This window comes from Myodes glareolus, chromosome 1 (genome assembly GCF_982192425.1).
Source record: "Myodes glareolus chromosome 1, mMyoGla1.1, whole genome shotgun sequence".
Lineage (NCBI taxonomy): Eukaryota > Metazoa > Chordata > Mammalia > Rodentia > Cricetidae > Myodes > Myodes glareolus.
In genome coordinates, this window is record NC_142026.1 from 130350862 (window position 1) to 130495040 (window position 144179).

At 39.6% G+C, this 144179-nt stretch overlaps 1 protein-coding gene across 2 annotated transcripts; it reads left to right on the plus strand.

The window, feature by feature from the left end:
- The first annotated feature begins 56403 nt into the window (after window positions 1-56403).
- On the plus strand, window positions 56404-113455 carry Oprm1 (opioid receptor mu 1). 2 transcript variants are annotated; one of them, XM_048420046.3, is made up of 4 exons: window positions 56404-56892; window positions 90745-91097; window positions 91935-92455; window positions 111839-113455. In XM_048420046.3, exons 1-4 carry the CDS (start codon window positions 56609-56611, stop codon window positions 111875-111877), a joined length of 1197 nt encoding a protein of 398 aa, XP_048276003.1. In that variant the 5' UTR covers window positions 56404-56608; the 3' UTR covers window positions 111878-113455. The 2 variants fall into 2 exon arrangements, with proteins under 2 accessions (XP_048276003.1, XP_048276011.2); XM_048420054.3 differs by lacking the exon at window positions 111839-113455 and having other exon boundaries at window positions 56464-56892; window positions 91935-92470.
- The last annotated feature ends 30724 nt before the right edge of the window (window positions 113456-144179 follow it).

A 144179-nucleotide genomic window follows, 5' to 3' on the forward strand; every position in this document is an offset into this window, starting at 1 on the left:
GAGACTTGAAATTTTATCCTTCACCTTCATAAATGGAGTCGCACAGAATGGAGCCTCTCGGGGCTAGTTTTATCCATAAATTGTTATGACAGTGACATGTTTTCTTCAAGCAGGTGCAGGTGTCTTTGGTAGCGATGCAGTTTCCCATTGAGAAAAGACAGCACCATTTTTCCACATATCCTACTGTTGACTGGAGTTTGACTGTTTGAAGTTTGATGCTGTCATGAATAAGCTGTGACTGACCGCACAGAGAATTTTGCAAATATTTTGTGCATTTATCTCCAGGCCGATACATGAACTCTCTATTTTTTATTATTATTATTATTCTTTTTTAGTCTTTTGAGACAGAGTTTCACTGTATTATAGCCTTGGCTGTCCTGGAATTAGGTCAGCCTCTGCCTCCGAAGTGCTGGGATTAAAGGTGTGTGCCAACACCACCAGGTTCCTTTATCACATTTGTATATATTTATATAACATTTGTAATAAGTAAACATGTACAAGACTATGCACATTTGCTTGTGGGTCAGATATTAGTCGACATTCAAAACCATTTCCAAAGTGCTTATCCCAATAAATGTCCTAAAAACTTCATAGAAGCGGCTCCGGTTACATGATGTCCTTGTCAAGAGTCTACAGTTTGGTCATTTTAATTACAGCCATCCTCTTACATGTAGGGCAGAAGCACATTGTGCCTATTTTTTATCAATATTTAAGTTTATTTCTCTGCTCTTTATTAGGCAACTAGTCTGAGAAATGTCATCTGGGGCACACAGCAGCAGTCGCTGCAGTCATCTCCCACGGGGCAATTTCCTGTTCCAAGATAAGAAACTGCTGTCCAACAATAAATTAACATAGAAATTAACTCTTATTAACCTTATTTTCCATATCACAGCACTGCAGATACAAAATCCTCGTATCTTTTTATTTGTTTTTTTTTTAATTTTCATTTATTCATTGGCAATTTTGTGCATGCATGTGATGTGTTTAGATCATATTCACATGCCCCCCCCCACCTCACACTCCTCCTGGACACCGCTCTGGGAAGAGCAGGACTCACCTTAGACTTTGTCAGGCTCCCTGTCCAAAGGACAGAGGGAGCTTTAGTTCTGTGTCCTTGTTCAGGAGCAGACTTGGCAAGGCTGGTCTGGGGCTGGAGCCAGTGCCTCAAGGAAGAATCAAGACTGCAGCATCTGGGGGTCTGACTTATCCTCCTGGGCTGTGGCTATCAGCTCTTAGGCAGCTGCGTCTGCAGTTCCCTGTGTTTTCTTTGCCAACACTGTCTGACTTAGCTCTCTACTGACCTGGGCTGGTTTTCCTCCTGTAAATAGTATATATTTTGTTGTATTTGTTATCAACTTATGTAAGTTGGTCCAAGATATTGCTTTTATATTCTTAATTTCTCATCTTCTCTATTTCTCATCCCCTACCCTCCCACTCAAATTTTACTATTTTCTAAGGTCCTTATACCTGCTGATTTTGAACAACCCTTCACCATCCCCCTTCCAACTTCTTCTCCTCCTGCTCCTCCTGTTCCTCTTCCACCTCTCCTCCTTTTATAACCTACTGAGTCAAGTAGTGATGTCCATAACGGGATGCATGCAGAGTACCATCCACTTGGGCATGTGCTGCAGAATAAAACCCTGTCCTTCAGCAGACATTTCATCGGTGAATTTTAAACCAGATTTACTTCTAAAAACTTTTAGAATAAAATACACTTTGTTATGCTATTCAATACTGTTTGCCTAGAATTCTGTTTACTTACACACTGGCACTATTCGCATGCAAGCTTCAATTGTTGGCATTTTTATCAATTAACTTTCTTCTTTGACAATTTCATATACCTATAAAATGCATTCTGACTGCCCTCTCACCCTATTCTACCCCCTCCTACCCTCTCATCCTTCTTCTTCTTTGCAAATCCCTTTCCTCCATTTATGTTTTTTAGTGCTTGGGGTTCCTTTTTTGTTTTTCTTCTTGTTCTTGGTTTTTGTGACCAACCGATTGACTCAGGGCCACTCGGGTGCCTACAGGTTCGAGAATATCCACTGGATCCTGGTGGGCTCACAAGTAGGCACCCAACTGAATGTATTGACTTCCCCCTCCCAGATCTGTTGACATTTTGTGTTCTAATCTTGGGATAATCAATATCAAAATTGGGTTTCCGTTACATAAAATAAGACCTTGAGAGGGTCTCTCCTTCTCCCTAGAACTAGTCAGAAAGCATTGGTTAGCTCTCATACCAGACAGGAATCTTCATTTCCTCAAGACAGACGCTGCTTGCAAAAACATAAATCCTTTTCAGCCATCCTTACTGTTTACCTGTTAGTTTATTCAGGTTGTCACACAGGTGAAGCATGGCTGGACTCACAGACCTGGTCAGACAGTCATGACTATATCCATGATCTGAACCTGTCTAGCTGTGTGGCCTCTGGATAGTGACATACTGGTGCCTCCATTACTTCATCTGAAAATAAGGATATTAAAGTAAAACACTACTCACCTCAGGAGTTTGTTGTGAACAACAGAAGAGCTGAGGTATGCGAGGCCCTTGGAACACTGCCCAACATAGACTAAACAGCCCTTAGCGCCGTTATTCACTCTCTTCAGGGGGCAATTTTAGCCATTTACATTCTTTCGGAAAATGTATTTCATCAAATTAAATTGCACAATATGAGCAGAGTTGTCTCTTTTGCATTTTTAAAATTCCCTTCATGTCTTTGTTGTTTCCCATTAACATTTTTCATGTTTTATTTAGTAGCGTTCTGCTTCCTTCTCTCTAACAATTTAAAAGTTTTATGGTCTATTTTCACCCCCCAAAGAACTCACATGAGATTTAATCGTTCTTTTTAATAATTTTTAGTTCCTAATTTATTATTGTCTCCTTGATTTTTTATCTATTTTCCTTTGCTTTCTTTAGATTGTCTATGACTTTTATAAATACTTGTGTTGGGCATTTATTTTACTGTTTATTAATCATTTAGTGCAGATTTCATTTTCACTAAATAATCTTTTACAAAAACTTTTTAATCTCTTTGTTTCTCTATAGCTTCAATCTTCTAGTAGATATAGTTGAACTTATTATTAAAATGTATATTTTTAATTCATGCACTTGTTGTGGTTTTACTAATGGGTAGTCTGTATTTGTAGCATCCTACACTTTACAAAAAGATAATGAAAATAATGTACTTTTATTATTCTCCAGTACTTTGCTCTTCTGGGTCACACAGTTCTGCCTTGTGACGTGGATGATGTCATTTATCTTGGTTTCTGTCTCACTGTCAAACTTGTTCATAGCTTACCACAAAATCTTTCCCTGGTTCTCCTTTCAGCCCCTGAAAATGACAGATATATTTCCAGACTATACAGACCCTATCCACTTAATTGTGACTCTTGTCTTCTTGCTTACATTGTTTGTGTGATATGTGATGGATGAAAGTACCACATTAAAGATAATCATTAGTGTTTTCCTCCTGACATTGTAGTAGCTTGTGTCTAATGAATATGGATGCTCTGTTGTTTCGTGTCTTGATATTTATATACTGTCCTATTTTATCCCGTTTAAACCATTTTAACTGATTTTGTTTTATTCTGAAGTTAAGAGAATGATTTGTTTGGATATTTTCTCACTACATATTTTTATATTCTTTCTGTTTTAAATTTTCTAAATTCTTTTACCATGCATTTCACTCAATAATGAGTATTACATTTTTGCTTTTTAATATTTATTTTATTTTTAATTATATGGTTGTGTGTGTGTATATGGATATGTACATGTTGAGTACAGTATCCAGAGAAGACAGAAAAGGGGATTGGATCTGCTGGGTCCGTAGTATAGGTGGTTGTGAGTGGCTCAGTGTGGACATTGATTCCTCTGAGAGCTGAACCTGTTCTTAACTGTTCACTCTTCTCTCCAGTCCCAGGTTTTGCTTTGTAACTGACTGGCTTTTCCCTTATGGGTTCATTTATACTTGTAATTTGATAATTACAATTTGATAATTATAATTTACAATAAATTGATTGCTATACCATGCCTTGATCAATTGATTTCTGTACCATGAATTCTGGTTAATTTAATCTCATTATTTCTTTTAGTACTGTATGACCAGTCCGACTTATTTTATTTCACGTTGGATGTAGGTCTTTATATATAGACATACAAATAATACCACATTTTATATATAGGATAATGTTGATGTGTTGTATGATCAATAGCAGAACTGATATTTCCTTTTATATACTTTTTCCTCTTTTGTTTCTCTATTAACCATGTTTGGGGAACATAGTTCCCAGAAATGTGACTATTTGATTTATCAGCTTTAAAAACATGAACTTTACCAATAAGGTTTTAGTAGCAAAGACAATGAAATGAAGTGCTTTTATTATTTTCCACTCCTCTGAGTTTTCTGTTTCATATTTTCATTTTAGAATTTCTGCCTTTGGATATCTATCACCTCTATACCCCATTCTCTCATTTGTTTTGGTCTCTGACCCACTGTTAAATCAAGTCATGGCTCACTCTAAATCCTTCCCCTGGATCTCCTTGTATCTTTTGACTGGCTCAAGTTTTTTAAAATCTTGACTTCAAAGGAAGTTCACCAGAATCACATTACTTGCATTCTTATCTGTCTGAATTCTTGTTTTTCTGCCTTCTTTTTAGTTTGTATCAAGCATGCTTGGGTGTATAAATAAATCTGTGCTGTTGGGGGAGGTCTTGTAATATCATCCTATTCTTCAATGACCACTCCTGATTTAAGCCTTTTTGTTTCTTGCTTTGCTAGTGGCTTGGTGATGTGTCCAGAACTCAGGGTCTTGTGAATGCTAGGCAAGCACTTTACCACTGAACATTCTCCCAGCCCCTGACAGTCGCTCGTCCTGTTTCTTCTCTTTAGCCTACAAATGTCTTTGATTGTCCTTCGGGCCGCTTGGCTTTTGTTTATGTTTTTGCATAGGTTGCTTGGTTAACTGACTATTTGTATGATGGTAATTTAAAACATAGGGAAAGCAGCTTTCCATGTTACAACAGGAAGCCTGATTATCTTCCGTGTATCACCCATTCTATAGCCAGAGTCAGTTGTGTCATCTTTGGAATCCTGCTAATGGTTGTCTCACTGTCCATGAGAACGCAACACCTCTTGGTTGAAGGTAATTTGTTTGAAGAGGTTTGTGTGTGTTTGTGTGTACTTTCCTTCTTCTCTGTCTGTCTTTCCTCCTTCTCTTCTTAATTCTGCCTGTTACTACACAGTGTGGAGTACACCGCACAGCTATTTCTCCAGCCTGGTGATTGTAGAATACCGGCCAAGATCTCCTCTACACCTCTTTTGCTCTTTCCTGTGTTTTCCAGTCTCTGTGGAGTCTGATAGTGTTTTTGTGTGTCCTAATAGTAATTTTTGTGGATTCTCACAGTACATTTTGTGTGTGACTTACAGATAGAGTATGGAATGTTCAATGGCTTTAGTGTAAGATGTATTAGAGAAGAGGATGCCAGTTGATGTAACTTATGCGTAGCAGATTTTTTTTTCTGTCATTTCTCCAAATTTCAGGGTTCGACCTTCATACCTGGGTATGGGCAATAGGACAGCGAACCTCAGGCTTGGGCACTTATTCAAGAGCAGTGGAGCACTGCTTGGAGCTGGCCATCTGTACCTCATGTTTCTGTTGACTCTTTCCTGCAATCATTTCTATTCCCTCATAAACAGAAGGCAGGAAGGCAGGAATAGCAAATGCTGAGAATAGGCCCTGCATTAAAGGCTGTACACCCAGTGCGGCCTCAATCCTAGACTTCAGGGAGTATTTTTATGTTCGTACTTATTTATTATTTAATAGATTTTTAACAAAAATTAATTCTATTACACACCCCTTGCCTTTTCTCTGACCAGTCCCTCCTAAGTCTCCTACCTGCCTTCGTCCCACGCTCCTCCACTCTGTAATTGATAGCCTCTTCTTCCCAAGTTACTCTTACACATATGTGTTAGAGGTGCCGAAATACATAAATCCAGCCTGCTGAGTCTGGTTTCGCTGTCTGTGAGTACATGATCTTAGGGCTGATCATTTTGTATTGGACAACCAATCGCGGATCTATCCCTGGAAGAGGCTAATTCTCCCTCTTGTGGGAGTCATCAGTCGCCTGCAGTTCCTTGTTTGGGGGAGGTGATCTCCATTTATTTGTCCCCTTTCACATTAGCACATCTGATGATGTCGCCATTGTTCAAGTGTTGTTGATGCAGAAATCTTTAAGAAACTTTTCACAGCATAGTTCTTGGTACTCTGGCTCTTACAATCGTCCCACCCCCCTCCATAATGTTCCCTGAGCTGAGAAGTGGAAAGCCTGGGTACACTTATGGGGGGACGGGTTTAAATTATACCCCTTCTTGCATTCTCATTCTGACACTGTGCTTCTGTGAAACGTAAAACTATTGTAGGTGGAAAGGAAGAGAGAAAACTTTGAATGAAGTTATTTGTTTATTCTGTATTGGGACAGAATCAACTATAAATAAGAAAATTTGGCTTTTTTTAAACTGGCCTCAAATTATCCTGCCATTTGGACTAGGTAAAATTACATATGGCTCATCATATTGTGTTAACTATAATTCATTACATTAATATGAATATATAATATCAGCATATTTATAATATACACTACTCTACTTAAATCATAACTTAAATCTGTTTATCTTTCTGTAGCCCTACCTCTCCTTCTTGTTATATTTACTCCTCCCATATCAATGTCAGGTTACACTGGAGAAACAACAAAGTCAAATTAAAGACAAAAGTGCAGTTGCAAAATAAATAAGACAAAGAATACAAATACTTATAGAGACAAATACACATTTATGCACAACACACACTCACACATACACTTACAAAGTCCTGCTTGCCATGTATTGATTGGCAAGTCCTTTTCATTAGTCAACTATGCATTCAATATTGATTGATTTATCAGCACCTAACTCCCTTAAAGGCTTTAGAAACCTTTGTCATGTATTGCAAATAATATTTATTCCTTTATAGTTATTGTGACAAGTATCATATAGCTGATTATATATCTCATTTCTCTGTAGTGTGTGTTCATACTTCCTTCGTCTGCCCTATTATGGGGGGATGAAAAAGGGAGAGATGGGAAGGAGAGAGGAAGAGGGAGAGCATGACCAGGATTTGGTTTGGATTGGTTTCCTCATAGATGGTTTTGTACTTGTCCTCTATCATTTATTTCTAACTTCAATCATATAAATTATTTTTACTGGTTTATTTGTACTTGTATCCATCTTTTCCAGCCCATTCTTACATCCTGATGCAATCCTTGATACGCACTGAACATAAGCAATGTCTATAAGATACGCCCCTACCCTTTGAGGTTATTTATGTTGCTCTAACATTTTCTTCGAGTATTCTGAACACTTGTCATCAGGTGTGTGTCACAGACATTTCCTCTTTGTTTTGTTTCCTCATATTTTCTAGTACCATTTTTTCATGGAGAAGACCTCCAAATTCAGAGAGTTCTAATGTTTTTTAATCACCACTATCATTTTATAAATCCTTTCTTTAATTCCCTTTCATGGAGATAAAACTTATGTCCGCATCTTTTTCTTTTTTCATTTTAGATTTAAAACTTTAGTCTCCCCAAAGGTAATTTATGTATTAACATGTGATCAAAATCCAAAATCAATATTTTGTCATTTCTAGCCATTTTCACAGCATTTACATTAAGCTCTCCTCAACAACAATTCTGTCCCTCATACCTGCCTAAATTTGTCAATTTGTCTTTCCTACATTTGGGTCTTTTTACCCTATCTGCTTTTGGGAGGAATTTACATAACATTGCAATATGACATTTCCTAAAAAAAAATTCTTGAAGTCAGCTGTATAGTTATCTGACTCAAATGTTGATCTCGGGAGAAAAATTTTACCAAGATTCAATTTTGTAAATGGTTATGGGCTTTTTCAGTTTTCCATTTCTTTTTAAATTAAACATGCAATTTATATTTTGTCTTCTAAATGTTTTATTTTGCCCACTATCCTTACATTAAATTTATGCTTCATTAGAGTTTCTATTGCTGCCATAAGAGACATGACTACAGACACCTTGGGGAAGAAAGGGTTTGTTTTTAAATTTCAATTTACTTCTTGCAGTCCATCATGAAAGAAAGCCAGGGCAGGAACTCAAGATCAGAAGCTAGAGGCAGAACCTCACGAAGCGGCCATGAAGGAATGCTGCTTGCTGACATGTTCCTCATGACTTGCTTAGCCTGTTCCCTTAAACACCCCAGGACCGTCTTCCCAGGGGTGTCCTTCCACATCAATCATTAATGAAGACAATGTCCAACAGACTTGCCTACTGGCTAATCCTGTGGAGAAATTTTCTCAATTAAGATCTCCTCTTCCCAAATACATCTAGGTTTGTATCAATTTGACAAAACGTAGCAGGACAAATTATTTATTTTTAAAAAAATCAATTTCAAATTTCTTTGTCTTCATAATTTTCTATTTTTAAAATGATTTTACTCTTAAAAAACTATCTCTCTTTAAGCTTCAAGTGGTGCAGGAGAATTGTCTGTGTCTGTAATCTGTCATTCATATTTTAAATAAATGCTGATTAGCCAGGCAGAAATTATAGGCAGGAAAACCAGAAGGGAAGTAGAGGATGCAATGAGAACAGGAGAATTCTGGGAAGCAAGAAGCTCCCTCCACCACTCCTGCGATGACCACCGAAGAGGCAGGATGTAACCTGCCCAGCTGAGAAAGGTACTGAGCTGTGTGGCTAATGTAGATAAGGATGATGGGGTAACATAAGTTATAAGAGCTAATAAGTAGCCTGACCTAATGGGCCAATCAGTTTATAACCTAATGTAGACTCCGTGTGATTTTCTTTGGAACTTGCCAGCTGTGGGGTAACAGGCGGGACAGAAACCTCAACATGCTGGCCCTCATGTTACATTCAAGTTCATTTTTATTGCATTATATTTAAGACACCCCATGATACCCTACTCACTTGCAAAGGCTTTGAAATATTTTTGTGTGTGGTATATGTATAATGTTTGCAAACATGCACACATACATGTGAGAATATGAGTGGCTGTGTGGGTGTGAAGCAGCAAGTAGAAGACGCTGAGTATCCTACTCCATCCCTTCCACCTCATCCTCTTGACACAGAGTTCTCTCTCTGAACATGGAGCTAAGCTGGAGCCAAAAAGTTCCAGAAACCCTGCCATCTCTGCCCCCAACCGCGACAGTACTGGGGTTACAGGTGCATGCAGTCATTTTTCACTGTCTCTCCTTGGTGCTGAGGACTTGAGCCCAGCTCATGGCTGTACAGTGAGCATACTTAACCTGCTGATGGATCTCCCTAGCTCATTGCTCATTTGTTTAACAATGGGGGATTAAGAACATTTCATCAATGATAGTTACACCAGAGGAAGAAGACAGCACATGCTCTTATTCAGCAAGGTGAATTTAACAAGAACAATGCTATGTGGTTTTCAACAAGCTAGAAAAAAGAATGTTTTGACCATAAAGAAGTGGAAGCTTACAGAGCAAATGAGAAGAGTTAACCTGGCTTGATCATTGCATGTTCTAGCCACACGTCAAGTCAAGCCATGGTACCCTGCTAACTTGAGCAGCCTTTATAAGTGTGTGCTTCAATTATTTCATTTAGTAAAATAACCCTCTGTGCTTATTTTGTCTTTTCATTTTTTTTATTGTTTACACCATACTTTCCCAAGTAGATCTGTCTGAGTTCATTCTTGCTAATACTTCCATAATAGCTTGGCTATATACCATATGCAGGAGTCAACTTCCCTGTCACTGGTCAGGATTTACTACCAAAATACTTGGAAGAAATCTGTATTTGTTATTTGTTCTTTCCTTTTTGAATTATTCACACATTTATTTCCTGGTACTGTGTGCCAAATCCCTCGCCATTTGGTAATGAATTTCCCTGTGTCTTTATTATAGATTTTGAGATTGCTTATGTTCTTTGACTTCCATGGTTGTCAGTTTCATGGTGATGTACTCCTAGGATTTATCATCTGAGCTTTGTCACGGGAGAAACTGGGCTTTCTTGTAGCATGAATAATAAAAATCCAGAGACAGATATTGAGGTTCAAGCTGAAGATCAGAAAAGCAAAGCAAGACCTGACTCTAGAGGGGTTCCCAGGTATCCAAGAAGATGTCCCCAGCTTGTTCCTTGAGCAGCAGAGGAACGGGTGCCTGAACTGGCCTTGTCCTATAGCCAGACTGATGAATATCTTGCATATCACCATAGAACCTTCATCTGGTGATAGATGGAGATAGAGACAGAGACCCACATTGGAGCACTGGACTGAGCTCCCAAGGTCCTAATGAGGAGCAGAAGGAGGAAGAACATGAGCAAGGAAGTCAGGACCGGGAGGGATGCGTTCACCCACTGAGACGGTGGGACTGATCTAATGGGAGCTCACCAAGGCCAGTTGGAATGGGACTGATGGAGCATGGATCAAACCGGACTCTCTGAATGTGGCTGACGGTGGAGGCTGACTGAGAAGCTAAAGACAATGGCGCTGGGCTTTGATTCTACTGCATGGACTGGCTTTGTGGGAGCCTTGTCTGTTTGGACGCTCACCTTCCTGGACCTGGGGGAGCGGGGAGGACCTTGAACTTCTCATAGGATAGGGAACCCTGACTACTCTTTGGCCTGGAGAAGGAGGAGGAGGAAGAGTGGGGGGAGGGAAGGGGAGGGAAGTGGGAAGAGGGGAGGAAGTGGAAATTTTTAATAAAAAAAATAAAAATAAAAATAAAAAAAGAAAAGCAGCCAAGCCACTAGAGAGATTTACCAATACCAAGTCTCAAACAAAAAGACGATCCTGTCCTCAGCGTGACTGCAGACTGCAATGCTCTCCACCAAACCTCAGACTGCCATGAGTTCTTGTCTCCTCCTGCCTTATATACCTTTCTCTGCCCAGCCATATCACTCCAATCTCCAATACCCTAGTTCTGGGATTAAACACCCTGTGACTCCAAGTGCTGAGAGCAGCTTTTTGAGAGTCGTATTTCTCTTTTAGACAGACTCAATCTTGTGTAGCTCAGGGTGGCCTTGAGTCCTGGGATTAAAGGTGTGTGCCACAACTCCCTGACCTCTTATGGCTTAGCTCTGCATGCGGATCTTCAGGTAAGCTTTATTTATTAAAAAACACAAATAAAGTATCACTATACTTTCTAAGTCCAGAAGAATCTTTCAGTTGTGATATTTCTATTTTTCCTTAAAAACTAGGTTGTTTCTCTCAGAACTTTTAATCTGCTTACAAAATCAATCCTGTTATGCCCAGTGTCCGCTCTCTCTCTCAACTGTCCACATCGGCGTTGCGACCTCTTCCATGATGGGCATCGTTTCTTTGTGGACATATCCATAGCAACACCAAGAAGCAAGCGTACTTCCTACATTTACAACCCTCATTTCTTCTCAAAACTGTCAACTCGACCCCTCTAGTACAGAGAAGAATTTGGTCCACATCATCTGCTTCTCCCCTTCTGTGTGCTCAGAGTGGGGAGGAACCTATCCACGCAACTGAAGAAAGGCGCTCTCCTCTGCTTTCCAAACTCACTTCCTAATCACAAGAAACAATCAAATGTTCACACAGGTCCCTCTGACAAAACCCCCAAATTACTTGTAGGTCCAATGCTTCTTTATTTTTATTCTTTTTAAGCATTTAGCTATCATTTATGGAGAAAAATGGGATATTAGAGAGCTGGCCTTACCCAAACATCTAAAAATACCATTCTAGAAAAAATTCTAAAAGAAAGTTGCTTTCTATTGGATTTCGTGTGTTTGCTTTTGCCTTAAAATATTAACCATGAACCTCAGGGTTAGAATGATGTCATTGAGTGTTTCCTCTCAGATCTCACGTCTCTGAGTGCCCCAGTTCAAGCTCACTACAACTGCCCACACTGCGACCTCACCATGGTGACCCTTATGATGGCTTCCGAAGAAAATTGTTTCAGTCAGTTATTTACCGGGAGACCTTTATTGCCCATTGCAGACAGACTGAAATTAAAAACAGATCCCCAAGTCCTCCAAATAAAGCGCACACATGTGAAAGAGAAAAGCCATGCCTCCCTTGTCACAGTGTGGCCATGATTTATCCTCACAGTTACTTCTCTGTACAGCTTTCTTTTCCGTCCTCCAGTCTGATCCTGAGACGCCTAGAACTGCTCTCTCCCAACAGTGAAAGATTTCCTATTAGTTCTGCGAAATTCCTGATCTCATCATAAATGTCTATCTAGTACCAATGGACCTAAGAGAAAGATTCCAAATTACTTCAGTACTATATGCAAGTTAGAGGAAAGGTTAAATACTCCAAGACACTTAAAAATATAAGTTCATGGCATAAGCTCCAACTCATTGGTAATAAAATGAAAACCAGAGGTCTTTAATATTGTTAATTATATTGTAATTATAATAATGCCCCTAAATTTATATTGCAAGTTTAAATTATATCTCTTTAATATTCTCAATGAAGCTTTACAGTGGTCAGCATCCTTAAGATCCACTTGGCTTTTGTGGGTAATATGTAGAACCCAATGTCTTAGCTATCCTGGCAGTATCCTCAGGATAGTTGATGTTCAGGTATGCCTGGACATAGCAATTTATTAAATCCCTTGCCTGATTTGAATTTAAATGTTAGCCTATACTGGGTACTCAGCAGTCCCATTTTCAAAGGTTCAATACTTGGATTAGGTAGTGTCTCCAGAGATGAAGAGCTGGGAAATTCTGGTGCTATCGCTGCCCCTTCTAAAGCTAATTCTTATTCCACAGGATGAAATATCTGCTCCCTAGAGGAGCTAAGCAAGCTAAATAGTGTGCTCAAATTGCCTGTCCATTATCACTCTGGATGCTGCTGCTGCCTATTCCATTAGACAACTCAGTGACTCAAAGCCAGATGTTTTTATCCACAAGAGAAACATCCTGCATGTGTTCTAAAATTACAAATATATGTGAGAGCAGAAAATGACATTCTGAAACTGGCCAAATGGTTTAACACCAGCACACTTGCAGCATTTCTGAACCACCATCAAAAATTTATCTTTTATAAATACGTTCTCTGCATCAGCATGTTTCGTGATCAGAAGTTGCTGTACTGACTAATAAGAACATTTTTATATAATTATGGTTTTATCTAAGATTTTAAAATTTGTAATTTTTCTTTTCACCATAGAGAAAGGCAAGTTGCTCATCTCTCTATTTACCTAGGGTCTTATCACTGGCCATCCCTACATATATATTCTATACTAAATACTTCTATTTGTGTCATAAAAGGACAATGAACAGTCCAGTTGTTGAGCTTCAGCTACTTTTTTTTAACTTACTGCTCAAATAGCTGAATACTTATATACTGAAAGGAAGTAATTCTACAAAAGCTGATGGGGCGTATGGAGAGAGAAATTAAAAGGCAGATGGATGGTGTCTTAGTTGCTGTTCTGCTGCCATGATAAAACAACATGACCAAAGTAACTTACAGAAGAATCGTTTAATTGGAACTTGATTACAGCTTCAGAGAGTTAGTTCACGATCATCATGGCAGGGATCACGGTGGCAAGAAGGTAGCCATGGTACCAGAGCAGCAGCTGAGAGTTTACGTCTTGATCTTCAGTCAGGAGGCAGAAAGCAAGGCTGGGCCTGGTGTGGAATTTTGAAACTTCAAAGCCCACACCCAGTGACACAGCTCCTCTAACAAGGTCACATCGCCTAATCCTTCTGAAACAGTTCTACCAACTGGTAACAAACTGTATGAGCCTGTGGGAGCCAATCTCATTCAAACTTCCATGGATGGATGATAGACAGACAGACAGACAGACAGACAGATAGATGTAGTGGCATTTCATTTACATTTTAATAAATAAAACTTCTGTGAGGATCAAAAAAGTAAAACAGTCACACTGGCCAGCCTTACAGACCAGGCAACAATAACACACACCTTTAATCCCAGTAGCCACACTGGTTTGCCATAGAAATCAAGTGGTGATGGTGTGTGCCTTTAATCCAAGAACTAGAGAGGATTATAGAATGGGAGGAGACAACTCTTAGGCTCAATCTCATTCTGAGATTCCTGAAGGCAGGATCACCATTTTCAGACTGAGGTCTAACTAAGAGCCAGTGGTTGGCTGTTTTGCTGTTCTGGTCTTCAGATTGAACCCTAACATCTCTCCCTAAGTTTTTATTATTTATGCTTCAGATAGAGTAGATGATAGATAGATAGATAGATAGATAGATAGATAGATAGATAGATAGATAGATAGACAGACAGATAGACAGATTTATTGTTTGAATCTGAAGTGCTCCCAGAGACTTGTGTTTTGGTAACTTAGTCCCATTTTGCTGTGCTAGTATGTTGAAGGAAGGGGAACCTTTAGGTTGTGGGTTTGATACAAAGAATTAAGGGGCAGGAACTATAAGATTATCCCTCTCCCTAATTTCAGACTGTGTTCTCACCTTCCTGGAGCCTCTGCCATAAACTCCTGCTAATGTCTACTCCATACTATGAAGAACCGAGGCCACCCCTCTTTGAAATTGTGAACATAGCGAAACCTTTCTTCTTTTAAGTTGTTTTTGGTGGCAAGCGATTTCCTCACAATACCATACAAATAATACGAGAAATGGGTGGCAAAGAACATGGTTATTACCGTAATAAGCAAGGCCATGTGGTTTGTAGGTCTTTGAAAATTGTCTACAGAACAATAGAAGAGTTTGGAGATGTGTGTTCAAGAAGTCTTACAGTAACATAAGCAGAACTTAATGGGTTATTCCAGTGGGAGCTTGGAGTCCAAAGTTCTGACAGAAATGTAGATGATAAATACTATGCTCATAAAATTTCAGATAGAAAAAAAATCCATCAGAAATTGATCTAGTGGTCATTTATATTATATTCTCATCTGGCTACATTTTGGGTGATGCTGAATATATTAGTGATGGGCTAATTTATTTAGCAGAGAAAATGTCAAGACAGTATTCATATGACATACAATGAATGGTTATTTCTGAATGAGAACTGAAAGAAAAAAAACAGAATGATTTGAAAAATGTGCTATTGTGTAGATTCAAGATGAAAATACAAAAGTTTATTTACAATTGTTTGCAAAATCATAACCTCTATTATTAATCTTACTTTTAGGGTTCTCTAGAGTTTGGTGAGAGAGGAATATAAACAGTAATTTTAGTTGAAACAGCTATAGTGTTAAAGATATTAGTACCATTGAAAAGAAACCAGGAACTTCACGCTGAAACAATAAGAAAGGTGTCTTAGAGCGTGTCCCCCCATTAAAAGCTCCAGATACATAAAAACAATATAATTTCATTTTAAATCCATTTATTTGAAAGGAATGTGTATGACAAAAAGAGAACCTGAAAGCACACAGCACTTGGGAAGCTGTTCTGTAAAGGGGTCAGATACTGACATATTGTCCTGGAATCAAACACCTAGGAAGTAAGAAGCACTGGAGCTGGGACAAAATGAGGTTCACCCCTTTCCCAAATTAGCTGAAGTCAGCCTCATTCATATCCCGCTGGATTTTCAGCCATATCAAATGCAAGAGTTACAGGGTCACAGTGGCTTGCGCCAAGGATCCAACTGTGTCTGAGGATTTAAAATGTGTAGAAGGATTGAACTTTGTCCAAAGATCTGCTATACAGGTTATGTATGAAGTTTTTTTCTTCTTTTACTTACTTATTCTTCTCTAATATAATAACATCCCTCCCTCAGTTTCCCCCTCTTTCTTCTTTCCTTTCCCTCCACTTCCCCACCCTCCACAATCCACTCCTCCCGCTTTCCCTTCAGAACAGAGCAGGCTCCCAGGGATATTAACCAAAAACATATATCAAATTGCAATAAGATTAGGCACCTCCCCTCATATTAAGGCTGGATGAAGCAAGTTTGTAGGAGGTATCCCAAAAGGAGGCAAAGTCAGGGATAGTGCTCCTTCCCTCAACGAAAAACGATTAAAGAAAATGTGGTATATTTACACAATGGAGCATTTTTCAACTGTTAAAAAAATACCATCATAAACTTTGCAGGCAAATGGATGGAACTAGAAAAAAAAAACATCCTGAGCGACATAACCCACACCCAGGAAGACAAACATGGCATTACCCACTTATACGTGCTTATCAGCTGTAAACTAAAGGATAATTGGTTTGTAATCCACAGACCCAGAAAGGCGAAGTAACAAGAAGGTTTAGATGTGGTAGTGGTGCATGAATCTCCCTGGGAAGGAGAAATAAAATAGATACCCTGGGTAGACTGGGGGTGGGTGGGTGAGAATGGGAACAGAAGTGATCAGGTAGGGGAAGGGTGGAGGGGGAGAATAATAGGAGGGACAACTGAAATTGTGGGTCATTTCATGGACAAGCTAGAAACCTAGTGCAATGGAAGCTCCCAGGAATCTATGAGGGTGACCATAACTAAGACTCCTAGCAATGGTGGAATAAGGATTCTGAACAGGTCATCATCTGTAACCAAGCAAGACTCCCAGTGAAGGGATTGGGACACCAACCCAGCCACAAACTCTTCAACCTACAATTTGCCCTGTCTGCAATGTGTCCTGGGGTAAAGGTGGTGTAAAAATTGTGGGATTGACCAACCAATAACTCATCTAGCTTGAGAGCTCCCCGAGAGGGAGCCCAGTCCTGACATTGCCTGGAGAGCCAGGAACCAGAGGTAGGATGGCTCAGAAACAGGATAGAACCAAACATGACCAGCAAAAACACAAAGAAACCATTTCTAATGATTCTCTATTATACTCATAGACAGAAGATTAGCATAGTCATCATCAGAGAGACTTCAGTCAGTAACTGGTAAAAACAGATGCAGAAAAACACACAAAGAAATTGAAACCATAGGTAGATAGATGATAAATAGATGGATGGATGGATAGATAGATAGATAGATAGATAGATAGATAGATAGATAGATAGATGAGAGAGAGAGAGAGAGAGAAGAGAGAGAGAGAGAGATGTTAAATATTTTTTATTTGTTTCCAAAGAATACAGTGAGATAATACTTCAAGGTTTTTTGGACACCAGTTAAAACCCTAACAATTCATGAGATGAAGGCCTTCCTATCTTCCTTTTCTAATAACTCATTTATAAATAAAGAACTAACTGGAAAAAAAACAAAGTCACCTTTCTCATTTTGACAGATGAAAGTATGTTAGCAAGAATGCGAGAGAAGCAAGACCAAACGTTAATAAAGAAATCATTTTAATTCCCCAAAGAACATGAAGTTACCCAGACATGGTTGAGCTGCACAAAGAGCTTGGCAGGTGCAGGCCAGTTTCATTTCCCTGTGTGGAATTACTTTCTCTGCAGTAACTCTGCTATATGTCAGTATTAAAGCTTTCACAATGGTAGGTAAAGGGACTCCAGTAGCCTGTCTTGACATGGTCTAATAAGGTGTCCCAGACAATAACTCAGTCAATTGCACATCCTAAATCTGCGATCAAAAGATATTGGATTGGAGGTGCTTCACATAGACTACCTCCGTCAATTCTATGGCAACCGTAATCCTGAACAATTTCATGACCACGGTAGGCTATTTTCCACTGCTATAACAGAATACCTGAGACCAACTACCCTATACAGGAAATAATATATACTCACAATTTTGGAGATCTATATAGCATGATGCTAATGTCTGCTGGCCTCTTCTAGGGAAACTCTTGGTTGTGTCAATCATGTTAGAAAACTCTGATGTGCAAGCACCTGTGAAAGGGAGATATTAGATGTCAAGGCAGGAAGACAGAGTGTGGACAGCAAGTCTTAACTTTTTATAACAAACTCTAAGTGACCTAACTAGATCCCCATGAGAACTACTTTAATTCTTTTCAGGGAAGCATCCAAAAGCACCTAATCATCTCCAACCAGATCTTACTGAACATGCTGCACTCTGAACTACCCACTATGTGCAGAATACACTAAATCCACATCTGAACCACAACAGTGGCTTTTGAACAACAAATAAAAAGCTATGATGTATCAGAACAGAGGGCCTGGACTGGATCACTTTTCTGAGGATGAACAGAACAGAAACTGGAAATTCCAGATGTGTCTCCAAATGTCTAGCCCACTCACTGCTCAGAGGATTTCTCTTTAATTGTCTAACACATTGAAAACAGTCCCCCTAAACATTCCAGGGGCAAACATCAACGCAATCAAAAGGGATTCTTCCTGCCTCAGGAATAATTAAGCCACCAGCTCGTGGGCTCTGCATCCTCTCTGTGTCATAATGAATAGCCACAGGTAAGGCCAACTCTTCCCCTGAACTCTGGACTCCGGCATCACTGGTCATTTCAAAGGCTCACTTCTGGAGTTCCCTAACACTACTCGCCCACCACGGTTTCTGCTGTTCACTGGATCACCCTCATACAAATCACTAGGTTAGGCACCATCTAGCTTATCATAAAACCCTTTGCACCTTCAACTTTGAATACATTTCTCCCAAAGGAGTAAAAGGAAATGAAACCATTTTTCACTTCATTGATTTCATTTTTATCACCCTCTCCCTCTTTTATATCTGCCAGTCCACTGAAACTGACAGACATGTTCTGGTTTAAAAATGATATTTATGTTGTCACACCCTCTTCTCACGTGACCTGTCATTTCAAGAGCGTTGATTCAACAGTTCACACTCTGTACATTCTAATGGAGATATTCCCACCACCCTTCTAGCTTGATCATTTCTTCTCAATCTCCTACTTTTATACTTGGTGCATCTTCCTTACTTTTCATTATTTGCACTTATCAAGGTGTCGCTTTGGACCATATTTGTTCCCTAATTCTTCTTTATCTCTAGCTGATCATATCTGTTGTCATGCTACTATCCTTTGCTCATTAGTGACTCCCATGGTCACAATTTAACTATGCTCTGACTTTTGGTATGCACCCAATAACTGTAACAACTATATAAAGAGCAATATCTTAATATGCATACAGTTATATGCTAGTATAGCTTATGCAACATATATGAAGACTATTATAGCTAAACTGTTTATCTTCTTCAGTGCGATTTTCCTTAATTTTTCTCAAGTCCAAGTGGCATTATTGGCATTCAGATACTCTGGCCAATAAATCAAGTTAACCCTTGATTCCTTTCTTCTCCTCCACGCCCACTAGTTTACAGAGCCTACCATGAATGACTTCAACTTCTCATCTCCTGAATTCTCAACCCAGATCTCATAAGCAATTAAATAAATACACTGTTTACTGGTCCCTCTGCTTCTTTCTGTATTCATGTTCAGTCTTCTGTTGCTAGGTAACAAACTTGAAAATGTGTGTGTGTGTGTGTGTGTGTGTGCGCGCGTGCGCGCTTGTGTGCTTCTATGTGTTGACTAAGCTAAACTCACTGATTATTCAAAAACTATACTTGGTGGCTTCAGCAAAGCTGCAGTGAGTTAGCACTTAGACCATGACTGGAGATGGTGAGAAGGTGGAACCTCTCTCTCTCTCTCTCTCTCTCTCTCTCTCTCTGCGTCTCTCTCTCTCTCTCTCTCTGTGTGTGTGTGTGTGTCTCTCTCTTTCTCTCTTGTAGAATAACAAGGCTTTTTACATAGTTCTAAACATATCAAAAAACAGTGGATTAAAGAAATAGAAAGTAGTTTGGGAGATTCATAGAAACTAGACCTCCAAAAATGACAGTATAACTTCTGTAAATTATTTTTTTCTTGATTTTTATTGAGGTCTACATATTTCTCTGCTCCCCTCCCTGCCTCTCCCCTCCCCTTCAACTCTCTCTCAATGTCCCCATGCTCCCAATTTACTCTAGAGATCTTGTCATTTTTTTTACTTCCCATGTAGATTAGATCTATGTATGTAAATTATTTTTAATAAAAGAAGGTTTGTTTGGATTGACAGATCAAGGGACACAGTTCACAGGAGTAGCATGATAGTAGGCATGACTGACAGTTACAACATCTAGATGGCACTTGCTTATCTCAAAGGGTTGAGAAGCAAGGGGCAAAAAATGCAATAAATAATAAATAAAATAAAAGTAAAAATAAAAAATAAATAAGATGCATTGTTTAATATCTGAAGTTGATTGTCTTATCCTCTCAATTGATTTTTTGGGGAAACTAAATTACCAACTACTCATGGGCATTTTTGTTCATTTGCTTTGGTTTAGTTTGATATGGTTTGTGACATACCAGTACTTGGCCTGCTTTTACCTTTTTCCTTTTTTATTCAAGTTAGGACCCCAGTGAAGGGAAGGGCATTATCCACACACAGGGTAGAAATCCCCCTACTCAGTTAATCCCTTCTGGAAACAGCCTCATAAACATGCACACATGTAAACAGAGACTGCTCATTCATTTCCTAACTACTCGGACCCAAATAAATGCACAGAAACTATATTAATTACAACACTGTTCAGCCAGGAACTCAGGCATATTTCTAACTATTTCTTACATCTGGAATTAACCCATTTCTATTAATCTGTGTATTGCCATGAGGCTGTGGCTTACCGGGGAAGGTTCCGTTTTGGCATCTTTCTCTTTTGGCAACTACATGGCATCTCCCTGACTCTGCCTTCTCTCTCTCTCTCTCTCTCTCTATCTATCTATCTATCTATCATCTATCTATCTGTCTCTCTATCTGTCTATCTAGGTCTAGCTCTAGCTCTGTCTGTCTCTATTCTGATTTTCCACCTGACTTTACTCTGCTAAGCCATTGGACAAAGCAGCTTCTTTATTAACCAATGGTAATAAAACATATTCACAGCGTACACATATCTGTATACATCTCTGAGGTAATACTAAGTCCAGCCAAAGTGACAGTAAAATTTAACCGTTAAGATCCCATCCTTGTCAACTTGACACCAACAACACACCATGAAACCTGTGAACTTTAAAGTCTGGTTTTTATCTCACAGTGCAAAATGTATTCAGTCCATCACTAGAGCTCTCCAACTGGAATGTTCATTCTGTGCCATTTTATACTGGGAGTGTCTAATCTAGACTTCACACAATGGCCTGTTAAAACTCTAAATTATCTGGGCAATTGCTTCCATGTTTAGCTCACCTGGTATTTACAATCTCAAGTGGGATTCAGAAGATGTAAATTTACATGAAGTCAGAGTTTCGAAATGAGTAGCTAAGAAAATGTCATTATTCCTCCAGGCCTGAGACATTCACAACAGAATACCCATTATCTTACACAGACTTATTTTCTGCAGACATCCGTAACATCCATAGGCCACTGCATTAACAGGCAGATTATGAATCACCTTTCTTCTCTCTAGATTAAAAAACAAATATTTGAACTATAGCAAGTAGTTGAGTGCCAAAGATGTGAAAATCAGTGGCATCAACATAAAATTGGCTTTTCTAATTACTCTCTCAGTGTTCTTGTGGCTCCCCAGAAGAAAATAGAAAATAGAAAAAAAACTAAGGTTGTCTAGCTATTGAAAAATAATAAATAAGATGCATTGTTCTATATCTAAAGTTGGCTGTCTTATCCTCTCAACTGAACTTTTGGGAGAAAATTTTATTACCAGTTACTCATGGGCATTTGGGTAGGATTTTTTGTTGGCTTGTTTTAGTTTAGTTCGGTATGATTTGTGACATAGTGCAGTGATAAAGCTCAGGCTTGACTAAAAGTGGTCATCCTCCTGTCTCAGCCTCTTGAATGGTTGAATCTGAGGTAAGCATCAGGATGCCTGGTTTTAGACCTATCCATTACAACGTTTGCTAGGATGGATTGTGCTTCTTTTTTGTATGGTGTTTACTCACTTACCACATATATTCATATTTTTCTTCCTTCATTTATCCTTTAATTATTTCTTTCAGGGCTATATACCTCAGTTTTATGCAGCACACATGGCTGATGGTTACTATTTATTTATTTATTTATTCCATTAAAAAATTTACACTTCCTCCCCTCCTCCCACCCCCTCCGGTTCCCCCACTCACCCTCCTCCCTCCCCCTTCCTCCTTAAGAGAGGGCAGGGAACCCTACCCTGTGGGAAGTCCAAGGCCCTCCCTGCTACATCCAGGCCTAGGAAGCTTTGCATCCAAATAGACTAGGATCCCCAAAAGCCAGTACATGCAGTGGAAACAAGTCCCAGTGCCATTATCAATGGCTTCTCAGTCAGCCCCCATTGTCAGCCACATTCAGAGAGTTCTGTTTGATTGCATGCTCATTCAGTTCCCGTCCAGCTGGATTTGGTGAGCTCCCATTAGAACAGGCACACTGTCCCCATGGGTGGACCAACCCCTCACAGTTCAGACTTCCTTGCTCATCTTCTCCCTCCTTCTGCTCTTCAACTGGACCTTGGCAGCTCAGTCCATTGCTCTGATGAGGGTCTCCGTCTCCATCCATAGCCAGATGTACTCACTCATTAGTGATACCATCTGTATGATATGTACTCACTCATTAGTGAACTCTAGCCATTAACAAAAGACATTAAGCCTATAGTTCGTAAGCCTAGAGAAGCCAAATAACAAGGTGAACCCAATGATGGTTACTATTTAAAAATAAGCAGAAAACCTCAACCTAAAAGGAGTTGGAAGAATAGTAGAAGGAACAAGAATATATACATAGTAATTTAAGAATTAAGGAAAAACTCACCCACAAATGCAAAATTAAAAAGTACAAGTGACTCTGTGAATTTTTAAAAGCAATGCTTACTACTTTTTGTCCGGAAGCCTGGAATTACTAATGAATCCAGGAAGAGACTTCCCACACATCTCAGCAAAGCACAGCTACCTCTCAATTGTTATTAAAGCAATTACTGTCTACTAATAAATGAGAGACTGTAAGATATATTCTTCTGTGAATTTCTGAGCCATTTTTGGTGTATGGTTTTCATCAAACTAACACTAATAAACCTTAATTATTAAATAAATTTCAAGGCATATGTCATTCTGAAAATGGACATGCTCACATGCTCCACACAAAAGGTCAAAGAGAGCAAAATGAATACTTTCGCCATGAGCTCCTAAAGTCTGGAAATTCCAGACCCTTTGCAAACAACAGAAAAAGCCTCTCTTATAGAAGCTAAACTATGAGTGTCTTCCAATGTGTCTAAGCATGACTAGAATACAGGGATATGGCAATGTCCTTTTACAAATGGCATGCTAATAGATTGTCACTTTGGAAGTAGACTTGTGCTTGGACCCATGAGTATGTCTATTTTATGATGGCCAACAAGAAAGTGTGTCTCTGCTCAGCTGCAGGGTTTCAATCTCCAGACATCAGCCCTACTAAAATGCCTGTTTAGGTGCATGTTCTAGAAAATACATAATATATTACTAATATATGTACCTATATGCATACAAATATGCATAGATATATGTTTCAGGATTCTACATACAGACAAAAAACAGAACTAGTAAGATGGGAATTATTTCTTTAGAGAACTCTACCTTGGGTTGTATTTATTTTGTATTATATTAATCATTTTGTATTAATAAACTAGCCTATTCTTAAATCTTTTAATCTATCTTAGGAAAAATGAAATGTGATTCTGGAAACCAGAAGATGGTCAGGAGCTTATAGCTAAACCTCAGCATTCATTCCTATGGCACAACTTCAGAAACATCTAATATCAAACAAGGACCCCTTGTAATCGTGATGAATCAAGATACAGAGATGGGGCTGGGAAGAAGGTTCAGTCAAGGAAGTTATTTCTGTACAAGCCTGAGTTTGGTCCTCAGCATCACGTAACAAATACAGGCAGAAAAAGAGCAACACTGTATATAACCCCAGTCCTGGGAAGAGAAACAGGAGGATCCTTGGGGCTTGCTGGCCAGCCAGTGAGACCAAATCAATGAGCTCCAGGCTCTGTAAAGGACTCTGTGAAGAAAATCAGTGCAGAAATAATTGAGGAAGACACTTGTCAACCACTGGCCTCCAATTGTACATTTACACACAGGTGTACATACACACAAAGACAAATACAAAACCACTCCAAAATCATGTTCGGTCACTTAAAAATAGTGATGTTGTCTAAAGCACAAAAACATCTAAACATTATCCTGTGCTAGTCAATGGGAATGGGAAATTTCAGTCTCAGTTGAGTCTGTCATCCTCTGGATACCACTGACTGAGGTGAGGAGGACCCTGCTTTCTGAAAGCTCCCAAATGAGAGCAGAGCCATTTTTAAACTTCTCAAAAGTCACTGGACAAAAAACTCAAATCATAAGAGAAAAGCATGTCTCTCCTTCCTGAGATGATTCATGGTTCCCCATGTTATGCATTGACAACATTTCTGTATTACCACAAGGGCAGGAGCACACAGACAATGTTCCTGTATGTATCACAAGGGCAGGTGCGCACTGACAATGTTTCTGTATGTACCATGAGGGCAGGAGCACACTGACAATGTTTCTGTATGTATCATGAGGGCAAGCACACACTGACAATGTTTCTATATGTATCACAAGGGCAGGTGTGCACTGACAATGTTTCTGTATGTATCACAGGGCAGGTGCACACTGACAGTGTTTCTCTCCATATCACAGGGCAGGTGCATACTGACAATGTTCCTGTATGTATCATGAGGGCAGATGTGCACTGGCAATGTTTCTGTGTGTATCATGAGGGCTGGTGCACACTGACAATGTTTCTGTATGTACCATAAACTTCTGTGAGTGGTTTCTGAATCAAATCTGAGAGTACGCAGTATTTGACTACTAGCAAAAAATAAGAAATTTTTAAGACTTTTAAATATATTTATAATAAATACTTGCTTTGATATGTCATGGCTATAATTCATCACTGAATGTCAGAAATACTCAGTATATTGTTTCCTCAAATATCTACTTGGTATGTTTTTCTATGAGGAAAACCACAGATGTGTATCATTGTAAGTCTACAGTCTATCTTCCAGTGATCAAACTCATCCTTTTTTTGCTGCCATTGTTAGTGAAGCATAATAAGAAAAAAATGCATGTTTAAAGTTCAATTTGATACAGAAGACAGTGTAATTAAAAACTCAAATGAATGTCCCATAAAATCTCAGCAATATAACTGCCTAAACAAGATCTGTACAATGAGAATACCCGTTGACATATCAATGTGGATGGGGAAATTCACGAGGTTCCTTCCCTATATGAAAAGCTGTATGCAATCCATGACTGCTGAGAGAAGAATTAATTTTCTCCAGGGAAGAGTTTCCTGACAGGTTCTCCAATCCCAAGAGGTCAGCCTTAAACACATGTACATACAAACAACAGTAAATGGACTCATGCATGTGCATGTGTGCATGTATAACACTATTAAAGAAGACTAAATTATGAATTAGAAAGAGAGTAAGGAAATGGACAAAGAAGTTGAAGGGGGAAAGAGAGGGGGTGGAGATAATGTAAATATAGTATTCATGCAGGAAATTCCCAAAACACAAACACAAAGTAAATGAAATAAAATTCTATCAACTTGAAAGGGCAAGCAGAAAGAAGTGCAAAGAGAGAAGTCAGAATTATATGCCATCGTAATTGAAATGCACTCATTTTAAAATAAGCTTAAGGTTCTTTTATCTAACTAAAATGGAGTAACAAGGAATAAGTGATTTCATCTGAAGGAATAAAACAAAATTTAAATAAACATATTTTATGAAATCTTGAAGATACTAGATGGTTAGTTTTAAAAATCTGTACAAAATGGGAAAGAGATGACTACTTTAGTCCTCAGAAGGAATTTTTTAGGGAGGGGAAACTCAGACAGAGAAATACAAACAACAAGAGAAGGAAGGAATAACCATTGCATTCATGAATTCACTGCAGACATATTACCTGTCCAAGATTAGGCCATCAACATTTCATCATGGATAAGGGAGGAACACATGGGGCTCCCCTTTTTCCCAGAGGGACCATGGGTAAGCAAAGCTTGTTTGTAAAGTTTTGAGAGATGGGTCCCTTTGTTTGTCCCAGCCGCCCGGCTAGTTTATACCGAAAATAATCACACAGAAATTATACTAATTAAATCATTGCCTGGCCCATCAGCTCCAACCTCCCATTGGCCAACTCCTACATCCCAATTCAACCCATTTCCATCAATCTGTGCATTGCCACATGACTGTGGCTTACCGGCAAGATTCTAACCGGCATCTGTCCCAGGCAGGAGATCTATGGTGTCTCGACTATGCCCTTCTTCCTCCCAGCATTTAGTTCTGTCTTCCCCACCTATCAAAGTTCCGCCATATCAACTAGGCCAAGGCAGTTTCTTTAATAACCAATGAAAGCAACACAAATACAGAAGGACCTCCTACACCAGTAAAGGGGCATCATTTCTTCAGAGGCATGGCCACCAGCAAGTTGATTTTGTTCCACTGATTAACCCCCCACGCACACCAGGGCAAGTAACTACAGAAGCCAGGGGACAGCACACAGAAAGAAGACATGAAAAGTAGAAATCGATTCACTGAGAAGAAAGTCCCAGTGGGATGGTGGGGGAGAAGAGCAGGGAATAAAGGAGGTGGATATGATTAAAGCGTTTTATGATCAAATGTATGAAATTCTCAAACACATTAAAAATGAGAAGAAAATGTATTAAAGAAGCTCAGCAAAGCAGGCCTGCTACACTTAACGGAACCTGATTCAGAGAAAAGGGCCACAGAGAGAAGCCCTGAACCTCCCCAGTACACTAACCAGAGCCTATGCAGGAACACTGCTGGCGGCTGGAGAAAGAACACTCGAGGAATGAGAGGATACAGTTCACTGATGCTTAGCACTTTCGACAGGCCATTTCCGTTCCTTCTAGCGCTGGGGGAAGTGGGAACATGACAGCATGGTGTAGGGGCAGAGGAGAGCACTGAGAAGGTTTTCGGGCATTCTAAGCTCCACTAAGGTACAGAGTTCAGGACAGGAAGGACATCTCTGTAGTTTAATCTAGCAGTTTTTTGCCCATGTGTTTCTCTGTTTTCTCCTGTTCTCCCCGCCATTGATTTCTTCTCTGATCTCTTTTATTTCCTTGCCTTTGTGTATTAGGCAGTTAGCTTCCTCTTACTAGTCTACTTCTTAGCAGGGAAAACAGAGTTCCACTGCTGCAGGACACCAGTGTACAAATTTCCAAGTCATGTTTAATAAATTTTTAAATCCCATGTTTTCATTTTTATTCATTTTGAAATACCTTTTGTCCCAGAATTTTTTATGCAACTCAGATACCAAGGTATGTAAAAAAAAAATCGGTGTAATCTACTAATAATGAATCATAAGAAATTTTATTCTCAAATAATGATTTGAAATGGCTCAGTTGCTAAGAGCACATTCTGTTCTTGCTGAGGACACAAGCTGAGTTCCTAACACTCATGTCAGGCTGCTCAGAACTACCTGAACCTTTGTCTCCAGAGGACCTTCAACACCCATGTCAGGTTGCTCAGGACTACCTGTACCTCTGTCTCCAAGGGGTCTCTGGTTCTAGGGACACACACGCATGTGCGCTCATGTGCACACGCGCACAATGAGACACAACTTAAAAATACATCCTTTCAAATAATCATTTTGCATCCATATAATTTTACCAGTCACTACACATAAAAGTTAATTTGCATGTAAATAAAATAGATGTGCTTATTTTCAATTAAGTCATTAAGTCTTGACTGAATATTTGATTCTGCATTTTCATGTTTTCCAAGTTGATCAATAAGTCGATTTTATAATTGTAAACACTGACAACACTGCTTTACGTAAATACATGTTATAAAATGGCAGTTGTGTGTTGGGGGCATTTCAGAAATTGTTCAAAATCCCAACTTGATCTACAGTCAAAATGAATTAAACAAAATCTTTATTAAACTCAAATCAGCAATTCAAACGGCAGCTTTTAAAATCAGACATTCTGATGGTGCACACCAATGATGAACCAATCTGGTGCTACCATGGCAAAGAATGATAATAGGAAAACTGTAAATCTTAGCTCTCCATAATCAAACCATGATGCTTTTGTAAGAGCATGATACTCGACGTGTAATGTCAAAACTCGGCAATCCATTGTACACAAATCTCAAGCCACAGCAGAGGCTTGTCGGGCAGTGTGTGTTGGTGTTGTGTGGCCTGGCAGCACATGCAGTACAAAGTGTGGGTGTTGTAGGCTCAGAAGGAAGGTGAAGCTGTGCTGTGCACCGACAGGAGGTGTTGTCCGAACACTTCAAGTTCATTTCCTGTTTGATTGTGAGTTAGTTGTGCTCACGGCATGTTCAGGAAGCTTCTACTGTTGTCAACTCCTTTTTCACTTCACATTTAGTTGCACGACCCCCTTTGGGGTCATGACCCCAAATTTAAGATGTGTTCCAGAAAGTGATCTATTTTGTTCAGCCATTTATGTACACTTTAGAGGTGTGTGTGTGTGATCTGGTCTAGTGTGGAGGAGATGCATTTGTTCAAATCAGATGTGGCTTCTCAGTTCTTCCTTTGATGTCCTGAGAGTTGCCAGTTTTTCAGTCTTGTAGAACAGGCAGTATTCTCGGCCTTCATTCAAGGACCATTGACTGTATTCTCAGGCACTTCCCCTGGCCTCTCAGCTGGATGTTTACTAAACTACACGGAGAGACCCGAGGGAGACCTCCAAGGCCCTCCATATTCAAGACCTACTTGAACGCTAGTGAGCTCTCTTGCTTACTTGAAACAGTTTGGTCTCTCAGATTTCTCTTTTCAACTCAAAGACACTTCCTGACTCTAGCTGGGCTTTGCATCCTTTATTACGACATCAAAATTCCAGACAGGAAGTGGGTTCACTGCTCAGGCCCACCTTACATAGTTCTGGTCTCCTGGTCAGCATTGCTTTTTGTTGCTTGACTTCCAAATTCTTGAAAACAGTTTTCACATACTTCTACATCTCTGAATCAAGGGGCAACAACCACGCCTTAGTACCTCTGCTCCCCTGGAAGCAGAAGTTACTGGATTAAAGTCTAAGTTCACACACTGCAAGTAAGAAAACATTTTGATATGACCTAAAGAGCCCTGCTTCTGCCCAAATACTTCTCAGTGAAGGAAAGGAAGCTGTGTGGTTAGTAAGAATTGTATAAGGTTGATAACTCATCAATACTTTCTTGCCTCATGAAAGGGAAAAGAAAGAGTTCTCTTGGTAAAGACATCTTGGTTGAACTTTCTGGTCTATGATGTTCCCATTAGCTGCAGTGAAGGGAGAAGGTTTCCCCAAATGCAGTGCTAGATAGCACCCGTGTGTCATGAATGTCTTTCTCTGCCTTGAGAACAGCAGAATCACTCGGGAACCCAGAGAATAAGAACTGTGCTTGGTGTTGCTGCCCTTCCCTGTTTCTTTATGGACTTCAAATTGCACTCAGATTGAAGTTCAAGGAGGTTTTAATAAATGTAAACCCCAGGAGCTCATAAACAATACCCTAAGCTCTTCAAGAATAATTGTTCTTTATTTTTTTCTGCCCTAAGGAATGCTAGCATGGAGCATATCTGGAAACAATTTTTCACCCTATTTCATTTATGTGTTCATTTAATAAATATTTATTGAGTATTTACTATATGCTGTCACTGTCTGAGATACTAAGCACACAGTGCATGAAATAAAGACAGTCTCTTCAGTTATTAAATTTACACTGATGAGAAAATGGGCAATTGGGTGGACAAAATGAGTGTGGTTAATATAAATTGTGATAGGTACTGTCAAGGAAATTTGCAAGGAGATATGCTCTGTGATAAAAAGACGATGGATTTTGTTACTGCAGGTGAGCCCAATCTACTACACTAACACAGAGGGAAACCCACTGAATACAGAAAACTAGTCACAGAGATAGCACAAAGGAGAATAGATGTCGGGACATACTTGTCAATGTGGTATTGAGAAAAGGGAGAACTTGATATGTTTGAGAAATGAAGTAAAGCCATCATAGCTGAAGTTTGACTAGCAAGAGATGAGACCTGGATGAATTTGGAAGATCAATGAAAGCCACACCATTCAACACTCTGACTGCAGTGGTCAAAAGGCACTTAAATCACGGGAACAGCAGAATGGTCCTTGGGTTCTAAAGAGATCACTCTAGGGCCTGCGGAGATGACTCGACTCTGCCAGTAAAGTAATTGCCTTCCATGCAAGAATGAGTTCAAGTCCCCAGAACTCCTGAAACTCCAGCAATTGACTGGATTGAACAGTCAGTTCCCTGAATGCTCACAGACTAGCTAACATGCTTACATGGCAAAGTTACAGGCCACAGAGATTCTGTGTCAAAGAAAACATGAAGCATACCCAAAATTGTCCTCTGGTCACCATGCATTCACCTTGTGCAGGCATAACTATATCTGCCCATTCAAGTACCCGCTGTTCCCCACCTTACCTCCCTCACTAAAACCTTGCTAGCATTTGCAGGTACACTACATTAAAATAAAGAAGGGTTTGGAGGATCAAGTCTAAGTTGATCAACAAGATGGTATAGATGGAAGTTTTGGTCTGGCCAGGTCCCACAGTCAATCCTTCCCAAAGAAACACACAGAAACTTAAATTAATTGTAAACTCTTTGGTCTATTAGCTCAGACTTATTATTAACTAGCTCTTACAACTCAAATTAACCCATAATTCTTATCTATTTTAGTCACATGGCTTTGGTACGTTTTCTCAGTGCAGCAGTTTGATCTTGCTTTCTCTGCATCTCGGTAGTGACCATAGACTGAGTCTTTCCTCTTCCAAGAATTCTCCTAGTCTGGTTGCCCTGCCTATATTTCCTGCCTGACTACTGGCCAATCAGCATTTTATTAAACCTATATGAGTGACAAATCTTTACAGGGTACAAGAGCATTATCCCATAGCACTTTGCCCCCCCTTTTTTTTCCTTTTCAAAACAAGTATTCTAAATTTAATCTTATTTTTTTTTTAGCTTTTTTCCTGACCATTATCAACAACAACTTGTAACCTACACTCAAAACAAAAACAAACATTCATAACCCATTTTTGGGGGAATGTGGGCATAGTTTTCAAAGCTACTTACTGATGATTCGAAGCACTGATAATCTTATGGGGACCCAAAGAAAATTTAAAATTATAGTCAAGTCCTTACTTGAGTATTCTGTGAGGCTGAATCATCTCAGTCAACAGCCTTAAAGCTGTTCTGAATGTAGATACCAGAGGAAACTGCAACAGAGGTGCTCTGAAATATTGGATCATCTGGGCCACCCTCATTGGTGATTCTTCAGGGGATCTTCCTTGATCAAACCTTACTTTCTTAACCCAGAATAAATCCACAGCCTCTCATTTCCTGTAGAAACAAATGCAAAACCTCTTCTCCAAAGTGACATACAGTATACAGATTATCTGTAAATTTTCCATCTTTACATGGCTTTAATGTTTTTCTTACTCCATTTCTTTTATTTTCATTTTTAATTTTGATTTTTTGAGACAGGGCTTCACTGTGTATCTTTGGCTGTCCTGGAACTCACTCTGGCTGGCCTGATACTCACAGAGATGTACCTGCCTTTGCCTCTCCCAAGTGCTGGGATTAAAGATGTGAGCCACCATGCCTGGACCTTGAACTCAGAGATCTGCCTGCCTCTGCCTTCCAAGAATTGGGATTAAAGGTGTGTGACACCATACCCAACTACTCTATTTCTTTCTCTTTTTATTAAAGGGCTTTCTCTATTCTTTTTACTTTTCTCTCTCAAGCCTACATATATTTTAAACACACTATAAACTGTTTAGAGGTTGTTGATTTTTTTAAATATGAATCTTTCTTTACTGTATATCTCTCTTTCTCTGATTACATGAGTCTTTAATTTGCTAAGCAGTATGGCTAGGATTAGAGTCGCAGCTTTGGAGGCTGGATCCACCCCACTCCTTGGCTTCCTGAGAGATTAGCTTCATGGTGGATGTACTGGAGGGATTAACATTTTTTACCATAACTCTCTGGAGTTTCTAGGTCCATGACACCATGAAAAAGCATGCCGCTGACTGCTCATAAACACAAGTTGAGTGTTTGGTGGCAGGGCCTCTTAAAAGAGCTACACAGTTTTGCTGCTAATGCTGAGTTAGGAAGCCTCTCTTAAAAGAGCCATGCCTCTGCTTGCCACCAGCAGACCCCACCTGAGAAATGCTGCTACCAATAATCCATGCTCGACTCTGATCTTTTGCCTGTATAGAATCCTTAAAAAAAAAAAAAAGCTTTGCTTTATGTGGAAATTCTTGCCCCATGTTGAGAACCAGATTCAGTCCACAGAATATACATTGATCAAAACATTGTATCACCCACATAAGGATACACAATTATTACTTCTATCTAGGAAGAGAATTTAAAATATTGCTTTAGTGATTTTGTACTGTATAGTAATCACAATTTCAGAGCTGCTATATGAGTTTTCTGTAGATAAAAGTTTATTTGAGTAGAGTTTTGAAAAGTGTGCTTCATACTATATAATGGGAAAGTTAAAGACATTTTTAGAACTTGAGGGGAAAGGGATGAATATGGTTAGTTCCATGTAGAGTGAAATAAACAAAAATAAATACCCGAGCCCTTTCTGTATCTAAGTTGCTGTGTTTAAATAACTAGGGATTTGCATATGGAAACAGGAAATTTTCTTTGTAGCTTTCCTTTGTAGTGGCCCAGAAATAAAAAGGTATCTAAAAGAGCAAAAATCAAACCAAAACTTAAGAAGAGTACAGGTAAAGATACTAACCTGGAGGCTAATGCAGAGGGACCAATAAGGATAGAAATAAAGCACCCAGTGTATTTGGGCAGAGGGTTTATGAATGGCTGGATGAGTTGTTCACAGCAGTTTATAAGGGTCAAATATTTTTAACAGCACTAGGACTATAGACTTTAGTAAATGACAACTGCCCTAGCTTGCATCTATGTTACTGTGATCAGACAGTAGTCAAAGCAACTTGGGAAAGAAAGGGGCTTAGTGTTCATCTTCAGAGTTACTCAAGACAGGAAACTAGAGGCAGAAATTTTTAGACCCAAATTTTGTCCTGACAGGCCCACAGCACTTCAGTCCCAAAGAAACACACAGGGGCCTATATTAATTATAAACTGTTTGTCCTATTACCTCAGATTTATTGTTAACTAGCTCTTACAATTTAAATTAACCCATAATTCTTTTCTATGTTTAGTCATGTGGCTTGGTATCTTTTCTCAGTAAGGCATTCTCATCCTGCTTCCTCAGCATCTGGCTGGAGACTGACTCTCTGCCTTTTCTCTTCCCACAATTGCCTTAGTCTGGTTGCCCTGCCTATACTTCCTGCCTGGCCACTGGCCAATCAGCATTTTACTAAACCAATATGAGTGACAAATCTTCACAGTGTACAAGAACATTATCCCACAGCTGAAAACGAAGCTGAGAGGAACACTGTGTGCTCACTACTCCTCAAGGCTGGCTCAGCTTGCATTCTGATACAACCCAGGCCCACCTTCCCAGGGAGGGTACTGCCTACTATGTGATGGGCCTTCCCCCACCAATCACTAATGAAGAAAATATCCTTCAGGCATGTCCACAGGAGAGTCTGAGGGAGGTGAACTTTTCAACTGAGATTCACTCTTCATGTGTGTGCTGTTGACAACCAAACTACCTACAGAAACACCCATTCAGAAGGCATTTTCTTTTAGGGGAAAAGATGCTCCTGTCACTAACTCTGGTGGGCAGAGATGCCTCAGTCAAATCACCACATGACACTTTTGATCTTATATCTGAACAAAACAAACAAAAGTTTTACTGCACGGTTGTCTCTGGTGTGCCACTGCCTGGCACTGGTGATCGTCCAGGCTCCCTCCCTTCCCATAACTCATGTTGTCATCCCTGAAAAGAGAGCGAACAGAAACGCCAAAACTGGGAGCCCTCCAGGTTCGTTTCAGAGAGAATATTCTACAGAGCTGGAAGGCATGGGATCTGGCCCAATGCTGCAAGAGTCCTCTAGGTCTGCATTCCAAAAGCTCACGAGAAAGAGGAAACAGGGAGAGGAGAGCAGTTGCCTCAGGTGGGCTTCTCTTCAGAGTGTAGCCACGGCTTTGTCTGAACTAATTGCCTCTCTTGCCTGCTAACAAGAGAATTTAGTGAATTGAATTCAGCTGATCTGGGTTGCTAAGATGATGGGAAAAGGCTTTGCTTTTATGTAATTGTAGCCTCTTGTGACTGTCGCATCCAATAAATGTTGTTGTGTAAGAAGGGCCAGGCTTCGCATCCCATTAAAGTTGTTGCTATTGTGTGAAGTATGGAACCCTCTCGAATAGTAGCAGAAAGAGCGGTGAAGGGTGAATAAATGAAATGGGACAGGAAAAAGGAAAGATCAACTTATTTTTGTTGTAGGAATCTTTTCTTCCTAGTTTGCTGGAAGGACTATTTGATGCTCATTTCTTTAATGTTGTAATTCCCTAGTCACTGTGATGTGACATCAGAAAAAAAGATGAGCAAATAAGGGATGGTTAAGCCAAATTTTGACTTTATGCAAATCATTTCATATTATTTCATAGGCTGCCTGAATGCTTTTTTAATTTTCCCATACATTTAGAAGCTTGGCTACTCATAGAGTAATTTATGACTCCTGGTTCTTAGAAATTAGATATTTAGAAAAACCAGCCAAGAGCAGAAAGAAAAAGATAAAAAAAGCTTTAATAAATGAAAATTTTGAGTAAAATGTTGGTCTCACTATAAACATAAACTATCTCATCACTATATATATGCTTACCAGCATGTACATATATGTGCATTTATAAATGGCCACATGCCAAAAATTTTAAGCCTAAATAACTTCAGGTGAAATAATACATACGTCTCAATTGCATAGATATAATGAGCAAGAGTTTAGGAAAATACCACTATAACAATTTTAAAATGTCTTTGGGGTTTTCCATTTTACTCACTGGGCTATTTTCATCTATTTAAAGGCAAACAACTTGTCAGCCATTGGATTCGGGGACAAAAAAGACTCATGCATTTATTTCATAGAAGGACTACTGTTACAGACGGGACTATTAAAATCATGTTACAGAAGGGAAAGCAGAGAGGATTTTGCATTGGATTTAAATACATCTATGAGTGAAATGCTCATTTGATGAAAATGAATGATACTAGAGGGTCAAGATGACTCAACCTTTCTAATAACTGGAGCAACACTGCTACTATCAAGTGAGTCATTCATTATTGGACTGTAAATTATAAATTTAAAATCTTCAATACCACTTTCACTGCTACTGCACAGGCTAAGGAATCTTTTTCTTAAGGACACAAATGAAGAGAGAATTATTGGATTTTTTTAGTATTTATGGGTTGGGACCAATTCAGTTATTGCAGAATTGAATATTTACAACATCTTCTTCAACAAAGACCAAGAATGGGCTAAATAATCAATGTGACAATCTAGGATACCTTTGGTCTGGCTTTTGTTATTCTCTCTTAATTTCATATATAATGTATTTGTATCATACCTCCACACATCTTTTGTCCTCCTCTACCTCCAAAAAGAATCCTCTTCTTTCCTCCTATTTTCATGTCTTCTCCCTACCCCCATCTATGTGTGTGTGTGTGTGTGTGTGTGTATGTGTGCCCCACTGCATTTACTTAGGATTGTCTCTCTATATGAGCATAGGTGGGAGGGTATTGACTTAAGCAAGGGCAACTTATCAGTGGCTACAGCACTGAAAAATGTGACTCCCCTCCCTCAGCAACCATTAACTGCCTATAGCTCCTCACGGGAGGGCGTGGCCTGTTTTACCCATGATGGAAGATTGAGGGGCCCACACTTATGCTGGTCTCCTGCAGGTAGCACTGCTGCTATGATTCATGGATACAACACTCTTATATTTAGAAGACAGTTTTCCCAAGACTTCCTTCCCATCCATTGGGAATGGCTCTGTATGCATTTTGTCCCCCTTTTCTGCAATATTCTGTGAGCCCTGTGGTGGGGGGCGGAGGATGGTATGATAGATGTCACTTTTAGGTCTGAGCACTCAACTTGTTCTCAGCACACTAACCAATTACGGGTCTTTGCAAAAACCACTGTCTACTACAAACAGATGCATCTCTGACCAAAGCTGAGAGCAGTTCTTTTCCATGGGTATAATCATCAATATTTAGAGGGCAGTTTAACATAGTGTCTATTTACTAAAACAATAATAGATTCCTCTAGGGCATGAACTTTAACCAGGTTTAATGTACCCTGTACAAATTTCTCATGTGGAATTTGCTTAAACAACAGTCAGAAAGTGGTTGGGTACCCCACAACAATTATGCCACTATTGTGGGAGTAGGCACACCATGACTATCATATTGATATTGTAGTTAACAGGATTCATAGCTGAATGAGAACTTTTAATGACCTCTCTCTCCAGCCCCTTTTAATATTATGAAAGTTAGTGCACCTTGAGGAGGCTTCCAGCTCAGTGTCAAGTGTGTAGTGTTCTCAGCAACCGTATTTTACCATCTAGATCTGCTGGGTGATTGAGAGTAACGGCCATCACCTACAATCTCAGATTTTTCAGAAGTTGACAAATGTAAAATATTCTCAAATATGTAAAGTCACAGAAATAATTACCTTTCTAATTGCTTTTAAGCTGCAAAGTTACATAATAGAAGTAATTAAAAAATATTAGTTCTCAGGAAGGGGCAGTCATTACATGGATAAGCTTTATTCTGGGTGGTAAGTGGGTACCCGTGTTCTTTCACAAAGAGCTACTGGGAAATTTTAAAACAAAAAGAAAGATTTTCAGTCCCCACTTTGGGCAGAACACTGGCTTTCATAATGATAGGGACCCAAGAGAGGTAGACCCCAAAATGAATTACACAGGAATGAAGAATCCCCAGCTGGGAAAGCTCAATGGGTCACCATGATCTGGGCACAGGATCAGAAACATCCCATTGGCCAGGGCCACTTCCTGACAAGGCTTCCAGAAAAAGAGTGTTTTTCTCCAAGGCTGACACAGAGAGCCAAGAGAGTCTGCCAAGGGCTTCTTCATCTCTCCCCAGCTAGACCCAACTATTTATTTTAATCACAATTTAAAAGGCAATTGGAATTACTTTCTTTTTTGCTATGAAGACAAAGCTATCAAAGGTCCATGGCTTCACCTGCCTTCTGCAAACCCCTTTGAGGACCGCTCAGACACTGAAAGCCTCACTGCTGTTCCTGTGTTCAGAGAGTCCTGCATCTTTCTCACTCCTCTCTGTCCTGTACCTCAGTCTTCTTGCATGTGAGACAAGACACGGATGGGAAAGAAGTATTCGCCACATGTTTTAGAGCTGTTTCGGATATCACCTCTCCAAAGGGTTAGTGGCAAACTGTCTGATGTTCCAGAACCCTGGAGTCCAGCCTGGAGTCTCAGAAACAAAAGTTGAATTTTTGAAATAATTCCTCAGTTATTAATTATATTTCAGTTAATTAAAAACACCCCAGGCTAGGGATACATTTTGGTGGAACAGCACTTCCCTAGTATTTATTTATACACTTATAAATGTAAGTAAAAGTGCTCTAAAAATTAGTGGAGGCAGCATCTCTGGCAGTTTGGGCCACTATGACGAAATATTGCAAGCCCTTAGGAGTGAGTTGCTTACACAACAGTGGCTTGTTTCTCACAGTAGGGTTACCTGTCAGATGTTAGCAAGATCAGAGTCTGTGCATGTCCTCTGCAGGTGGTTTTCTTCTTCCACATCTTGAGATAGAAGACGAGAGAGAGAGAGAGAGAGAGAGAGAGAGAGAGAGAGAGAGAGAGAGAGAGAGAGAGAAAGAGAGAGAGAGAGAGAGAGAGAGAGAGAGAGATCTTCCCTTCTTACAGGTGTAATAAGTCAATCATGACAATTACAAGCTCAGAGTCTAATTATGTACCAGAGGCCCCACTTCATAATAATATACCAATGAAGTAAAAGGTTTCACATATGATTGGGACTCACAGGGGCCCTACCGCTTACTAATGGTCTATTGTCAATGAACAGATTCTGGGAGAGGGTTAGGCATAATATTCACTTGTAAAGTCATGATGAACTAGCTAAAATTTTCTGATTAGTTCCAAACTCAGTGTCACACAGATGACCCTAAGCTGCATGAGATAGTGAACAAAGCAAAATCAGGAAATAGGAGAAAGAGTTTTGGAAGGTGTTGGGGTTAGTAGGGGTGGGAGAGTTAAGTGGGTGGAAAATGACCTGAATACACAGTTAATACGTTATGAGATTGTGAAAGAATAAAGTGTGTTAATAAAGAAGCATGTGAATGGAGACATTGCCTCAACAGCATATGAGCTGGCTCTCCCTGCCCTTGATGATACAGACCCTGAGCACTAAAGACAGTTTTCAAATCGAGGTTAGCAGAGAGCCCCAGAAATGTTTTTTAATTCAGACAACAATTAAGAGATAACAATACTAATGAAGTGATATATAACAGGACCCACAAGATGTGACTCTGGAACTTTAAAACTGTGGCATGTGACATTCTAAGGAGACTTTCATTTGGATCATTTATATGCTGATATCTGTAGGGGAGAGAAGAGATTGTGAAGTTCTCAAAGCAATGTCAGTTATATGTCCCAAATGATTAAGTCGGGTTGGCAGAACTTAGAAACAATCTGTGGTTTCATTCATCCAGAAAATGCTTATAGAAAACCAATTTTATAGCAGATAAAATTCCCTACCTTCATGAAGTGAATGTTAAGAGGTAGACAGCAGTGCACACAAAAGTAAGTTTTAATTTGTTAGATGGTGATATATATATTAAATAAAGTGTAGAATACATGCTAATAATGAGTCCTTCATTGTCAACACAAAAGCTGATGCGTTCAGCAATAGATGCTGATCATACATGTGTCTGTAACCTGTCCAGTGTAGACTTTGTCTAAGTTTGGCAGAATGAAGCTGATCTCAGCTAAGGTAATGAGACACCTGTGCTTGACTGACATATTTCTCAATCTTGTGCAGCCTTGCCTGACCTTTAGGGCCTTAGGAAATATTAAGAGAGCATGTGGAAACAGCCAAGCCTCTTGAGCCCTCAATTTGTATCCAGAACACTGTTGTGTCCCATTCTTTGTACTGTCCAATGAACACAAATGTATATTGACTTCAGCACCACTATGACAAAGTACGTGCCCTAATCAGCCTGAAGGAGAGGTCTATCTAGGCTCACGGCTTCATACTATCATTGTTTGGTTCTGGGAGGTGGGCAGAATGTCAAGACAGAAGGAGCATGTGGGAAAGGCATTCAGCTCCTCACATCATAGAACACAGGCGTCAGAGGAAGTAGAAGAGTCACTGAGTGCTAGGTGTAACCTTGAAATGCATGTCTCAGGTGACGTGCTTTCTCCAACTCCTAAACTCTCCAGAAACTTCCAAAGGAGTACCACCAGGTGGGGACCAACACATGAGCCTGTGGGAGAGCATGTTCACCAATAGCAATGCTATTACTGATACCAGAGGCAAAAGAGCAGGCAGGTGATACTATCCACTAGGGGAGAGACCTGAAGAAGCATGTAAGAAGAATTAGGGTCAAGATGCATCTACCATGATATGGATGCTACTTTAAAAAGTGGTGATCAATTGAGTGGTGAAATTTGACCCAATTGGTCCGTATCAAAAAGGTAAAATATCTGATAGGATTACTCCAGGTGCAAGCCCGTGAGGTAATGGGTGGTAATGAGAGGAAACAGCAGAACATGAATGAGATCCCGGAGCTCTATGGACAGGGTAAGAGGAGGGGCGCAAATCTTACAGGCTTTTGTAAGTTATAAAAGTATTTCTATTTTACTTTAAGAAGTCATTTAGGGGTCATGGGGAGAAAGGTAACTACTGGGTGTTTAAGGGGCTTCTCACCATGAACAAATGCCGGTGGGTTAGTAGAGGCCACAGAAAATGCAGTGAGATATGCAGAGAAATACAAGCTTACAGTCAATAAGAGGAACGAGAAAACTACACATGGAATTACATGTGCACTATATATAAACTATATCTGTTTCCCCCTTATAATAAACTCAATAACTTTCTAGGTAGGGAGGTATATAACCTGCTTAGTCTGAACTGCAAAAAAAAAAAGTAAGCTAAGACTTCACGGTATGCTGTTGCCACATGTGTGAGTGCCAAGCACACTGCATATAGCTTCACTTAGCTGCGTTTATATGCTTCTCTAAGGGATGGTGTGGCATTTATAACCTTAAAGTGATACAATTAGATATTTTCTGTAATACGATATATGCAACCCCAAAGAAAATAAGATTTAAATTCTCTCCAAAAAATCTGTCATACCTTATTTATGTTCAGAAGTTGTTGACCAACATATAATGGACTCCATAGTTTTTTTGGTGTATGTGTGTATGTGTGTGTATGCTTTCATTTGGTAAAAATTTGGTGGGTTTTGTTTTGTTATGTTTCTTTGTAAGTGTGGTTTTATTTTGTTTTCTTGGTTTGTGTGTGTTATAATTGTACTGGGTTTTTGATTTTTGAGAAAGAAAAAGTTGGGTGGGTAGAGGAAGGAGAGGATCTAGAATGATGTGGAGGAGAAGAAAAATATGATCAAAATATTTTTAAAAATGTTTTAAATAATAAATGCATGATATAATTTAAAAATACAATCATTAAATCTATCTGTCATAAATAAGAATTGAAAAAGTCACAAATTATGTAATATTAACATATAAAAAGCGAAGTCATAATTGTATATATATATTTAACTGAATATAATATATGGCAAAAAGGAAGTTGACTTGGAAATTAATAAATACAATAATTAATATGGTAAGAACAGTAAGTGTCTGAACTAATTTTCAATAAGAATGTCTAAACTTGGAAAAAAATCTTAACTCAACCCAAATGAAGGAAATGCTTATCAGGTACAGGTACTTATTAAAACCAGTATTCTGAATAGATAGTTCTCCCTGAAGTAGTGTGCGTATTTAATTAGATAACACTAAGTCCTTTAGGCATTCTTTTTGAAAACTAGAAAAGATAACTGATTCACTTGAAGAAACACAAATATTGAAAAAGGTGGGAAAGTGCCTTGAAGTCCCAGGAATTATTAAATGGGAGAAAAGTCTCACAATAATATGGAATTTGTTGCATACAAACTAGATGGATTACTGGAATAAATGGGAAATTCAAAAATCAATTTTATTTCATATCAATAATTTACAAAATCTCAGGGGTGAAAACTCAAGTTTCTTAGTAAGTGATATAGCAACAACTTGATGATCTAGTGGGAAAATATAAAAGCAGCATGTGCCTTTCACCAGACAGGAGAATAGCCTCCCAAAGTATCGAGATTATTCTAAAGAGTCCATGCTGTGGTACTGAAAGTTAGCATAGATAATTTCTTTTGTCATCACTGCTGTTTGGGGTAATTGTTCCCAAAATATCTGTGTATTCAAGGCATGGTCACCAGGTGGTACTATTGGAAGATGGAGGCTTTCAATAGGTGGGGCTTTATGGGACACACCTAAGTGGTTGGGCATATATCCTCTCAAGGATTAGGAACTGTTGCCTATTCTGCCTCTGTCTCCCCCCTTCACCCCCTCTTCCTCTCTCTCCTCTATTTTCCTGTTAGTGAGTATATCAGTTTCTTTTTCTGTTGTTGTGTTAAAATACCCCAAACAAAAGCACCTTGGGATGGACATTGGTCCAGGACATAAACCAGGGAATGGTGCTACATATGTTCAGGGTGGGTCTATTCATCTCAACTGACATAACAAGAAAATCCCCAGCGAGCATGTCCAGAGGCTTGCTTCTAGGTGAGTGCAGACTCTGCTGAACTGACAAGCAGTATTAAACACCACATGAGGTGAGTCCGATTCCCTTCCCCCACAATGTGTTCTCTCATCAGATTGGAACTGCTAATAACATCAGGTATTTTGTTATAATAATGCAAGGTTAATGTGATTTGAAGGTAGGAAAATCTGCCTTCTGTAATCATGTTTGGAGGTAAGAATGTGGAAAAGAATGAACATAAACATATAACATAAAATGATTTTGTATGGCAGATTGAGAAAACAAAGTGGTAATATCTTTAAATATAAAGAGTTTATAAAATAAAAAATAAAAGGACATCTCTGTTTTTAAGTGTGGTAGAACACTGACCTGAGAAAACTGAGCAGAAATTAAAAGTCAGAAGTTTCTTTGGAAAGCTAGGAAATACAAAACAATTAAAATTCCACCAAAATACCATTTCCTACTTAATTGGCAAACCCTCTGAAAGGCTGAAACCATACTGTTAAATTAAGAAAATGGCAGTACCCAGACACATCTCTTCCAGAGTTTTATATATGATGTAGGAGGGTCTTCTTTCTATGTGTTGCTTTCATTGGTTAAATAAAGAGACTGCCTTGGCCTTTTGATAGGACAGCAGCTTAGATAGATAGAGTAGATGAAACAGAATGCTGGGAAGAAGGCAATGAGGCAGACGCCATGGCTCTCCTCTCTGAGGCGGACTTAGGTTAGACTCATCCCGGTAAACCACAGTCACATAGTGATATACAGATTATTAGAAATGGATTAATTAAGATGTGAGAGTTAGACAAAAAGAGTCTAGATGTAATGGGCTAGGCAGTGTTCAAATGAATACAGTTTCCAGTTTCTGTGTAATTATTTCGGGTAAAGCTAGCCCAAATATATATATATATATATAGTGTGTGTGTGTGTGTGTGTGTGTGTGTGTGTAAAATTTTCCCCAGAAGTAACTCTAGGAATCCCTGTGAAAGACACACTGGCTAGCACACAGGGCACACAGGGCTGCAGCTTACACTATTGACTATTGGATGCAGTAACAAAAGCCTAAGAACAGCTCAAACTCCATGAACAAAGCAGCCCACATCCTCACAGAGCAGGTGGTTGTGTCTACTGGAGAGCATCAGTGGCGTCTTACACACCTCATGTACACTCACAAGTATCTAGGTAGCAGAATCTACCAACCCAGAAAAAAGGCACAAAAAAGGAAAAAGGACTAACAGTGCATATTGTGTAAAACAGGAAGAGCGAAAGGGACACTCTACATATCTGCCAAGGACTTTTGAAACACACAGAACAAAAACAAAATTTGAAGAACAGTTGCCTTTAATTGAAAGTGCAGGAGGAAAAGACGCTGGGTAAAGAAGCACTTACCATCTTTAGATCGTATTTTACTGTGGTTATACTTGACTCCGACAATAATTTAAGCTGTTGATGCAATATAATCCAATAATTTTTAAAACTGCAGGAGAAGAATTTCCATTGAACATGTTCTCAAGTCCACAATTTCTGGTATAGTAGTATAGCATTAAGATGCTTCCTGAAGTTAGCGATAGCAGAAATGTCAGAATGTGTGAAATCATAATACATGGGAACTGTTTTCACTATGTCAGGTGTTTTGGTACTCAGCAGAAAGAGACTGAGTCAAGGGGAGCCTGGAACTGGAAATTAGGTTGCTAGTCAAACAAGCAAAAAATACGCTTACTTATAAGCATGAAATTCCAGCAGTTAGTAATCATGTCCAGAAATAAAAAATTACTCCTTTAATGGCCCTGATCTCTTTTACAACATCAAATGCAGACACACCAGAATGTCACCTAATTTGGTTTCCTACTCAGCTATCAATCTGGTTTGGACACAAAATTGACTCATTTTCCTTGCTAGTATTTTACACTTTTTACTATCTGATATTATCTTCTCTCTCCTCTCCTCCCTCCCCTCCCCTCTTTTCCTCTCTCCTCTCTGTCCCTTTTCTATTCTCCCTAGATCCAAATGAGAAGCAGAAGGAGGGAAAACGTGAGCAAGATAGACAGGACCAGAGGGAAACTTCATCTGATGATGGTTGGCGATACAAATGGAGACCCACATTGGAGCACCGGACTGAGCCCCCCAAGGTCCAAATGAGGAGCAGAAGGAGGGAGAACATGAAAAGGGAAATCAGGACTGCAAGGGGTGCATTCACCCACTGATACAAGGGGACTGATCGAATGAAAGCTCACCAAGGCCAGCTGGACTGGGACTGAACAAGCACGTGATTCAACCAGATTCTCTGAATGTGGCTGACATGGGGGCTGACTGAGAAGCCATTAACAATGGCACTGGGTCTTGTTTCGTCTGCATGGACTGACTTTTTTGGATCCTAGTCTGTTTGGATGCTCACCTTCCTAGGCCTGGAGGGAGGGGGGAGGAACTTGAACTTCCCACAGGGCAGAAAACCCTGACTGCTCTTTGGACTGGAGAGGGAGGAGGAGAGGGAGTGGGGGGGAGAGGGAGTGGGAGGAATGGGAGGGTACGGGGAGGAGGGGAGGAAGTGGAAATTTTTATAAACAAACAAATAAAAAATAATAAAAAAAGAAGAAGAAGAAAAAAGCCACAATAAAGCCGGTCATTTTTTTTTTCTTGGTTACTACTTCCACTGAGTGCCTGGCACTAATATCTAACACATGATTGATGCCAAATAAGCATTTAAAATAAATGAAAATATAAAGGTTATCTACTTCTCATAGCCAAAGCCTTTCCTGGGAAATAAAGCATTCATAGCATATCAGGTCAAGTCTATAACCCAGGGGTCAGGACAAACAGCATTTAGCCTAGACTTTTGATGGCATTGAGTCTGGGGGTGCCTGTGTGGTGGTAGACAGTGGCTAAAGTAGTGTGCTAGGAAGACCTTTGTGACCCCTTCTCATAACTCCTAGTCATTCGCCTGGGTAGACAAGTAATCCACTCACATTTCTCCATATATGTGCACGCACAGTGTCTGGGAAACAGTCCCAAGGAAGAGTGCCTTTCGTATGTGTAAATTGCCAGAAGCAACTAAGGAAAGGCTTCTTAAGAAGTCACAGTAGCTTCCCGTGTCTGTCTTCCTCACATGCACCTCCTGCTGCTGTCCACTCAGGGGACGTGTCAAAGTCATCTTTCAGATTATTTATAATTCAACCTTTGAATCACAAAGAATAGTATTGAAATAACATATACTAAAGCAACCTACTAAATCAGGCCATTTATATAAAGAGAATGTGTTATTTCATAACTGAGGCACCTCATCTTCTACCCATATACTCAGTAAAAGGCACCAGGCTGTCTACTATGGAACATAGCAACCTTTTCCTCGACAGTTTACCTGACTACAGAATTATCAAGTCTTCTGATTTTTGCCAGACATTTCAGCACTGACACACTAGCATAAATACAGAAATGTTTTCCCTATGAAGAAAGTACACCCATATTCAAAGCCCTTTCTCATTCCACACTGTACCCTAATCCTTCCTTCTGTCTATTTTCTTAATAAAAGTGTGGAGATTCAAACCTGATTCCACTTCCAGTAAATAATAAAATACACTAAATACGTATAGGCTGATTCAGGAGAGATCACTGAACATTCTCTTTCAGTAAAATGTCATTTTCTCATCTAGGAGTGAAGGTTCAGCTGTCTAAACTGTTGTATGTGTGAATGAAGGACACACTTTCTGTTTGTGTATCTCTGGAAAGACAAATCCTATTCTACACATCTGTGATGGGGCTGTTTCTCAAAACACCTCAGCCCTTTCTCCCATCCATTGTTCTTCTCTTTCTGAACACAAAAGTCTCTCTTACAATGTGTCTTTCCTAGGTAACAATTCACCCTGGAATATCACCATCCTCTGTGTTCCTGATTATAGATCCTCTGTAATGCAGAACCCTCTGGGGCTTTTCTGAGCTCAGCTGTCTGTTTGTGTGTTTAAAAGTGACTCCAAAGTGTTCCATGCTTGTATTTATAGAATTGGGGAGGTTAGATGAAGGAGGATTCCCTTGGGAGTGTGAGAACAGCCTGGGATATAAGGCAAATCTTTCCTCAAATAGAGAGAGATAGAGAGAGAGAAGAAAGAGCACTGATCTGCTCTTAACATATTTGGCTGCAAGTAAGAAGGTGTTTTCTAATGTATTACATGTATACTGACACAACAAATTAAATTTTTCTCTTAAAATGAGAGCTACATATCCTAATATATGGATGCCTAAAGTAAAGTAGTCTATCAGAGCAATCATTTTGCACCACTATATATTTCTAGAAATACATTTTTCTTCAAAACTAGCCTTTAAATTGTCTTTAAGATTATTGCCATCAAACACTTTAAAACTAAATATATTTTTTAGATTTCAAGATGAACAGTGTCTGAGCATAATATGCAAACTTGGCCTGAAGGAGTTCCTTATAATTACAGAAAATCAACTCTCTACTGTCAAGACTAATAAATATTTTCCCAGCTGTAGTTCAGTTATTGTCATGCCAATAGTGACAAGCAGGTACGTCTCCACTTTAGAGCCGCTAAAAGCACTGTAGGATATTCTCAGTATTTCTGTGGCCTCTGTTTAGGGAATGCTTGATATCTTGCATTCAGTTCATACTTTCCCCTTTTTGGTGCTCTGCCCTCTGTATAAATTTCATCCAAGAAAAAGTCATCTTAACAATTGTAAGCTTGTTCTTTGCTCTTAATGTACTTAAGTTGATTAAGGAAATAAAGAAAAGGCAAGCTTTCTGGGGACATGGGGGTTTAGAACATTTTTTTGTTAAGCTCAGAAAAAAATACATAAAAGATTCTAAAAAGATCTGTATCTGTCTTTCCAAGAATTTAAATTTCAGATATTCAAGTATTATTTAGGACAAGTTTGGTTGTGTACCTTCAATCCAATGTCTTAGTATTTGGCTAGAAAGGAAGACAATGTGTAACCGTATGCTTTTAAAGAGGGGAACACATAATATTAGCCAAATAAATGTCACTCCCTCCCCAACAAATTCATTTACAACAAAATAAAACAAACAAACAAAATAGCTCATGGATACTCCCAAGATTTCTAAAGTATAGAGGGTTGGGTGAGAGGGGTTTTGTTTGTGTAATGTCTTCACTAAAGAAGAAACATTTTATAGAACTCAGAATGATCCAGAATGAAAATAGAGCATTAAAATAGATTTACTAATTTCATTGTTCCTAGAAGAAAGGGCTCTAGACGGACAGTAAGACCAAGTTTTATTGGAATAGTTCTCTACTTGTATAGCTATAGCTGAAACTGAAATATGTAGCCCACCCAGTAAGAAGCAGGTATCTTAGCCACTGGGAAACTGTCCATTAATTCTAGGGTTGTCAAGTTTGTTCTGTCTTTGCATCACCAAGAAGAAAAAGTAGTAAAAGTTTCTATGACACTTTAATACTATAAAAAGTTCTAAGAAGGAATTTTTATTTCTTTAAATAATATTTCAAATAGACTCTCTTAATGTTAACAATCATTGACAGTCAGGCAATTTCGAATTTTACTATAAAGGGAAAAAAATGACACAAGAGCATCAAACTCCGAGATTCTTGTGTGTGTGTGCGTGTGCACGTGTGTGTGTGTGTGTGTGTGTGTGTGTGTGTGTGTGTGTGTGTGATCACCCATTGAGATTGTCTCCCTTTCTGTGGCAGTTGCAGAGATCACCAAGGATTTGCTCCATCACCCCCATGCTAGCCCACACTGTCTGCAGAGATGATACTCCACAGTCAACAGTCAATTCTTAAATATCTATTATGTGATAGCAAAGAAAATGAGCAAAACACCAAGAAACGAGGGAGCATAGCAAACATTAGTCACCAACTGTGTGTTAGCACCTCAGTATTCGTGTGAGCCAACTGCTAGAGTCTCACATTTGTCCTGGTTTGTGTTTTGTCAACTTGACACAAGCAAGAGTCATATGGGAGGAGGAACTCTCTAGTGAGATAAAATGTCTCCATAAAATTGGCCGGTAGACAAATCTGCTGAACATTTTCTTGATTGATTGATAGATAGATAGATAGATAGATAGATAGATAGATAGATAGATAGATAGATAGATGTGAGAAGACCCAGTCTTCTGTAGATAATGCCACCCCTTAGCAGGTGACCCTGTGTTATATAAATATCGTTTTAAAAAGTATGCTGAGCAAGCCATGAGGAGCAAGACAGTAAGCAACACTTCTCTACAGCCTCTATTTCAGTTCCTGCCTTGAGTTCCTGCCCGCCTTCCCTTTGTGATAGAGTATATAACCTGACAATTGGAAGCAGAGATAAACTCTCTTTCCTCCCCAGGCTGCCCATGACCATGGTGTTTTTACCACAGCAATAGAAAGCTAACTTCCACAACACTCAAAAGACTAAAGTGAAAACAGTAAGCAGTAGAGGTGCAGTTCTGGGGGTGGTCCTGAAGATTTCAGGATGTCAGCTCTGCCCCCCAAGTTATGGAGGCATAAGGAATAAGGTCAGCAGCAACATAGTCACCTATCTGCTTCCTAAATCTCATTTGAGTGACATTATATAGGGTGAGTGTCTAGAGCAGAAGATAGATTGGTGTCATAAAAGGTTGAACTAGGAAAATGATACCAACAACAGTAGTACATTTATAATACCTAAGTCAATGATCTGGTAATTAAATATTGGAAAGAAAAGGGAGTGGGAATAGCCTATGGTATTGCTTAGTAAATATTGATGTCATGCTTAAATATGCTAGCAATTCTTACAAGTGGTTTGTTAATCCAAAACCATTTACTATTTGTAAAAGATCTATGGGGTAGACATATTAGGAGGTAAATTCTATGAATGTTTAAAACAACAGACCATCAGAAAAGTATGCTACTTATCCTGTTCAAACATATTTCTACCATGAAAAGAAACTCAGAGTGTGTGCCCTTACCTGCTACAAAGTACCAAAGATGGAGAAAGGACACAAGGATGGTGGTGCCATTAAGAAAATGATGCTGAGCCCAGAAGATGAGGATAGTTGACACATTGTATCTCCAGTGAACATGTTCACCAACCAATCTGATACGTGCAAGAATCTTACTCTCTCAGGTAAAAGACAGAGCTGGAGATGTAAATTGAGTTCCTTCCCACATCCACAAAAGAATAGACAAGCATGATTTGAGATTGCTATAAAGGGCATACTGAGAAGAGAAATGGAAGGAATGTCGAAAATGCCTCATGTGTGATACACGCAAAGGAAAAAATAAACCTTAGAATAAAAAAAAGCAGAGTTGGAAAATTGTAAATATAATAAATGAAAAGGGAGAAGGAGAAGGAGAAAAGCGGGGAGAAAGAATAAGAAGAGAGCTAAAGATTGAAATGCCTGTAGGTTTTGCCTTATTAAAGTCCCTAATTGGCCTCTGAGACAAAAAAAGTCTTGATATTAACATGTGAAAGAATGAATAGGGTTGTGAGAAAACAGAGAGACAGTAGGTAGGACTTGGCTTAGAAACAGAAACCTAAGTAAATAGCCAGTTTTCAAAAGCGGGGCAGCCTTGTGGTATCCAAGGCAAAGTTACAAGGTCTTATGTGCATAGGAGCTTGTGTGATGCCTTGAAAGCAGAGTTAAATGCAAGAGGAAATGCTGTCCCCATTAATGTCCTTGTAATCTGCAGAGAATGAAAGTTTAGAAAGAGGAGATGGGGAGGAAGAACAGACAAGAGGGGAACCCTAAGGAATAGAGGCATAAGAATTCAGGTTAAAGCCAGGCAGTGGTGGTGCACACCTTTAATCCTAGTACTTGGGAATAGACAGGCTGTGAGTTCAAGGTCAGTCTGCTCTACAGAATTAGTTCCCGGACAGCCAGACCTGTTATAAAGAGAAACACTGTTGACAAAAGAAAAAAGAAAGAAAGAAAGAGGAAGGGAGAGAGGGAGAGAGGAAGGGAAGGAGGGAGGGAGGGAGGGAGAGAGGGAGAGAGGGAGAGAAGGAGAGAGGAAGAGAGGGAGAGAGGGAAAAAAATTATTGTGAATGGAAGAATGTCATCCAAGGCTGTGGGGTACAGGAGCTAGTGCTCAGGGAGAGAAACCTGGGTGCTGCTTAGCAGGGGCACCCGTGGATTTCTGCTCTGTGAATAGACAGAAAATAAAAACAGAGAAGCACTTTTATGATGGTGTAAATCAGTAAGCATGAAGGTGTGGTTTATGAACTCTGGAGGTCTCTAAGAGTCGTGAAATCAACAAGATAAAAAATTATTTTAACAATTCTACAAAGGCATGTGGTTTTCACTAGATTAAGTCGGAGATGATATGGAAAGCATGGTTGATCAAACAGCCAGTCCGGGAAATCCACTCTGTGCTGTTACTCACTGTTGAAACCCTGAAGACTCACATTCACTGGGTAATTAAAAAAAAAAAAGCACTCCCCCACCCCCCGCAGTTATTGACCCTCATTCCACAGATCACATCTCTGCACTTGGACAAGTTGTGAGCTGTGGGAGTCGCTCCACGCCACGGGGTCAGCATCACCACCCACCTCCCATGAGTTCTATATTGTCCTAGGAGTTGAACACAAGACGCACACAACACAGATAGAGAGTTCGAGTCATCCTCAAGAAGAGAATGCCCAATTTATTCAGCCTAATCTGGGGTTGATATACCCTTTTGCTCCAGTAAAGAAAAACTCCTCCCACCCAGAGGGGGCTGGGGAAACTGGCGCCTGTGAGAGCTTCTCCACAGGAAGGTGGTCGAGGGTGCAAGGCAGTGTCAGACAGGTTAGATGGACCTTAGCGCCTGTGCTCTTCCAGGCAGGTTGAGAAATTACCATTTTAAAGTGATATAGATCTCTAGGCTATTATACCAGGCTAGAGCAGAAGCAAGCAGGGAACTTAGCAGGAAGCTTAGTTGGTTAGCGTAAACATTTCTTGCATCCTGTGCTTTGGCCTCGAGGAGCAGGGAAGACAGGGCCTCACAGTGAGCCTATATATTAACCACACCACACTGCACAAAGATTCTTCTCTGAGGAGGTCTGGAAGCTGTCCTGCATAGAGCTACATTTTTAGAAAGCAGTTTGATACTATGTCTATTAACAAAGTAACAATAGTAGGTTCACCCCTGGAGCCCGTGAGCTCTACAGCTGAGTTCTTGGCCAGATTTGCAAGACAGGAACGACTTTCTTCCTGAGGATAGGACCTTAAATCTAGTCCAAATGTGCTTCTTACCTCTCTAACATCCATGCTACGTACCCCGTCAGACTGGTCAGTAGTGTAGCTGTCAGGAGTCACTGGGAAAGACTGGTGATCACTCTTCTCCCAACGGTGACCTGCACAGCGCCTTCTGTGCTGTGAAAGCCAGTCCAGAAGAGAGGAAGCACCAAAACAGTATCTGCCTGATTTTTTTTCCACATCCTTTGACCAAAATGGGTGGTGTCTTCTGCAAAGACGGTCTTTTCAATGAGTCCTGGCGGGCAACCAAGAGTAAGAACAATAGTTTGTCTTGTCTGGGAGTCGCTTATCCCCTCCGCACCAAGAACTGCAAGGGAAATGGTATCAATGAATTAATAAAAGTTAAGTTTATAGAATTTCAACCATTGAAGGCAGATGAGAGGGCTGAGCAAGTAGAAGCATTTGCCGTACAATCGTGAGGCCCTAAGTTCAAATCCTTAGAACCCACATAAAAATCTGTGTGGGGCTGTGGGAGTACTGCTTTGTAGTTGATTCTTACTCTTTTATCTTACACAAGAGCAACCAATTAACAGGAAGCATAAAGAATGTGAGTCTCAAGAAAATGGACAGTAGCTTCACCCAGCACTGTGGAGCTCGGGTATAGAAGGATTGCTGGGACTTTTTAGCTCCAGCATAGCTTCAGAGTCTGTGAAAAACTATCTCAGGAGAATAAAGCAGAGAGCTCTAAGAGAGAACACTCAACATCCTCCTCTGGCCTCTGCATAATCACACTTGTATCATGTGTGCACAGACTACCTATATATGCATTACAGACACACAAATACACACAGAGATCCTGAACTTTGACATCCTGTGTGAAAACAGGAAATATACATAGAACACTTCGCCCACCACAAGCCACAGAGGATTGCCACTCACAAGAAAAAGTACTTGTGTGGCTGTCACAGCTGGAGGAGGAACCATGTACATTTTTTCCCATGGGACACTATTTTTATTTGAAGAAGGACTGAAAGCTAGATGTCTACACTGACTCAGAATCATATGTTGGGTCAATATTCGATTTAAAATGGAGAAGGTGAGTCTCTCACCTCCAGTATGACTGAAAGCATTGATTATCAAAGAGGAAATTGGAAATTAAAAAAAGAGAGAGAGAGCTTGACAGTATCATAATATTGAGACTTCCTCCTTCACAGCCTGTAGTGGTATTAACAAGCATGTATGGATAGCATGTATAGCAGGCATTCAGGAAGTGATAAGATGCCATGAACTGATAGCCCCAAATGACCTTGAGGCAATGTCACAAAGTCGTGATTAAATAGACTACTCACTCACAATAGGGGAGCAGCTGATGAATCTGTAAGTACCTCGAGATCTAAGAAGCATTGGTGTGTCTTCAATTCTCATAACCCAACTTCCCTTTAAGACAGGAAGACATGGTACTAACTGAGTGTAGTAATAAGGAATGGCGGGCTGCATTTCCGTCAGGATCCTGGCTCCGACACGACTAGCTTTACCCGAAATAATTATATGGAAACTGTATTCTTTTAATGACTGTTTGACCATTATATCTAGCCTCTTATTGGCTAACTCTCACATATTGATTTAACCCATTTTTAATAATCTGTATATCATCATGAGGTCATGGCTTACCAAAGGAGAAAAGTCACAATTCTAAAGATTGCTAAAATGTACTCCTCTTTCTAATCACATAGCTGAGTAAATGCAAACATTCTTCAGTTTCCCTTGTAAATTTCAACCACCCATGATGTGTCTGATTGAGACAGAATCATCCATGTATGAGAACCTACCTACTATCTACTTCAGAACCATACAGTTAAGGAATGGCTCAGCCATGGTGCCACTCTTTCAACTAATTTTATTTTTTTTTTTGACTTAAAAAAATGGGGGAAGATATTCCTTAAAATAAACAAAATTACTTATTTTTCTGTGTAATATTTGTATTGTTAACTTTACTAAGTTGATAAAGAAATGTGGTTTTCTAAATTTCTCGGTTTCAACTTCTAATGTGATGAATTATAATAAAGACAACCTACTAAGTACTTTGCAGTTACTGCAACCAAGTACCTAGTAAGATGCAAATTGTAAGGAAGGTGTTTATTATGACTCAGAGTGGTAGAGGATACAGTGGTACATGACAGGGAAGGCATGGTAGTCGGGAGTGAAGCAGTTGCTCACATAGCAACTTCAACAAAGTATCAGTGCATAAACACAAAATGGAACTGGGCTACAAAATCTCAGGGACTACCCCTCCACCCACCAGTGACCCATTTCCTTCAGCAAAGCTTCGCCTGCTACAGGGTCTACAATACCAACAGCAGAGGACCAAGTGTTGTAACACCTGAGCCGGTGTGGTATATTTTACATTCAAGCCACAATGTCTGCATAAACAGAAGCTTCCTGAGTTCTCAATAACTTTTAAGTGAAACTGATAAAGAGTAACTAACCACTGTCAAGAATAAAGTGATAAGAGACTGAAAATTAAAACCCAAGTCTTTTTTAAAACTGAGCTTCCAGATGCAAAGAAAGGCATGCAAACCTATGAATTAATTATTTAAGCTAGTTGTTTATAATAATTATTTGAAAGGTTGACAGTCAAGCTGTTGTTCGAACATTCAGGCTTTTAAAAAGATAAAACTCATAAGGATGAGTTTGTGCCATTAAAGATTATATAATACCTCCAAGAATTCTTCTTGACAATGAACTTGAAGACAAAGGGCATGCTCTTTTAAATACATGTAATCTTGGAACACTGCTTTGTAGCTGATTCTCATTCTTTATTTTACACAAGAGGAACCAATTAACAGGAAGCATAAAGCATGTAAGTCTCAATAAAATAGACAGTAGAGTCTGGATTTGGGGTTACTTTATAAATTTAAAGTTCAGGGATTTTACTGACTGTACTTCAAGTATCCTCTTAGGTTTACCACATGGAAATTGGTGAAGAGTTTTTATTTTTAATTTAACTTTTTATTTTGTAAACTCTAAATCAAGGAATCTTACTCCGTTTAATTGAAGGATCATGTAGTATTCCAATAGTCTAAAATAATATTGTATCAGACTCAACTGCCTTCTTCTTCGCTGTGTACATGAGAATGTCAGTAGTAAAATGCAGCAACAAAACACATCGCACACTCTCTTGATGAAGCCCAGTATGCCCTTGCTTTTCTGAGTTTCTAGCCACTGTAATTAGTCCATATATTATACCTATGATTCTGGCTTTTATTAACAGCTGTTAATCATGTGTTCTTTAGTCACCATTCTCAAAAATTCTCAAGACTCAACTATGAAAATGAGTGAGCGTTGATGGCTATCATACGATTACCTAAAGCCAATAGACATTGAAATCCAAGAAAGAGGAGCAACTTTTAGCTCATTGTTGTATCTATCCACATGATGACAAAATGCATTTCTGTGAAGCAGACAATTTCAAACAAAGTGTTTTCTAATATGAGTTTTATTGTATAAATTAAATCTAGACCACTAGGTAATAAATTGTTCTTGATTCAAATAAAAAAACCAAGATTCAGCAAGAAACATCAGTGAAAAGGTAAATATTCCCACAGACAACATACTATGGCTCTTGGAAATTAAAAGTCTCGTGGGTAATCCAGCAATATAAAATATTTAGTATATCAGTTTGCTGAGTCATTTTTGGATAGTCTGCCTCTGCTTATGGGAGATTTAAGCTTCCCTGAAGACCTTTAGATCGTTCTGGAAGGAAATGAGCAATTATGGAGAAAACTAATGAATAACAGAAGTTGAACTAGGGGTTCTCTCATAGTCTATTTAGTGGTATGAAATGATTTCCATATAACTTTTCAATAAACCTATCAAGGCTAATCTAAAATTTGTATTTAGAAAATTTTTGTCTGCATTTTCTCAAAATAAATATTGAATGAATAACACATACAAAAAATAAGTAGGAAGATAGATAGATAGACAGACAGACAGATAGATGCAGACATGAAATGGTGTTCAGAAAATATTGCATCGGTAGTAGTCGAAGGATGATAATTACTCTCTGTGAAGCACGAGAATCAGAAATAGAAGGGAAATATTGATCTTAGATGAGAACATATGGTTGAATAAAGTTCAGGTTCTTACTCCTAGAAGAAAATTATGACTCAATAAGGTAAAGCAACATATTCAGACTCACACTACTGGAGACGACAGGACTATATCACAGAACCATCTGACAGCAAAGGCAGCAAAACTTTCCATGTGCTGACCTGTCTTTCCCATGAAGGGAGTGAGGATGATTCTGTGAATTCACAGGAAACTGGTGAATGAGTTCCACACAGATTTCAGGTCAACCACATGAATCTACACATTTATTCCTAGAAGAATGTAGTATCTGCAGGTATTTGAGCATCCACTGGGAAACCTTATCTATACTACTTCTGAAATTATACCATTTAATGGAAAAGTGTAAAAATAATGCTGAACATTGTCCACAAGTCTATGATTAATAGTTTAGCTGTGAGTTATCTGCTTTCAAGATGAGGTCAAAAAATAAAATTGGAATTACATGTTCCTTATAGGAAGAGTCTATAAGAATACAGTTAAACTTTCCATTAATTTCAATGTTGATAATTAAAAACTCTGGCTATGCACAACCATATGTGTACACAGGGATGAAAAGAAGAAAACACACTACCGTTCAATTTAAACATGTATTCCTTCAGAAACACCTGCACCTGTGAGCTTGGACATAAGATCAAAAACTTTAAGTGAATCCTTGTTCCTCCAGGGTCTTGTTTGCTTAAAGGAGCCACATGGCTGTTTTTGAAATCTCTACAATAGGAAGAATAAAATGGTAAAAATTTCTGTTTGGTTCGGTAGCCTGCTCCCAGGAAGCAGGCTATGTGACTATGGAGGAAGCGTAACACTAAAGCATAAATCTTTCTAAGCAGATCCATGAGAGTGAAGCTAGGAGAGGCGGTGTACTCATGAGTAGATTTGACTGGGTATCACCCCTCCTCCCTCATTTCTGTAACATGTTCTCATGTGCCTCTGCTTCACTGAAACAAATTCAGCTGCAAATAGGCCATCTGATGCATGATAAATTGAAGGAATTTATCAATTTATCAACAAGAAACAGGCTTGCTTCACCAAGTTTCTCTTTATCAATAAGAGACCATTGTTGCTTTAAATAGCTTTGCAGGGTTGAAAATTTGAGAAACTGGCATGTATGGGATATGGGAATCTAAGTACAGAACAGCATTAGTTGGTCTCCATCCCAAATAATTGCATTGGGGAGTTGAATGGGAAGAGCACTGGGGTCTAGGGGGTCGTTGAGATTATAACAGATCAGTGACTTTTCTGGCTGCTTAGAAAAGGAAAAGAAAGTGTTGGAAAAATAGGCAATGAACCCCCTACCTTAAGCATCCTCGTTGCAAAGAAACTTTCCTGCCTCTCTTCTTACCATTCTCTGTGATGTCCCTGTTTCTGCCCCTTCCTACCCCACTTTCCACTCGTTTTGCTCGGAAGCGCATGAAGACAGGGGAGACTGACTCTCAGAGTTGCTTTGCGCAAAATCCACCCCTTCTCTCTCCTCCCTCCTCTCCAGCCTCTGGATTCCTCACAGCGCGCTCCCTCCTTTCCACACAGTGAACAGTGCTTTGGGATGCTAAGGACAGGGCTCCCTGTGCTTCAAAGGTGGGAGGGGGACGCAAGTAGAGGAGACTATCAGACGCTCAGCCGTTCCCTTCTGGCTGACGCTCTTCTCCGGTTCCGCCAGGGCTGGTCTGTGTAAGAAACTGACGGAGCTGAGGCAGCTGGGAGAGGAAGAGGCTGGGGATCCTGAAACCCAAAAAGTCTTGGTGCTCTCAGTTACTGCCCGCATCGAGTCCGCAGCAGGTCTTCAGCACCATGGACAGCCGCATCGGCTCTGGGAACACCAGCGACTGTTCTGACCCCTTGGCTCCAGGGAGTTGCTCCCCAGCACCTGCCTCCTGGCTCAACTCGTCCCATGTAGATGGCAACCAATCCGACCTATGTGGTCTGAACCGCACCGGGCTTGGCGGGAGCGACAGCCGGTGTTCTTCGTCTGGCAGTCCTTCTATGGTCACAGCCATCACCATTATGGCCCTCTACTCTATCGTGTGCGTAGTGGGCCTCTTTGGAAACTTCCTGGTCATGTATGTGATTGTCAGGTAAGGAATGCCCTGAGCGCTGAGATCCACCGGGGGTGTGTGGGAAGGAGACAAAGTCTGTGAGTGACAGAAGAAAAGCAAACAGGGTGCCAAGAAGGGGTGACTTGAATAGAGCACTTGCTGTTTGTGTGTGAAATTTTACTTTTCTGGGTTTTTCTCACTCCCTTGATAAAGCAGTGTTCAAAATTCCAAAACCAAGAAGTTCTTTTGGGTAAAGCTTTTAGATATTGTCTGGGGGAGGGGGCGCTCCATCTTAGATCCCCCTCTTATCTAAGTTAAGAGGGTCTTAGAGTCAATCATCCCTCTGCATGAGTTATAAGAACAGTGAACTGTGGGAAAAAAATCTGGTTAGCTTTCCCTAAGTGAAAGGCAGAGGCTTCTCAGTAGGTTAAAGAGATGAACGAACTTACTAACTTTCTTAGACCTGCTGGTTTAGGCTGGACCACAGCCCCACCCATTCTCTGGTGTTCAGGGAGTCCTTATCTGACTCTTCTTCCATCCTGAGGCTGCCCCAGCCCAAGTGGAGGGAGTTTTCCTGGCAGCTTTTCAGGGCAGGGTGGCTTGGATATAGCAAGCATGCTGTTGTGATGTTTAGCCTAGTTTGCACTTTCTCCCTGTAGATCTGCTCAGGGAGTCCTGAGTGGCATCTGGAATTGTTGGGTAGCTCAGAGCATCTACAGGGCACAACCATTTTTTCATGACTTGCAAACCTGGGAGTCAATCAGTGATAATAAAAGCAGCAACATTATGTATTCCTGGCAATTGTTCAGGATGGTCTGGTGAGGAAAGTGTCTCAATCTTACTTCGAAAGAGTTTGAGGTCTGCTTTCTGTTGTTTGGGGTGTTCTAGATGAATTCTGCAAAGACTGAGCAAGGTCTCGGTACTGAGAGTGATGCTGGGTGTGTTGGTATTGAGTTACATGCTTGAATCCTGCCTGTGAATGTGGGATACTCATCTATCCACTTTTGCTAAAGTAGATGGATATCCCAGTACTTTAAAATGGCTCCTGATTTGAGTCTTTCTTATGTGGCATCATAAGCATGGCATTTTCATGTTTAGTTACAACATTTGCTTTACCTCCTCAACACACATGTCACAGGCTTCAACAGAGCGCTCAAGTCATTGAAGTATCATTTCCCTCATTATGTTCCCAAGGTACTGCAAATTGCTTGTCTGATTTCTTTAATTAATGATTGTTTAAAGTAAAACTGATTTCTCTGATCTTTGGGTAAGGAATATGTCTCTGAGAAAAGAGCACCATCTATTGAGAGGAAGGCTAATAGCAGAAGGAAAAAATACAGGAAGGAAATCAATACGAGAATTTATGCTTTAAAACATTTACGTTCTGTAATTCAGAACAGAGATTTGAATGAGAGATTAAAACTCAGTCTCATCCCACAGTTAAGGATGTAATTTAAAGATGACTTTCAGTAAGGAAAATATGTTGCTCATTGTTCCTAGAGGGAAAAAAGAATCACAGTGTCATAAAATGAAAGAGCTGAATGGGCTGGGGGTTATCTATGCTAGAACAGTGAACCAATACAAAGAAAATCAATTATTTACCCAAGAAAAGATATTCATTAGTTCAACACCCATGGATATCACTTAGCTTATGCAATTTTCTGTTTATCAGGATAGAAATTGATTATTGGAGTTAATTCTGATGTTAGATCAACAGACAAAGCTTGGTTTACAGTAGTAATACTGAAATGATAAAATTCCCCCAATTTATGGGTGGGCACTTGGGTTTAAAAAGCATGAAACAATTGCCGAACCATTCAAGAGTCCTTTCTCCTTATTAGCCCACAGAGTCTTCGTCGTTTTTATTCCCTCTGGTTTCTATTTTCTATAAAGAGAGCCAATATCACAGGAACTAGTTGAGACTGACAGTATGGTCTTTTCGCAGTGCTGAAGAGGTTGCTGGCTGGGTGGATTCCTTTCAAAGGCTTCGCCTTGCCCTCGTTCACTTGGAGACACATGGTGACACTGTCTTTCACTGAGAACACGGCATTATGCTTTCTTCTCTGTACAGAAAGTTCTGACAAAAGCAGTTCCATTTGAAAGGTCAACCCAAACACCCACCTGTGGCAGAACAGGGGCTTAATTCCATCGGCAGATAACCTTCCGGGAATAAGAACGTGAAACAGAAAAATAGGCAGTTCGGTGACAGATGAGGTTCTAGAGAAGCATATGTGGGTTGAAGAGACTGTGCCTAGGTAGCTGAACATATTCAATTGGACGTCTGGAGGTTGTATTGCCCCACCTAATCTCAGGGACTTTGTCACTCTGTTACAAAAGGCAAGTACAGTCCAGGAAGGAACGAGAGCAGCTCACTAACATCTACCTGCTTGAAGCACCAAATGTGACTGAGTAGCCGAATAGCTACAACTGCCAGAGAGATGAATGTAGCATCTTCGGGAATAGCTGAGGCTATTGGGTGAATCATAAATAACAATAACAAAAACAGCAACAAAAACAATTGTAGCCCCGAAGATAGGATTAATTTCTCTTTTCTCAGGACCATCCTCCTTATCGCTTCCACAACACCTTGAATGAGCAAACCTTAAGTAGGATTCTCAGAAAGTTCCGTTCTAAAGAATGTAAGAAATAAAAGAGGGCTCTGTTCTAGATCAAAGATGTGAAATACAAACATGACTTCATAGAAATATCATAGGTAACATCACCTAGGAAGACTTTTGGTTTTAAAATGGGGGAAACTGCTTTATTTATACAAACACACACACATATGTGCACGCACACACACACACAATTTTCTCCAAAGCAAAATCAGTATTGTAGATTGATACCAGCAATCCACAGCTTAAATATACACAGAGATGATGTGCATATATGTGTATAAATACACACAGAGATGTGCATAAATACACACAGCCCCATCAGCTTTGACTTGAGACCAGAATGTGACTGTCACCATGGGAATAAAAAAGTAAAAAGAAATGAGTATGGTGGCTCTCATCATTCATCATGGTACACTCTGCAAAGTCTCCATGACTACCATAGTGTTGCTGTAGACCTCTGGTTGAAAAACGTCAGCCAACAAATCAATACATAAACCTACTCCACATATGTTTCTCTTGAAGGATGTCCTGTTGAATACATATCTCAGACAAATTTCCACTGAACTCACAGCCCATCATGCATGTGTGAAGTTATGTTTACACAGAGCCTAACATATAAACTTCCTCTATAAGGCACTTAACAGTTTCCCCGTGTTTGGGATTCTAGACAGCATTTTATCACCGTACACAAGGACATTTTAAAGAGCAAAGTTTCTGTAGCCAGTGATGACTAGAAAAGTCTCAGGGACTAAACTGACACCTCTGTCTAGTGCTTCCCACTTCCTGATCAGAGAAGCAATTCACAGGGGAGCGGGGAACAAAGAATTAAAATAGGGAGGAAATCCCCTTACAGAGCAAACGTAAGCCCCGAAGAGAAAGTGAAGACTTCTTAGGAGAATGTAGCAGCACCAGGCACTTTGGACCACTTGGCCTTATAGACAAACATTTATAGAAGGGAGGGTTATTCATGAAATAAGGTGAGGAATTCCAGGAAAGAGGTAGGGTTTTCCTGGAATAGGGTTTAATATACTTTTCTCTCCTTAAATAGAGCTTAGGGTGTGTCATCACATCAGATGCATGATGGGAACATCCAGTTCTGGAAGGCTAGCAATAAGGTACCGTACTGGAAATAGATAGAACAGTTGAGGGGGGAGGACTTGGCCAGTTGTGTTGGTCCCAGTCAGTTTGGAAAGTCTTGGTTTGAACAATCGCAACATACTCAGCTGTATCACACAGCTCTGTGGTTGCTGCCTCCGGTCACCATGTAGTTTGCCTCTCTTTTCCCTATTCCTAGCTAGCCTACTTCAGAATCATAAACAAAACCTACAAAGAAACAAATGAGGCAAAGCCTAGCCTTCAGAAGGGACACTGGCTCACAATGTGAGAGCCCAGAGACAGAACAACACTTCCCTTGGAGTCACCTGGGAGTCTGAAAACAGGGCTCTTCAAGTAATCCACAGTTCTCTACAAACCCACACAAGCTCTCAAATGGATACAAAAGCCCACAAGTACATTTTGTAAGGCCAAATAATGTCTGTTAGGTCTCCTCTACAGCTTCCTTCTGGAATAGGGATTGACAGCAGACTTAGTAATCTTCCAGGAAATAGTGTCAACTCTTGGCATCCAGAGGGGATTTGGCCCGAGGACTCCTGTAAATACCGAGTCCAAGCCTTCATGTTAAATGGTCCATTATTTGCCTTCAACTTTGATTTCTAAAAATCATATCTTGATGACTTATAATCTTAATATAATGGAAATGCTGTGCAAATTGAGGGCATACTGCCCTTTTCAGGGAATAACAAGAGAAGAAGCCTGTGCAGGCTGGGGACAGTACAAAATCTTCCAAATACTTTTGAAGGGCAGTTGCTTAAGTCTACAGATGCAGGATGCTCTGACTCAAATAAGAAAACCAAGAAGTTCAGCGGTGCATTACACACAGCAGCAAGTTCACCACACACAGATGAGTCCCATGCTGTGCCCATACATTACCATCCAATAGAATCTTGCGAAAACAAGGTGAATACCCACAGTTCCCTCATCACTTCATCACCAGACACCAAGGCGCACCACACACACTCATAAACAGACATGGCATATTTTATTTTGTATAGGGAGTAAAACTGTCAAAATTAAATGGATTTCCATATGTTTATAAAGACGGTGGGTTCAGTAAGATTAGAATTGTGTAATGGAAACATAGAATGTCTGGAGAGCATAATTTAGAATTCAGTTCCATTGTCTGAATTCTTACCCCTCATTTCCTAAGCAGTTCTAAAATAAAGAGGTCAATTACCTAATAAATAGTAGCTGGCCTATAGCTATACTATCACAATGATTTGATATCTACATTTAGCAAATTTTAGAAGTCATTTTAAGCAACAAAATCTTTATTCTAGTTTTTAAATGGTCCATTTATCAGGGTTCTGCTTCAATTTAATGACTGTAGGTCTGTAAATCTGTTTGTTCTCTCCAACACTGAAAACAGTAGGAATGGATAACCAGTTACAGATTCAATCTGGAAAGTCATTTTAATTCCCTAAATGCATCATTATATAAAGTAAAATTTGAATTTAAACTACCCCAAATATGGTTCACCTGACTTTGGAGCACGCAGATATATACACGAGGTGAAGAGTAGAGAGCTACCATATCCAGCATTTCTTATAAAAGGCTAGAAAGTAAATGCTTTGTTTCTATGAGCAAATGATTCCTGTTCTAATGACTGAGCTCTGTGATAATAGCTTAGAAGAAACCACAGACGTCATGCAAATAAATAGAAACAATTCTCTCCCAATAAAACTTATATGCACACTGAAGTTTGAACTTCCATATTGGAGGATACATCTGCATAAAAATATTTTCCTTTTGATTTTTTTCAACCCCTTAACACAAAATCATGCTTTGCTAGTAAATCATAAAAAGAAATGGTTGGATAAATTTGGTCCTCAAGACTTCATTAGTCAAAGAGGTATAACTTTATGTTCATGCAGTGGCCATATTCGTAATTGATACAAAGAATTTTGTTGAAATAACGTATTTTTCAAGCTCATAAAGTAACAATAGTAATAGATAACTGAACACACAGCACAGTTGCCACAGATGGTTCAGAAAGACAGCATTGCTTTTCCTGAATTGATGCTGATGTTGGGTTCTAGTAGTAGCCACCCATGATGTTCTCTCTTTCATCTCTCCATTGGTCCAAATGATTGCCAACATCCCTGACTCCCCTTAGTTAGTGATCAAGGGTGACTGCTAAGAGGGTTTCTAAAGGTTTCCCTTTCTCAAATATTCTTTGTGCTCTTTTGATTCCAGGCAATTTTCTAGGCTTTTGCACAGCGTTTTCACCTCAAATCACTTGGAGGTGTTTGAGAATAACTGAAATTGTCATGTGTGAATTCATATTAACTTCTTAGGACATAAGAAATCTATTCTCAATGACATGTATGTCTGCATAGCAGCCTTGCTGAACCCACCACACACACCCAGATGATGATTCACAGCTTCTAGGTGTCACTCAGATTTTTAAAAATTGATTTATTTATTTCATGATAGATGAATATTTAAGACCTGCTCCCCCAAGATTTTATATATATTGTTCATACATAAGATGGACTTCAATATGACATTTTTCATAATGCATGTCAGTCATACGCCCCTTTCCCTCCTCTGTTCCTTTCTCCCACCCACTGATCACCTTCTTTCTACCTAGTACCACTTTCATGATTGCTTTATAATGACCCATTTGATTTAATTTATGTTGCTTACACAAGCACTGGCAGTATTTAAGTGGCGGCCAAAGAAGAAAATGTCTCCCTCTCCCTCATAAACCAATAACTGCTTTTAGATGCTCAGGGAAGAGTGAGGCCCATGACATCTATCAACATGTTTAAGATGTCTGAAACACAACAGCTGATTTATTTTCCTTCTGACTTATGTAATACAGCTGTATTTTAAAACATTTGCTAACTGTAGTTCTCAAGAGTTGTTCAGAACACTGTCACTCCCTTTGCTTCAGCCTGTCCAGCTGGTGAAGAGAGATCATTAGAGGAGGCCTGGGTGTTCTGAGGCTGGGGGAGATTCCTGACTTCTGTCCATGGTTTTGTGTGCATTGTTTGAAATCTTCTTTCTATCCGAGTCCATGACTTGATGCTATTCCATCCCTCCACATCTAAATGATTGATCTTTGGATCAGTGGCTCCCAGCGAACTTCATGGATACCACAGGTCTTTAGCTTTGACAGATGACCACCAGGCTAAAATCTGCACAGAGAGCTAAGTTTCAGTAGAATTATAACTGGCAACATAGAGTTCATGAAAACCAAATTCTCAAATGTTCTAACTAGACCTAAGTTCTGGCAAGGAACCCAGTATACATAACAAGAATAAAAAAATTGATTTTCTTTTTTAACTAACCACAGAACATCATACTCATTGCACAAAGCCTTATGATATCTTTAAGCACATGGGAGAAACTTTCTGTTAATTTGTTACCGGGAATGAGAACCATTGTTCTGGAAGAGCTGTAAAGTTCTCCCAGGTGTTTAAAGATGCCATAAGACTTTGTGCAATGAGTATGATTTCCATGGTTAGTTAAAAAGAAAATCAATTTTTAAAATTCTTTTTATCCAGACTGGATTCCTGGCTAGAACATAGATCCAGTATTCACTTAGTACCCACAGGATGCTCAGTCATACCACAAGGACATGTGCTCAACTATGTTCACAGCAGCATTGTTTGTCATAGCCTGAACCTGGAAACAACCTAAATGTCCCTTGACTGAAGAATGTATAAGAAAAATGTCATACATTTACACAATGGAGTACTACAGAGCAGAAAAAAATAATGGCATCTTGAGATTTGCAGGCAAGTGGATGGATCTAGAAAACATCATATTGAGTGAGGTAACTCAGACCCAGAAAAACAAACATCATATGTAGTCACTCATAAGTGGATTTTAGACATATAGCAAATAAAAGCAGCCTATAATTCATAATCCCAAAGAACCTAGACAATAATGAGGATACTTTAGGGACAGTAAGAGAAACACACATGGGTCTAATCTACATGGGAAGTTAAAAAGGGACAAGATCTCCTGGGTAAATTGGGAGCATGGGGATTATGGGAAAGGGTATAAAGGGAGGGGAAAGACAGGGAGGGGAGCAGAGAAAAATGTAAAGCTCAATAAGAATCAATTAAAATTTTAAAAAACAAGTTAACATTATCTAAGAAGTTCTTTTTTGAAAGAATTTAGAAGAGGAGGAAAAGAATGAGAAAAAAAGGAGAAGAAGGAGTAGGGAGGAGGAGGAGGAGAGAGGCACTGGCCATAGAGGGCTAATTAATTTATAATCTCTGAGAACTGGTCTGGGAATTGGCATGTTAAAGCTCTTCCATGCTTCCAATGTGCATCCAAGCTCCTACTGCTCCTGTCTGGTCCACCTTGCTGGTCTTGTGAATAAGAAACTGAGTCCTATTTTAAGGAGGTATAAAAGATCTGACCTCTAGGAGGCTGTGTATGGTGTAATTAGTAAATTAAATCCAGGAGAGTTAAAGCCCAAGAGGTTGTAAATTTTTCCTTAAATAAGATACAGCAGTTTTCTTCAGAATAGACGTAGTAGATGGAATGCTAACCCTGTACCAAAAAGATGTGCCTGAACCTCTGCCCATTGTTGAATGTTTATGCCAGCTACCTACCCAAGCTACTGAAATCTTATTAGTGTTTTGTGAAGAATACTAACCATATTCAATCTCATATGAATTTCAGATCGAAACTAGATACTATAGTAAAAATCTTTGCTTATTCTGAAGTGCTCTGCAAAAGTGAAAAGACTTGTGGATTGCTTCTGAACTTCTTCACACTCCAACCCCACAGGCCACAGGCCACCTTGATTAGCACAGTGGCATGCATCCAGAGCCCTTTTCTTGCACTAGAACACAGTTTTTATGCATTAAAATGTTTTCAGCTGTAGATTGCCATTTTGGTCTACAGAAACGAAGCAAAGTTCTGCATGAATATCACTATGATCCATCTTCTTGTCTTTCCTATTAACTCTTCCTGCATTAAAATGTTTTCAGCTGTAGATTGCCATTTTGGTCTACAGAAACGAAGCAAAGTTCTGCATGAATATCACTATGATCCATCTTCTTGTCTTTCCTATTAACTCTTCCTCAAGGCATTGGGTCACCCCAAACCCACCTTGCTGAAGTGAAGAAATTCTGCAGGCATATTATGCATTTGGTTCCCTATTGATGAATCCTTTCATATTGCCTAATCAATTCAGAGGGAGTGGGGAAATAACCAAATTTTTGGACAAAATATGTCATAAATTTAAAGCCAGTTTGGACTGCATGATGAGTTCCAGGGCCGACTGAGACATTGTCTCCAAAAATATCAAACCAAGATTAGATAATTTGATATTTAAATATTTCACTTTTCAGTTTGTATGGCACTGAAAGATGAGTTGTGACAACATGTAGGAGCCCGTTCCTACAAGGTCAGCTAGGGTTCCTGGATAGGGGATCCTCGAGGCCAAAGAAAAGTCAGAAGAAACAGAAGACAGGGTAGAATCAGGAGGTCTGTCTGGTCATGCCGAAGCAGACAAACAGCCCAGAGTTTATTTCAGAACTTGCTAATATACAAAATCAGAACAAACCACAACACAGACTGTCAGTCAGTATCCAAATACAAGACCATTCCTGTCCTTGAGTGAGCAGCCTCTTCTCCAACATGTGTTTGCTGCTCAAAAGCAGCCCTACTTTCTATCTTGTGTTCCTGAGGTTTGTGTCAGAAGTATACTGTCTACTAGATAGAGTGTTCTTTTCTCAAAGGCTAAATCAGAAGTCTCTCACAGCCCTCAAGGTTGTAAGAAAAAGAAGAGCAGGCAAGTTTAAACTCAAATGACTTCCTTAAGTCAGAAATGACTCCAGATGGAAACTGAGTTACACATGGGCTCCTATAACAACATAGGAGGAGACCCTTATTTACCCAAGACTTGTTCATCTGAGTCAAAAGAAATTACTTAGACCTATAATCCTACCCATGAGCTGTGGAAATTTAGGCATTTCAAACTTCATCCCAATGAAGAGTCACCCTGACTTTTGTTGTCTCATTCTCTAATCAAAGGCAAATAGGTCAAAAGATGGAGTGTTTCTGTTGACGGGGGTTTCTGTTCTGCCTGGTCCCACAACTGTTCAGTCCCAGAAACCACACACAGAGGTCAACATTAATTATAAACTAACTGGCCTAGTATCTCAGGCTTCTTATTAACTCTTACAACTTATATTAGTCCATAATTCTTGTCTGTGTTAGCATCATAGCTTGATACCTTTTTTTGGCAAGGCAGTCACATCTTGCTTGCTCTGTTTCTGGCTTTCTCTCTTTCTGGGTGACAACTGCAGACTGACTCTTTCCTGTTCCCAGGATTCTCCTGTTCTCCTTGCCCTGCCTCTACTTCCTGCCTGGTTGACCCTCCTATACTTATTGCTTGGCTATTGGCTAATCAGCGTTTATTTAAAATACAAGTGGCAAGGTACAGACCATTGTCCCACAGCACTTCCCCTATTTTTCTTAAACAAACAAACAAAAAGAAGTAGAGGCAGAGCAATGAGAATTCAGGGAAAAGGCAAGTTTCAGTCTATAGTTGTCACTTGGAAAGAGAAGATGCCAGATACAGAGTAAGCAAGATGTGACTGCCTCACTGAAAAAGGTACCAAGCCACGTGGCTAATGCAGACAAGAATTATGGGCTAATATAAGCTATAAGAGTTAATAAGAAGCCGATATACTCAGCCAATCAGTTTATAATTAATGTAGACCTCTGTGTGATTTCTTTAGAACTCAATGACTGTGGGACCTGGCAGGACAGAAACATCTGTCCACTTGTTTCTATGAGGTAGTCGGGGTTCTGTGACTCTGCCTGTCTGTTTATTCCAAATGCCTGGATTAAATGTGGTAGGGAATAATGCCCTTGGGGCACACTGTGCCCTCTCAGAATGAAGACAGCAAGGAACAGCAGAGTGATGGAAGAAATGGCTTTCTTTGTTTCTCAACATTCTTCCACTGAAATGCTGGGTTCCATGCCAGTGTGAGGTTGAACTTTCTGTGGGGGAAGATTAAATGTTAATTGAAAAATGTTGCCAGCAGTAAAACCTGAACATCCGCACCTGGTTGTGCTTGCCAAGAAGAATAAAGAAGAATTATTACTGACATCGTTTCATTCTCATTCATTCCCCATCAGCTCTGAAAAGAAAAGCACATGATTGAGTGAAATTAAAGGGGAGTTTGCTTCCTATGATGAGCTAAGGTTGCTAAAATAAATGACTATTAAAAGCAGATGACACTAATAAAGAGCCTTCTAAGATATTTTTTCTTCTAATGATAAAGGAAAGTAAAATTAACCCCTTTGTAAAATAAAACATATATCTAAGGATTAAAGTTGTTGCCTTGAAATTGTGTGGATTTTAAAGTCTCCATTATATTGAATAATGGAGTTCTCATATAATGTAACTATAATTAGGAAAGAAAATGGTGTTGGGTATAAGGCTTTGTAGCCAAGGCTGGCTTCAAATTCTCTTTGTAATTCAAGGATGACCTTGAACTCCTGATCCTCCTGCCACCCTTTCTCACATACTGGCATTACTAGTGTGGTACGGGAGAATTATCTGTATTCTGTCAATCATGTATTTTAAGGCTGATTGGCCAGGCAGGAAGTATAGGCGGGAAAACCAGACAGGAAGTAGAGGTGATGCAATGAGAACAGGAGAATTCTGGGAAGCAGGAAGCTCCCTCCGCCATTCCTGCCCAGATCACTGAAGAGGCAACATGTGAGCTGACAGTTGAAAAGGTACCAAGCCATATGGCTAACACAGACAAGAATTATGGGTTACTGTAAGATGTAAGAATTAGTTAATAAGAAGACTGAGCTAATGGGCCAATCAGTTTATAACCTAATGTAGATTCCGTGTGATTTTCTTTGGGGCTTGCCAGCTTTGGGGTACTAGGTGGGACAGATACCCCAACAAGCCGGCCCTCATGTTACACTAGTGAATGAGGTCACACCAGATAGAAATTGTTGACCAGACTTGGGTGGTTTAAACAAGACTGCCTCCCACAGGCTCAGATGTTTGCATACTTTGTCCCTACTTGATGGCACTCTCCAGGTAAGTTTAGATGGTTCGGACTTGCTGAAGGAGCCATGTATGTCACTGAGGGTTGCTTTGAATCACTCCATTCTCTCTGTGTCTCTCTGTCTGTCTCTCTGTCTCTCTTTCTCTCCCTGGTACAGGTTGGATGAGCTCTCAGCAGTGTGCTCCAGCTTCTATACCTGCTACTTTTCCACAATGGTCCCTCTGAAACCATAACCCGCCCCCCCCCCCCGCCAATAAATTCTCCCTTCTATAAGTTGCCTTGGTTATGGAATTTTATCATAGCCACAGAAAACAACTAACACACAGAGTGATGTTAAAGAAGATTAAACATAGTCATTATGTTTGTTGAGCACTAACTATGAACAAAGCACTCTCCTTGATGTACGGGATTTAACTTGGAGTGGCTGAATTAGATGGCATCCTTCCTTTCCTCAAAAGTGCAGTCTTAGGAAGAAGATGAACTGTTTCAACGGCACTGTTCTCTCAGCCAATTAGAAGTTCCAAATCATAGTGTATGAAGCAAAGAATGAACACACCCTCTGAATGCCTTTGCGTTCAAACACCTTCAAAATGTGTTTGACATGAGAACATGTCTTCTAAGATAGTAAAATTAAAAACTGTGGCTGAATGGTGGTGGTGCATGCCTTTAATCCCAGAACTTGGGAAGCAAAGGCAGGCAGATCTCTATGAGTTGAGGCCAGCCTGGTTTACAAGAGCTAGTTCCAGGACAGACTCCAAAGCTACAGAGAAACCTGTCAAAAAAAATATTGAAAATTCTAACTCTGGAACAATGACAAATCAAATGTGCCTCAGTGCACCTGTTACATTTTTACCCCCACACAGTTTTTAGATGCTAGGTTGACACACAAAATACAATATATTGATTAGCATTCTAGTTGGAATAGGCAAAGTCATAGAACCGAAGGCTTACAACATTTTGGAAGGATAGTTGCTCAAAGGTACCCTTTGGAAATAGTTGTGGTTTTAGAGCAATCATGGGTCAGTATACATATTATCTTTAGTGCACATGAGCAACATCTAGAAGCCATGTTAGGACAATAAAAAGCAGTACTTTAGTGATTATAAAGCAATGATAAATACAAGCCCCGAAAGATAAAAATGAACAAGAGAGAGCATGTGCTCCCTAGAAATCTGTCTTCCAAAAAATTATATACAATATTGAAACTAAATCCTTTGGGTACCACAACCATTATCATCATCACTGTCTCCATCTTTAGAATTTTCTGAACATTACTATGCCCTAGATTTCTACTAGCCATTCTAAATTACTCTACTGCTTAAACAGTCCCAGACTGTTTAACAGTTTAAGGAAAATAGTAACATTTCCCAAACTTCACAGATGACAAACTTATTAAGTTCAAATCTGTCTGGCTAAAAATAAAAATGATGGAACTAATATTTTGAGCAAACTTATATATGATACTTAATTTTTCAATCTTTAAAAGTGCTGTATAATATTTGCATTGAGGATGGATGTGCGAGCCAGCTGTTGAGGGCTCATTTGGACATCTGCCTGGTGTATTCTCTTCGTTTCTGTCTTCCCAGAATAGTCCTGAAGTAACAACTTATTGGTGACTGTTCTGTTCCTGGTAGACCCTGCTTCATAGAATTCAGGAATGGAGGATGTGGGCAATCTGACCCTGTCCAAGTCTGTATCTGCAGGGCTTTTTTATATCACCCTGTGATATAAGTTACTTATATCACACTGTCACTTAACCTTTTATCTTAAGCTAACTAGGTCTAATTTTCTGAGTCTGAGTTTCCTTTCAGCTTGGGAAAATAGAATCCATTAATTATTTGTGGGCTTTTACATGCCAAAGCTCAGCTTTGATCTGAAAACACTTCTGCCCATTCCTGCTGCCAGCATTCCATATCTGTGAACAGCAAAGCTGATACTCATGTCGATAAACAATGAGGAGACAGTCACTGTGCTGGGCTCAGCTTCGTAGATCTATTATTCAACAAGATCTGCTGTTCGAGGCTGCTTGTTTCATTTCTCGGCTGCCCAGACTCCTGAAATAATCACTCAAAATCTATATTATTTAAATCACCACTTGACCAATAGCTTGAGCATGTTGTTAGCTAGTTCTTACATCTAAAATGAACCCATTTCTATTATTGTATATTTCACCATGTGGCTTGTGGCCTTCCAGCAAGGTTCCAGCTGGCAGCTTGCACCTTTCCCCTCTGGTGGCTACATGGCATCTCTCTGACTCTGCCTTCTTTCTCCCAGCATTCAGTTTAGTTTTCTCCACCTAGCTCTATTCTGCTCTACCACAGCTCAATGCAGTTTCTTTATTCATTAACCAATTAAAGCAACACATACACAGAACTTCTCACACCAAAGATCCATGACTTTTTCCATAATTACATTTAAGGCCTGTGCATGTACACACACACACACACCATAGAAATTCCCTACTTGGTGAAAACAAGTTTCTGAAGGACAGAGGCTGCCTTTCTTACATTTCTAGTCCTGTATTTAAAGCCCAGTGGGCCATGGAATGTAAGACAGCTGAACTGTTTCAATGCACTGATTTATTTTAATGTTTTAGTTAATTTTATAAAGTTTATTATTTTAAAACAAAAATTTGTAAAAGTCTATATAATTAAATAACTTCTATAGTTAGAATTGATACTTGTGAAATTGAAACTGTATAGCTTTATGTTAGATTTTACAGTTTACTATCAAATGTATTTTGCACACTTATCCATCCCCCAACCAAAAACTAAAACAAAAACAAAAACTGGAACTAGGGGACCAATTAGCTTAATCTCCACATTCATAACTTCGATCCCTTACTTGCATTCAGTTCTTCCTTGTTCCCTTATATTTAATATTTAACCTTTCTGGTTCTTTTATATTCATGTTATAGTATACCTACATGTATATCCATTTTTATTTATATTAATTATATCATATTTATATTATATTTGTATATAATATAATTTATAAATGAATATACATGTGGGTGTACTATATACATATATACATGTATATATATTATTAACTAGATATTATTATGTTAATGCTGTAATAATTTTTTAATCCTTTGCTTTTCAGTGTCCTTTTTCTGGTTCCTTGAAAATAATAGTGCTGGGCTGAGGATACAATTCCGTGGTAGGAAGCTTGGCAGTCAACTATGAGGCCTTGGGTTCAATTCCTAGCACTGTCAAGAAAAAAAAAAGAAATGAAAAAAACAGAGCAATGTTTACAGGGCTTCTCCTAAGCAGCTAATGACTAAAAACTTGGAATTCTCAAGAGCAAAGTTCTTGGGGCTGGAGAGAGGATTCAGTGGTTAAGAGCATTTGCTGCTCTGAGGACCCTAGTTGGGTTCCCACTACCCATGTTGGGTAGCTTTCACCTACCCGTATCTCCAGTTCCAAATGTATTTGGCCTCTGGGGGCCTCCCTACACTCACCTACCCACACAGAGACACGCATGCACACACATAATTAAAAGTAATTAAATAAATATTTTAAAGGTAAAATTCTTATAAAAGGAGTTGTCGTGGCTTTGTTTGGAAAGATATTTTCAACATTCAAATTGAAAGGAGGATGCTGATCTGTGGAGGACTGGCCTTTTTGTCACCATGCTTCAGGGTCCAAGGACACCCATGGAGAGAGACTGCAGAAGCAAAGAGTGACTAACTGAAGTTGAATCTGGAAGAATCAAATCTGCAAGTATGTCTTTTAAAAATCTACTTGAAAGAAGAGCAACCAGTTCACTCAAGGATTTTGCTAAAGTGTCTACCTAATTAAATAAAAAGATAAACCTTTTTATTCTGTTTTGTGTCTGTGCCTCCCTACTGAAATGCCAATGGTGAGACTCTGGGCAGGTTCTCTGCCATCATTGCTAACTCCAGGTCACAGACATGCCTGTGTGGGTCCAGGCAGCCTGAGTGTGGCAAACAGAAGATAAGACTAATAGAGATCCCCATCTCACTCTTGCTTCTACCTACAACTCTTTTCCCCTTCTCTTTCTTCTTCAGTGGCTGTTGGAGATATTCATGAACAGTATAAAAACAGAACCTCTTTGAATCTCATACAGATTCCTTGCATAGCCCATTCCATTTCATTCCACATCTTAGAAGCAGATTGGAAAAAAAAAAAAAAACCAAGGTATCCCAAGAAATCTTCAAGTGGAATTCTGCTTTGTTGGTGATAGACTACAAGCTACCATTGAGAGAAGAGTTCTTAGCTGTGAATTGTTCACCTGAAAACAATGCGTATTTGCCACACTGGGACAAAGAAGTTGAAGTGGCAAAGGTGAACAGGAGAGAGCCTTTTCCACAGAAGTGGGAAGATACCACAAGGAAATGCACGATTGTGGCATGTCCACTGGGGTGGGAGATGCATCGCACAGGAGTTTCTGGGAGGTAACCTCAGATGTCCCGATTTCTACTGCACACCCAGCACTTCACAAATGCCTGACATGAGACACTTAGGGCAGTAGAGGAAGTGCTACTTCGCAGAGCAGAAAATACAATGGTCACAAAATTACTAAAATTTCCCTATCTGTAAAACTGAGCATTGAAATTTGTGAATTCAAATGTTTTTAAACAGATGTTTATGTTTGATTTCAGAAAATGTGATAACAGTCTGTTATAGAAATCAGACTGACGTTTGTTTCTGGAAAACAACAATAAATAGTTCCATTTAGGGTTAACCCTAAACTATTGTCTTCCTGTCCATCAGAGACAAACCGCTTTGCAAGCTAAAGCCAAGATAACACCAGATGTATATCTATCATTACCTGCATGATCTCATCTAATCAAACACATTTTTAATAACTGCCCCATCCTAACCACATAAATACTAAACCATGATCTTCATGACATTGGCACAGCCCCCCACACACACTTTGCCATCGTATCCACCCTTCAACTTGAAAACAACTTGGTTCTTGAAAGTCGCTGCAAGGCAGGTCAGATATTTCTCAGTGGGAAACCAAGCTTAACAAAAATGAATGTGAGCATGCATTGCGTGATTGAATGCTTCAGTGTCAACCACTAAAGAGATATTTGATGGGGGAACAGAGTAATCATAAAAATGTGTATTTTTTGAAAATTTAAAATACTGATGTGGGTGTCAAGATGCTGTAAAGAAAAGTCCCATAAAATTTGCACATAAAATCTAATAAGATTTTTATTTTTAGTTAGGAGAAACTGTGAAATATATCATTTTGATCATAAAATAGGAATATTAAATACACCCAACTGTTCTCAGAGTTGCCTATATACATTGATAGTGATTTTTATTGTAATATATATATATACATATTCACACACATACATATTTCCAGACTCAGATTTTTTTTAAAGTAAACCATATGGTAGAGACAAAAACAGTTACTAATACAAAACTAAAACAAGTTTCAAAGATAGTAGATGACTCCAAAAGCAGCACAGTACTTCATAGAGAGCTTTCAAAGGAAAGAATAAATCATCATTGTACATGTAGTTGTCCTATTAAAACCACACTTTTATTCCTTATTTCTTACTGAAACATTGTTACTGCCAACAGAGTCCATTCCAAGTTGGGCGCCAACCCTGCATTGGTTTAATAACCTGTCACACTGTAAGAGTGAGCTTCCAGCCTTTAAAAACTAATGGTACTTCCTTGCTTTGCCAAATTACTGGTTTATTCATGAATCATATTTTCCCCTAGCAAATGCTATTGAATTCTCCACAGGAGAAGGGAAATACCTTCCAAAAATCTCTGTCTGAACACACTTAGAAGAAAAAAAAATCCCTCAATAAGCTACTTTTAGTTTCCTAGGAAAAGTCCAAGTAGGCATGGTATTTAAGTTCAAGAAAATTATGTAATTATTGGATGAAAAACAGTCATTATAAATATGCAATTTTATGTAAATCAGGATCCCAGGGAGCTAAATTGCACTGCCTTTATTTTTCTTTCAATTGGCCCTGAAAGTTAGCATTGCAGGTACTAATGAAATGCTAAACTACTTAGGTAGCAGCAGGTACCTGGGCACACTGAAAGGCTGAGAAAGGAATGCTCAGTTGCAGTTTTGACAAATGGGATTTCAAGTTAAATTGCCATAAGCATTAATCAAATTGCCTTTAAAAAATTTAGCAACCTTCAGAACGACTTTTTTTCCCACATTTAATTCCTCTCAATCTGAAGCCTACTATATAGTGCTAACATTTTATGCTACAATTTAACATTATATATTGCTATACTTCCAAAAAATTTCAAATTCCATAATTATAAACTCCAGATAACAAATGAAATAAATCCTAATTAGTCACATCTCCTATTAGCATAAATGAGGAGCATCAAGGAATTCCTAACTACAGTGTTTGCTTCCTGCCTGAAATTTGTGAGGAATCTCAGTGGTGTTTGGGGTCTCAGCAGCTAGCAGGGATTTTGTGAGCATCCATTTGCACAAACATGGGTTGAGATGTTTGTGAACCAAACCTCGGTGAGACTGACTACCATGCAAATAGTTCACGACTTGGGTGTGTATATTATACCAGTGAAGTGTAGAGCTGAGAAGGCCAGATGTCACAGCAAACAGATTACAGATGTAAATTTTGGCTCCAGTGCTCCTTTTACTGCTTCACATTTTTCTTGATAGTAATACTGACACCGTGTAGAAATGTATCATTTTAATTATTTTTTAACTTTTGTGTGTGCTCACACACACGTGTGTTTATCTGGTGTGTCACAGTACTTGAGCACAATTTTCTGGATTTAGCACTCTCCCTTTCTCTACCCTAGGTCATGGGGATCCAACCTGGATCCCCAGGCTTGGACAGCCAGTGTCTTTACCTACTGAGCCGTTTTGTCAACCCTATTTTAATTATTTTCATAGATTGGTTTTATTATTTGTTTTTGTGTGCATGTATGTGCCCACAGAGGTCAGAAGGGGGTGTCAGATCTCCTGGACTTACAATATGCTGCAAATCTTTGACAGTGTTCTGTTTAGAACTTTTTGCACCAGTTTTTCATAACGTTATTTGTACATCGATTATAGATTTCTTTGCTGGTAGCAATTCTTTAACCTTGATGTCAAATCAGTGCAAACACTTCCCTGTCCTTCCTAGAAAGAATGGGAAAGTGTTTGCTTTCTTTTCTTCAACATTTTAAACACATTTGATGATTGGTAGTATGTATGTCTAGAAGTCTGATGTCCAAAGGTTTCATTTATTAGAAGAGTTTGATGGTTATTGGTTTGATCTCTTATGGTTTATCAGTCTAGTCATAATTCCTGCTTCCAGGTGGTGTTTTTTTTAAGGCATTAGTAGCTTGTGTAGAAAACAGAATGTGGACTTCCAAAATAAAATTGAAGAAATACTAGCTATTTTTCTTTTCTTTTATAACTTATTTATTTATGTATGTATGTATTTTGACTTGTTTGGGGTGGGGTGGGGTTTTTGTTTGTTTGTTTTTGGGTTTTGTTTGTTTGTTTTGTTTTGTTTTTTCAAGACAGGGTTTCTCTGTAGCTTTGGAACAAGCTCTTGTAGACCAGGCTGGCCTCAAACTCACAGAGATCCACCTGCCTCTGCCTCCCAAGTGCTGAGATTAAAGACGTGTGTCATCATTACCTGGCAAAGTAGCTTTTAAACTTACATTTTCACTGTCTTGGTGTGTAACTCATGAAGAAAACAGAAGTGTGTACCTACAAACCACTAGTTTAATAATGCTATGATATGGGATTTCCTTCTGTATGATGTGGGAGTCCCCTCTGTGTGCTGTGATTACCATTAATAAATAGAGAAACTACTTTGGACCCATAGCAAGGCAGAACTTAGGTAGGCAGGGAAAGTTAGGCTGAATGCTAAGAGAAAGAAGGGTGGAGTCAGAGAGAAGCCATGGAGCCACTGCTGGAGATAGATGTGGTGCAACTTTGCTGGTAAGCCATGACCTCATGGTGATATACAGATTAATAAAAAAAAAGGCTTAAATTAAGGTGTAAGAGTTAGCATAAGAAGATAGAGCTAATGGGCCAAGCAGTGATTTGACTCATACTGTTTCTGCGTGATTATTTTGGGTCTAAGCTAGCCTGGCAGCCAGGAAGAACAAGCGCCCTCCTTACAACATTCTGTGATTACCATTGGTTAATAAGGGAACTGCTTTGGGTCTATAGCAGAGCTAAAGAGAAACAGAGCTAGGTGGGGAAAGCTAAAGTGAATGCTAGGAAAAAGAAGGGCAGAATCAGAGAGAAGCCATGTAGCCCCGCCAGAACCAGGTGGAACTTTACCCAGTAAGCCCCAACCTCGTGATGATACACAGATTAATAGAAATGGGTTAAATTAAGATGTAAGAGTTAGCCAATAAGAAACTAGAGCTAATGGGCCAAGCAGTGTTTAAATAATATAGTTTCTGTGTGATTATTTCAGGGCTAAGTGGCTGGGAACTAACTAGTGGCCTCCTTACAACAATGCTGGTTTTTATAATTGCCTATTAGCTTTCTGTTAGTGAGATCTTATCTTCAGATGGCTTCAAGTTATTATCAACTATATTTATATTATAACCTGAAAGACCCCCTTTAGGATGTCTTAAATTGCAAAATTTAGCAAATTTCATCAATTTTTGCTTATCTAGAAGTGTTCTAATATCTCCCTCACATCTAAAGAAATTCTTACATGATTATGTTTTCCTTTTGATGCTTTAAGTCTGCTAACCCTCTGACCACCTTCCAGCTTCCAAAACTTCTGATGAGAAAGCTGCTCAGACATAGTCTTACATGTGATAAAAGCTTGATGCTTTTCAGCTTCCCGTTGTCTCTTAGCAGATTCACTGTGCATCTCAAGATAAGAGTCTGATTCCATCCTACCTAGGGTCATCATCTTCTTTAATGCTCGCATGTTCACGTCATCCATCCAACTTAAGGAGTACCTGGCATAGTTTCAAACACTTTCTCTTTTTTCTCTCTGTTTTATGTCCTAGTCTTCTTTGTATTTCCCCACTCATCCCGTAGGCTCTGTTCTTCATTCTTTTGGTTCTTCAGCTTGTATACTTCCAACGTGGATGACCCTCAGCTCCCTGATTCCTCTGTTCATTAATTTCTATTTTAAGTTACCATAATCTCCAGCTCTAAGGTTTCCCTCTGGTTTACTTTAGCTTTTGTACCTCTTCCCAGTATTTCTATCTTGCCGCTCATCCTTTTCCTGATTTTTCCACAATGGTCCATTACTATGTGGACCATCGTTAAGACTTGTTTTAAGGTTGTTGCTTTCCGTACTTGGTCTGACATCTTCCGTCTTTCAACCTTTGTTTTATTTCTCTCCCTACCTCTATTCTGCTCCTTCTAAATAGTCAATATTTTCCTATGTCTGTGTCATAAGGTATTTATGGCAAAATCTAGCTTAAATAGAAATAGCCTGTGAAATCTGGCAATCAGTCTCCTTTCTCTGAAGTCCGTGGGTATTTTTGTTTGTTTGTTTTAGTTTAAATCACATAGATCATCACCTGTTTCAAGAATTGGCCAGAGATAAAAATATATGGCCTTTCCTACCTTTTCAGAGCCTGTACTTTTCATTGGCCATAAATAGTCACTTCCTCATTTTCCTTATATATACACTTTCTGTTGGCTGTCTTAATCTTCTCTTACATGTCTGTCTTCCAAAAGAAAGGTGGTTCTTAAAACAATGAAGGAAGTAAGAGGGAAGATCCCAGGACCTTTAGATGTCCCTGACATTGTTTCAGCTGTAGGAGGAGGGATTTGCACCATTGAAGGGATTTCACAATGCTCCATGCCTCTGTGTCTGCACCGATGCAACCAGAACACATACATTGATATTTGTAGGACAGGATTCTTGCTGTCTACCTTGCTTGGAGTTTACACACTTTTACACAGTTTTACTATGTGAAAACTGACCAAACTAGACTGCAGTTTACTGCCCAAATGTTCCTCTGGAAGTTGTAAGTCTTCAATGTACTCCAAAGTTCCAAAATATTTACATCAGACAGATTCTGCCAATGCAATCATAGCTCAGTGGGGAAGACAGACTCTTGGAGCTTCCCCCTTAGCCATCTGCTCAGATTCCTTGCCTCGCTTGTTCCTAAGGGAGGTAGTCAGCATTCATGAATCCTAGTGTATTCATCTACCAAAAAATAATGGTATACATCTCATAAGTTTGTTATGAAAATTGAGAAAAATCCAAGGAACCTTCTTAGAATGGTAACAGGCACACAGTGAGCAAGCCACACCTGCAAGCTGTCATGGTAATGAGCAGAAGCAGTGTGTAGTTCCATTATCTTTTCCTTTGGTTCAGCAGTCATCTTTACTGGTAATGAAATCAGATCTTTATGATGTGGGAATCAAGGTTCAGTCACATGATTAAGGTCACAGACAAGATGCTCAGATCTATGGGTCCTAATTTTAAACACACTGTCCCTGTCAGGCTATATCTGAATGCTATTTCTAAATTGATAAAGAATGCAAATTAAAGAAGTTAACATAATCAAGAAAGTTTCTCTTACTCACTGGTCTATAGATTCATAGTCCTTGAATGGGGTTAGGCTTGCTCTTAGGACTACTGTTCAGGTATTCAGGACATTGACAGCTAAGATTTTTAAATAAGAGAACACTACATATTCATTGTAAAATATAAAGTGTCCCTAGAATATATGAAAAAGTACTATAAATATAAATCAATTGATTATAATAAGTAGTTCTTCACTTCAAGGGCATCTAGAATTTAAGTCTTGTTTAGGTTTTGGTGGTGGTGGTGGTGGTGGTTTTGGCTATGATTTGAAGAAGTGAGATGCATCTTATAGGTAGAGAAAGCCTAGAGTGTGGTACTACAGGCACAGTGCATGGCCAGAGGATCTGAAAAAGGGAGCCAGTGCTGACATTGTGGTGAGGTGGTACAAAATCCTTGCCTTTATAATTGCCTAGCTCCAGCTGGACTGGATGTTTCCTATTCTACAAACACTGATGAATGCACATGCCAAAACAGCAGCTGTCATAGCTATAGTATCCCCCAAATGGTCTGGTCTCCTCTGTTCACATAGCTGGAGAATTTCTAAAGCCTCTCTCCATGGCTGAATTTCTTTGGCCTCCTGGTGATGGTACAACCTACTAATTTACATTACTATGTCCAAGTGTACTCCACAAAAAGTGTACATGAGCCCTAAAACAGCAGGGATATATGTCTGTGATTGTTTCTTCTAAAAGTATATATTCAATAAACTTGCTATACCAATAAAGAGGGAACATAACAAAAATTTGAGGTTCGTTATCGCAAGAGAATTTGAAGAAACAGGAGTTCATCTGAATGGACACACAAAGGACACTTGATAAAAATGTGTTAATAACTTTATACATGGGGAAGTATAGTTAAGAAATAAGAAAGGGTCATCTGCCTGAGAAGCAGTGGTCACGTTGATCAGGAGATGTTTGGCATTTTTCTGGTTGTGGACAGATTCTATTTTATCTCTCTCATAAACATGCTTTTAAAGTCAACTTATTTTTGCTTATTTTTTTCTTGGTGATGGTTTGTTTGTTTGTTTGTTGCATCATGGATAATCTTCATATAATGTTGATTCCCAGTGGAACTCTGCTCCACACAGGAGAACCCCACTGATTACAACTAAACTAAGTCTCTGAACAGTGTCTGGGGCTCTTTATCTTTCCTTCTCACTATTACTCAACTTCATGACTATTGTATCTCGTTATTCCATCTCCCACAGCAACGAGAGAACTTAAACATGAGGACTGAGATGGGAATGCTGAGGTAACATGGCAAGTATGTTTTATTCCCATAGGAATGGAGTCTTTAAAGACTTCATACAATGACCAAAACTGTCTTAATTGATGATGGCTGTACATGTGAACATCAGAGCCAGGAAAACTCATAGATTGCTGAGGTTGAGCACAGCAGAACAGTCAGTACATCATAGATTCTACACAGCTCTGGGGTAGAGCAAACACCAATAGACAGAACAGCCGATACTCTGGTAAACATCACTAACATCACTCATTTTCGGTGGGACTATGGTTTCAGGTGTGAGCATAAGAAATTTGAAATGGATTCTCAAGTCCATGAATAAAACAAGATTTTCCTTTACTTGGTTTTCTATACTGTTTGAAAGTAAATTCAATCTTTTGGATTTTCAATATGGTCCACTGTGAATAACCAAAAACAAACCTCTATTGCCTGCTCCCATATCCAGAACACCTTAGAAATTATTTTTGAAAGAACATAAGTAAATAACTTATCAATGATAGCCACACTTAAATTTATGAAAACAGTAAAATATCAGTTTAATGAGTTCAGTTAAGTGTTACTGTTTTCCCTGGTAATATTTTAACCCATTGTGGGAATATAAAATGAGTTAGCATATGAAGAAGAAATATTAAAATATAATTGTCCCTGATACTGATCACATACATTTGCGCACAAATACATTTGTGGTGGATGTGATTGAGTTGTATCCTGCTATCTTCCTGCTTCTAATCCAGACTGAACCACAAGCCCACCTTGTCCCACACCTGAACAGGTGACCTCTCTGCAAGGAGAACAGTTATTTCAAGTTTACAGAAGAGAGCTGTGGGACATAAAGTGAATTTCCATTCAGAAGCCAAACCTCACAGATAGACAGATAAAGGAAAACTACACACATACAATTTTTCTTTGCCTTATACTGTAAGATAGGTGTTTTTATTCTTCTTTTTAAAGGGGTAGATAAGAGAACTGAGAAAACTGAGACTATTAGAGTCAGGAATTAGAAGGAAGAGTGTTCTCCTAGCCAGACAAACAGAAAGCCTGGGTGAACAGGTAGGACTCGGAAGGGACACCAATGTCATTACATTATGTAAAAGTGTCCCACATAGTGACAGTAACTGTGTCAGTTCATGCTGTAAAACTTCCAGTCCCCAAACTGGACAAAAGCAATGGTGCAGTGGCTGGGGCAGGGATGCTAGGCTGCATCTGAGAGATTAGCAATTCTCTGGGGATTAGAAGGCTCTCAAAACCAGATTAGGAGACACTAGCATATCATGTGTTAATATAACCCATCCCGTCCACTATACTTATTAAAAACTAGATATTTCCAGCCATGACTCCAGATAGGCTGTGATGATTATTGACTTCAAAGATCTCTCTTGAATCTTCCATCATCTTACTGCTCATGAATAGCAGGCAGTGTTATACCATGGGGGAGACTAGTAGGGACCCAACAGCCCAAAAAAGCCACAAAAAGAAATCATATAATGACTTTGAAATATTATACTTAATATTTTTCAGATGAATAAAATCAATGTTTCCATGAAACAGGAAGAATCGCATGAAATTGGACATGAGTAGATACCAAAAAGCTAACATTATATGTTAATATCATGAACAGAGGGATAAAAGAAAGGCAATCTTTGCTGAAACAACTGCCCACACATCCTGAACTGGACAGGTCACCAAGTACCATACGCAATACATTTTTCAAATAAACAGACAATTCACATAAAGAAAAATACCATAAGAAAGGAAACTATGAAAACTGTATTTCTTAGAATAATAAATGAAGAAAAAGGAAACAGCAAACAGAATACCACAGTCAAAATCAACGAAAGCCACAGGCAGTGTGACGTCAGCTGGACAGCTTCTAGACAGCACCCTCAACTCATGCTCGGTGTTCTATTAGTCTCATTGAGTAAAGAACAAAACACCTATACAAAATGGTCTTTGAGATATAAAAATGAAGAGGATAATATGGGGTTAATGTTTCATCACAAGGATGATCTCGTTTGTCATTTATTATTATTATTTTTATTATAAATAAAAATATTATTTATTTTTTTTCTGATCATGAATGTTTTGCATGGTGCCCATGGTGGTCAGAAGAGGGTGTTGGATCTCTTAGAACTGGCATTACAGATGGGTGCTAACCACCAGGATAACTGGGAACTGAACTCAGTTCCTGTGCAAGATCAATAAAAACTCTCAAATGCTGAACTATCTCTGCAGCCCCAATCTTATTCTTGTATCACAAATATAAGCATGTTGAGTGCCTACTATGTACTGAAGTACTCTAAGACTCAGCCCTGTTTTGATTCCCTCTCTGTTAGAGGTGGGCAGACCCAGTGAAAGCCCATTGTATGATTTGTTGATGTTACTATTTAGATCATTTTAACAACCTCAGAGTAAGGAAAGTCTGTGTGAATAACATGCACACATGCATATACACACACAGATACACATATGCACATGCACACACATGCACCACATGCACGCACGCACACACACATGCACACACATCACAGAAAACTGATTTCAGAGATACTCTAAACAGATATAACTCCGCAAAGAAAATAAATGTTTTCCACGGTTAGCCTGATTTAACCGGACCATGAGCAGAAATTTTCAGGGGTAAAGTGTTTTATAACCTTGTTGGCAAACCACTCATAAATATGCAAGTCTCAAAAGGCAGTATAGTGGGGACATTTCAGCTCCTAGTGCAGTCTGGAGAAATGAAGCAGAGAGGACACTCACAAACTCACAGCCCTCTATGCCTGCCCTTTACTGTATTGTAACACAGGGTGTTCAATAACGTGGTCTTGAGGTAGTCTTATTCAGACTTATTCCATGAGTTTCTGTGAAGTTAGTTAATGACTTTAAACTTTAATGATTAGCCAGACAAAAATAAATACTCTCTATTCATTTTATTTCAAGCTTTTGGTGTTGCTAAGAAAACTACCTGTATCACAATGAATTAAACTATTGTATTCCAGTCCCTTTATTTAGCCCCTTTCAATAAGCATCTGGTGGTACTCATCTTGTGTTAGGATGCTTTAAAGGGTAGATAATTCCTTACCTGTGTCTATTGCTTTTTTTCCTTCCCTGTATCACTGTTCATCTCCTACTTATACTGGCTGACTAAAACATCACCAAATTACTACCGAAATGTAAGATCAGTAAACAACACCGAAAATGCCTATGAGCCATTAAAGACTAATTTCAAAGGAAAATTATTTACCAATAGCCTACATTCTCTGAAGAATTTTAACCTGAGCATCCACGGAGCTTTACAAGCTGCTACAATTAGATTTTCTAATATTGAAACTGGCATTTGTTTCCAAAAATGTATTAATAATGTTGATGCCATTTTAGCATATTTCAGAGTTCTACTCATGTTTTTTTCCATATTAAAGAAATGTCTACAGGCACACCATTATCTGAAGTTGCTAGATTTTATGCATTGTGGGTGCATAGAACTGTTGCAGGGAGGGTTGCTAGTTGGTTCCTAGCTGTTAAGCCCCAAAATAATCACACAGAAACTGTATTAGTTAAATCACTGTTTGGCTCATTAGCTCTAGATTCTTATTGGCTAACACTTACATCTTAATTTAAAGCATTTCTATTAATCTGTGTAACATCACATGGCTGTGGCTTACCGGCTAAAGTTCCTGGCGTCTGTCTCTGGCATGGCTCCATGGCTTCTCTCCTTCTCTCTCACTCTGCCTCCTTTTACCCAGTATTCAGTTTAGTTTTCCCCGACTACCTAAGTTCTGCCCTACCAACAGGCCAAGGCAGTTCCTTTATTCACCAATGGTATTCACAGCATACAGGGGGAAATGCCACATCACTCTCAGAAGTTCTGAATTTGAAAGCTATAAAATGTTACTATTCATGAACCAAAAAGCAATAGCTCTGTAATGGGAGCTTTGATGATGTTTTAAAATAGTGTGTGTGTGTGTGTGTGTGTGTGTGTGTGTGTGTGTATTCTGTTTATTAGCAAATAAAAGTTCTAGGTTACAAATAAGAAAATTTTTTATCCAATTATAACTGTTTATTTATATCATACAATGCAGCAAAGTAACATTTCTCTAAACTATGTATTTATTATAGAAACAAAAACTTTTTAAAGGCAAATCATGTTTTTTCTTATAAATTTGGGGTGCAACAGTTATACTGATGGCCCTAGTTAATCTTAGTGTGTCACAAAACAAAAAAAAAACATGAACATGAGAGACAGACAGACAGACAGGGACAGATATACAGGGAGAGTTGTGGGGAAGAGAAGATGTACACGAAAGTGGTAAAGAGTTGGGGGCATTGGAAGTAGTCAATATACATGGAATACACATGATCTAAAAGTTAATTAAAACATATTAAGTAAAGTAACAGAAAATTGCAAATAGCCAAATATAAAGTTAAATTAAATGAAATGAAGATTAGTGTTGGTAAGAAACTTAGAACAATAGAAATCCATCCTCATTAGACTTCAAGCAATGAAGGATTTGCAATTTACTCTGACCTTTATTAGCCTCAGATGTAAAAGTAATATCAGTTATTCATTTTAAGTGTTCTTTGCATAAAGCTCACCAGTGCTCCAAGAAAGTAAGACTTTATGTAACTCTATCTGGAATATTCTTTTCTCATGACATCCCTGAGGGAATTAGAGTTGAAAAAAGGAGAGTAGACAAAGAGAAAACAGGAACAGAAAACACGTAGGCAAAAAGGATGAGCTCAGTCAAGGGCTCCTGTAGTCCCTTATTCTAGGGACACATGAAGGATTGCTAATTCACCACTGGAAGGCTATGCTTCTTTGTTTAATGTTTTGGAAACGTCTGTCTTCCCTTGGGTAAAATGATAAATAAATCACCTTTCACCTATAGAGGAAGATTCACTCTGAGGTCATTCAACTGTTCTCTGCTAGTATTGCCTCGTGGGGAATGGGGTCAATGGCCATGTAGCATACCTTGGAAAGAAACACAGGTGAACTGCTTTAAGCAATTTACAGAGAGATCCCTGTTTCCTCCTAACGAAGGTAGTAGAAAATGTAACAGAAAACAGCAAACTAGCATATAGCTTCTTTCCATATTCATGGACAATGATAGTTTTCCTTTGGGACGTGTTAGTATAGAATTCCCCTCTCTCTATTCCTCGTTTCCTGCCTCTCCTCGGCACCATCCACTCACATATACCCTAACCTGAATAATAATGGAGCAATTCAGACAGCTGTTCAGTTGACAATGTTTCTACTTGCATAATTGCCTGCAATGTAGGACAAGTACCTTTATTTCATTCGATTTACCTCGTTAATCATGAGATTGAAAAGATAATGCTCAAAGGGGTGTTCCTTCTCCATTACAAATATGGATTTCTGTGTGCAGACGTGGGCACAAAGGTCATGGCAAAAACAAGTATATGTTTCCAATTCAGTACCAAATTTATAAAAGAAATTCACTGAACCTTGTGGAAATAAACCTCTTCCTTCCTCACTCAAATTGGTAAAATCCTGCAAGGTTAGAAAGGGCCCAAGGCTAGAGACTTTTCTTCTACAAATCCCATTGACTTTATTGCTAATATATAGTATAATTTATTGCAAATATATAGTATAATGGAGTAAAGGGTGCAGGATATGTGATTGATAGGATATAAAATGTATATGCTATAGTTGATAGAAAGCCATCAAACCAAACTGGAAAATATATTCTTGTTGTTTTCAAACTCTGTCAGTTTTGTTTCTGAACTAAAAGTCATCACCATTTGAAGAACTAACTCATAAACAAATCAGAGAAAAGATTGTCCAGGATGCTGGTAGATCACCACACAGGTAGTTGGATTGCTACAGTTTCATTTACCATTAGTGAACTAAAATCAGTGAGGTTTTAGAAAGTAGCAATAATCAGGAAAATAACAAAAAAACAAGTGTAGCAGCAGAAAGTAGTTGCTTTGTAACCACATGCAAAGGATAGACATTTAGAAGCAAAAAGATGTGTATCTGCCATGTGAGAGGGACTATAGAGAGGGACCAATGAAAGAGGTTTTGCACAGCCTCACCCCAGCCTAGGACATGGGTTGTACACATACCCAAGTGGTCAAATACTGATAGTTCTAAGATGAACACATATTTGAAGTGACTTTGCATAGTTATGCCTTTGAGTTTACAAAACATAGTTAATCATTCATCTAGAATACATTTATTTTCAGTATTTCTTATGAACTTATTAACGGGATAACTAGAAAGCAAGTATTTGGGTCACTGCTTAGTAGAGAAAGGTGCAACCAACACCAGGAAGGACATGGGAGTCCAGAAGACAGTCTGCCAGGCCATATGCCTTGCTCATTCACTTTTTGTGCCTGCTCATTTCCTTCATTTTACTTCCATTCTCCTTGCACAGTAAGAAGTAGAGAAAGTAAAGGATGGAGAAAGGATTGCATTTAATATTCATAGGTTTTGTCGAGACTTGCTCAAGCAAAGAGAATGGCAAAGACAATCTTACATCTTACATCTTTGTCTACTTGCTAATTCTGGCTTCTTTACTCCTTACGGAATCTAGTGTGTCTCTGATAATTCACCTAAGTTTCTTAAGAGGACATCCAGACCACCACATCAGAGCAGAACATAATGAAAGGCTCCTTAGCTGAGTAGCAGTACCCCGTCCCCAAGCAAACCATTTCTCCAGATGAAAGACTGTGGAAATACACTGAAGGCATCAGCAAACCTCCAGGCCCTATAATTCTCTTTCATATATTTAGAAAGCTACTAAAATGACTCAAAGCATGAGTAACTGGCATTGAAATTCCAGTTCACTTCAGAGAAAGGGTGTACAGACCTCATAAGAAAAATTAAATATCAGTGCTTCCATAAAACGCCATTGGAAAGATCTTTATAATATTTGCTTTGTTTGATTTAATTGACAAGTAATATTGCATGCATTAACCATGTGTTAATCTCATATGATACTGTGACAAACATGTACATTGCAGAATTGAAAATTTTGCATACCTTCCCCTCACTTTTCCATTTATGATAAATACTAACCAAATTTTATTGCACAAGCACCTCATTCCAAGGGAGGAAATAATTTTTTAACTGAAATAAACTATGCATTCTAAGTGAACAAATAAGTTTTAATAAAAATGCTAAGAGTAGAATGGGTCAGAAAGCTGCCTGAAGGTACTCTCTCTAGAGCGTGACTAAAGTCGTACGGCATGCCTTTAGATCACAGGCCTAGCATTGATAGCTTATCTTAAAAAATCATTTTCTGCTTTGGGGGAAATCTTTCCATTTATCACAACATCAAAATTGTTTCAATATCTTGAACATTAAAGTAAATGAGTTTAGAAACTTAAAATTGTTATTATGATTTGATTTCCATAACATTTGCTTTTGTTGAAACTATCTGCTTTATGTTTGTCAGGTATATGGTCTTTACTAAATCCCATTGACTTATCTCAAGCTAATTGGCTGTCTCTACCCTTCTATATTAAAGTCCTTGAAGGAAGTAATAGTTCTGAACAACTCAGAATGGCCTTCAGGAGGGAAGTGTCTGTCCTATCTGGTCCCACAGTTGTTCAGATCCAAATACACACAAGGGGCCTATGTTAATTATAAACTGTTTGACTTTCTGCTCATACTTATTATTAACTAGCTCTTACAACTTAAATTAACCTATAATTCTTATCTATGTTTAGCCGTGTGACTTTGTACCTTTTCTCAGGAAGGTATTCTTATCTTGCTTCCTCTGCATCTGGCTTGGACTGCATCTCTCCTTTCCTCTTCCCAGAATTCTTCTAGTCTGGTTACCCTGCCTATAGTTCCTGCCTGGTTACTATTCAATCAGCATTTTTTAAAAAACCAATGTGAGTGACAGATTTTTACAGTGTTCAAGAGCATTATCCCACAGCACCTTGCATCTGAAATGCACCAATTGTTCTGTAAGTTCTGCAGGGTGCGCCAGGTGTCCAAAGTGGAACTCAGGAAACAGACTCAGCTGGTTGGTCCTGGTGGTACCCAGGAAATAGTATAGTGGTTCAGCTCCCTGCTGTTCATGGAGACCAAAATAGTCTTGGAACATTGAATTAAGGCCCTATACCAGAGGCTCTAGAATACCAAATCCCACAGAAATGAGCTGCTTGGTGCTGAATGACTTAGATTTTTAACCGTGCTTGACTGAAAGCCTCTAAGTACAAACTGAAACGTTAAAGGAGTGTACTAGCTTCTGTAAATAAAAAGTCCAGGGAAGCCCTTGCTTCAAGTATTGCAGTCTCTTGTGTTCTTTAAAATCCTCAGGCAGGGGGCTTTGAAAGCCCATTTTCAGAAGAGTTTTCCCAACAACTATAGGCTATAAAACTGTCAGGTTTGATGCCCTATTTAAAAATCTTCCCATGAGGGAGAAAACCTCTAGTTTTTTAATTAGCTCATTTCCAATGTTTATGGAAAAATAACTCAGACCAGATAACATATAAAAAGGAAGAGGTTTATATAAGTCACAACTTTAAAGGCTAAAGTTCCAATCAACATGGCACCAGCTCTGGTGAGAGCCCTTCTTTGAATCACACCTTGCCTATCATGATGTCATGGCAGGCGTTCATGCTAGCAGAAGGTGCCAAATGGCTGGAGGAAGCCCAGAATGGTGATGGGCATTGCTCATTCTTACCCTTTTATAGCATTCTTCTCTCAAGTAACAACCAGGGTTGGAATGACTAGGCCAATTCATTTTGAGGACAAAATCCTGAATCAATAGCCTAAAGATCTCCTGCTACTCTTGTTTCCTAAAAGACCCCTTTACTAATAATAAAGGGAATATATTCACACTGTGAATCTGTGAACCATGTAAAAAATCAAACCACAGTGGCTCCACTAGGCCAGAGGTCATTTCTATTTCCTATTATCTCCATCTCTTAAAATCTTTGTGACCTGAACCAATAGTAGAGCCTACGGCACAGCTCCCAGAGAATGGCAAGGAAGTCATTCTCTAGCATAATTCTAGGGATACTATTACAGAATTTGAGTACATAAATACTAACTGGGAAAAGCAATAGGTGGTAGCTGTGTACAGGATTGTTCTATCATCAATCTAATTTATTATTACAAATGCTTCTGCGTATCATTCCTACCTCATCATTCAACTTTCTGTTTGCATGCAAGACAAACAACACTCCTAGCTATTTAGCCAGAACAGGAAGTGCATTCTATTTTTAACTGAGTGTTCACAATAGATTAATAAACCACAGCCAAAAGCTATATGTCACTCACTTCCTATTGACAAATTAATGGATTGTGGAGCTGAGGTATAGTCACACAATGACAAACTTCTCGGCAATACAAAGGAAAGGACGTTTGATGCATGCAGCCAAAAACTGATTTTGATGACAGTGACTTCACAGATATACATATGTCAAAACTTGCCAAATTGCACTCACTGTGTATAATTTCTTGCATGTCAATGACAGTTCAATAAAGACATTAAAAATAAAGCCAAAAATGTCTTAAATTTCAATCACCACTGGGTGAGGGCTTATTCATCATCACATGCACTTTCCCTACCTCCTGGCATCTGTATTACTTCCCCCTCATACTCACTGCCATTTCCTGGTAGAATATTACCCTTCAGAACGCCAAATATATTCTTTGTACCGTTTCAACTCTACACCTTGAGCAGAGTTCTTATTCTCCTTCTAGAATGATCTACTTTTATCACCACGTTCTTCTTTGAACTTTAAGACAAAATATGGGTTTCTGGAATGCTTTCCACCTTACTTGTCCCTCACCTGCTCTATTTACCAATGAGCATTGCCATGCCCCAGAGCTTCTAGTACAGGGAAGTACCTATGATATGTATCTATACACATGCAAAGGTACACATGTCCTTGTACCACAGTAGTGTTTGATAATTTAAAATCTCTCCATATAGCTAAAATATTCTCTTATATCCAGAGTATCATTATCCACTCTCTGGTAGTTCCCCTTGCCAACTGCACCAATCCCAGCAATTGCTACATTAAAGACAAAGAAACAGATTAAGTATAGCAGTGCACACTTTTGATCCCAGAACCTGAGAGTTAGAGGTAGGAGGTTCATGAGTTCAAGATCATGAGCTCAAACAGTCATGCTGTATAGCAGATTCAAGGCCAGTCTGGGGTACATGAGACTGTCTCAAGTAAATAAACAACACCCACAATTGCCATGTTTTCTATTGTAATAACTATTTTATAGAAAAGATAAGTTGCAATTAGGGAAATTACTATTATCTCATGAGAACTCATTTATAAACGATCAACTGTTACTTTGACAGAGTCCTGGATCTACTCTCAGGGTCTTCCATTACCAAGTGATGTTCTCTTAAGGGAATGACACCGGTCTTTCAGATGGTGTCTCTCATAATCCCTCCACTGTTCTCCTGTTTCCTAGATACACCAAGATGAAGACTGCCACCAACATCTACATCTTCAACCTTGCTCTGGCAGATGCCTTGGCAACCAGTACACTGCCCTTTCAGAGTGTCAACTACCTGATGGGAACGTGGCCCTTCGGAACCATCCTCTGCAAGATTGTCATCTCGATAGATTACTACAACATGTTCACCAGCATATTCACCCTCTGCACCATGAGCGTGGACCGCTATATTGCTGTCTGCCACCCGGTCAAGGCCCTGGATTTCCGTACCCCCCGAAACGCCAAAATTGTCAATGTCTGCAACTGGCTCCTCTCTTCTGCCATTGGTCTGCCTGTCATGTTCATGGCAACCACAAAATACAGGCATGGTAAGCCTGAGCCAAGTCTAGTCTGATGTCTTGGTGATATCCTGAGCCAAGTCTAGTCTGATGTCTTGGTGATATCCTGAGCCAAGTAGAACTCATGGCACAGTATCCTTTGTCAAACTGTACTTTCAATTAAGAAATTGGTTAATTAATTAACTATAATAATAAAATAATAAGAGAAACTAAAATAATAAAAATAAGAAAAGACCTTCAAATACATTGAAATGGGAAGATTTCTCTATAATTACAGGCCTTCTAGGAATTTTAATAGGACCAAGGTCTACATATTGCTGATTTCTCTGAACTTACTTCAACAAAATGTTGAATGCATGGGAGCATAGCTTTTCCGAACATAATTTAAGCTTAAGTCCAGAGAACGCTTTACTGAAACTTGCTCTAAATTCTCAAGCAATTGACAAATTTACCTGTCCTGACTTAACAGCAACTACCATTCCGAAGTGGAGGGGAAAGATTCGTTAGCAGGAAACTCCCGGGAACCTTAGAAAATATAAACTTATAAACTTATAACGTTTATAACAGCATAAATCTCACAAGTGTCTGATTCATCGCAAAACGTACATAACTCTCACTTCATAAAATCTTAATGTGATACACATGGACAGAAAAATGGGAAATGTAGGAAGGGGGAAAGGAAGTAAATTCTCTGTAATCAATAAATGAGTTTCCTTCTTAGTTTCATTCTTTCCTCACAAATCTGTGTAAGCAACAACCTTCACTTAACTCAGGTCAAAGCTATTAGTAGACAAAGGAGCATCTCCAGTACCTAATGCTATAACTAAATGTCCCTGCTAATTTTCCTTGAAAATTCTTTTCTTCCAGGATCCATCGATTGCACCCTCACATTCTCGCATCCCACCTGGTACTGGGAGAACCTGCTCAAAATCTGCGTGTTCATCTTCGCCTTCATCATGCCGGTCCTCATCATCACCGTGTGCTACGGACTGATGATCTTACGGCTCAAGAGCGTGCGCATGCTGTCGGGTTCCAAGGAAAAGGACAGGAACCTGCGCAGGATCACCAGGATGGTGCTGGTAGTCGTGGCCGTGTTTATTGTCTGCTGGACCCCCATCCACATCTACGTCATCATCAAAGCCCTGATCACGATTCCAGAGACCACCTTCCAGACGGTTTCCTGGCACTTCTGCATCGCCCTGGGTTACACCAACAGCTGCCTGAACCCTGTTCTTTATGCATTCCTGGATGAAAACTTCAAGCGCTGCTTTAGAGAATTCTGCATCCCAACCTCCTCAACGATCGAACAGCAGAACTCCACTCGAGCCCGTCAGAACACTAGAGACCACCCCTCCACGGCTAACACAGTGGATCGAACTAACCATCAGGTATGTGCTTTCTAGACTTACAGATAGCTTATTAAAAAAATACATCACCTGGTAGCAATCCAATATTTAAAACTTTTAGGAGATCAGTTACCAGTTACTGGGGAAATTGAGGCCAGGCCCAAGAAGAGAGGGAGGAGGGGACCAAGTTCTCATCGTGATGTCAGAAAGATGTGTCACATATACTTACATGTTTATTTAGGTATAAAAATATGATGACCCACCATCTATCAAGCTGCAAAAAGTTGCTATCCCCCTAGCCTTGTCTTCTTTGCAAAATTAATGACTGTAATACATCATAGATGTAATTCTACTTTGGAGTACTTGTTTCAAATAGAAACTTCCATATCCCAACAATATCACACTAATATCTCTGTCACTTAAAAGCCAACCACACTCCAATTCTGTTGTTAAAGAGCCTTGTCTGCTGTGGTCATAAATACAGGATATTCCCAAAAATCAATGTCATGGAAAAGGACAAAAGAGAAAAACAAACCAAAGTATACCCATATCTGTATTTGTTAAGGCTTTGGTTTGTAATAACTGGTGTCTGAACACTAGAGCAAATGCCAGCATATTGCTAACTATTAGGTTAGAAATCTGTTTTAAACATCGTCCATACTATTTAGAAATTATTTAAGAGTGATTAGATGTTTGGACATGTGTTCCTTTCTATGTCCAGGAGAGTCCCAGGAAGATCCAAGATTTACCCATGATATTATAACCATACAAGAAATGAAGAAGTTATCTCCAATACTCTCAGAACTTCCTAACTCACCACTTTGCAATAATTTGACATCTAACCTAAAACGTCAGTACACGTATGACTTAATTTTCAATAAATTTTAAATAAGTGTTCCAAAATGCTTCCCCACACCTGAAAAAAAATCCACAGCATATGAAATTTTATAACATGGAACTGGAGTTCATGACTTCTGTGAAATAAATGCTTGGGTCAAAATTTTGGGTCAAGTTTATATTCTCAAGGGGCAGGGCTATGAGAACAGCAGCTTTTTACAAAAGACTTCAGAGTCCAGCAGTTCAGCCCAAGGAAGGCCTGATCACCACAGTGGTAGCTATTCCTACTTGCTGTCTCTTCCTCATACCCATCTCTCCATGTCCCTTTTCACCCCAACTGCGACTACCCAGCCTAGCCAAGGCTTCATCTTTCTAACAAGGTCATAGTTATGTTATACAACCTAGATGAATCGGCCTCAGGAGACATGGAATCCCCATACCTAAATGAGACACGTGGCTAACATAAAACATGTGAGCCAGTTCCCCTGGAGAGCATGTGGTAATGGTGGCAGATTCATTCCCGTCGCAAAAGCACATATTAACAAATTTATGTCCCTGTTTCCAGCTCGGAAATCAAAGTCATAAAGAAATGGGTTTCTGCTCTGCTTCCCCACCTCCCCACGTCTCCCTCTCATTGTTATCCACACTGACATATAACCTGTTCCTTTTTCTAAGCAGTCCTTCATGTTTCATGGCTTTCAAACTCTTGTGCGTCACTTTAAAAGGGTTAAGGATTTAAAATGATTTTTTCTTCTCCAACCCATGGGTAGCCTGTTAGAGGACAGAATTTGAAACTACCTGTCCCAAGCTAGGATTCAAATCCTTTGCATTGAAATAGTTTACTTTCAGTACAGAAAAGGATGGAAATAGGGAAGCTTGGGCTCTTCCTCCCTTCCCCAAGTGCCATGCTGGTTCTTTCTTCCCAAGCTTACAAGGGCATGGCTGATTGGTAGCTTACTGTAGGACACTGTTGGGCCTTCTGTCCCTGCCTGACCCACACTGACCTTCCTCTAATGGAAGCATAGCCCCCAATCTCTCCAGTTTAGCCCCTACCTGACTTACACAAGACTGCTGTTCAGCTTCTCCAAGACAGCCTTTGACTCCCTTCCAAACCCAGTGATTGCACATCAGTGTGGTTCTTGCACAGCCAGAGAAGAGAAGGGAAGCTAATTGGAGAAGTTCTGTCCAAAGTAACTAAAAGGATTGCTTTAGAAATACATCCAATTAGCACTTATCGTTATCACTGCCTCTGTGGAGCGGCGTCAGCATCAGATAACAGGGAAGCACATTAGCCTGGAACTGGCTGCTTCCCAGAGGCCCAGCTGGGAGAGCTGGACCAAGAAGAGAAACTGCAAGGAGCAGAAAAGATGCTCTGACATATTTGAAAATTAACAGAAATCAAAGCTGTTTTCACCCATCTCTCTTTAGGGTTGAGGCAGTCATGTGAAGATGTCTGGGACAATAGAAAATCCTATGGTGGATATTTTCAGGCAACCATTTCAACCAGATCTAAAGGAGGTCTGACTACGTGGCTCTGTCTATGTGAATCATTAGATTAGCTCAAACAGAGTCCAAATCTGATGAACAGGTATTCATCAGATCTGTTGTGAGGAGGCTGCTAGTTTGTTTCCCGGCCACCTGGCAGCTCAGACCCAAAATGATCACACAGAAACTATATTATTTAAAACACTGCTTGGCCCATTTGTTCTAATGTCTTATTGGCTTACACTTATATCTTAATTTAACCCATTTCTAGTAATCTGTGTATCACCACATGACTGTGGTTTACCGGGTAAAGTTCCCACCATCTTTCTCTGGCGGAGCTACATAACTTCTCTCTCTCTCTCCACCTTCGTTCTCCTGACATTCAGTTTAGTTTTCCCTGCATAGCTAAGTTCTGCCCTGCTATAGGTCCAAAGCAGTTGTCTATTAGCCAATGATATTCCCAGAATACAGAGGGAAATCCCACATTAGTGTTACTGTGGGTTTTGTGTTTATTCATTCATTTGTTTATAAAATACTCTTCTTGTTAGAAAATAAGACTTACTGGATTGGCATAAACTTTTTAGTTAGAAGTATGAGTAGTTTGCCGTGGTGATCAATGTTTATGTTCTGTCTGTTTGTGTTTTCTCCAAAAAAATATATATTATATTCCACGTGTCACACGCCAAGCACACTAGTCAACTTCCCATTCTGCAGACCAGAGATCCAATGTCAAACCTCCCGAGAGTGTCTGTATTTTGACAGCTATGCGCTGAGGCCATGTCCACACAGCACAAAGTGAAGTGACGATGTGGCAGTTACCAAGGTAATTTGATAAGCCATACAAGAAATTTCTATGCCTGGCATAAATTTGGAGTCACACGTTCTAGCTGAAGGCATCTAATTAAGCTTTTCTTGTACAGCAAAATATTCCAAAACCTAGAGTCTAGAAACCGCCATCTACATAGAGTATAATTGTGTCATGCATCAGTACGTTGGGCCAGGCTTGCCTGTGCTGTCAGTTTTAGCTGTTCTCACTCATGCCAGTCCCTGCTGGGGCTATGAGCCCCCTGATCTAAGAGGAGTGGCTGGATCCATAGACTTATCCTCTAGAATGCTGTCTTAAGCTTGCCTTCATCATGGCCACAGGTTCTGAAGAAGAGAAAAGCAAACAGACCTCTTCAGGTCTGGTGACAGAAATAGACAGTGTCCCGGGGAGATGACTCAGTGGCGAAAGTACTTGCTACACAGGCATGAGGACCAGGGTTTAGATATCCAGAACCCATATGAATACTGAGGGGCAGGGAGCCACAGCCTGCCTATGGCTGCAACCCTCAGAAAGCATGAGATGGTTATCTCTAGAGAAAGCTGGCTAGAGAAACCAGCTGTGTTAGTGACCTCTTGGCTCAATCAAGAGAGCCTACTTCAATTAGTCATATGGAAAGTAATCAAGAAAGACCCCCAATATCAACCTCAGGCCTCTGCATGCACGCATATCCACCCACACTTATATAACTCTTAAAGTAAATGACAAAGTTACATCCGTGCTTCCTATGAATCAAACAACCCATCAACCTAGATTTGAATGGGGGAGAAGGGGTCTAACTCCTGAAGACAGGAACTCTGGTCATCTTGTGAAGAGATAGAGAGAGGGAAGAGATAAAGTCACTGTGGTCACAGTTGTTCAGGCTGGAGTAAACAGCCACCCCATTGCTTCTGAGAGCAGGCACGCATCCATCTTGCTTCTTCTTGTACCTCTGTTATCTATGTAGCCCAGTCCATGAAACATTAAAAAACACTCCACAGATATCTATAGAATGGCTGAGTAAGGGGAGAGTTGTGGTATTTTGTAGAGAGAAGTATATGGAACACATCTTTCTTATATAACCAACTGTAACTCAAATGACACTGTAACACTGAAATTTGGGGTCCACCCTTCAGAAACAATGAGCAGTAGGCATTCTCCTCCCTAGCCCATGGTATTCTAAACATAACCTAGACTTTGCAAATTGTCTTCTAATTTAATTTTAACAAGATACTTTAAAAGACCAAGACTTGGATTCACTGCCCTGAAGAAGTCTTGCTGTTACTGAGAATGGGGAGAGGGTAATGTTCTCCTCTGGACTTTGTTCATCCCAGGTTCAGCTTCCTGTTCCCTCTGTAGCACCCATGGTGGCTTTATATTCAGTGTGTCGCCTTTATGGACTTTTTTATCTTGATTAGGTGGGGCCCAATGAAAGCATTTATGTTCCATCTGTTCCTGTTACAATTGAGTTTCCCCACCCACGTAGCATCCTGCTGTCCTGCTGCACTGGACAGAACACTTGCCACTATGAACTGCATGTAACATGAGTCCCGTTCAGACCTGAAATGGCACTATCCACTGAGGGCTTTTCCTGCCTGATTTCTACCCAACCTTACCCTTTAAGGCATTTTATACTTGATATCTGTGTGATTTTGAAAATGTTTAACATCATATAAGGAGAGGGGGTGACTCTGTTAGGTTAACGTGGCTATTATTTAAATACAACAACAATAACCATAAAAGAATGCTATGATGCTTTCCTATACCAACATACAAATTAAAAGATGATTGTGTGTGGTCCAGCACATCTCTTTGCCATAGCATCTCTGACAGATAAAAAAAGAGAGGACAAATGCTCGTGGACATTAAATACAATACCCAATAATCAGTAACAGGTGCACTCTAGACAAGAACCATGGGTTTTAAGAATAATTGAGAACTCTTCTCTTCTGCACCTCTCACCCCAATATTATGCCTCTTTCTGTAACCATGGTATGACCATAGCCAGAGATTCTCTGCCTTTATGTTGAACTCCAGACAACACAGGATCTAAAAGACATCCATAAAGGAATCATGGCTCATTGTGTGGGGCCAAGAATCTGCATTTTAAATAAAAACACTATACCAAAATTTCTGATTTAAATAGTGGTCAAAATGCCACTCAGATACAGATCTGAGTCTGTATCCTTAGCACCCACCTAAAACTCCAAGTCATGTGGCACATATCTGTAATCTCTTGGTTATGTGACACATATCTGTAATCTCCAGGTCATGTGGTCCATATCTGTAATCTCAGCACTACAGGTAGAGAGACAGGCAAATCCCTAGAGTGGATCTAAAACAGCAAGCTCCCAGTTAGTGAGAGGGAGAGTTCCTAGCCCAAAACAATGAGTTGAAGAGAAATAGAGAAAGATCCCCTAATTTCAACCACTGGCTACACACACATACACACACACACACACATACACACACACGCACGCACACACACACACGCACCCACACACACGCACCCACACACACGCACCCACACACACACATGTCCATATAGCATGAACATGCATTCATAGAACATATACACACACATATGCACACACAGTAAAGAGCTATACCTTTCCTCCAATTACTACCGTATTTGATGAGCAATTATTATGTTTTCTCACCAAAGGAAAACATAAGATTTATAAAATAATACTGTTATGTTTGAAAACAAGCAGTCATTTTTAGCAATGAGCCTTACAGGGTTAAGTCATGTAACAGTGGTAAAGTTAATATCATGTTAATTTCTTCTCATTGGCATGGCAAGGCCATTCCTAAACCCTCTGATTACTATTCTGAAGACATTTTCTTCGCATCCCAAGCATCTCACTCCAAGAAGCAGGCCAAATATCAGGAGAGACTTGCATTTGAACAAGCTGTAAAACTATGGTATTCCCAGAGAAGAAAATGCAAAAGCCTGATCTTGCAAAGGAGCTACATCACTATCAAATACTGGATTCATGGTTTTTTTGTAGGACATCTATAGAGAGATGATTTGGGAAGAAGATGATTTCAATTCCATGACAAAAGCCCGAAATGAGAATAGCTCAGAAAATTACAGTACTGGGCCACATTAATGCATTCTTTGTGAATGAAACCAAGATGGCTTTTCTTTCAGTTCTTTGGTTCAAAGGAAAATGGTTCAATCATAGTGTGTGTGTGTGTGTGTGTGTGTGTGTGTGTGTGTGTGTGTGTGTGTTATAAATGAGTATGTATGTATGTATATATGTGTGTGTGTGTGTGTGTGTACTTGTATGAAACTAGAGTTACCTAGGCTTACACAAAGATATACGACAAATAACAGAAGCAATTAGTATGTTCCATCACTTAAGTACAATAATAGTAAAATATTGTTTAATTAAAAATATGTATATTTGCACGCATGGCTTTAGTAACATTTATAGATATGTTTGTAGCCAGGGAAGTATATTATTTATTCATATGCAGTATGTATTATGACTTCTATAACTGTAGAAAACAGTGTTTATGGATGAACATACTCAGGGTCATAGTTAAAATGCAGTGACTGAGAATTAAGTCAAATTACAATTAATTTTATGACCGGGATGTCAATCAATGTGGCTCAATATCAATCAATCAACTTCCTGACTCTCTCCATTTTGTTTTATGGTGATTTTGATGTGTATTTTTTTTGGTAGGGAGAGTTTTAAAGATTAGATGAACAATTTATAAATTTACAATTTTCAAAGATTAGAAGAAGCATTTAATTTCCTTGTGCTTCCTTTTCCCATTATTATACATAACTCTTTAAATAGAGCAACTATTTCTCTTTTTAAACTATTTTTAAATTAGATGGGTTTTTTTGGCTAAAGTTGAAGTTAAGGTAAATATTTAATTTGGAACCATCTTTAATGAAAACAAATTTTTCATTTATTAAATTTACTATTTTGAAGTTTTTTAAAAGTGTGTGTGTGTGTGTGTGTGTGTGTGTGTGTGTGTGTGTGTGTGTGAACATTAGCATATGTGAGTACTATGCCCACCATGGCCAGAAGATGGCATCAGACATCCTGGAACTGAAGTAACAGGAGATGACCAGTGGGTGCCTGATAAAACTATATGTAATTTTCAGATCTCTATGGAACACAAGCTGAACATTATGACACAGTCTGAAATAATTGGGTCCAAGAACAGATGTATAGAAAAATAATTTGGGCTATTTGTCTATAGGAGGGAAGGGAGTAAGAAAGACAAGAGAGGAATGGGGGAAGGAAGGAGGAGAAAGAGAAGAAAGAAAGATGGTTAACCTGTACATCCATTTTCTGTTCCCAAACCACTACTTCTGACTGTTCTGTTTTACATGCACACACTGGAAATCTCATGATAACATGTATGGAATCCAGCCCTGACCACCTGGGTTATGCCTCCTTTCCCCACATCATCAAGTCTTCATAATAATCAAGAAGCTGGTTTATAAATAAAGGAGAAATCATCTGCTTCTTTTGATTCAAAGAAACTTAAATATCCCTGGATTTTAGGGACTTTTAAATATGTACATTTCTTTTAAAACAAAAGAAATAAGTGACTGGTCTTTGTGCCGAAATAGGTGCCCTCAAGAGAGATGACAAGCAAGCAGAGTTTATGGAAGATGACTTTAAGAAATAATATCTTAAGAAAAAGTCTTTTTAAAAATTTTTTACAACAATCAAATCTAACTAATAAATTATAGAATTAATAAATACAGAACGGGATATGACTTTTCTGCATTTGACAAATAATCAACTGCTTAGCATCTATTATAACTTACAGCTAAGAATCCCTTTCTTGCTGCACTTTCTTTCTTTATTATGATTTCAGCTAAAATGCCAGCATATTCAAATTTCCCTCAGTATTACTAAATACAGTCTCATTCACAGCCCATAAACTTCAGATTAACTTGGAGTTTCTCTGACAGAGAAAATGACTTACAGCTTTAACCATTATTCTGGAAGAATTAAGGGCCAAGAAGGTGTGTTGTTAATGCTGGGAAGGTCTGAATGTGGCCAGATCTCCTGGTGATAGCAAAGCCTTGAAGGATTTGATGAAATACAACTCATGAAACATAAATCATAACCCAAGGAGAAGAGTCTCTGGCATATCGGGGAAATAGAGTGCCAAGATTAATGGGAAAGAACTGAAGGCTCAGCAAATACCTAGCACTGTAAGCTTGTCCCAGAACCTAGGGCACAGAGAGAAGAAGCAGGTGCCTCGGAGAAGAAAGATTGCTTATGGCAAAGTTATAGAGAATGAGATCAACCGCCAGATGGCACAGCTGGGTCAACTCAATGACCAGGGTTTTAATACGATTTGAAAGTCTCTACCAATATCTATAACCTCATACTGTGTTTAGTCCTGGTCTGAACTTAATGATGTCATGACATAGCTTTATAAAATTTTATCTCATTGTATTCTTAGGAGCCTCAGTCAGTAGAGAAATAGCATGAATAACCCAACTGATTAGACAAGGTTCCCAGAATACTAGAATGCAAAACAAGAAATACAGAGGTTACTGGAGAAAATGTGTAGTCCAAAAATTGAATTATGGAAGCAAAATGAGTGTGAGAGTAGATATTTCAAGACCTCAGAGGAGTTTTTTTTATTGATTTTTATTGAGCTCTACATTTTTCTCTGCTCCCCTCCCTGCTTTTCCCCTCCCCCCTTCAATACTCCCCCATGACAGGCAGCATGAACCAAAGCACCTAAACCATGGTAACTAGATCAGAAAGACAATTAGTACCTGGTACTAAAGAAATGTTAGCCTCACACAGGCAGGCCTCACACTTCAGTAATGGAATAAGCAAATTAGATAAGCGAACAAAATGATGGACGGAGTCAAAATACCTTCATGTAGTTACCTGAAATATCTTCATGTGTTACCTGGAATACACAAACCAGGAAAAGACTTGACTTCAAAGGACCCGATAATCACCATATACTTAGACTATTGGAGCAGTGAATTGATCCTATCCAGTATCACTCCACTAATAATGCCAAGAAGAAAGTTACAGGGGAGGTATTTGTTTCAACACAACCAAAGAAAGAATTAAAAATACAAACTTATTACAGTGTTTTTGATTCACATGTACAATTTGTTCAGTTTAGAAAAGAAAAACCATTTCCAAGTTTTGCAATTCTGTGATGTCCTTGTTCCTAGATGTTTCTGATGGTGGGAGGTTGTGCATTATTCCTGCATTCAAGAGACAGTGATAGATTCTGCATCTTAAGACTCCATATTTAGGGCAGCAAAGGGAATGAGGGAATTAAGATGGTGTGTTTTTCTGATCTGTCAGCTTCTTGTGGAACACTATTATGGTGAACTGTTAGTACCATCCATGAAAACAAATAAAAGGAAAATCAAAATTCAACAGACAAATATCAAAGCATATAATTTATTTTTATTGTAGAAGTAACACAATGTGCACACCCCATAGTCAGAGAGGCGCCTTGCTCTATCAGACTTGACAAGCCCACTGGAGACCATCAGGCCTGAAGCTGTGAATCAATCTGCCATTCAATGTCTCATGAAAATAGATAGCAGTGTCTCAGAATTCCAGACAGTCGCCAGAATTCTAAAATTGATTGTGAAAACTCTCATTCCCATGCATTTTAGTAAGTATTCTGAATACATCTGTATACAAGCAAAATCGTAAACTTTATTTCTCTGAAAACCAAGCAGGTTGTTCTTTGTTTGGGTTTTCAATTTTGTTTTGCTTTGTTTTGAAGCTTACCACTCTCTGGCTGTAATTATGAGAGAAACAGTCTGTGTAGATTTAGGATATGTTTTTGCCTAATTAAATTGCATGTTGCTAAGAGTAAACCTTATAAGTGACACATTCTTTTTGTTTTGGATACAATATCTTTGCAGAAAATAGATTTGTTTTGAAAAAGAACATACACAGAGCTGGGAGAAGCATGCCAAAGATACTATATCTCCTTCTGGCAAATGCAAGCTTGGAAAGCGGGTGCCATGCTTCTGGTGCCAACCCCACTGACAACCCTTAGACTGAGTACATTCTATGCTGGTGGCATTTGAAGCGACTGCTCCATGACCAGAAGTTAATTGACTTCATTTGCCCCAGAATTAGAACTTAGTTGATGACATCACTCAGAGTCTGGGCCAGCGTCTCTCAGTAAACAAAACACATGATCACTTAAGATTTCTTCCATCACAGAAAAGGTGTAGTATAAGAACAAAATTCAACCCACATTAAAAGCAGGAGGAAGCATCCAGAATATCACACGAAGATCCTTTAAACTACAGGGTTCTCCACCACTGACTTACCACATTTGGTAAAAATGTTGCTGCATTTCTTTGCCTGTCTGTATCACTGATGATTAGAAATTTTATAACAAGGACTAGGAAAACTACTCAGATGGTAATGTGCTTACTTTGCTAGCGTGAAGACCCGAGTTTAGACCCCAGAACCCACACAAAAAGGCTGAACATGGTGGTGTGCATTCTGAAATGTGGCCAGATGGGTCCATGGGAATGTCTAGCCATCCATTCTAACCTAATAGGTTGACTTGAGGGTCACTGAGAGACTCTGCCTCAAAGAACAGTGGGCAGTACATGAGGAATGATACCCAAAGTTGCCCTCTGAGCTCCACATGCATGTGCAAATGTTCTAAGACATACACACACACACACACACAGAGAGAGAGAAAGAGAGAGAGAGAGAGAGAGAGAGAGAGAGAGAGAGAGAGAGAGGGAGAGGGAGAGAGAAACAGACAGATAGATGGACAGACATGGGTGCTTAAACAACTTTCTTACCCCATGCTGCATTAGACCTAGTGGGTAATAAGTGGTAGTGAAAACGAATCTAGGGAACTTAGAGGAAAGATGCACCATGCATCAACTTTTCTCCTGGAATAGAATGTCCTATGCACAACCCATCTGCATCCGTGTGCTTTAGAAATACTATATGAAGCATCCTGTCCCCACATCAGAAAGAGGGGACTGATATGGATTATTCTGTATAATCAGGAATCAGTCGAAATCCCACTATGCCTGACTCAGGCAATGAGCCTTGAAGAAAGGACAAGGCTGTTACTTAGGAACACTGAGATCGTTGCTTATGAGTCATCGACTCTAAATGGTTTTTGTTTGATTCTGGTTTTATGATTTCTCTAATGAATGGGGTTTTTGAAGTCTATTACGGGCAAACACTGATCAGCTTCCAAAGGAACCGATTCAGTTACTGGCTTCAGTTTCAACTTTTGATGGCTTTGCAAATGGGGGAGAGAAAGTGGAAGAGCAGAAGAGGGCTGCAAAATCAAATATTAAATAAATCAACGTTTTCATGCAGTGCATAAGGGCGCATCCCTTTACTTTTCAAGGGTATATTTCCTTGTGTAGATTGAAAAGGTTGAAAAACATAATCTCTTACATTTTCTTCAGCCCTAAACCTACGGGAAATACTTCATGCTTTATATGGAGAAGAACTAAAATTCTTTAAATAAGTTTCACCTTGAAGCCTAAAAGCTTTTCAAACATTTTATTTTAAAAAAAAATAGAGTAAAACAGAGCTCAAGGGGATTTTCTAGTTGACTTCCTGGAAAAGTTACAGTTTAAAAGACTGTTGACATAAAATAAAAAATTAACAGAGAATTATATCTATGCTTCTAATGTATGGATCTGAGGGTAGTATCTAATGTCAACCACCAACTCCACGGACATGTGTGGCTCCAATGTCCTTCTTGTCTGAAAGAAGCCCACTGTAGGGTTGTAATACTGCTGTCTTAGCAAGAGCTTACCACACATCCAAGGATGGTAAGAACAGACTCAGAAAATCCAAGAAGACAGCAGAGTCACAATCATGGCAGTGAAGTTCCCTTGCCCTGTGCCTCACCATACAACACAGTGAGACCAGAACTCTGGCACACATGATGAGCTGCACCACAACATGGGAGCCCAGAGCAAAAGGTGAAGAAGGATGCTTAAAAGAAATCTCACACTAGCTCAGAATTGAGAAATAGACATTTATTTATTTAGGGGTAGACTCACAAATCAGAATCCTCTGCTTGAACAGAGATCAGAAACTGAATCCTGCAGCCAAAAGAGAGGCCAGATGCATGCTCTACATCGGCATATAGAGTATAAGAGGCCACACCCCAGTGGGTGGGTAACCACTGTCTGTAAGACTTCCTACAGCACATCTCCCTTTTGTTTAAATAAGAGAGTTATAAACCTAATACAAAATTATGTACAATAAGAACAAATATATTCAATAATTATCCTATCCTAAATAGTTTAAGTCTTATATAATAAATAACTTGGCCAAGTCATGAGATGAAAATAACTACAACTCTCTAGTCTTCAACCCCATTTAAGATCCGAGAAGGGAAGTAATATTACTTGAATAAGCAGGAAGTGCAATCAAGCAACTTCCAAAATGTGCGACAAATGATAAAGACAAATGGTTACCTGGGCAATCACCCAAAATCTCATTTGAAACGTTGAAGCAACCAATTTTGACTAAGGCCTAGAATAACTGACTGACCATTTTCAGAGGCAGGAAAATTTTCAAAACCATCTTACCCTGTCTTGGCAAGATTTGACAGTCCTGCTTATCCATTTCCAGATACCATGTACCTTGTCAGTGGTTGAGGCACAGGCATTTCTTTGCCCAAAGACCAGTTTTGCCAAGAAGAAAACAAGCACCAAGTGGAGTGTCTTTGGTGCTCAACATTCTCTTGGGACTACATCGGTGCTGCCAGGACTAATCATGTCTCACTTCAATAGAACTCCAAGTTATTTAAATGCCATATTCTACAGGTATTTGAAGTGGCTGAAGATTACCTATATATGCAGAATATAATCTCTATGTATCTAAAGAACCTAATCAGTCTAACTATAAGTGTGACAAACATAGATGACTATTGATAGATAATTCTTAATACCTATATAACTTAAAGACTAAGACTTCATATTAGAATATTATACAATAAACAACTGTGCATGTATGCATATAATATTCAAAATAATTTAACTTTGTATCAATATACAAGAATCTATACCAATGTAATTGCCTATAAATAATAACTCACAAGTATTCACTCTATTACTCACTATTATTATTAGTGTGAGTAAGCTCATACTAATCTATTATCCCATCCAATTTTCCCTTTTTTTTCAAAGAGGTCCCTGAGCCTATAAAATTTGCCCCCCAACCCTATACTAATTATAATCAATCCCTAAATGATGTCCCTAACCCTGAGGACAAACTTTGTTGTGAGAGGGGATGTCATCTTCTAGAATTACTTCTAATCTGCAGGAGGAGGGCCCACTTGTTTGTCCCGGCCGCCCAGAATCAAAATAACCACACAGAAATTGTATTAATTAAATCATTGCTTAGCTCATTAGCTCTAACTTCTTATTGGCTAACTCTTACATCTTAATTTAGCCCATTTCTATTAATCTGTATATTGCCACATGGCAGTGGCTTACTGGCAAAGGTTGGTCATTTACAAATGCTCTGACCAGATCTGTCCCCATTTATTTCAATCAACACTTGATTAGTACTACTGTCAACCGAACGTCATTTACAGGATGAGGTTGACATGTAGTATTTAGATTAACCATGTACTACGCCACACAAGGCAGATTCAACTACATCCCAGAGAAGACTAATAGGTCTAATTTTAGATAACCCCTTAGCTTCCTTACTCACAGTTAGCATACATTGTGCCAGCACATTGTAAGTACTAATCCAAAAACAACAAAAGCATTTGGAAGCCATATCAAGTCCACTCTGTTCAGCCAGACTATGGGATGAGGCCAATTCAGAGACCCATATAGCATCAGAAACTGCTGGCTCTGATGCAACTGCTCATTTCTGAGGTTCTTTCCATCTCATTGGCATTTGTCTGTAGAGTGAAAGACAGAAGCCTGGACTACCTCTAGAATCTGAACTCTGATATCAGGGACAGTCCTCACAATGCTGAATAGAAGAAGGAAATCATATATTTACTGATCTGTATTCTTTAACTGGAGTCTCAATAAAGAAAATACCTACATGGTGTGCCAATATCATGGGTGGTGGGGTCATTAAATATGAGCTTGGGTCTAGGGAGATGATTCAGTGTATACAGTGCTTGCTAGACAAAATGAGGACATGAGTTTGGGTTCTGGCACCTGTCTAAAAGCCAGGCCTGGGGGGAAGCATCTGTAATCCTAGGGGTAGGGATCAGAAACCAGACGAGTTCACAGCTGGCCAGTGCAATCAAATCATTGAACTTAGGATTCAATGAGAGTCCATGTATTAAAAATAAGGTGGAGAACAATAGAGAACGTTAACCCAAGTTGATCTGCCTTCTACACACATGGATATACACACAAAAATTAATGAGTCCAAGAGCAATCTTGCCCTTGGAAAGAAACCCTATGGGATTCTCTCTGCCTTTCATATAAACATAAAATGGAATGGGGTGGGTAACCCTTGTCAGGTGTCACTGATAAAACTTGATTTGGATTGTCATTGCATTGGTTTGCTAAACCAGATGGCCACAGTCACCCAGTGGCCGCAGTCCAGGCACTATACATTACATAGCATTAGGTGTCAAGAGAAGCACAAGAAAGGTCATGGACAGGAGCATAACTAACGTTACTCTCTGTGAGTTCACATGCAAGAGGGATTCATTGTCTAGAGCTGCCTCTAATAACGTCAGGCACAGCAGGATCATTGAGAGCCAAGCCTGCCAACAGCAGTTCTTCTGCTCCCACAGCAGGTGGACAGGGGTGGTAAATGCAGCCATAGCACAGTTGGCAGGCCACTGCTTATTTCTGGTGAGTCATGAGTTTGTTTGGCCAGACTGAAGCTGTGAGGTAACAGGAATGTTATTATGTCCTCCCTGTATCTTCAGGGTCTAAGGCATTTCTTCCACTGACAAAGTGGCTAATGTCAGGTGTCAGGACATATGGGTTTGCAATCCCAAGGGTTACATAAAGCTGGTTAGGGGCTGACTCCATTCCCAGAGACCTGCAATTCAAAAAGGGCTTCTGGCTGATCTATTGGGATCATTTCCAATGTCATTTCTGCTGCTTAAGTTCCCAGCCAAATTTGATGAAACTCCCATTTAATTCAACAGGATAAATGCACAGATAACATCTGAACAGTCCCATTCAGTACCAGGCTTCCTTTCTGATCATGGTAAGCCAAGGGTAGAAATGATTTCATTGATGTCTCTAGGAATGGACCATACTTTTTCTAAGGGCTTTGACATAAATGGTTGATCATTGTGTCTTATCAGACCTAATGAGCTTCCCAAGATCATTTACTGGGAGCCTATGACCACAAAATCATCAACATAATGGTCCCAGCTCAGGTTTGAGAAAACAGGGTTGGCTTGTGTTTTGATTCTCCCATATAGTAACAAGCCACAGCAGAATTCAAACAGTACTTCAGGGGCTGTAGGGACAGTTGAATTGCTAAGACCAAGTACTTACTGCTCCTGCAGAGGACCTCAGTTCAGTTCCCAGCACACACACAGAGTGACTCACGATTGTTCATGACTCTTCTGTTTGGGTTGCGCAATAACATGATCTGGAGTACTGAGTCAGGGAAAGAATCAATAGGCTTGAGAAAAATGCAATCTGGATACTGTGATGGTTTGAATAAGAACAGCCCCCACAGGTTCATATATTTGAATGCTTGGTCTCTCATTTATAGAACTGTTTTGGGGGAAGAATTATAAGGTTTTGTCTTGGAGGAGCTGTTTCCCTGGCATAGTGTGGGCTTTTAGTTTACAAAAGCCCAGTGTCCCTGTCTCTCTACTCTCTATGTCTTTCTCTTTGCCTCCTGCTTGTAGATCACATGTAATCTCTCAGCTACTTCTCCATTGCCATGCCTGCCTGCCTGCCTGCCTGTTGCCATGCTTCCTGTCATGATGGTCACAGACTCACCCTCTGGAACTATAACTAAACCCCCGATAAACGCTTTCTTTTATAGGTCTCTTCATGACAATAGAAAAGTAACTAAGACCTAAGTCCAACATGCCAAAGCATGTACTATCACTGTTAGCTGATTCCTTTACAATCACAGTGCCCAGGACTGCAGGCTATAGACTGGAACAGCCAGTGCTGTCACGTTAACTGAATTCAGTTGGCAACTATCCACTGTAAGCCTCCAGATTCCATTAGCTTTTGTCACTGGCCACACAGGGTGATTGTATTGAGATGTTGCATTTTTCATTAGTCTTGTTGGCTTAGTATCCTTTCATCAAGGCTTGTGGTGTCCTAGTCTCTTCCTAGAAATTCTAAATTACTTCCTTTTAAAACATAGAAGAGAACCAAAAGATGAACTATGACCTCCTTGCATGTCTCCCACGGTCATTTCTCTACAAATGATTCTTGCAGAAGGCGAAAATCTCTCTGCTTGAAAATCACAAGCATTTATAAGACGAGCATGCCAATTATCAGTAGAAAAAGAGACAGTAGTGCCTAGCAAGGGGTCCAATCAGCCTCACGCATGTTCCCAATTACTCCAAGCCCTATCGTACTATTTAAAGTCTGTCTGGTTAAATGTATGACCCTAGCTAGCCCTACAAGACAACTCAATATTTAGTAATAAGGCATATTTCAAAAAAAAAAAAGGATAGAAGTTAAACTTCACTCCAACCCCTCTTGCCTATCTCCATTTCATGGAATGAGTTCTCTGGTCTACCAAGTTCAGGCAAGATAAAAGAAGCAACTGCTCTAAGGCAGTCACACATGTAACTGTTCTTCTAATAATCTCCAAAAGAGAACCATGTCCCATATAAGCAAGGCTTTAACCTATGGCAACCATCTTCCTTTTTTCAGAGAATGGGGGTGATGGTGTATGTTTGGATAGATCTTCTCTAGTGATTGTACAAACTGAATCTTTTTTGGGTATCCCAGTCCTTACGGGTAGACCCATCTTGCCTTGGGCATTTTGGGAATGAGTTGGATGCTCCCATTCTGGGTTCTGTTTTGGGATTTCAGAGATATCACATGACTTAGAGTGGAGCCTTTCTCCTGGGCAGCTTATGGCCCTAAGAATGCACCTTGTCAGTGTAAGATCTAGCAAGAATGGGTGTGTGAAGGATTTGACTTTGCAAAGAGAAGGGTAATTTTACACACTCAGTAATTATACTCCTAGAGAGGGAGGGTCTTTCCATTCAGCACATTGTGAGCTGAGAGAATTATCAGTTTTCACATTTTGAATAGCTTCTCCATGGAATCAAGAAGAGAAATATTCACATGTTGATCATAAATAGTGATTAAAACAGAAATTCAGAATAGTCATCAATAGTCATCTTCATTGTGAGATGTGAGTCTGTGTTGATGATAGTTTCTCTCCTTAAATATAGGGTCTCTTATGAGCCAGCCATCTTCACAATGATGGGAAGCCAGCAGTTCAGAGCATATAAATTATTAGTCAAAGAATTCCTATTCTCCATTCCTTTCCCTATCAATACTGGTTTGTGCTGTGACACTGTCTTGGGGGACATGCTGCCTTTCAGATGTTTCTACTTTCAACTTAAGTCTTAGGAATTCCTGATAGGATTCATAGTATGCACCCCCACCCCAAGCAGCAACTATACACACTTGTTAAATTTTACCCTTCTCCTCAGCCTCCACACATTTATCCCAACTCATTTTTATCTAGAGGTAGGAGAGAGGTGGACAATTCATTGCCCCCCCCAACACATTTTTACAAGCCACAGAACATTTTCCAAATGTGCCTGAACACAGACCATGAACTTTTGACTTTTCTCTCTTGTAAAAGTTCCTTGCCTACCTTGACATCCTAAATCTTATACTTGGCACTGGATCCCGACTTCTTCAAAGATGGCGAAAGGTAACAGACTCCAAAGGAGATGACTAAGCAAGCAGGTGGCTTCCCTGCAGCCACTCCACAGATTGTAGTGAGGAGATAATAAGACTCAGTTCACTACAGTGCAGCAAACAACAGACTGTGAGCATGTTGGTGCCTCTTCCTCTATTCATGTACCCTACAGGGTAATGTAAAGAGACCAGATGGCAGCTACACACGCAGTGGGTTCTGTCACAGTTGGGAGACCCAAAGCCAAAGTCTCAGCACCCGAGGGAGGAACAACCAATGCTTCCTTGAGAACAAGCAACTGACATAGTGCTCAGGGTTGCTCTAGTCTGTGCCATCTCAGCTGCCTACATGACAGGTCACAGGAATGGTCCGCTCAGGGCACAAGCAGCAAGTGTTCAGTGCTTTCCAGTCCATGATGAGCTGTCCCACCTGATGATGAAATCAATTGGATCCAGTCTTTGTTCTTAGGAAATACGTACCAGCATGACGTTAAATGGATTAAAAATGTATGTGTGAATGTATGTGCACACATAGATGTGCACATGGATGAGAAGAGACGAAAGGGGGAAAAGCCTGTGGGATAATTGTTAGCAGATGGATCTGTGTAAGCAGTGAACAACCATCTTTTGTACCACTCAACTCTTGCACCTTTCCTGAAGTTCAAAATTTACTCAAATAAGTTAATTTTTGTAAAAATCCCTTGCAACCTTTTATACCTGCCATGCAGACACCCTCATAGCTCACCAGTTATAACAGGAGAAATAACTTGCTTCATTGAAAGACATTCCATTCTCATAATCCTCTTAGCTTACTTGAAAATCCACACAACATTCTCACACACCCAGGCAGAATTCTTGTTACTGTTCAATGGGCATGCTTCACACTGGGAGTTGAATGACAATGTCTTCCACACCCACAACTTGATGAGAAAACAGAAAGAAACTTTAAGAATTGGATGTAAAATAAAAAAAATGTTTTTCATCTAGAAATAAGTTGTAAAACAAAGTCATTCAAATTTCTTTTTGGGGGATTTTGGCCCAGTCACTAACGAGGTCAAGGAAAGAAAAATGTAAACAAAGAGAAAGAATTTTATTTAGGATGTATTTTCTAAGGCCTATTATAGTGGCATATTTCTGTAATCCTTGCACTCAAGAAACTGAGGCAGGAGGATCTCTAATCTAAGCTCAGCCTGGGCCACTTGGTATAATTCTAGCTGAAGAAACATAAATAAAAATTTTCAAGAAAACTATCAATTACAGTTTTATAATGAAATGAATGTAAAACTATATCTGTAATGACCCGAGACATTTATCTTAACGAAAATATTGATCGATGTCTGAGCACTTAACAAAAATGGGTTGCAGATAAAGATGCACATGACAGCTTTTAAATCCAGAAAATAACCATGAATGTGCCCTCTGACAGTCCCCAAGCACTCACTGTCTTTGCTTTTTCTTCCTTCAGCTGGAAAACCTGGAAGCAGAAACTTCTCCATTGCCCTAACTCGGTTCCCATGCCATCCAGAGCCTTGCTGAGCTTAGGGACCACCGTCTACTTGGAATCCGGTTGCGGTTGGGCTGTGTAGGAGGCTCTGGTTTCCTAAGAAACCACCTGATTCTGCATCACTCAAAGTCTGCCCTCTCTGACTACTTCATCCTGCACATGAGAGACATTCATACTGTACCAAGCACTCAGAAGGAAGATATTATATGATACTACTGAATCCAGCTCATATACAGGACCACCAGAAACATACCCAGTGGACCACAATACTCTATGGTATGTGAGCTGGGGTCATCACAGAAGATGACCTCTCCGTGTGTAGAATTTCTATTTTCAAGAAAATACTTCTGACCTTATCAAAGAGAAACTATCAATTGTTGAGTTCATTATAGTAAACCCTAAAGTAAATGCTACCTCTAACCTCTGACCCAGTCACCTTCTATGGAAAGTTCCAGTCTTTCTGGTCTTTTGTAAGGGAGTGTATTATGTTTGACCTACAATGTTCACCTTGAAATCATTGTCTAGTTAAGATATCAGGGCCACCTCCATTTCTTGGTTTTGTATTGTTTGAAAGAACGTATCTTTCTCCTTAGCTCCCTAATGATAATGAAAGGGATGCCAAACACGGTGTCAGTTGCAGAGTGGTTGATTTCCATACTGAAATGACTTTCTGGGAGTTACAATATGGGGATGGCCTCCCTAATTCCCTCACTGTCCTCCAAGTGTTCCCAAGTTAAGTTCACAAAGTTACCCAGTGAACTCATCATGCCATCCAAGCCAGAAGTCACAAATTTTGCTATCTTTATTTCTCCGTAACATTGCCATACTGCATGCTTTCTTTTATACTAGTTTCTCTGATGCCTTCTGAAACAGCATGGTAAAACAACAGATGTTTTCTTAGGTGACAGGAAACTTTAAGCATTTTTAAAAATATGGACCCAATAAACATAATTACAAGACAGACTCAAACAACTATATAGAAAAAAATGTGATCTGTTCCTAAATCCTATGTAGTTACTTGAATATGAAATATTAACAATACCCAAACCTTCTTTCCTAAAGATTTGCATTTTTTGTCATGTCATAATCATTATCTTGGTCTTTTTTGTTCTTGACTAAATATCAAGATTTCTTGATAAGATGTCAATATTCGATGTAACATCTCTGAGAAAAGTCCCGCCTGAGTAGATTTTTTTTTTTTTTTTGGATATGACATGCTGTTGGGATTTGGCAGTCGCCCAATTTTAGATCTGGAATAACAGCCAAGTCAGAAGACCCATGCAAGGGAGTTCACCACTTTGAACTTCTGTCATCTTCTATGGGGATAGAAGTAGAAAACAAGACCCTTGGGCCTGCTCTTGACAAGGTTTCCAGAGTCTGCATGCAGCCAGCAGATACTACTGTAAACTGTGTATCCCTTTATCTGTCCAACAAGACACCAATATGCTTCACAGTTTCTGGAAGACAGCTGTCATAGATCAGAATAACTGGATTTACTGTCTCGGATCTGATTGGCTATAATTACATGGACCCAGCCATGTATCCATTAGAGGAGGAAAATAAACGAAGATAAGTGTTTTAATGTTTCCTTTCAATGATGCCTCTAATAACATCCATTTCTCAGATGCTACATCCCAGGATAGATGGGCTTTGTATTGCAGTTTTTACATTTTCTGATAGAAGTAACTAAAACCAAAATCTTAAAAAGATTCAGGGTTTTAAAACGGATCTCGCAAATGAGACTCACTAGGGAGAGTGAAGTATCTGAATGTAAGTGCAGAGGAAGAACGCTCTTGCTTCCAGGATGCTGTGTGACACACATTTTCTCTGGGGGTAGCGCAGTGTTGTTTCTGTGCACAGCGCCCCTTCTCAGTTCTCATCGTTTCTGTACAATGATCTACTCTGGGTGGGAACTACCTGGCATATGACTGAGAGAAAATTGGACTTGATTTAGGACTTGACCTATGGCTTTTTTTCTGCAAGCATCATACATGTGTGCACAAGGCTCTTCCATATCATCTCTTACAAAAGAAAACACACGATGAAAGGGTTCATTTTTAAACTACATTCTAGAGCCAGAAAGGCATTACCAGTGTTTTTCATAGAAAGCCACTTTCAATGTCTGCTTGCTAGAGCTACCTTGCAGCTCATTGACACAGAGAAGTGAGAGCCCTCAGTCTGGAGGAGTTAATTTTCCATTGCGATCTAAAGATAAGGAAAATGAACAAATAGAAATGATCAGGACTAAATTATACAGTGTTTTTAAAAGTTAATTTTGACTTGTCATGTACTAAATGTTTCCTGTTGTAAATGAAAACTATCAGTGCTGAAGCAAATAAAACAGTGACCATGGGAAGCTTAGGGACGTTGCTGTGCATAGCCGCCTGTGGGGTAACCCTAACGCATCTTTGTTCCCTACTTGGAGACAACTCAGAGAACAGGTGTACAAACTGTATCTAAGGCCTCTGGCACTAAGGCTTAAGGCAGGAGCCCACGAGAGGGCCCAAGTTCGTGACCTCTATACTGGAGATAATTGAATTTCACTGGAAATAGCTTCACCCTAAAGTCTTGGCTCCCCGCTGTCATTAAAAGTGCCAGAAACTATGGGATGACCCACTGTTCAGGGAGCGAGAAAGCACAGGTGTCAACAACAGTGTGTGATGACGGCCATGGAGTGAGGCCGTGGCCTCTCATAGTGTCAGCAGACGAGGGTCCTGTTTAATGTAACGAGCATGGCTGTGTTTTTGACACTATACACTGCCAACAGCAGATGACTGGGGCTTAGAAGTAGAAATATAAAAAGTGGGTGGGGACCCTGGGCCATGAGTGGGAGACACATCAGGAGAAATCAGGACCCCTCCTGTCTTCCTCTGTGCAGCCGGAAGTACAGATTTGCTGAAGTCCTCAGTACAAGCTTATAGGAAGGGCAAAATGATTTGGAAACGTCTGTTATTAAGCATAGAATGAGAAGAATCCTGAAACATGGCTCTCAGAAACTGTGCCTAGCGTCTGGAAGCATCTTACATATTTTACTTTCATATCTGGTAGGTGCATTTCCTTCAGTATTTCCCAGGTTATACAGTATTCATTGGATATTATTCGACAGGATACAGAATCAGCCAACACAACCCTGCCCTCTTTCTTTTCCTTTCTTATTTCTCACTGCTTCCCAAGACAAGTTCCTGCTTTGCAGCCTAGGTTGTCCTCCAGCTTACAGTATACCCCAGCTGCCTTGATCGTGTGATCCTCCTGCTTCAGCCAACAGGCTGCACTTACAGCTGTTACCATCACACACATCTGGAATAAGAAAACAAAATGCAAACACAGTGCCACTCACTCATTCACCTAAATCACCCGGTACTAACCAGAGTGATCCTACATGTCTCAACATAAACACGGGCGTATTTATAATGATCAAATGACACCTGTAGTCTTAAAAGAAAATTAGTATTAATTCCATCTCAAAAGAAGTTGTTTCTCAATGAGCAGCTCCCAGCCAGAGTTGTAACAAATAGAGTCTGCTTCTCACAGCAAAAGAAATCTATGATTTGTTTAAAATCCCTCTACTAACAATTAGGCTTTCGGCGACATGTGCAACACCTACGTAGAACGCGCATGCTCCCTTTGCGACTTTGGAGAGGCAGCGCAGAAGCCCTGTCAGTGAGAGGAGGACATTTCATCTCAACATTGTCACATACACCATAATAGGACTATTTAGCCGCCAAAAATATCTTTCAGGAAAAGAGTGTTTCAAGGCTGTCTATGACACAGGTCCTTCTTTCCACCTTGAGATTCGATTTTTTTTTTAAAGGAACCGAATCTCAAAACCCAGACTGTGGTATTCCATTGCCTTTCAAACCTCTTGAAAGAGACTTCTGTTGTTTTGCTTCAAACATGGAAATGTTTTATGTAATTGGCATCCTCGACTAATGTTGAGAAATTGTCCATGAATACGAAGTCACTATATGGCAAACGGAGACGCAAAGAGAAGTAGTCTATGCTATGGAAAATGCAAGCAGAGAGAGGGAAGATATAGAGACAGTGGCAGTTTCCCTAAGAATCTGCTGGGAACTGAACAGAGGCACATACCAGGAGCAGCAGTGAGCTGGGTGATCTAAGCACATTAAAACCATGCTACCTAACACATACCAGAGAGAAGACAAAGGTTGGGTTTGCTTGACTTTGGGGATATGATTTCTCGAACATGTCAAAGCAGAGGACTCTGGGATTTTCTCCATTTCAAGGAGAACAGAAGCACCACAATACCTCACGATGCTTGAGTCCAGTATCTGATGCTTTCCAAGCCCTGGCTCCCTCTGGAGACAGGCACCTCGTCCACAGAAATACTTTGTAGATCTGGTACAGTGGCAATGTCACCATTTGGTGTGGCAGCCGGACAACCAAGTCTCCAATTCAGGGCCTATCTCTCCTCTAGACTTCAGGTGCCTGGATAGGATCAGTTCAGCTGCCAGGGTCCTCAGCAAAGTTCAGTGCAGGTGGCCAGCCCTCAGTACACTCTCCAAAGATCTCCAGAGAGAGGTGAGTCTACGAATCCTGTTGGATCTTGAGTGACACTAGGATTCTAATGCTCCTCAAACAAGAATATGCCATTGCATTGGTGTTCTTTCCATAGCACAGGGCTGAAATACAGCACGGCATATGTGGCCCTTCCTCTGCTGTGGATAAAATTTCATTCCTACTTCAAAATGAGTGGGTTTTATTCCCTTAGGATTCTACCGAACACTTTCAAAAGAGAGAAGGCCCTGTTGAGAGCAAATATGGACAAAATAGCCCACAAGTGTTTGTGAAGCCCGGGTCTTCCTTTGCCTTCTTTCTAAGAAGCTTGGGTTATTGCTATTTCCTTGTTTACTTTCTGATTGGAGGATATGTTGCTTGGCATTGCTCATCTTTTGTTGTGTTCAGGGTCTTTCATTTCCCTCTGAAACAGATGTCAATGCACAAATACATTCTCCAAGGATCAACACCCACATCGTCCCCCTCTCTCTTCTGTCCTAGATGGGTTTCCCTTTGTAATGCCCCTGTCAGTACTTCCTACTGACAGACCTCAGCTCCCAGCCTGACTTCTTGGCTGGCCACTCCCCTTCACCATCCATGTCTATTAATGGCTTGCTGTGCTCTATCATTTTAAATACAGAGCCATTTAGCATTTACTGTCCAATGCCCATCCTACCAACCCAAGAAACACAATCAGCTGGTTCTTGTTCTCCTGGATCTCTGCAGGTGGCAAACCTGATTCCCATTGCCTGCGCCTGCCTCCGCAGGGGTCTGTACAGAAAACCAGAAAATAACAAGGCCCCTGGTTACTCTCTTTTGCTATGATACAATTTGTTCCCTTCTGCCCCCAGTCTCACCCCTACTCCTACTCAGTGGGGCACTGCTACTGATCAAGCTGTATTAACACACAGCTCATTTGCTCTATGGAAATTCTGGGCCTTTATTTCTCAAGGGAATAGAGAAACTCAACAGGCCTCCTACCCAGCTGGTTCTTTCCATGCCAGCTACCAAATCTATACAAATTAGATTCAAGTGACAGGTTATTTTAGGGATTTATAATCCCAGCCCTGCTGATAGTAACCCGTCAAGTGTTCTCAGAGGCCCCTTTGTCTGTGACTCAGTCACTCAACTTAGACATGAATGGGGCAAAATAAGAAGATTCTGAGCTAACCTGAAGAACTGTCAGGGGCTTTAGATTTCATTTGTTGGGTTTTGTTCATTGTTTCAGAGAGGTTTTGTTTCCTTTACTGTTGCTGCTGCTGCTGCTGTTGCTGCTGTTTTGTTCTGTATGTTTTCTGAGATAGGGTCTCAATCTGTGTTCCAGGTTATTCTGACTTTCGCTCTGTATCCATGGCTACCCTTGAACCCTTGTCAATCCTTCTGCCTCAGTCTCGTGCCAGGGTTACAGTCAAGAGCTACCCTACCAGGTTGTTTCCAACTGTTTTTATAAACTCTATCCATTTATTGAAGGAACTAAATGTGAATGGCATTAATCTCAATGATGCATGCCTACTCATCTTTATAATGAATCAAATATTTTAAATACCCTGTAAACTAAATTATACACAATAATTCCCAGTCATTGATGTTCCATCCCCTACAATGTACAATACAACAAATTCCAGTAAAATCCAGGCCCTGGGGTCACCCACTGTGGTTGTCTGCAGGGAAAGTCAGCACGGCTGTGCTTATAAACCCAGAGTATCTCTTTTCGAGCGCTGATTTCCTAACAGTGAGACTGAAGCCTCACTAAACTATTGAGAGATCAATTCAGTTACTGTTTTCTTATTGATTTGGAAGACAGAGGAAGCATCCTGCTGGCTGTTCTCTAACTAGCCTGGCTTCTCAGAGGCAGCTGGAAGCCATTAACCACCAACACCATGAAGAAAAGAGCTAACTACAGAATCAAAGCAAAGAAAAAGAGAAATCCAGTGAGTGGGAACTGCCAGAGAATGACTGGGCTATTTCGGATATAAATTTTCAATCAGAAGTGATCATTCTGGCTCTCATTTGCTCAGTATTTGTAGAGAGAATAAGGAAAATGGTGGTAGATTGGCTCTATATGAAAAAGTCAGTTTGACTCCGTCATGTTAAAAGAGCATAGGGGCTTAGACCAAGTTCCGTCTTTTATAATACTTTATAGCAAGGCAACTTCATGTCATCATCGTATAATGTTGGAGAGTCCCACACATTGAAATAAAGTTAGAATTTTAGTACATAGTTTGAGAAAATCAATCACAAAACTAGTCAGAACTGTTAAAAACATTTGTGTGTGTATATATATATATATATATATATATATACATACATATGTATATACACACACATCCCTGTTACATGGCAATTATATAGGGATCATAATGTTATCAGTGTCATTATATGGAACACTATATGCCTTTCGGAACATATCTACCAATATGAAAGAAATATATGAACAGGTAGATAATGATATTTTAATTTAATTAGAATCAAAGATGAAATGACAGTTTCCACTTGGCTAGACATTCCCTGAGCTTTTTACCTAATTAATAGTTACACTTTAAAATGTGCAGTGGTCTTGTTTTCATCTTATTACGTTATATGAAATGTAAGCAAATGAGTTTGCAAATGCAGCTTTCTAAAATACATTGAACAACATCTAGCCAATGTAAAGAGTAAACAAGTTTTCTTTTTTTATAAGGAAAAGCATAAGTCTAAGCATCAGATGTGTTGCTTGTCATTAAATATTTTGTAACACCAACGATGCACTCTTGATGTCCAGAAAAGTTCTGCTAGAAAAATAGAAAAATAAAAGAGATGTACTTCATAGTTTTAATTACATCCGAAATTCTGTTAACCAATGACAGTGTTGAAAAACAACCCATAATGCTTCAGCAAGGGAAAGAAAAATCAAACTATAGTAATGATTCTGGTTAGATTGTCATGTAGTTAAGCTTAAGTGTTTTAAGTAGACCGTTGCCTAGGAGGCGTTTCTCTCCACCTGCAAAGAGGAGGCAGAAGCGTCCTTGTTTGGACCATAGCACTGAGTCTACTCTAAGTAGAGCATCCAGCCTTCCACCCAGTCATCTCTTCCTTGCATTCTGGGCTAAGAGAGAAGACTGGAACTGACCCCTTTCCTCAAAATTCAGGGGTGAAGTCAAACCGGAATCATGCTTATCAGCATATTAGGTCAGCTTCTATGACGGTAGAACATTTTAATTGATGGAGAAATGCCAGTAAGTAGCATATAAAAAATAAAAATAAAAAGAAGTATGACATAGTTCATGCTTTGCAGATTTTTATATCCATGTAAATAAAACCACAATCATATCTTCCAAAACTGTGTGTAAAATCCACGGGCATAGCAGTGAACACAGCATGCTGCCTAGCTAGGTTGTTTTTCACAACTTCCCTGACACATACACACACACGAGTGTGTGTGCACATGCATCTTTCAAAAATATTTTTCTGGGAATCTGTGCTTTACCTCTCTGTTCCTGCCAGACATGTGCACACATGGCTTGTTGTGATGATTCACAGAGGGATGGTCCAAAGCACACGGCATTCTTTCCTGAGAGTTCTTCCTTTAACGTCTGGTCATTTATTTACTTTATTATGTTGGCCCTACAATAATGTTATTATTACAGAAATAAACACCCTTGCTTGCAGAAAAGACTAAGCTACCATTCTATGTTGTGCACACTTCCAGGTAGGAAAAGATGATCAAATGTGGTTTTTCCAACAATTATCTGTTGTATGATAATGACTCTTACACAGATCAAAGTATTGACTAGTATACCAAGCATTAAGAATGTTGCTGAATTCTTTTTGCAGTATTTCTATTTGACTGTTTTATGGAAGTTGTATGTAAAAAAAATAACATGTAAACTCTTGCATTGTGTTACTGTTGTTGTGCCAGAATCCATAAACATTTTGGACTGTATTGTGATTTTCTTGCATGTAATGTATGATTATCTATGACTAATAAAGAAAACCTACTGGTAAAGCAAATATAATTCGTTTTTCTATTGTCACATATTACATCTGTTTGAAGTTATTAGTCTCACGAGGACCTGAGTTCTTTCTCCAGCGCCCATGTTAAAATAAATAAATAAATAAATAAGTCAAATATGGAGGCATGTATTTGCAATCCCACAGTTATGGAAGTAAAGACAGACCAAGCTCCACAGATCACTAGTCAGTCATCCTACCCTAATCCATAAGCTCTAGGTCTTAGTAAGAGACCATGTCTTAAAAAATAAGTTAGACAGCACCCGAAGAATTATAACCAAGTTGACTTCTGGCCTCTACATGCATTCATATCTACATATACACATGTACTTATACACAGGCAAACATGTACATGCACACACACACACACAAATAATATATTATATATTCTCCAGCTAGATGTTGTAAGCTAAAGAGTTATAATAATAGTATATTAATTAATTAATTACCTAAAACATAAAAATAATATTAACTCTGGTACTCAGCAAGTAATTCAATAGGACTGAAAGGAGGAGGGTTTTGTCTTTCCAGTCTCTAGTTTTAGAACCAAACTAACCCCAAATCTCAGTGAGTTTAGTTACATTGGCCTAACTGGTCAGTCAAGCCAAACAGCCAAACAGCAACAACATTTCTCTGCTGCAAGCTACAGAGAAAATATGAATCACTCACATTACTGCTAACAAAATTTCCAAAAATAAGCACACTACTGATTGACAGTAAGCAACAAAATTCTTTGTAAGAAATAAGGGTTTCAACAGGTGGAGCAGAGAGCACATTCACTGGTTAGGTATTATTTTGAGTGGGAAGATATCACACCATGTTCAAACCTTCAGTGAGAAATAAAACCTACTTCAGTATCTGGATAGCTTTGTATTTTTTATTTACAGAGACAGTTAAATGCTCCTGTGTGAATTCTATAGACTACCACCAAATGCAACTTCCTGACACAGGCATTCATTACTCTTCTACTGTCCAAACCTTTAATGGCCTCCCATTGACTAATAGTTAAGGACCAATCCTGTCCCATGACCTCCAACGGTCTTCATATTTATAGAAATGTACCACAATAGGTATATAGGCTGTTCCTCATCTGTACCATAAGCAGTTTTCATATGTACACATCCGATTCACATGATATAACCATTTCCCTGCGTAGCATTATGTCCACAGTGTGATAGAGCAGTCAGACAGGCTGTGGGACACTGAAAACAATGTGCTGAGACCCGGTATGAAACAAAGAAAGCTTACTAACAAGGAGAACCCATGAAGCACATGCATGGGCTGTAGTGGCATTTCACTTCCATTTTAATAAATAAAGCCTGCCTCTCCAGAAAAGCAAAGCAGCCAGTCACTGGCTCTTACCTCCACCTCAGTCTGAAAATGGCGATCCTGCCTCCAGGAAGCCTCAGAAGGAGACTGAGACTGAGAGCTGTCTCCTCTCATATTATATTCCTCTCTAGTTCTGGAATTAAGGGCATGCACCACTACCACCTGGTTTCTATGGCAAGCTAGTGTGGCTACTGGGATTAAAGGTGTGTGTCATTGCTGCCAGGTCTATAAGTCTGGCCAGTGTTGTCTTACTTTTCTGATCTTCAGGCAAGCTTTATTTATTAAAATACAAACGAAATGCCACTACAATGGGATAACAGTACTGCTATTCGTTAGGTCCATGAAGACTGCATGTGGCCAATGGCACAAATCAGAAACTTTCCCAGTGGAGGCTAGCTGAACGAAAAGCACATATCCTCCCCACAGTGCTCAGTCCTGAACTGTTTTCCATAGAGGAAGGGGTTTCATAAGCTAGATTGCCTAAACAGTGCATCATTAGCTCACTTTGTCCTTTTACCACAGCTTCCAAGGAGTCGATGACCAAGCATAGGTGCAGGAAGGCGTATTGCCTTTGCAGACAAAGCTGGTGCCCTGATTCCTGGCATGTGTAAATAGTAGGTAGACTTTTTCTGCATATTTCAGTCTCGGTCTGTTCTCATAGTTCTTTACTTGACAAGAACCTTAGGGATGGAGAAGTGCATTTCAGAGACATAGCACTGGATGCCCTACTTTCCCCAGAGATCGTAGGTGTATATCTCAGTACAGAGCAATTTGGTATGTAATTCCCAATGGTTCTCTTAAAGTGATTGCACTGGTTTCCCTTTCCTCCTGCAATCTGGGGGAGTCCTGGTGCTCTCTATTCAAGTCAGCATTTGAGAGAGCCAGCTATTTAGCAGTTTTAGCCTTTGATAGTATGTAATGATAACTTATACAGTAAAGAAGTTATAATAAGTATCTTATCATTTCCTTAAAGACATTTGGATACTTCCTGTTATAATATGCCTGTGTAAATTATTCTTTATTTGGTCTATTCTTTATTAGATTGTACATTACACTCAATTGGCTTATAGTTCTTTATGTTTTCTGAATACAAATCCTTCACTGGAGATAAACACAAATGCACACTTGTATATATGCACATGTGTAGATGTAGATTAGGGATACATCTCTTAATTCTACTCAGATACTTATTGAAAATGTAGAATTTTGTTGTAACCCAGAGACTAGGAATGAGCTACCCTTTAAAGCCTGAAGCAGAGTTGTTTCATCCAAAGGACTGGGGAAGAGTCTCATGGAATAGAGTCAACACTGTCAACATGGTGTCCCTTTCTAAGGCACCAACATTCAAGCAAAGCCTTTGTGTGTGAGTGCTATCCAGAAGGAAAGAGCTCAGATCTCTAAGGTATGTATGATAATGGCAGCAGATACAATGTCCCTGAATAACTTACCCTCAGCCCCTGGAACCCTCCTGCTCCCTCAAGGAATTGCTGAAAAAGGTAACACTCTAGACATATGCTGGAGATGAAGCACACCCAGCACTGCACCAAGAATGACAAAGTACGTTCAGCACAGCAACTGTAGAAGATGTTAGCCATGACTCAGAAGCTCCCTCCCCAAACTGCTGACCCAGATAGCAGGAGTAATCCTGCAGAAACATCCTTCCTGAAACTGGCCAGCTGAGGAGCTTATTTAAAAATTTATATGCATTTTCCGGGTAGAGTCAAAGAGAAATGCTATTCAAGAAGTGAAAATGAGAAGAATAGCTAACCCAGTTATCAAAAATAGGTGACAGGAATGGCTTATGGAAATGAGAGTTCATGTTGAGAAGAGAAAAACTTCGGTTTTTTATTTATCCAACACTTTTAATGGGGTCATAGGACTCCCAGGGGCAGGCTGGTGGTCAACTAAACCTTGGACTTGATAAACTTTTTGTTTACTGCTTCCTTTTCCATTGCATACAGTTAATTGGAGATGTCTTTTGCAAAGACAAAATAAGTTAGAAAAATAGAATATATATGAGAACCACAGTTTCCCTCCTATTAGTAAGGCTGGATACCCATGCCTGTAAATACTGACACACTTAGTCTCTGTCTACATACAGAGCAACATTAGCTGTTGTTACTTTCACCTTCACCCAAGTTACAGAATCCATAACCAGAACTGAACAGTCTCAATGATGACCTCTCTGGTCTACTTAAGACTGAGGTCCTGAAGTATAGACCTTTCCCAACCCTTGCAGAGCCCCCAAAGAATGAAGTCAGCAGCTGGGGACACCATTCAAAATTTCCCCAGTGGAACCTGGCATTTATAGCTGTTTCTTATTGAAAAGAAGTGCAAGTTTTCTATGAGAAAACTCAAAGCAAGTCATCTAACACTTCAAGACAGAGGAAGAAAATTAAAAGAACATGATATTAAATGTTCTCTAAAGCCATGAATATGAACATACTGGTTGGAAGTAGCATCTGAGGCTGCTTTCTATACTGTATCATAAAGTGTGAATAGGGCTGTTGATTAGAAAGGATTCCCAACATGCTGCTTGTATGGAAGGGTAAAAGAGGGAACCAAGCAAAAAGTAAGTAGATGCTCACTCTGCCGGCTGTAAGAAAACTCGCCTATTGCCATTTGAGAATGCAAAGTACCTTCACAGCACACTTAATAGACCACTTAATAATAGTACTAATCCTGTAAGCATGTGTCAATTGTGAGCCATTTGCAGTCTACCCTTAAGTTCTTTATGGTTATTATTTCATCCAATCTTCACAACAACTTTATCAGGTGACACTACTAGAATCCCATTTTACAGACAAAGAAGTCAAGGCTGAGATTGGTAGCACTTTTAACAAAATCACTTCCCAAGCATACACTGTGCTGTGTGATAGTATTTCAGGAGAGATGAGGAAAGAAAAGTGTCTACTCATCCCAGAAACAACAACAGACCAAAGTAAGGATATCACCAAGGTCCAACTTAGTGAAAGAATGCATTTTATTGGGATTTCTTACAAGAACATGCATGAGGGGTTTTGAGAGCTGAAATGACTCAAAGACAGTTACATCAACAAAGCTCACCCCAGCATGGGTGACATCTCACAAAAGCTGTAAACATGGAGGACACTGCACAGCCTGCAGGCAGTTCAACAGGTTGCAAAGGATATTTTCCAGGTGACTTAAGTTATGCATTGTTTGAGTCTCTTCCTGGCAGCTTGCCTGGTGTTGTAGGAATTCCTATCACCAGTATCTTTTAAGTTACCCACCCACTTGGGCGTGGCCTCTTATACTGTTTATGCTGATGTAAAGCACACGTCCAACCTCTTCTCCAGCTGTGGGATTTGGTTGTTGTTCCCTGTTCCAGCAGAGGATTATAATCTTTGAGTCTACCCCTAAATAAATAACCCTCTATTATACTCAGTTCTGGGCTAATGTGGGATTTTTTTTAAGTGTCCTTCTTCAGTCTTGTCCCTGCCTCTTCCAAGCCACTGCTCTCAGCAGTCATTACAACTTATATAAACTTGGGGAGGGAGAGCCCTCAGTGAATCCAGTCAGTTTGGTGTTTACTTCTTGAGTTCAATAGGCTTCCATGCAAAGATGGGATGTTTCACCTCCAGTAAGAACAACCTACATCTTGATGAGCTCCCATTCATGATGGAAGGTTTTGTCTGTGACAAAAATGCTACACAACAAAGGGTGATAGGTCTTTACAACATAAATAGCAGTACATAATTGGAGAAATAAATCTAGAGGCCAGCTGATGGTATAGTACACAATCAAAAGGGTAAGTTTTATATGTTCCTCCATTTCTCTGACTTTGCTTGTTGTCTACTCATGCCTAATACAAAGGCAACAAATGATTTTTCTTAATTATTAATTGTTACCTTTATTTTCTCCTGCTTCAGAAAAATAAATAATACATCAGAATTGTCCCTGATATTCTCAAAGTATAAAAAACAATCACAAAATATCAATACCTTTCTGTTTTTTAAATTGAATTATGTAATAGTTATATACTAAATTCTTTTGACGCTAATTTCATTTCTAAACTATAAATATTTATAATTTGGACACCATAAATTAAACATCAATTTAATAGTAAATATTTTATACTGGTAGCCATACAGGCAAAAACTGAAATTTCAAAATCAAAGATTCTGATCATTTTCCAATTTTGCTACAAGTTAATATTTCAGATTCACATGAAAATGGTCTTAAATATAAGACAAAAAGATGATAAAGATCGATTCAAGTTCAATATACATGTATATAAAATACATATGAATGTGTGTATTATATATATGTGTATGCATAATAATCATAATCCTTTATGAACATAAGATAGCAAAGAATGATAATGGTGAAAGTTAATATAGAAAAATTCACAAGTGAAGTAAGTAAATAAAAGTGGAGCTCATAAGATAAGAATAAGAAGGACAAAGAGGGAGGAGCTCTTACCTGAGTTGGAAACAAGAGAAGTAGAAGATACAGAACTCAAACTGAAACCTAACTCTCTAATGGGGAAGGAGCACCTTATGTTCACAATCAATATTCAGTATTTATTCACTCCCATTAGACATATGATGATAAGCATGAAAAACAGTGTTTATAAAAGCCATGATCTTCTTCTTTCAGGAGCTCAGAGCCTGACATAAAATCACAACCATTCATATGCAGGTCTCTAACAAAAAAGAACAAGTGTAGAAAAAAGAAACAAAATTGTACATTTTTAAGAGACAAAAAGCACCAGGGAACTTAATGTTGAAGCCAAAGTTTGTGCTAAAAAGATAAGGGGATCAAGGACCCTGATCAACAGAAAGGGATAAAAGGAAGGGTGCCTTCAGTGAAAGATTCACATGAAAATGAATGATAATGATAATCCCATATCATATTACATGGGATGTTCTTCTCTATGCTGTGAATATGTCTTATTATCATTGGTTAATAAAGAAGCTGATTTGGCCAATAGCTAGGCAGAATATAGCTAGATGGGAAATTCAAGCAGAGATAGAAAGAGAACGAAGGTTGGGTTGGAGAGAAACACCACCAACTGCAGGGAAGAAAGATGTGCGGTAACAAGGCAAGCCTACAAGCCTTGTGGTAAAATATAAACTAATAGAAATGTGTTAATTTAAGATGTAAGAGTTAGCTAGGGATACACCTGAACCATTGGCCAAACAGTTTGTAATGAATGTAAGTTTCTGTGTGCTTACTTGGGATTGGACAGTCAGGGCACAAAAGTGCAGCCTCCAGTTACAGCCCTACCTAGATAAGCTTCCAACCTGGAAAAAGCAAACACCTGATGAACATCCTTCTCTCAAAAAGCAACAACAAATCAAAACTGATACAAATGTGATTCAAGGGTGCCAGGGTTCACTACAAGTTGGTAGTCAAACTTGGACATGTCCTCCATGTGGCCCAGGCTTTAGTCATGAAGAATATACACATAAAGTAGCTGTGGAATCTTCCTCTATGCTTAAGGAGAGTCACTATGAAAAGGAGTGTGAAGACCCTGAAAGGCCATTACATGAAGCTATAAAAATGAAAACAAAATTATGTTGGAGAACCCAAGATGTTAGATGTCCCAGAACCATGGGGTATCTACCAAGGAGAGCTGCACACAGGAAATGGAACTAGCCCAAGAGATAGAAGTATATTGCAGTTTCCAAAGCTGGAAGGATGGGTCCATCTGAGTCCTCTGATACTAGACATAAAACTACAAGATTTAGAGATTTCCCTGCCAAGTTTCAGTCTTGCTTTGGTCCAATATTTCCTCACTATGCCCCAACTTCTCCATTTAAAAATGATAATGGATATTCTGTGTCAGTGTATGTTGTGTATGTTGGAAGTGTGTAATTACTTTTTGACTTTACAGGTGATTACAAGCAAAAGATTGTTTTGAGTCTCAGAAGAGATTTTGAACTTTGAACCTTAACACTGTGCTGAGACTGTGAAAGAATATAGGGAGTACTAAAGTTGAACTAAATGAATTTTGCATTATAATATTATCACAAGTCTATGGTGGCCTAGAAGTGGAATGTAGAGATTTAGATAAAAATGGGTCCCACAGGCTCATATATTTGAGCACTTGGTCCCAGTTGGTGGAACTGTTTGGGAAGGTTTGTCATTTATGGCCTTGCAAAAAAATGTCTCTGTAAGTAGTTTTTAAGGTTTCAAAAGACTCATGCCATTTGCGTTAGTCCTTTCTGCCTCCTATTTGTGGAAGAAAGAATGAGCTCTCAGATGTTCCTGCTGCCATACCTTTGCTCAGCCATCATAGACTTCAACCCTTTGAAACCATACATGTGTTGTATGGACCAAGACTCCCTAAAAAGGATGCCATGAACACCCCAAAAAAATATTTCACCCAACAAAAAGCAGGAAGCAGTTTGTAGAGAACTATGCCCATATTTCCAAATATTGTCTATAAATGTTTGTTTACATTTAAAGTAGGATATGATATAGAGGTTCACATTGGTATAGATCTTGGTCTATTGATACAAATTTTAGGTCAGTTTTGTTTTATATATATTTCTGCCCTTGATTAAGGTATTGTGTTTGTGTGGCTCATTTAAAAAATGCAATGTATAATTAAGAAATATAGGTTAATAGATATCATCAAGCTTGTAGTCATGTTAGTTAGATTTTCTAGATTACAGAGATATATTTCAGATGGATAGACATTTTTCAAACCTTTTAAAGACCACAGAATATGACATTTAAAATTTTTTAGTAACTTAGGATTTTTCATGATAATGAGACACATCTGCTCCTGGCAGCACCAATATACTTCAAGAGGATGGCAGGCAATGAAAAGGTTCCTTATGAGTTGGTTAGCCATTTGGGCAAGAAACTGCTCTTGCCTGGGCTGCATGATGGTATGCTATGTGAACTGGACATGCAGGACCCACGGAAAAATGACTGCTGAAGTTGTATAAAGAAGGTGAGATGGTCCTTTAGGGTTCCTGCTACATGCAAGAGTCTGCAAGACATTCTGCAGGACACAGAAAAAAGTGACTGACAAACAGCCAATATAACTGAAACTAACTGTCTTTGAAATTTTCTGCTTTGTGGAAAAGTTTGCTGAATACTATGGCCCTATAGGTTGAATATGGATGCCCCAGCAGTACAGAAGAACTTTGAGTGATTTTCCAGGCAGTAAGAAGTCTCTGCCAATTCTAGAGTATTGGAAGTTGTTTACAATTACCTTCCTGTGTGCTTAGGTAATATTATTTCCTTCTGGAGTCTTTGATGGAGTTGAAGAATAGATATCTATAGTTATAGTTTTCCTTAGTTATGATAAATATAAAGTAGATACAAATATTGTAACTGTAATTCTTGCTTGATAATGTTTTGTCATATGTAATTCTTCTGTGTTAAATTTAAAACCTTTCCTTTTATTTAAATAGAAAAGAGGAGTTGATGTGGGATTCCCCTCTGTATGCTGTGAATACCATTAGTTAATAAAGAAACTGTCTTGGCTGTGATAGAGTTAGGTGGGGAAAACTGAATGCTGGGAGAAGGAAGGCAGAGTGAAGAGAGGCCATCTACCCCAGCTAGAGACAGATGCTGGAACTTTACCTGGTAAGCAATAGCCACGTGGCAATACACAGATTAATGGAAATGGGTTAAATTAAGATGTAAGAGTTAGCCAATAAGAAGCTAGAGCTAATGGGCCAAACAATAATTTAATTAATACAGTTTTTGTGTGATTATTTTTGGAGTCTGGGCAGCCAGGAAATAAATAAGCAGTCTCCTATTACATAAGTGCAATTAATATTTTCTTTTATAATTTGTATATTGATTGGCTTTACATGTCAACTTGAAACAAGTTAGAGTCATCTGAGGAAGGAGCCTCAGTTGAAGAACTATCTCTATGAGACCCAGCTCTAAGGCATTTTCTCATTTAGTGATCAATGGGAGAGGGTCCAGCCCTTGTTGAATGTTGCCATCCCTGGGTTGCTGGTCCTGTGTTCTATAAGAAGGTGGCTGAGCAAGCCTTGAAAAGGAAGCCAGTAAATAGCTCCCCTTCATGGTCTCTGCATCAACTCCTGTCTCCAGGATCCTGCCCCTGCTTGAATTCCTGTCCTGACTTCTTTCAGTGATGAACAGAAATATGGAAGTGTAAGCCAAATAAACCCTTTTCTCCCCAACTTACCTTTTGGTCATGGTGTATTGTACAGCAATAGAAAAGTAACTAAGACACCTGGAACTCACCTTTTTTACCTTCCAGGATATTTTGAACCTTTCAGAGCAGACTTCTACCACTGCAAAACCACTAATAATCACATGTAGATTGAATCAAGCACTACTATTAAATCTTTCAGTCAAAAAGAGTTTACAGGAATTTTCATAATGATAGAAGGCTTTGTATAGAAGGGGTTCTCATCCCAGCTACTCATTAAAGCCACTCAATTACGTGAAAATACAAAGTGCCATTGTCTAAGCCCTGCTCTAGATAACTATTATCATTTAAGCCTCTGGAGATAGGACCTTATCATCAAGGCTGTTAGATGACCCCCTCATAACCTCTGGTTTTAATGTGGAAGTACTTAGTAGGTTTGGAGGGAGGAGGACAATCACAGTGAGCCTCCCAAAACTAGTGACTCCAGACTCTTATTGCTGGCTTATGACCCCAACAGAAAATATTAAAACAGTGTCAGATATTTAGCAGTCATTGGAGAGGTCCCGAGGAGAGCTGCATTCTTTCCCTTTGCATATTTGAAAATGGTTCCCCTCTGTGTTGCATCTCAATCTCTGAATCCTCTCCTTAAAATCGCTTTCCTTTTAAACTTATTATAACCTGGAATGCACTGATATTCAGAAAGTCCACAGCCATGTCACAGGGGGTGAACAATCAATATCAGTGGCCTACTGAGTGGTACCTTGGTCACACTCCCATCCTCACTCAAGAGACCCTCTGATATGTGGACCCTGAGGGTTCCATATCAAGTTCACAATTACCTTTAAGGTAAAAAGGAATTGTTGTGGGTGCTATTTATGTAGCCATAAATCCATGATAGTTCTTATATTTTCATAGAAGCAATCAGAGTGCAAGGCACTTACAGGACTCCGGCAGGTGTGAGTAATAGTCGCTTCAGCCAATCCCTACCAAGCATGCAACCAACTTGCAAGAAATTTCAATGAATTATTTTGCTTCTTTATTGTATTTATAAGGAAAGATACAGGTATAGGATTCCTCAAAATTCTCAGTGAGGTGTCATTGACAGAAATTCAGCATGAATTAATCTAGCTCCAAAACAGTTGAGGAGGCAGACTCCAGCAAGCCATGCCCTGATTTAGACATAAAACCAGCTCAAGATGCAAGGCACTTTGGGGCTGTGAGTCAGTTTTCTTCTCCAGGCAATTAGCAATTACCAGCATTTATTCGGTGACTGGGAGTCAGACAAACAGACAGACGCTGACAGTCTGTCATTATCACACAAAAGAACTACAGTTTTTATCCTCTCTGAGGAAGGAAGACTTTAAGAACTCCTCAACTTTCGGGCTCACACACTTCCCAGACCTATGATTTATTTCATCATCAACCTTAAAAATAATATAAAGTTCAGCCATTTCTATTTGAGGAGCTGCTTGCAGGTGCACCTCCCAAGACTCCCATGGAGCTCCGAGTGTTGGCAGAGACTAGGGAACATAAAGGCACTGAGTCAACAGCCCACAGAGGGCGCTAGGCTACACCACTGCCATGGGCTCACTCCTATGAAGGGTACCTATTATAGTTTCACTTCTGTTGTTGTGGTATATTAAATAAATAAATCTTAAAAAAAAAGAAACTCTGAGAAAAAGTAACCTAGAAGAGGAAGGGTTGCAGTCCATCACTGGGGAAAAGTCAAAGTGGGAACTTTGAACAGTTCATCACACTATATCCACAAACAAGAGAAAAGGAAAACATTGATGCATGAAGGCATGCTTGCTTGTCAACTGCCTTGCTTGCCGTGTGCTGCTTGATTTCTCCACCAATACAGTTCATAACCCCTGACTAAGGAAGGGCGCTGCCCACCGTGGGTGGAGTCATCACACATTATTTAGAGAATGCCCCGCAGATATGCTCACAGGCCAACCCAATGCCGACAATTCTTTACTGAGATACTCTTCCCATGCTTCTAGTTTGTGTCAATAAAAGCTCGCCATCACAGCACCCTTCCTGCAAGCTTCCTTCCTTTGCTATGCAGACTGCGTTTCCATATGATCAAATGCAACATGATACTTATTCTCAGGCGCTAGTTATGAGCCAGTACCAGATACTCATAGAAGTCAGAATAAATGGATCATCTACCCATGGACCTGGCTCTCTTCAGTCATAGGTTTTCAGTTTGACCAGAAACTGAGGAAGGCAGCTCAAGGCAGTTCCCAGTCTCCTGATTAGGTCACAATCCAGCACAGTGTAGCCATAGCCAGATATAGCTTCAAGCCTGGTGGAAGTAAAGCACTCAATCTGAGACTTAGTTCAGCTTTATTATTTGACAAAATCATAAAAAAAAAATCTATCTCACGTGACACAGAGATTGTGTTCAGAAAGTGTGGTCCCTTGCACATGACACCTGGGCAACACATACAGGACTTAGAAGTTAAGAGCTCAGTCTGCTCTTTGTCAGCCGATAGTAAAATATCGTAACTATTAAGTCTTAGTGTTCTGTCTCCAGGCCCTTAGTGTACAAAAGTCCAGTCCTTTCTATTCATTCCCACCTGAATTATTGCCTTTTGGTGGGTCTCGGTGAGAGTGGCATTCCATGCAACCCTGCAATCTGGTGCTTGTCACGTGGTTTTCCAAGCTCATTGATCCCTTGCTGCCTTCCCTCAGCCCTCCTCCAGGACTTATTTTTCCCTGAGGGAACCCAGATAAACTGTGGCATCTGAAATACTAAACTTTTCTTCTTTGCAACATGTCCAAGCACTAAAAACTCAGGGGAAATGCTCGTGTTCCTCCTACTTGCTGTAGTCTTGCCCCTGTGATCTGTCTCTTTCAATTTGTAGCACTCTCTAGAGACTTCCGATCTTGTAGCCTGCACTCTGTTACTCTTTTAGCTCGGAACTCCCACCATGCACCAGGTCTTTCTTTGACAGTCTGATATTGACTTGAATTCCTTTGAACATTCTCTACCCAGAGTAGATGAACTGGAGGCAAATTAAAAGCATCTCATCATAAATCAGAATTAAAGTCATGCATGAAAAAACGCACACATGCACACAATTGCACGGGTACAAAACATGGCCAGTAAAACATGCTTGACATAGTTTCAATCCATTTCCATGCAAAGTCAACCTGTTCATGTTTCTCTTGATGAATTTTTCTTTTTCTTAATCCAGTCTTCTGTACTGCTATACTTTTAACATGTCCCCCCAAAGTTCATGTGTTAGAAACCTCATACCCCATATTAAGTGCCATGTTAGTGATACTCTAAGGTGGGACCACATGGGGGTGTCATGTAGGATGAGATGAGGTCATGAGGAGGAGCCCCTCCAGTACTTTCCTGAGTTGACCCCTCTCTTTCCATTGTAACATTCATTTCTCCTTCTTCCTGCATCTCCATCAACATCTCAACGCCCAACTTAGATCTCCTCTCTTCCATGATCCCTTCCTTAACTACCCCCTCCAACACACAGTGCTGCGGGAGTATCTTCCGCTGCTTCAGCCAATAGTCGTTGAAGCACGAGCCCACAGTGTTGCAGGAGCGCCTCCCGCTCTGTCAGCCAATAGCCGCTGAAATACCAGCCCACTGGGGCATAGTATATTTCTCTTTTAAAAAGAGCCACAAGTCTCGGCTCGGGCCTCTTGGTTCCGGCGCTTGGTCCCGGCTCCTGCTCCAGCGACTAGGCTCCCTTCCTGACGGTTTATGGTGTATGTAAGTTTTACCCCCCCAAAATAAATAATCCCTTAAAACATAACTGATGTGGGATTGATTCGCCGTTAACACAGTTTTCTTCATCTGTCTATATTCAGATGTTGGTGATTTAGTTTGATAAATGAATTTGCCTTTTCCACAACATGAGAAATGATCAGGAAAGAGTGTAGATAGCCGCATAAGAGCATGAATCACGTTCCCACATCAGTTATGGGGAAGAGTGTGGGGTACTATGGGTTGACTGCCTTCCCTCCGAAACTCAAGTTGAGGTCTAAGTTGTATTGTAACAGTGCTGGGAAATGGGGCTCCTAGAAGATGACAGAGCTGTGAGGACTCCTGCCTTGTGGGTAGGAGCAACGGCCCTGCGATGAAGTAAGTCCAAGCCTTGTTTTATCTCTAGAACTTCTCCATATCTAGCATCCTGATCTTGGACTTCTAAATTTCCATTTATTTTAAATTGCCCACTCTGTGCTTTTCTGTTGTAGCAGCACTGTGGACTAATATAATAAGAATTTCTTTTTCAACAGATTGGTGATTGACAGTTGAGTCTGAGAGAATCTAGCATAATGAGCTATTTGTGCATGTGTGAGTGTATGTGTGTGTGTGTGTGTGTGTGTGTGTGTGTGTGTTCATGTGTAAGTGGTTTCCCACTCCTAGAAGAATATCAATAGATTCTGAGTGTCTTGGAAAGGCATTAAGTTCATTAAGAATAAGCATGTCTTGTTACAAGGATAGTGGGGGTCCTTTGTTTGTCCCGGCTGCCCCGCTAGCTTACACCTGAAATAATCACACAGAAACTGTATTCATTTAAAAACTGCCTGGTCCATTAGCTCTAACTTCTTATTGGCTAATTCTTACATATTAATTTAACCCATTTTATTAAATCTGTATATCGCCACATGACTGTGGCTTACCAGCAAAATTCTAACCAGCATCCATCTCAGGCAGGAGATCCATGGCTTCTGCCACTCTGCCCTTCTTCCCAGCATTCAGTTCTGTCTACTCTGCCTACCTAAGTTCTATCCTATCAACTAGGCCAAAGCAGTTTCTTTATTCAACCAATGAAAGCAACACATAAACAGAAGGACCTCCTATACCAATGCCCTATCAGATGTATCAGCTAGTTCCACCATAATGCTGTGAGACAAATACTAAGGATCTCGTTAGCCTATAGTTCTATTCATGCATTCTCAGAGGTGCAGGTAGACTGGGATTCTGTGTGCTGGTGAGTTCTGCTTCTTACTGCAGGTCTACCATGACCTCTGCTACATGGCAATCCTACTTGCACCTGCAAGCTAACCAGCCAGAGGAAGAAAGAACATGAGGCATGGTTTCTCTGCCATACATTGAAGTAAGCCATATGGCCAATGCCCATACCAAGATGCTGAACATATTCCTGTTACAGTGAAGCAATTGCACTAGGGCAGAGAAAAGATTAGGATCTCAGCTTCACTCTACCGCACAGTTACAGGGTGCATAGTCTGAGTGTAAAATCAATACAATGGGATGATAATTAGAAGTTGGGCATTTGTGGTTCTACTCTACTCTGCCACAGGGTGGCTTTAGGGGAAACATTTCAGATACAATCTCTAAACAATCTCTAGATTAAATAGGTCTTACATCAGCTTTAAAATCTCACCAATCGTTTTAAATCCTTATCTTATTTATCTGATAAGGCAATCTAGGTCATTTGTAAACCAGTCAAAATAGCACTCACAGCAATCACCTGCCTCCCCCTTCTCTCTGAAAGTAGATGCCAACTTATTTTTCCCCAATAACACAATGGTCGTTTTGATGAAGAATCTTACACACGGCAAAGTTAAATGACTTTTTTAGATCACCAACATTAAAATGGAAGAGGAGAATCTGACTCAGGAAGCTGAGTCACAGCCTGTGGTCTAGATAATCACACACACACACACACACACACACACACACACACACACACACCTCTCCTCTCCAGGGCATGTTTTCCCAAACCAAATTCTGCTTAAAACTTCCTCCTCTGTTTGTTTTCATAATCAACAGCTTCCATATGCCCTGTTGTATAGAATACCCACAAAGCTCTTGACTTCTCCCCCTTCTGTGTATATAATATTCTCCAGATTCTAAGGTTTCTGTCTTAGTCAGGGCTTCTCTTGCTGTGATGAAACTCAAAGATCAAAGAGAAAGTTGTGAAGGTGTTTCTTTGGCTTACACCTCAGCATTGCTGTTCATTGCTGAAGGAAGTCAGGGCAGGAACTCAAACAGGGCAGGATCCTGGATGCAGGAGCTGATGCAAAGGCCATGGAGGGGTGCTGCTTACTGGCTTGCTTTTCATGGTTTCCTGAGCCTACCTACTTATAGAACCCAGACCACCAGCCCAGGGATGGCACCACCCACCATGGGCTGAGCCCTTCCTCATTGAGAAAATGCAATATGACTGGATCTCAAGGAGGCATTTCCTCAGGTGAGGCTCCTTCCTCTGATGACTCTAGCTTGTGTCAAGTTATCACACAAACTCACCCAGTACAGCTCCCGTGACTTTGAGGTGCTTAAATCCACCCAGCACTGTTCACCCCATCGTCTCTGCCACATGTCCATTGCTATGTCTATAAGACCATTCCCAAGACCTTTAAACTGCTTCCCTGCATCAACGCTTGTGATCACTAAATCTGCTGTTCTTCAGCTCAAAAGCTCGGTGGTTCCCACTTTGGCCCTTGAATTCAGACTCTTTCACACAACCTGTGGTGTTTTTCATTGTCTGGTCCCTGATTAACGCCACAAACCCACTCCTTATCATCTTACCTACAACACAGACTATTTGCTTTGGCCACAAGAAAATTACTTGTTATTTTTCTTACATGCCATGTGTTTCCTGCTCTCAAATGTCTTTTTCACATATTTAAGCATGGTATTACCACCTCTAGATACCACTCCAAGGTATCAGATCCTGCCTCATGTTCCTCCAAAGCATCCTAGAATTTTTCCAAACATGACACTTAGCATAATAAATTAGAAGTTTCCTTTCTAGAGAGTTACTCTTCACAATTTAGGATCCTTGAGAACAGAAAGAGTTGTGCACAATAAAGTTATTTCAGCAAAATAAAGTCTCAGAAAACTCTGTTCCTGGGAAGATATCACAGATATACTGCTTTTCCCTACTTCTCCCACAAAATGCAACTAAAAGCTGAGAACAAACACAATATATAAAATCAATGAACATAAAAGGGTTATAGTGTTAACAGTAATTTGCTGGTCTCTAACAAGACTGAAAAGAAGAGCAAAGACACTCCTTACTGAAATCTGTGATTAAACAAGGCTTACCACTACAGATCCCACAGACATAAAAACATTATAATTACATTAAAAAAATTAATTTTCGCAACTTCAGTGAACTGGGATAACTCCTTAAAGATCATTAAGTATTACATTCAAATGCATGTGCCTATGGGGGCCATCCTCATTAACACCATCACACTGTAGCTTACATGCTCATCTACAGCTTAAATACTCCACAGACAGAATGGATTCCCAAGCCATCTTCTCTGAGAGACAAGCTTGTCAGACCTGAAATGTGAAGTACTGCTGCCATTTCAGCCCCTGCCCCATTGGTATCACTGAGAAAAACCTCTCTTTAGAAGGTGATTGATCCGTTCCCTGTGGTTATACTGTATGGATGGTCACATGCTCGCAAGCTTCATGTTCAAAAATGACAAGCCATATGTTGACAGCAGGGTACAATGACATTTGTGTCAAACATTTGTGTCTCATTTTGAAGCCTCTCAATTCCTTGATTTACATGTTACCAAAACTAACCGTCATGGTGACAAGGGTCATGGGCTGAATCTGGGAATGGTTCATGACAGCTGTGTATGCATAAGTACCAATAGCTTTGAAATTGTCAAGAAAAAAAATCCTTCCAAATTATTTCAAAATCTTTTTAATGTGTAAGTGAAAGTTATTCTGATTTTAATTTGTGGTCATCTTTAAAATTATTGAACTGAATTCTGATAACTCAGAAGAAAATGAAGTGGTAGGATCTGAGTACTACATATTTATTTGTGTTAATATTTGACAAAATGTCATGACGGTCTCATATTTTATTGTTTTGAACTTATTCAGCTTTCATTCATATTACTTATTGTATATCATTAATCTTTGCTTTCTTGTTTTTGTATTAAAACTATCACTGACTATAAAAAATCACGAAGTATCACAAATTAGAAAATATGAAATATATAATACAAATATCCTAAATAAATAAGATTTCTTATTTAAATATTCTCCAAAACAGGTATTACCACACCAGATTTTTTTGCTATGGAATTCTACCACATACTTAAGGAATCAAATCAATCCTACACAGTCTTTCCAAGAACAGAGAAGAGAGACCTTTATAACACAATTTGCTAAAGTAACTGTTATACCAACGACAAAACCAGACAAACATAGACAAAATAAAATCATGGACCAACACCTCTTATGAATGTAGAAGTTAAAATGTTTACCAACATATCAGCCAATTAGATAAGTAATACATAACACAATCATTACACTAAGACCAAAGTAAGTTTGATATTCAAAACCAAATTTTTAAAAAATTCTATCATATTAGCAGCCAAAGAAAAATTATGACTATACCTTTTGATACTAAAATTTCATTTTACCGAATTCAATATCTGTTCATGACTAGAATGTTCAAAATAATAAGAAAATAAGAAAATTATTCCACTTGATAAGAAATATCCACCAAATGTCCATCCCTGTCTTTTCACTTACTGGTGAAAAGCTGAACGTTTTATTTCTAAGACTGGGAGCAGAAGAAACCCACTCTAAACACTCTGACTAAGCACGGTGTTGGAAATGATAGCCAACGCAGCAAGCCAAAAAAAAAAAAAAGGTGGATATGTCGAAAAGGCATACAGCTCAGATAAGAAAAAAACTAACTCCCCTATTTATAAATTAGATAGTTGTGTAGAAAATTCTTAGAATTAAAAAAATTAGTATCCTATCATTGATAAGAGACTTTAAAAAAATCAAAGACTGACTCTAGATAAAATATTCCCCAGATGATTATATTTCTTGATATTTGCAATGGACATGCAGATACCAAAATTAAGTATACTATTCTATTCTTAGCAGCTCAAAAATATGTTTCAGCATTAATATACCAAAAATATATAGACCATAGAGGCTTAAAATATAAATCATTGATGACAAAAGTCAAAGAGCTCTAAATAACTTGAAAGACACATTTGATTATAGACCTAATATATTGAAGATGTCAGATCTCCCTAAAATAGTTGTTATGTTGTTCCCGTCAAACTCTCAGCAAGGTCTGCTTTAAAAATAAATATAGAAGAGATTTTTCTAAACTTTACATTTAAACACAAGGGAGTGAAATAGCTAAGACATTTTGAAAAGGAAGAAAAGAATGAGAGGAAGCAATTGACTTATTTTGACAATTATTTATATAGATAGCTTTGACCATCAATGAGTCTGGTAGTGACAAACAAATAAATAGCACTGTGGGTCAAATGACTGGAACAGAAAACCAGAGACAGACTCACCAGCTTGCCTGTCTTGTGCTTGACAAAGGCTCAAAGGTGACTCGCAAGGTGAGCATTGTCAACAAACCGCGTTGAAATGATTGAACATTCACATGCATAAGAACAAGAACCATGACTTGTAATAGCCAGGAGCATCACACCTTACATCGAACATTGCACGTCCCTTGATAAAATCACCTATTCCAAGACACTGTTAGGACAGGTGCTCTAGACTGTTTCTCTGTTACCATTACAAAACACTGGCCAGAAACAGCTTAGATGGAAGGGAGGATAAATTTTCTTTTATCATCTTACTGGTTCTAGTCAGTAACTGAGGGAGGTCAAGACAAGAACTGAAGGAGAGGGCATAGAAAAAGGCTCACTTCCTCAGGCTTGCTCAACTGTTCTCCTCAAATGAAATCCCCTCTTCTCGGGGCTCCTAGTTTGCTTTCTCTGTTGCTGTAATAAGCTCTGACCAAACCGACTTAGTGGAAGGAAAAGTTCATTTGAGTTGCTCATCCCAGTCCATCACTGCCACAAGTCGGGACAGGAGCTCAAGGCAAGAACCAAGCGGGAGGCAGGAGCTGAAGTGGAGACTGCTGAGAAACACTGCTTACTGCCTGGCTCCACATGGCTTGCCCAGCCTGCTCAGTCTGTTTTCTCATACCACCTAGGACTGCCTTCCCAGGAGTGGCCTGGAACCTCCCACATCAATCATTAATAAAGAAAATGACTGCACAGATATACCTACAGGTCAAACAGATGGATGCAATCCCTCAATTAAGGTTCCTTCTTCATAGATAACCCTTATTTGTGTTGAGCTGACTATGAAAAGCAGCATTCCTGCAAGGCAGCGACTCTTTGGAGAGGTGTTTGCTTAACTTGAGTGTCTTCAATTCCGACAAAAGCCTCCGTGTGCTTAATAAAGCATTTTGTACATAATATCTAAATTAAATGTTATAGTGTGCATCTAATTGTTGGGCAGAGACTCTGAAATCCACTCCCAGCGTCATTCACAGGATGAGCTGTGGAAAGGGAGAGCCTGCACCATGATTTCCTTCTCAGGGCTGAAAAACTATGGAACAAGAAGGAATGTGACATCACCTTCATTGTGCTGTGATTCTTGAGGCACGTTCATAAAGCGTGGGACAGAGACGATCCCCTGCACGGAAGAGCCGGGCAAAGGCATTTAGCTGTCCTAGGTCAGGTGTCCTTTAAAGTCATTCACAGCCTTCTGTTGATGTGGGAGTTTGAGGAATGGGCAGAGGATAAACAGAACAGCACAGAGGAAGAAAGCAACTGACAAGGCGAGCTAAATAGAAACCAGCTTCAAATGAGTCTCTAGGAAGCTCTGGAGTTCATGTAGGGCATTTAGTCTCTGAACTGGTCCAATCCTAAAGTACACTTAGTGCTGGAGGTGGGATGGGCAAGGAGAGAAGATGGGTGCCATTTCCAGAAAGGCGCCTGTTCCTCAGCCACAGCAAAGCTCTAGACAAAAGGAAAGGGGGTGTGCTGTTTGTAGGCATCATTTGCTGGGCATTTTGTCCATCTGCCTGAATAAAGCGACCCATACAAAACACTCACATCCAATGAAGCTACCTTACATGCTGTTAACGCCCTCTTACCTTCTCATATCGAACTTGCTATACAAGTACAAGCTGTTTGCCCACAATCACAACCTCTGAACAACCACAAGGGGCAAGTGAGGGATGATAGGGCACCCTTGCTGTTTGACTGATCTTAAGGCATTGAAGACACGTCGTCTCCCTCTACTTCCACACACGCTGGCTTCCCTTTGGGTCTCAGACCTTCACCCCGGCACATCTAAGCCCCTGGTCATCATTACTTACAAGCCCGGTGACTGTGCTTCTCTTTAACTGGATAAGTAGTTCTAACAGGGCCTGAGAGCAGCAAGAGATTCCCCAGCAAATCTGTCACATTGGCCACTCTTCTGCAAGGAAGCAGCCATCCTCCCTCCTTGCTACCGTCAGCATCAATGTCATTCGTATGGTACCTACTCTTGGTGTCTCCTGTTCTCCTAGGAACCCAACTGCCTAGATAGTAGACTTCACTTTAGATTAGTAAAAATTCTCACTGTATTTGTGGGAGAAACAGGATTTATCAGTTCATAGAGCCTAAATTTTTGAGGAGAGAAGTCATAAATCCTTAAGTGGATTTTGTGGAGTAATGGCAAACTGAGCTAGACCTATGTGCACCTTTCAGTTCCCTAAACTACACAGTTCAACCCTTTGTGAAGAGGATAGCCTATAGAGGCCCCTTGGTAAATGTCCTCTATTTGGAGCTGGAGAGGCCGCTCGATCAATAAACTGTTTTCTGTGCAAGATCGAGGACCCGAGTTCAATCCCCAGTACCCACATGTAATGAGTCAGGTGTGGCACATGCTTGTAATCCCACAGCTGGGGAGGAAACACGTGGATCTTCGGAGCTTGCTGACCAGACAGTCTAGCCAAATCACTGAATTCTGAGCCAATGAAAGGACTGAATTCTGAGCCAATGAAAGGCACTCTCAGAGAAACAAAGCAGACAGCGCCTGAAGACAGCTATCCAGGGCTGACCTCTGAGCGCAACAAAAACATTTTGCACACACTCCCACAATCACATGCACACCCAACCACTTGAACAGACATTCCCATACACATAAGAAAGAAGAAGTAAAAAGTAAATAGCAATTTAAAAAATAAAATAAAATCTGTCTTGAAGGATGGAGCTCCATCAGCGTTAAAGATCGTCCAGTGAAAGTCCTTCAGCTGCACCTTAAGAGACCTTTGCCGGACCCTTCCAGGTCAGCAATTCCAGAATAGTACAGAATGTGCCTCGTTCTCATGGACAGACGTGTGCTTTAGACCTTACTTTCTTGTCCAATTCTAGGCTGCTGGTCCAAACTGACATTGCATGGAATTCCATGTGTGAACCAGAAGTTCTGTCAGCCTTTGAACAGCGATATTGACCGAGACACTACTCAAAGGAAGGACTTACACAAAGTCGGGATTCTACTTGTCAAGTAAAATTCTGCTCCTTTTTTAGATAAGAGGTGTCTATCTAATCAACTTGGGGCAAATGGCAATTTTTTCCCCAAATATAATACACTACTGGAGCTCAGACATTTTGTAATTGTTCCATGCAGACATGATGCAGCAGTTACAGGACTTTTCAGCCCCTGCTGGCATGTGCATGCTTGCGGACATGCACGGGAGCCTCTATCCCTACTGCTGAGGTTCCTCTGTTCATCAGCATGGTGCATAGGCCCTGAGGTGGTCATCTACTCAAGCTAAGAGACCTTCCTAGGCTGACTCCTTCTGAGCACTTGACTGCTGAGTGCTTCTTCTGGAATGCACACTGTCTGCTGGGCATTAAAATCGAAGCACACAGATCAGTTCCTTACACATGGTACCATGGCCACAGTTCATGCTTAAGTCTCTCCCCGTAGAATGCCAATGCACCTTGGCCCACTTCTTTCTTCACACAGAAAGGATGGTCAGATGTGGTACTCAAGGCACTATTCCCCCCGGGGGGTTTTCCTCTATCACCAACTTTCAAGTCACTAGAGAAGTCTGTAAGGCAATACTCACCCTTCATACCGCAAGCCAGCTATTAGAGAATCGAGCATTAGCATTTTCTTTATCTGCCAAACACTGAGAAATGTTACGGAATATTTGTTTACTCTGTGTGAAGATATGTTGTTGTGATTGGTTTAAGAAAGAGCTGAATGGCTGATAGCTAGACAGAGAGAATAGGCAGGATTTCCAGAGAGAGGCAGAGAGTCCTGGGAAGAAACCGGGTGGGGATTTGTTTGCCACCAGACACAGAGCAAGTCAGATGTTCCATAACGAGAGGTAGCCAAGCCATGTGGCAGAATGTAGACTTATAAACATGGGTTGATTAAGTTATAAGAGCTAGTTGGAAATAAGGCTAAGCTAAATGCCATGTTTTCATAATTAATGAAAAGACACCATGTCATTATTTGAATGCTGGAGGTCCCGACGAGAAAGTACTCCTCCTGAGAAGCTCCCTATGAGGTCATACACGTAAACTGAGTTAGAGATGAGTGAGTGAGCAGGAGTCGTGAGTGACAGAAATGCCTGGGCCACCTGTTCGCCTAATTTCCTTGTGCCCTCTTAGGTACCAAAGCCAATATTGAATGGACCATTTTCACTTCATAATGACTGGCTGCTGGACTCCTTCAAATTGCTGCTGAATAGCACCTAGAGCTTGAGAGTTCTGGCTGCAAAGTGACCAGCGCCCATGACTAGACACTGGACCAGGGCTAAGCGACAGGCCAGAAATATTTTTTAACGGTTGCCCTTTCTTTCTTGATGATGTCATCTCACTCAAGAACCTTTGCTATGTGTGTTGTGGCTCTCATGTTTAAGCCTGACTTCAGAGAATCCACACTGTGGCTTCCTATACTGTGTACATCTCCCCTACTAGATGACCCGAGACATCTCTGGTTTCCTCCTGCCGCACAGCTCATTCCTGTTCAGAAGTAGAATCTTTTCATACCGTCTAACAAAGTCAGGAAGCTCTCCAGTGTGGATTATGTTTCCTTGAAAGCTTTGACAGGCTTCACCAAGCATCATGCTTCATTCTTCCTAGCAGAAATGCAAGGTGCCGCAAAATTTGCCCCTTACTTGGAGCGATAGATCCTGACTTGCCCCATCACACTGAACTCAAATGTTTCACATGATTAATGGACTCCTAAATTTTCACAGCACCCATTCTCTGAGGTGAGGTACCTAATCTTAGTCTCTACATTCTCAACCTGATGGTTAGAGTCCCCTAGGTCCCGCCATCCCCTATTGTACTGGCAATTTCACAAGATCACAATTGATGACAACCTTGATCCTGGCCACCATTTCCAACCTGGTTGCCATTACAGTAATTCTGACTTATTGCTTAGATTGTTAAATGTGGCTGTCTGGCCTCCTCTACTGTCCTGGAGGCCTATCATCGACATTGTTACTAAACAATGCATTTGCTTTGTGGCAACCTCTGGTGACAGTTCCAACCTCCAGCAGCTTTTCAAAGGACCTAGCAATTCCCTTGCCATCTCCTTCCTGGAAAGGACAT

What these genes read in the sequence shown, in the direction of transcription:
- Oprm1 (XM_048420046.3), top strand. Translation starts at nt 56,609, where the DNA reads ATGGACAGCCGCATCGGCTCTGGGAACACCAGCGACTGTTCTGACCCC. An exon ending in GTCATGTATGTGATTGTCAG is followed by an intron (nt 56,893 to 90,744) that starts GTAAGGAATGCC and finishes CCTGTTTCCTAG; the next exon opens with ATACACCAAGATGAAGACTG. An exon ending in AACCACAAAATACAGGCATG is followed by an intron (nt 91,098 to 91,934) that starts GTAAGCCTGAGC and finishes CTTTTCTTCCAG; the next exon opens with GATCCATCGATTGCACCCTC.